General features: G+C 50.3%; 1 protein-coding gene across 15 annotated transcripts; it reads left to right on the forward strand.

Annotated features, from left to right (window-relative positions):
• The first annotated feature begins 10106 nt into the window (after positions 1-10106).
• On the forward strand, positions 10107-94336 carry LOC133354903 (synaptotagmin-like protein 4). 15 transcript variants are annotated; one of them, XM_061572113.1, is made up of 21 exons: positions 10159-10246; positions 32555-32769; positions 51806-51939; positions 55841-57092; positions 60095-60382; positions 68629-68741; positions 71579-71747; positions 72741-72824; positions 74476-74733; positions 75085-75250; positions 75834-75933; positions 77487-77581; positions 79919-79999; positions 82148-82201; positions 83988-84181; positions 86074-86176; positions 86604-86765; positions 88913-89015; positions 90258-90378; positions 91273-91481; positions 91894-94336. In XM_061572113.1, exons 4-21 carry the CDS (start codon positions 56974-56976, stop codon positions 92034-92036), a joined length of 2562 nt encoding a protein of 853 aa, XP_061428097.1. In that variant the 5' UTR covers positions 10159-10246; positions 32555-32769; positions 51806-51939; positions 55841-56973; the 3' UTR covers positions 92037-94336. The 15 variants fall into 15 exon arrangements, with proteins under 15 accessions (XP_061428134.1, XP_061428144.1, XP_061428097.1 ...); XM_061572106.1 differs by having other exon boundaries at positions 55844-57092; XM_061572089.1 differs by lacking the exon at positions 51806-51939.
• The last annotated feature ends 40924 nt before the right edge of the window (positions 94337-135260 follow it).

The following is a 135260-nucleotide window of genomic DNA, read 5'->3' on the forward strand; positions in this document are numbered from 1 at the left end:
AATCGCTTCCTTCTCTGTGGATATAATCCGCCATGGCAATGCTCTACTGTGTTTTTTCTGGAAGACTTTGCTGTTTTTTCCTGGATTTTTCTGTTTCTTGTTCATGTTTTTGTTTTGTTGCAGTTGCACCCGAGTCAAGAACCGCATGGCTCACAGGGTTATACCTCATAAATTAAACGTAAACTGAAACAAAGTCCCATCACAAGGGAGAAACACAAACAAATAGACAACCATATATAACACGTAGGCTTTCGCGACCAATATTATTCATAATCAACGTTTTTTGGTTTAGATCGCGTTATTTCTAAATGTGTCGTAACCCTCCACCACCTGACACGGCCAATCAGTAAAAAAGTGTCACGTTGTCAAAAGACAAATAGTTCACTGCTTTAGCCCACCGGTGTGTTGAAGCGTGGAAACCACAACATTTACAATTTGAGTACGACGTTTCGCTGGTAATTGCATCCAGCATCATCGGGCAATTCGCCAGCGAAACGTCGTACTCAAATTGTAAATGTTGTGGTTTCACGCTTCAACACACATACTATGCCCGTGCATTATGCAGGATTAGCAGCTAATCCTGCATAATGCACGGGCATAGTATTGATTTGGAACCCCCCCCCGCCCACCTCCTACGCATTTTCCATATGCTGAATTCCTCTTGATATGCAAATTATTTTGTTTAGGCGCTCTTCTTCCCACCTCCCCCCCTCTAACCCAGCTTAAATATACGCTCCAAGCTTGGTGGTGCTTCATTCTTCGCCTGAGGACGGCTGCTTGCGTTGTGGCCGAAACGTCGTGAGAATTGTTTTATTATGTTTTATTTTTATTATTTTATTACTTCCCTTCTACGTGACTTTACCGAAAGAACCAAGAAGATGTTGGCAGCTTGTTTGTAATGCGATGGATCTGAATGTTCATGGGGGCATATCTGTGAATAGCACACGATGTCTCCGTATCCAATCCTCGGCCACGTTTGGGGCGTCACGACTCCCATCTGAGTGCCCTCGTGGCGGAATTGGCCGATGTTCAACTGAAATGGTTGCCCATCGATCACAAAGGGGTCACGGATGCCACCCGAAATGCCTCACGAATCGCACGATTGAAATAGAAGGGAACAAACAGTTAAAAAGTTCACCGTTGGCAAAATGGTTGATGAGGGGCACTTGTTAGGGTACAGAATGTACCCGACACCCAGACTTGAATTTCAGGCCAGGAGTCTTGTCGAGGCGGTCCCCGCTTTTGCGATGCTGCAATGCATTCCGAGAAAACCAGTCGTAAATCGGACCCTATTTTACCATAGTAGAAACATCACTTGCCGATCTGTTTTTGTTTTAATTTTATCAGCCATATTTACCAGGGGTTAATAGGTAAACATTCAAAATATAATAGTCACTTGATAATAACAAAAGCTCCACGCCAAGTAACATCGGAAACCAGACTGACTGTTCAGATGAGGTTCGCAGTGACGTCGGAAATTGCGTCATAAATCGGTCCATGGTGGCATTATGTAAACGGCGTGAATGCGGATCGACGCAATTTGAACCATAGTAAACCGGAGACCGCCTGCATATCGAGGCCAGTTATGACAAGTGATCTCGTGAGATAAAGTCACAACATAATTGGGGGTGGAGGTGAGTGCATGACATATGACGTCATCACATTGGCGAACAAGGCACATCTGGTATTGATCACCAAGTTTTGGGCAACCCTCTGATGGCATTGTCCAGTTTTATTTCTCGGGTGAGTCCCTAATGGCAGCACAGCCCTATACTAAAGTGTTTGTGTGCGTTGGTTCATCTATACAAGAGTTACCATGACCTCCTGCTACAGACAGACGTGCACACACAGATAATAATGCATTATCGCTGTCAACCTTGGTTACCCGTAATCAGTTGGACATCGCCAAGCCTTCGAAGTCGTCAGACAACTCAGGCCAGACATCTACGTACCCGAGACGGATCGTCACTCGACCTGCCCATATCACTCGTGACTAATTAGTGTGTTATGAGTGGGTCGACTGACGGGCTTTGTTAATTAGTCACTTGACCTACCCAAACCGCGGTGTCGAGAGGGCGCCGTGGTGGCGGGATGTTAACTACTTCTCCGTGTATACAGGAGGTCGTGAGTTCGATCCCAACCCTGACGCCTGCTGCTGTATACTTGGAGTTTGCACGTCTCTCCCCGTGGTCACGTGGATTTTTTTTCCGGGTCCTCCGGTTTTTCACGCGTTTAGAGTATTTGGCTGGTATACATTTCCACGCGATAAGTCACTTAATTGAGCTATCTTTTGTGGCCAGGTTGCTACTGAAAAAGAACTATAAAGCTCAGTGGGGCTTACCTGGTAAAGTAAAAATTTGTTTAGTCTAACGAGGCAGTCTGTCCCGAGCACTCATGCCGACATGAGTGCTATCCTCTCTTCGGGTGCTTATTTTCACTCTCAGTCCGTTTTACTCGGTTTGTATTACCTCCACTCCGGGTTCAGTGTTAAAGGCTGTCAAGAAGGCCATAACGAAGGCTGTCTCTAGTGTACGACAATTAGTTTCAAAGAAAATGCATACACTACACTATGTAACACAAGTTTTGTTCCTGGGTAGTAAGTGTTATTTCGTAATTGCTTATGCTTAAAAAGTATAGAAAATGAATATTATTCCACACAAACTTTTCTTTTGTGACCAGGACAGTTATATTTGGAAATGTACCTATTTTCAATGAGAAAACGGGCGAATTTGTATCTTTTCGTTGACATAAAGTCAGAAAAAACAACATACAGTATGAAACAAAATTAACATGGATTTATACTAAAGTGATGCAAAAATGACAACAAAAGATTTAGAAGTGAGTAGTTTTTCGAGATTTACGATTATACTGTAAATCACTGTCACGAATCAGCCCCCAAATGTAGTCTCCCATCATGTTCTCGTTATACTGTCCTTGGCAGTGGCGTTAAACGTCCAGTATATCCTGGTGGAAGCGCTCGCCTTGCTCCTCCGAGTACGCTCCCATGTTCTCCTTGAATTTATCAAAATGAGCATCAAGGATATTAACTTTGAGGGACACCCTAGAGCCCATTGTGCCGTAGTTCTTCACCGAGTCTCAACCAGCTCCACGTAGTTTTCGACCTTGTGATTGCCCAGGAAGCCACGAACCACTGCGACAAAGCTGTCCCAAGCCGCTTTCTCCTTACTAGTGAGCTTCTTGGGGAATCATTGCACTCCAGGATCTTCTGTATATGTGGTCTGACGAAGACACCGGCTTTGACCTTTGCCTCAGACAGCTTTGGGAAGAAGTCTTGAAGGTATTTGAAGGCTGCCGACTCCTTATCTACAGCTCTGACAAATTGTTTCATAAGGCCCAATTTGATGAGCAGTGGTGGCATCAGCACCTTCCGGGGGTCCACCAGTGGCTTCCACTTGACGTTGTTCCTCCCCACAGAGAACTTGGTCCGCTGTGGCCAGTCCCGCCTGTGGTAGTGCACCTTGGTGTCCCTGCTGTCCCAAAGGCAAAGATAGCAGGGAAACTTGGTAAAACCGCGTTGGAGACCCATCAGGAATGCCACCATTTTGAAGTCTCCGATGACCTCCCAGCCATATTCATAATACTTAAAGGCGTCCAGCAATGTCTTGATGCTGTTGTAATCCTCTTTGAGGTGCACCAAGTGAGCCAGGGGAAGGGACGGGTACTTGTTACCATTATGGAGCAGCACGGCTTTGAGGCTCCTGGATGAGCTGTCAATGAAGAGGCGCCACTCATTCTGGTTACAGGCGATTCCGATTGCCTCGAACAGACTGGTCACATTGTGGCAGAAGCAGAGCCTATTTTGACGGGTGAAGAAGCTGCGAAAAGGTTGGTGACGCTTCCTCTGATCTGCGACTTGCACACTTTTATCCAACAAGTTCCACTGCTTGAGCCTAGACGTAAAAAGCTCGGCATTGGACTTGGTGAGAACAAGATCTCTCATCAAGTCGTTGAAATCTTTTTGGTTGAGGTAATATGGGTTTCTCTCCTCAGCTCTACCTCTGAAATTGCCATCTGGATCTACAACGTCTTCCCCGCTCTCTGACTTGCTGCTGTCTTCTAAAGACGGCTGCTCTCTCTCCGGAGGAGTGGGTACGATGAACTCATGGCAGTGTGGCACCGGGGCGATGGATGAAGGAAGGTCCGGATACATGATAGAAGGTGCATTCTTGCCAGTCCGACGTTTGGAAGGGTCCACCATGCAGAAGTAGCAGTTGCTTGAGTGGTCAGTGGGTTTCCGCTAAATTATTCGGATAGCGAACTTCATGGCTTTCTTTTCCCCTCTGTAACATCCTACAAAAATAAATTTATTTCACCCATGACTAATGCGTAAGAAATTCTCGCAACATTTTTCATGTATGATATATTTTTTCAATAACATTGAAAATTGCAAAGCATTAAAAAATGTAAAACTTTCACAATTTTTTTGTTCCAAGACAGAGGTTCTCTGCAAGCCATCTGGCTACCATGAGAGATTCGTTCATGAGGCTATTCACATATACAAACACAGAGACAATTTCAACCGAGAAGATGGATTCTGGCTTAGCAATCATTGGAAGGATTTGATAAACCATTTCGGGTCTTAATTGATTGTGTTCACGCTTACGGTGACTTTCATTTTCTGCTCCCCCCCCCCCTCTTTTCCGAACATAGATGGACTCGTCCATCTGGCCAACTACCAAATCGCTGTCTGTGGTGCTGACGTTAGGAAAAACCGCCACTTTTTTCAAATTTTCTTGCTGTGGATTTCACATCTGATGATGATTGCTTGTGTTGCAGTCGAAACGTCGTGAGAATTTTTTATTGTTTTATATTATTTTATTTTATTATTTCCCTTATACGTGACTACCGAAAGAACCAAGAATATATAATTTTTTTTAATGTTAGAACATTAAATTCTGAGCAACAATTGTCCATCTTACCTTCCAGAGTTTTTTTTGAATTGCTTGCAGGTGAAATGAGGTGCCCAGGGTTTGTCTTGATCCCCAACAGGCATGCCAAAATATGCCTTGTAGGCCTCACACATCTTAGCAGATGCTTCCACAGCGTCTGCCGGATGCTTGCAGCCTCTTAATGCCATCTCAGAAAAATGCAGATATGTATCCACTTAGGCAGCTGGAACTAAACTGAACTGGTGGGTTTAAGGCCCCTGTATTGACACTACTGTAGTGACTGTGCTTGTCACGGTATGGTGCCGGGGCTTACGAAGTCACGGCGGGTAATGTGTTGTCATTATGGGCAGCCCGGGTTACGGGGTGTAGTACCAGCCCTAGCGGGGCTTGGGTGAGCGCTGGTCAGCGCGGAGGCACCGCGAGCAGTGTGCGGTGCGGGCTCCCGGTGAGGGAGCGAGAGGGAGCGTCAGCCAGCCAGGGTTACCTTGGGGCACGATACGCTGGTTGACCTGCTGACACGTGACCGGATGATATTGGAGGGGGGCCACCGGTGGACGGGGGCCACTGGGTGGTCACGTGGTCCAAAAGGGCTCTCGGGAACCTTCGAGAAGGAGCTCGAGAGACCTGCAAGGTGGGCGGGGCGAAGGGCAGAGCCAGCCCCAGCCCGGGGGCATATAACGAGCGCCCGTGAGGAGGTCGAGGTTCTTCGTGTGCCGGTGTGAAGAAGATCCACGTCGGGGAGAAGAAGCCTCTCGCCACGCGGTCCGGGACCCAGCTCGTGGTCCGGACCGGGATAGTGAACCTTGTCCAATTCTGCCGTAGCGTGGTGAGATGGGCATTCGAGACCCGAGTGTAGATTGTGTTGTGTTACGTACCGCTACACTACTATTTATATTTTTGGAAGGTTCTAGAATGTTCTAGAAGTTATTCCAAGTTTACTCAGCACTGAATATATCTGGAATGTTCTGGAAAATAGGTAAATTTCAAAATATCACTGTCCTGGTCAAAAAAGCAAAATTTGTGGGGGAATAATAGCGATTTTCTGTACCTTTGAGGCATAAGCAATTAGGAAATAATACTATCCAGGAACAAAAAATAAATAAAAATGTGTTACACAGTGTTATCAGAGCATGCTTATTTGCATGTTTTGCCACAAGCATGTGTGGTTAATGCAGACTTGATGCCTTGAAATAGGTACCTATTTGGTGTTTGAACATCTTAACACCTCCTGCTGTATTGCCGGAAGGCGTAAAGCCTCTTCTTCTTATATATTTTTCATGATTAAATCCTCAGCTCGGCAAAGGCAGGAATTTAAACTTTGGCGGCGAAAGTTGAAAGAGACCCCCCCTATATTTATTACATGAATTCAAACTGAGAGGCGGCGTCACAGTGAAATCCAGGGGGCGATGTGTGTCTACTGCTGTTGGCAGCTGATGTTATTACTGCGGGGGGAAGGGGGAGGTGTAAAACACTTCCGAGTGTACCGAGTGTGTAAAGAAGCTTTAGCCTGATTGTTGCTGCTGCTGCTGCACCAGTGATGTGTGTGCTACTGCTGTGTGCTGCTCAGACATTGCTGCACCAGAGGCGGGGGGGGCGCCTCCACCCCCCACTGCGCTGGCTTCTGCTGCTAATGGCTCACAGGGCGGGTGAGAGAGTGCGAGCCTCACCCCCCCTCCCCCGCCGTGTGCGTGACAGACAGAGGTGGGTGTAGAAACTTCCCGTGGAGAAGGGACCCTGGTGGTTCCCTAACGTCACATTAATATAAAACACGTGCGATGTACTGTATCTGCTAAATATAACACTCTTCACTATTTTAGTTTTTACCAGGTAAGGCCGGCTGAGCTCCACAGCTGTTTTTTGCGAAGCGACCTGGCTGACAAATGACAGCTCAGCCAACTGGCTCATCGTCGTCATCATCATCACGTGGGAATCTGCAGCAGCAGCATCAGACAAATAATCGAAACGCGTGACGTTGATTATTGCGTGGACATTTTTTAGCAGCCAAATACTCAAAAACAGCGTGTTTTGAAACGTGGAGGAAAAAAAACGGAAGGACCTGGAGAGAAATCCATATGACCACGGGGAGAGAGAGAGACACGCAAACTCCAAATATACAGCAGCAGGCGTCAGGGTCGGGATCGAACCCACGACCTCCTGTATACCAAGCGAGGTAGTTAACATCTCCTAGTGACTACATCACCACTCACACAGTGACTACATCACCAGCCACACAGTGAGGAGAGTGGCGAGGGGGTGAGGAGAGAGAGCGAGGGGGTTAAACAAGTTGTTGTTTGACACATCCCATCAGCCACGCAGCCTCCCTTCTGGGAGAGCGTCATCTCAGCAGAGCCTCGCTTGCTTCAACCATTGCTCGTGAACTGCTGCCACATGTTAATAGGCAAGGGCCCTCTCTCTGTGCTACAGGTCCTAATTGGATGCGAACCTATATACACCAATAGACAACAGGCAATTATTAGCGTCGCTGTGGAGAATTTAAGTAAAACAAATCATCAGGCAAATCGTCTCCTCCGCCGAGAATGTGCCGTGCGGCTGATGATCACGGGGGGGGGTGCGAGCTACAGACGGTGAACACACGGCTGCTTATAATGTATTCCCATTATGTGCAGTGCGTTGAACTTCTTTCGCACCGTACGTAGCCCAGCATATCACTCGAGCGGCGCACGCGATTTGCCGCTGCAGCCCCCCCCCCACGCCAGCCGCTCGTGGTCCGTGACACGAGGGGGGGGGGTCCCTCCGGGGTCATTGTTTGCCCCCCCCCCCTTGCTCTGTGTAACATCGGAAGCGGGCGGATTGCTTCACGATTCTTTACAAATCGCCCGATGATGCTGGATGTAATTAATTACCAGCGAAACGACGAACGACTCAAATTGTAAATGTTGTGGATTGCCTTTCCAACACACGGGCGGGCTGGAGTCGTCACTCATTGGCACGCGTTGTTTACGCGACAGCCCTTGCTGGCTGTGTCGGGTGGTGAAGGGTTACGACACATTCACACTTACGCGATCTAACCCAAACAACCTTTATTATGTGAATGATATTGGTGGCTAAAGCCTGCTGCACGCGCTCGTGTGCGCCTTTCACTGCGAGTCACGCTCGCTTTTATTATAAACCCACACTGTTGCATGTGTGTGTACGTGTGTATTGCTTAATTCATACGTGTGTGTGTGTGTGTACACGTGTGTGTAACACGGGTGTGTGTGTGTAACACGGGTGTGTGTGTACACGTGTGTCTGTGTGTGTGTGTAACACGTGTGTGAGTGTGTGTGTAACACGTGTGTCTGTGTGTGTAACACGTGTGTCTGTGTAACACGTGTGTCTCTGTGTGTGTAACACGTGTGTGTGTGTAACACGTGTGTCTGTGTGTGTGTAACACGGGTGTCTGTGTGTGTGTACACGTGTGTCTGTGTGTGTGTAACACGGGTGTCTGTGTGTGTGTGTAACACGTGTGTCTGTGTGTGTGTGTAACACGTGTGTCTCTGTGTGTGTGTGTGTGTGTAACACGTGTCTGTGTGTGTGTGTGTAACACGTGTGTCTGTGTGTGTGTGTGTAACACGTGTGTCTGTGTGTGTGTGTGTAACACGTGTGTCTGTGTGTGTGTGTGTAACACGTGTGTCTGTATGTGTGTGTAACACGTGTGTGTGTGTGTAACACGCGTGTGTGTGTAACACGTGTGAGTGTGTGTGTAACACGTGTGTGTGTGTGTGTAACACGTGTGTGTGTGTGTGTGTAACACGTGTCTGTGTGTGTGTGTGTAACACGGGTGTCTGTGTGTGTGTGTAACACGTGTGTCTGTGTGTGTGTGTGTGTGTAACACGGGTGTCTGTGTGTGTGTGTAACACGGGTGTCTGTGTGTGTAACACGTGTGTCTGTGTGTGTGTGTGTAACACGTGTGTCTGTGTGTGTGTAACACGTGTGTCTGTGTGTGTGTGTGTAACACGTGTGTCTGTGTGTGTGTGTAACACGTGTGTCTGTGTGTGTGTGTGTAACACGGGTGTCTGTGTGTGTGTGTAACACGTGTGTGTGTGTGTGTGTAACACGTGTGTCTGTGTGTGTGTGTCTGTGTGTGTGTGTAACACGTGTGTCTGTGTGTGTGTGTAACACGTGTGTGTGTGTGTGTAAAACGTGTGTCTGTGTGTGTGTGTAACACGTGTGTCTGTGTGTGTGTGTAACACAGGTGTCTGTGTGTACACGTGTGTCTGTGTGTGTGTGTGTAACACGTGTGTCTGTGTGTGTGTGTAACACAGGTGTGTGTGTGTACACGGGTGTCTGTGTGTGTGTAACACGTGTGTCTGTGTGTGTAACACGTGTGTCTGCGTGTGTGTAACACGGGTGTGTGTGTGTGTAACACGTGTGTCTGTGTGTGTGTGTAACACGTGTGTGTGTGTGTGTAACACGAGTGTCTGTGTGTGTGTGTGTAACACGGGTGTCTGTGTGTGTGTAACACGGGTGTCTGTGTGTTGGGAGCGATGGTGGAGCTGTCCACGTGGGCCGTGCCGGCCTTCACAGCTGCTGCTCGCTCACATCACTTGTCCCGGCAGTCTGTTACAGGCTACACGGGGGATCTTTGTATTACCTGATTCCTACGTGTGTGTACAGTATATATATGGATGTGTGTATATGTGTTCGTGTGTGCATGTGTCTTTGTCTTTATGTGGCCGTTATGTTTGTGTTGTGTGTAAATCGACGGGGAGCGGTGGTGTAGCGGTTAGCGCTGCGCTGCGCTACGAACCCGGTGACCCGAGTTCGATTCCCGCTCACGGGCAACACCGGTGACGATTATCTGAACCGGTCATGGGCCTCCCTTTGGTTGACTCTGCCTTAAATGAATACCTGGTGCAGTGTGTAATCATGGCTACTGGGGAGACAAAGGCGGCCGGGCGTGGTGTTGGCCACCCACCCCTTCGTGTGCCGTGCCGGCCTTCATAGGTGCTCGCTAACAGCACTTGCCCCAACAGTCCGTTAAGGCTATACGGGGGGTCTTTGTTTTTGCAAATGTGTGTGTCTTTGTGCGTATGGTTTGCGTGTCAATCGACAACCCTGGGATACCCTTTGCAAACGAGATGTCCCATCTCCGGGGATGTTCCAGGTGAATAATTGTGACTGGCGTGATAATGTCGAGGCTGGGTTGTGTGTTTCTGATGTAAAACACCTCCTCCCCCCCCCCCCTGGCGACTTGGTATCGTCTGTCTGTGGAGCTCCGCCTCTGCTGGAGATGTGAAAAGGCACGCGGGGGACGAGACGGAGCAGGAGAGTGGCAGGAGACGCTGCTGGTGCTGGTGGTGCTGCTGGTGCTCGATTCTCATCCTCGTGTCTCGGTGAGAAGCACGCACACACTCTCACACACTCTCACACACACACTCACACACACACGCACTCTCACACACTCTCTCACACACACACGCACACACTCTCACACTCGCACACACGCACACACTCTCACACACACACTCACACACACTCTCTCACACACACGCACACACTCTCACACTCACACACACGCACACACTCTCACACACACACACGCACTCTCACACACTCTCTCACACACACGCACACACTCTCACACACACGCGCACACTGTCACACACACACACGCACACACTCTCACACACACACTCTCACACACTCTCACACACACACTCACATACACACGCACTCTCACACACTCTCGCACACACACACACTCTCACACACTCTCTCACACATACACGCACACACTTTCACACTCACACACTCACACACACGCACACACTCTCACACACACACACGCACACACTCTCACACACACACTCTCACACACTCTCACACACACACTCACATACACACGCACTCTCACACACTCTCTCACACACACACACGCACACACTCTCACACACTCTCAAACACACACACACGCACTCTCACACACTCTCTCACACACACACACGCACACACTCTCAGACGCACACACTCTCACACACTCTCACACACACACTCACACACACACACACGCACTCTCACACACTCTCGCACACTCTCGCACACACGCACACACTCTCACACACTCTCTCACACGCACTCACACACACACACACTCTCACACACTCTCACACACTCTCACACACACTCTCACACACACACTCACACACACACGCACTCTCACACACTCTCTCACACACACACGCACACACTTTCACACACATACTCTCACGCACACACTCTCACACACACACTCTCACACACTCTCACACACACACTCACACACACACGCACTCTCACACACTCTCGCACACTCTCGCACACACGCACACACTCTCACACACTCTCTCACACACACACACGCACACACTCTCACACACACACTCTCACACACTCACACACGCACACACTCTCACACACACACACGCACACACTCTCACACACACACTCTCACACACACTCACACACACGCACACACTTTCACACACACACTCTCACGCACACACTCTCACACACACACTCTCACGCACACACTCTCACACAAACACTCACACACTCTCACACACACGCACACACACACACGCGCTCTCACACACACGCATACACTCTCACTCTCACACACACTCACACACACACACTCTCACACACACGCACACACTCTCACAAACTCTCACACACACTCTCACACACACACACTCTCACACACTCTCACACACACGCACTCTCACACACACTCACACACACGCACACACTCTCACAGACACGCACACACTTTCACGCACACATACACGCACACACTCTCACACACACACCCTCACACATACGCACGCTCTCTCACACACACGCACGGACTCTTACACACACGCACACACACACACGCACGCACACACTCTCACACACACGCACACTCTCACACACACACGCACACACTCTCACACACTCTCACACACACACTCTCTCACACACTCTCACACACTCTCACACACACACACACTCTCACACGCACACTCTCACACACTCTCACACACACGCACACACTCTCACACACTCTCACACACACTCTCACACACACTCTCACACACACACTCTCACACACACGCACACACTCTCACACACTCTCACACACACTCTCACACACACGCACACACTCTCACACACTCTCACAGCCCCTCTCACACACACTCTCACACACACACTCACACACTCACACACACTCTCACACTCTCTCACACGCACTCTCACACACACGCACGCCCCAGCTGTAATCCTACCTCACAGAACATCGTATATCAAAATCAGAGCAAAAAACATCGCCTCTCAAATCGCACATAAAATCGCACCTCATGTCACATCTCACCGTCACACACAATCACCACCATCATCATCATATCCCACATCACGGAATATCTCAAATCACAACGGACGATCGCATCGACAGCCCGGTGGAGCGCCACATCCCAAAAACGCACCTCGCGTAACATCGCCGCCACATCCGACAATCACCCAACGTCGCAATGACAACACGCTGCTTCAACTTGTGCCGCTTTGCGTGGAGGGTGGGGGGGGGTGAGATTAAACTATAGGGGGGGGGGGCGAATCGTTGCCACTGTGAGCCATTCACCGTCACCGTCAGGAGGAGCGCACGTGCGGCTGTTTTGAATTGCACGCCCTGATGTTGAATTCGTGCGAGGCGTTATTAATGGAGACGGGGTTAGATTTGAGAGGTGAAATTGACAAGGCGCTCATCTCCTTGATCGACAAGGGAGCTTCATTGAGTCTCGTGCCTCTTGACAGCGAGGGTCCTGCTACATTTGGGAATGTTTGGCCGGTTCCATTAAATACGCGTCATTAATTTTTCACGACTGTACTGTAAATGGACTGTGCACGATGTAGAAATTTCAATTTTTACCGGTCAACATCCCACCAAGGCGATGGATGTTGTTGTTGTTGTATCTCGTGCCGAATGTGCGGGCCACCTCGTAGGAGATTTTAGCAGCTGCCCCGGCAGAGGCAGCGATGTAGCCAAGTCGGCTCACTCACAGCTTGGTGTCCTGCCGAGACGTATTACACATTTTAGAAATATAAAAACATTCCTGATCTTTCAAACATCGTCAATGTTGGAAGTCCGATTCGGCTGAATTGAGAGTCGCGGCTTCAAGCATCATCCGGCGACAATCGCGGAGCCTTTCGGGGGTGGTGGTGGTGGGGGGGTGGAGGTGGTGGGGAGGTGGTGGTGGGGGGGTGGTGGTGGTGGGGGGGGGTGGTGGTGGAGGGTGGTGAGGGTGGGGTGGGGGTGGTAGTGGGGGTGGTGGTGGTGGTGGGGGGTGGTGGTGGTGGGGGGGTGGTGGTGGTGGGGGGTTGTGGTGGTGGGGGGTGGTGATGGTGGGGGGTGGTGGTGGTGGTGAGGGGGGTGGGGGTGGTGGTGGGGGGGGGTGGTGGGGGGGGTGGCGATCGTGGTAGGGGTGGTGGTGGTGGTGGGGGGTGGTGGTGGTGGGGGGGTGGTGGTGGGGGGTTGTGATGGTGGGGGGTGGTGGTGGTGGGGGATGGTGGTGGTGGTGAGGGGGGTGGGGGTGGTGGTGGGGGGGTGGTGGTGGTGGGGGGGGGTGGTGGTGGGGGGGTGGTGGGCCACCGCTGATTGCGAGGCCACGGAGGGACGGACGACGTCTGCGAGCAACATGTCAGAGCTGGGCCAAGCTAGGAGACTCGCCTGGTGTGTGTGTGTGACGTGTGTGTGTGACGTGTGTGACGTGTGTGTGTGTGACGTGTGTGTGTGTGACGTGTATGTGTGTGTGTGACGTGTGTGTGACTGGTGAGCTGAGTGAGGCTGTGTGTGTGTGTGTGACTGGTAAGCTGAGTGAGGCTGTGTGTGTGATTGGTAAGCTGAGTGAGGCTGTGTGTGTGTGACTGGTGAGCTGAGTGGGGCTGTGTGTGTGTGACTGGTGAGCTGAACGAGGCTGTGTGTGTGTGTGACTGGTAAGCTGAGTCAGGCTGTGTGTGTGTGTGACTGGTAAGCTGAGTGGGGCTGTGTGTGTATGTGACTGGTGAGCTGAGTGAGGCTGTGTGTGTGTGTGTGTGACTGGTGAGCTGAACGAGGCTGTGTGTGTGTGACTGGTGAGCTGAACGAGGCTGTGTGTGTGTGTGACTGGTGAGCTGAACGAGACTGTGTGTGTGTGTGTGACTGGTGAGCTGAACGAGACTGTGTGTGTGTGACTGGTGAGCTGAACGAGGCTGTGTGTGTGTGTGACTGGTGAGCTGAACGAGGCTGTGTGTGTGTGTGACTCGTGAGCTGAACGAGGCTGTGTGTGTGTGACTGGTGAGCTGAACGAGGCTGTGTGTGCGTGACTGGTGAGCTGAAAGAGGCTGTGTGTGTGTGACTGGTGAGCTGAACGAGACTGTCACCGCGATGCCTGCGACCCGCCTTATTCCTGCGGCGTCGAGGCTGTCGCTGGAATCACTCTGAAATCATTCCGGATTGAAAACGAATTTCTGTAAATATTCTTCTTGTGTTTTAGTTTGTTGTCCTTACCCCTCCCTACCTACGATTTGCACGGTTAGTCACGTACGGTGCGAATTAAGTTCAGTATACATACATACATAGACACACATACAGACAGACAGACATACATACAGACATGCATACAGGCATGCACACATACGTACAGACATGCATACAGGCATGCACACATACAAACAGACATAGAGACATGCATACATACAGACAGACATACATACAGACATGCATACAGGCATGTACACATACGTACATACATACAGGCATGCACACATACGTACATACATGCATACATACATACAGACATGCATAGATAAATACATACAGACCTGCACACAGACATACAGACACATAGGCATAGAGACATAACGACATTCAGACACACGTACAGACACACGCACAGACGCACGTACGTGCCCCGGGCTCGCGATGCGCTGCGTCTCCACGCGCGTCAACGTGCCCCGGCCATTTCTCACAATTTGAGACAAACGTGAAACGGGCATCGATGTTTAGAGAAAAAAAAATAGCTTTTGAGCGATTTAATAATTGAATACAAAAAAGCAGCGTCAATTATTTAGTTTCTGCGGCGTGCGCTGCTGCGGAGAAAACGTTCCCGTCCCCCCCATCCCCTCCCCTCTCCGCCCCATCTAATTCCACCGAGAAGCTCGAGGAAAGGGAAGAATTAGGACAGAACAAATGAGCAAAGCCCGAGGTGTGAGTGCGATGCAGCGGCCTCCGCTCCGGCCCCTCTGCGAGCGGCAGCCGTCGACGTCACGGCGGCGTTGACCGCGGCTGCACCGCAAAGATCCACCGTGTAGCCTCAACAGACTGTTTGGGCGAGCGCTGTTGGCGAGCTGCTGCACCTGCGAAGGCCGGCTGGGTGGTGAGCACCACGCCCGGCCGCCTTTGTATCCCTAGTGGAGATGTGTACACACCGCACCAGGTACTCGTTTGAGGCTGAGTCGACCTAGGAGAGGCCCAAGATCGGTTCAGATATTCGTCACCGGCGTTGGCCGTGAGCGGGAATCGAACGCGGGTCCCTGGGTTCGTAGCGCAGCGCGTGAACCTCGCACTCTCCACACGCACCGCATGCGTACATACGAGTGGGAGTGATGTAACATTCTAGTGATATTCTGGAATGGATACAAAAGCTGGCATTGGCACACTAATAGTGGAAGCGATGGAGTATATGCTCATAACCAGTGCAGGTATGAATCCTGTGTGTCTTGCAAGACCAATCATCAGACAATTGCCAGAATTGAACCGTGGTGATTGCCCGATGATGTGGGTTGTAACTGGCAGCTGAAGGCAGTTATCTGATCGTTACAACGTCGTGGATCGCTCTCCGACACACCGGGGTGTGCTGAAGCAATGCAAACGCGTTGTTTGGTGACGTGGCGATTTGATTCGTTCGGCTTTGTCGGGTGGAGGCGGGCATACAACACACATTGGCATTGGACCAGTGCACTCTGACCCAAGAAAACGATTAGGAGTCAAAGACAAAAGGGACTCGGCCACTCATCGTCATGCGTGCTGCGTCGCCAAAGCCGGGCACCAGCGAGCACGTGACAGGGAACGGTGTCGCAGTGGTTGGCGTGTTGCACTGTGGACCCGGCGGCCCGGGTTCGATTTCCTGCCAGGGCTAACATGATTTGGTGAGCAATATCTGAACCAGTTCTGGGTGCCTCGTTTAACAAAGCCACGCAGGCAGGCACGGAGAAGTATGGTCAACCCCCCCCCCCCCCCCACCATGAGCAACACGCTCTAGGGAGGCCTTCATCTGTTGAAGGTTCGTAAGTTACTATTATATATTTTTGCTTTATGTTCGTCGACAGAAGTACTAAAAATGATCATTAGGTTCGTCCCAACCCTCCGATTGCGTCGAGAGTGGCGGAGTTGAGCTCCCAAGACGGGCGAAGGGCGCCGTGTCGCTCGCCAACCACTCGGCACAAACCGCACGCTGACGCATCCGGCGAATGGCCGTTTTTCACACGACATAGATCATCGAGCTCCTCGTTCGAGCGGAGGGCCGTCCCGCTAAGGAGATACGAGCATTGTCCAGCTGGTGCACGCTGTCCCGCTCGTGCACGCTGTCCAGCTCGTGCACGCTGTCCCGCTCGTGCACGCTGTCCCGCTCGTGCACGCTGTCCAGCTGGTGCACGCTGTCCCGCTCGTGCACGCTGTCCAGCTGGTGCACGCTGTCCCGCTCGTGCACGCTGTCCCGCTCGTGCACGCTGTCCAGCTCGTGCACGCTGTCCAGCTGGTGCACGCTGTCCAGCTGGTGCACGCTGTCCCGCTCGTGCACGCTGTCCCGCTCGTGCACGCTGTCCCGCTCGTGCACGCTGTCCAGCTGGTGCACGCTGTCCCGCTCGTGCACGCTGTCCCGCTCGTGCACGCTGTCCCGCTCGTGCACGCTGTCCAGCTGGTGCACGCTGTCCAGCTGGTGCACGCTGTCCCGCTCGTGCACGCTGTCCCGCTCGTGCACGCTGTCCCGCTCGTGCACGCTGTCCCGCTCGTGCACGCTGTCCCGCTCGTGCACGCTGTCCCGCTCGTGCATGCTGTCCAGCTGGTGCACGCTGTCCAGCTGGTGCACGCTGTCCCGCTGGTGCACGCTGTCCCGCTCGTGCACGCTGTCCAGCTGGTGCACGCTGTCCAGCTGGTGCACGCTGTCCAGCTGGTTCATGCTGTCCCGCTCGTGCACGCTGTCCAGCTGGTGCACGCTGTCCCGCTCGTGCACGCTATCCAGCTTGTGCACGCTGTCCCGCTGGTGCACGCTGTCCCGCTGGTGCACGCTGTCCCGCTGGTGCACGCTGTCCCGCTGGTGCACGCTGTCCCGCGACCAAGGTGGCGAGTCGATGGATTTGTGCTTTGTACGTCACTGTCCCTTTACGCCTTATTTGAAATCGATTGCGAAACCGTTTTGTATGGAGTTGCATTCACATCCAGTCCGTTTTCACGGAACTTAACGACAGGAGGCGTGTTTTGTTTGAATACCTCAGCAGAGACTCCATGGTGTCGGCTGTGTATGTTGCGTGCGAGGTTGGGTGGCTGCGTGCGCGGATATAGGGTGCGGTAACGTAGCGGTTAGCGCACCGCACTGCGAGCCTGGCGACCCGAGTTTGATTCGTGCTCACGACCAATGCCAAGTGACGATTTTCTGAACCGGTCCTGGGCCTTCCCTTAGGTCGATGCAGTCTCAAATGAGTACCTGGTGTGGTGTGTAAACATCCCCCCTGCTGGCCAGCCATCCCCTCGTGTGCAGTGCTGGCCATCATAGGTGCTTGCTAACATCACTTGCCCCAAAAGTTTGGTGAGGCTATAGGGGGGATCTTTGTCTTTTTACATGTGAGTGGTGGCACATTGGTTGGCACACTGCACTTTGAACCCAGAAACCTAAGTTCACTTTGTCCTCTGAACCTTTCCTGGGCCTACCCTAGGTCGACCCGGCTACGGACGAGGCCTGTGCCAGGCGCGGTGCGTGAGCATCACCTTTGTCGGGGTGCGATGTTGGCCACGTCCATTCCTCGTGCGCCATTCCGACCTCAATAGGCGCTCGCGAACGCCGCTTGCCCCAAGTGTGCGTAGGCTGCGTGATGGATCTTTCCCGCGATGGGAGGGGGGCGGGAGGGCTGATTGTTGGTGGGGGGGGACTTTGCGTTTCGTGAATCTCATTTTTCTTAGCAGGCACCTTGGCAGGACAACTTACCATTCCCGCTGGTGCGGCGGTGATTGACTCTCATCCTGCCCACAGACGTCAGCTGAAGGATTCCATTTCACGTCGGGGGAGAGACGGACGTGCGATTGCTCGGAGGTGAACGTCCGTGGCCGTTTTTCTTTCCAGCGATCGCATAATCCCTCGTTTTCCCCTCACGCGCGACTGACGGGCAAGCGCGAATCATTGTGGCGTGCGCGCATCGCGTGGAGAATCGTGGGCGAGTGCTAAATATAAACACAGCGGCTTCCTGCTCACAATCTGACCTCGCCTCACTGAGTGCCTCGCTCCCAGCGAGCTCACGCGCACCAGGGTTTGGAAATAATAATCATAATTATTATTTATACTGGAGGAATCTGATGAGCTATGAAGCTCTTCTTCACAGATGTTCAGTAGGGGCACGGGGTAAGAACGTTACAACAACAAACAATACAATAAACTCGATAGTAGTGCAAAGTACAATAAAGGTAAATACATCACCCAAACACATACAAATAAAACTAAACCATCCCCCATCCCATCAGGCAAGTCCCACTGAGGTATCAACTTATTTTTCAGAAGCGACCTGGCCACAAATGATAGTCCAACAAAGTGCCTTATCATTTGTACATTTATATCAGCAAAATAATCTAAATAGTCGCAACGTGCGCTGCGAACACGAAGCGCTTGCTCTAACCCCCACCCCCCACCCCCAGGTCACCGTCGAAAGAGACCCCCGGTTTCAGTGGACCCTTACGTTGCGGGCGTAACGGTGAAGTTGTTGATATTCGGGGGCCACTGGAGCTTATTCATTTTTAAATCTCGATTGAAAATGCACTTCTTCAGAACTGATATTTATGTTTAGTTTGCTGTCCTTCCTCCCGCACCTCCGACTAATACGGTTGGCTAAGTACGGTGCAACAGAAGTTTAACATATGTACATACATAACCTCACACAGAGAACCATAGACTCACACACAGACGCATAGACTCACACAGAGACTCATAAACTCACACAGAGACACATAGACTCACACAGAGGCTCATAAACTCACACAGAGACACATAGACTCACACAGAGACCCATAGACTCACACACAGACGCATAGACTCACACAGAGACCCAGACTCACACACAGACGCATAGACTCACACAGAGACTCATAAACTCACACAGAGACACATAGACTCACACAGAGACCCAGACTCACACAGAGACACATAGACTCACACAGAGACCCAGACTCACACACATACGCATAGACTCACACAGAGACTCATCATATGTTGTCCTTCCCCCGCACCTACGATTAGCGCGGTTGGCTACGTACGGTGCGAAAGAAGTTCAACATACACGCATACATAATGGTGGTGACTCAACGATGAATGAGAACCAGGCGTGTTGTGAGATCACTGCCACTGGGGAAACAAAGGCGGCCGGACGTGGAGCTGGCCACACCAATCTCTTGTGCACACAGTGCCGCCATTACTCGTTGGCCACTGACAGCCCTCTCTTGTGCTTAGCCGTACACGGTACCGCCGTTGTTGTCAGTCCACTGCCGGATGAGGGCCTCCCCACACTCCGCAAGTCATGGTTTCTTTTTTTACCATACTTCACTGCGCTGGTCAGCGTGGACTGGTGGTCAGTGGGGAGCGGCGGCATAGCGGTTAGCGTCGCTGCGCCACGAACCCGGGGGCCCGAGTTCCGATTCCGTTCATGGCCAACACCTGTGACGATTATCTGAACCGGTCTTGGGCCTCCCCTAGGTCGACTCAGCCTTAAATGAGTACCTGGTGCGATGTGTGAACATCGCCACTGGGGAGACAAAGGCGGTAGGGCGTGGTGCTCGCCACTCACCTCCTCGTGTGCTGCGCCGGCTTTCATAAGTGCTCGCTAACAGCACTTGCCCCAACAGTCTGTTAAGGCTATACGGGTTATCTTTGTCTTTGTGATCAATGTGGGCTGGTGACAATGGATGTTGCTGCACTGCCCTCGGCTGATAAATGTAGCCGATAACACCTGCTTCATGTCCTTGGTTCTTTCGGTAAAGTCACGTAGATAAAAAAAAGTTAAATAAAATTAAATGGAAAATAATAAAAACCCACGACATTTCGATCGCAACACAAGCAGTCTTCATCAGGCGGAGAGAAACGAGGGGGCAAGCCTCCAAATGTAGCTGCTTGTAAGGGTTCCAAAGTGAGTGGGCGGGAGAAAGAGCTGCGCTGCTTCATGCACGGTGGTCACCCATCCAAGCATTGTACAGGCTAAATACCTGCTCAGCTTTCGAGATGTGATGGGATCGGACGCAATCCCAGTGATCTAGTCCCAGAGACTGACCTCGTATATCCAGCCAGCTCCGAGTGGCTTATTGGATGACAAGTTGACACCTGCTGTTTAAAGTCTGTCGAGCCCACAGGCAAGGCTGGGCGTGCTGTCTCTTCAGCGTTAAGGAAACAAGAGTCACTGCCTGTTAATATTCTGCTGTTGAGGGGGGTAGCACGCGTCATCACAAAGAGGAGGTAGTGATGGGTGAGACGTGGGTGCAGGGCAGAGGAGGATAGGGCTATATGTAGACAGTGCAATTATAATCTACAACGATTACAACAATAATATTTTGCAGTTACATATCTCAGCAACTCAGAACGAATTACATATCCCAAACAACCGAAGGGCAACCCCAGTGGCAGATCTCCCAATGTGACTCAGGGCCGGCCTGCTAGTGGACATTCGTCTGCCAATATGGGGTGTTTATTTGCTGGGTTTAATCGCAAATGAGTAATTTGTGAGTCATTTTTAGAATTTGCCACATTGGCACAAATATTTGTGGGATCCGGCAGAAGGGCGGAAGCGATGGCAAGGTCCGGTGGCACCAGTGGCACTGGCTGTGACGACCCCTAAACTGTTCCAGCCATTGATTGACTTTAGCATCATTTTCATTTAATTATTTTGAACTTTTATTTTGTAAATAACCGACCCCTATTACAGTAGTGAGAAAGAGGTTGCACATAGAAGAAGACAACCTGATGATGATGCAGGCAGTGATGAGAAGGAAACTGGCACTATTTGGACGTGTAGGATGAACAACAACAAGAACATTTAAAGTGTGTTGTTGTTGTTGTACGGAAAAATGGAAGGAACAGGAAAGAGAGGAAGACCTCACAGAGAATGTCTTGCTGACGACATTAGAGATTGGTGCCAGCAAGACGTGGCCACTACTTGAGCACATTGGCGCGAGACAGAGGAAAGTGGCAACACGTGACGACATGTGCAGTGGACACCTACGGGCTATTTGCCCCGTGGAGCGTCATGATGATGATGGTGGCTACAGTAGTGTGATGATGATGGTGACTACAGTAGTGTGATGATGATGATGGTGACTACAGTAGTGTGATGATGATGATGGTGACTACAGTAGTGTGATGATGATGATGATGGTGACTACAGTAGTGTGATGATGATGATGATGGTGACTACAGTAGTGTGATGATGATGATGGTGACTACAGTAGTGTGATGATGATGATGGTGACTACAGTAGTGTGATGATGATGATGGTGACTACAGTAGTGTGATGATGATGATGATGACTACAGTAGTGTGATGATGATGATGGTGACTACAGTAGTGTGATGATGATGATGGTGACTACAGTAGTGTGATGATGATGATGGTGACTACAGCAGTGTGATGATGATGATGGTGACTACAGTAGTGTCAGCAACTTTAGTTCTGAACTTGAAGGCACCATTTTAACGGTGGTGTAACTCGTGATAACATGTCCGACACTCCTTCACCACCGCCTTCTACTCCGGTCAAGGCGGCTTGCTGCTGTGGCGCCACACCGGCCCAGCGGTCACGCGCCCCTCACTCGCTACAGAGGTCCACCTTTCGAGTCCGCCAGACCGACCTGGTTAATGCGCCACGGTGGCGAGGTGTTAACTACCTCGCCTGGTATACAGCAGGTCGTGGGTTCGATCCCGAGCCTGACTCCTGCTGTATATTTGGCGTTTCCACGTTCTCTCTCCCCGTGGTCGCGTGGATTTTTATCTGAGTGTTCCGATTTTTCCCTCCACGTTAAGAAGCAACATGCGTTTTGACTATTTGGATGCTATAAATGTCCACGTAATAAGCCACTTCGTTGAGCTATCATTTGCGATAGACAGGTCACTTCTGAAAAAGAGCTATATAGCTCAGTGGGCCTTACCTGGTAAAATAAAAATAGTTTATCGTTTAGTTTTAATACTGCGTGTCCATCAACCGTGAAAGACCTCGCGCCGTCTGCTTCTTATTGGACGTCACAGGTCCCGTGACGTCGTTCCAAACGAGGAGGCCACTGTGTGCCAGCGTCACGATTCAAATTAAAAAATGTCACCCGCAATTCACTCAATCAGGATTGCACGAAGCAACATCATCCCCCCCCCCCCATACCTACTGTGCAACCGCTAAAAACTCTGTCGGTGATTAGGTAGCGCCTTGGTGACGATCGCCTTGCCGCCGTGGCAATGGCACCAATACCACACGTACTAAATTATTACCATTATTATTCAGTTTAACACGTAGGCTTTCACGACCAATATAATCTATGATTATTATTATTATCACCAGCGAGTGTGATGCTAACTCCTGCTTCGAGTCCTCCTCACGGGCCTGTGATATTAAACACTTTTATGATGTGGGGGAGGGAGGGGAGGAAATGTACGCGTAGAACAATAACCGTTAACTCCCTGACAAATTAGTACTTGTTTTTATCAGCCCCCAGAGGAATGATACGCTGAGCCAATCCCAGTCGGTGTGGGCATGGTTGACTTGCCCTCTGCTGCTCAATTCTGTAGACCAGTGGCGCCGATGTACAACCCGATATGCATGGTGGGCGCCCATTGAAACACCAGCCAGACCTGGATCCTGTTTAGCCCTGGCGCAGGGAATGTCCAAGCCTTGTCATGCCCTGGTGCCTGGGTCCTGGTGCAGCTGCACAGCCTGCACATTCGACCCACGTGGCTTGAGATGGCCTTCACCCAGCAGTGGCCTGGCACAGGGGCTGTTCCGTGTTATTTGTTGTGCGATTCTGCGAGCAATAGAAAGCCTACGGATATTATAATGAAGCTTTTTTTCGCGTGTTTTTTTTTGTGTGTGCGTTTAGTTTGTTGTCCTTCCCTCATGCACCTCCGATTAGCACGGTTGGCTACGGACGGTACGAAATAAGTTCAACATACATATGTACAAGCTACAGGGTGGAGGGCACTGGTGGCGTAACATACACAGGGCTTTATTTCTCACAGACTATTTTATGCCTCCGCCCCAATCCCTCCAACCTCCCAGAGCCTAGTCCCCCCAAGCCCAAACCCGATGTATAACGAAGCCCCGAGAGTCTATTAACATTGCGGAGCACTGCTTTGTCAGATTATGAGAGTGCTGTTATTTAATTGGGATGTGGCGAAAAAACATGTAAGCAGCTGGTAACACGCACGCTAATTCCATAATTCTATCTTCCACGTTATGCGACCGGCCGTATCGATGTCACTTGCTCACGATAATGCTACAGTCGATGAGAATAAACATCCCTTCAGGGCTCTCAGCTCAATTGTCAACACCATTATCTGTAATAACGTACCATTAGGGCAAATGACCACGTCGAGTATCGTTCGTACAAACTGATCACACATCCATAATCGTTTAAAAAGAAAATGTGAGGCAGGTGATGATCAACATCACCTTGATGTGCTCATACATTTTTTTTTATTTTTACTTTACCAGATGAGGACCACTGAGCTACATAGTTATTTTTTAGAAGCGACCTGGCCACAAATGATAGTTCTCAACAAAGTGGCTTGTCATGTGGAAATTTAGCAGCCAAGTACTCTAAACGCATTTTGCTTCTAAACGTGGAGGGAAATACTGGAGGACCCGAAGAAAAATCCACGTGACTACGGGAAGAACATGCAAACTCCAAATATACAGCAGGTGCCAGGGTCGGAATCGAACCCTCGACCTTCTCTATACCAGGCGAGGTCGTTAACATCTCGCCGCCATGGCACCCGCGACCTGCAGTCGTGGCCACGGGAAGCAGCCTGTGCAACCGGGCTTCGGTTGAGGGTTGCCACCTCTCCACAGACCAAACCTGGAAATCATTATCCATCGGCACTGGGTCCACCACAACTGTGCAGCATCTCGTGATAAAGTTCAGCACAATGCCACGTCTCGGCACAAGTCAATCCCCGCACAGCTGAACGCATATGCCGATTCCATGTCCAGGCCAAGCCCTGGGGTGCGGTGCACTTCGTCCCGCTCGCCGACGTCGGCTTTAGGGCCGTGTGTGCATGCGCGCTACAAGAGAGAGAGAGAGACACTGCAGAGAATTACAAACCGACTAGTGCGAGGGTGGGGTAGCCTAACCTAACCCGAACCGACATTAAAACATCGTGAGTTATATGCACGTACTCTCTACTGGGGATCGGCAACTTGCGGTTCCAGAGCCACACGCGGCTTTTGAAGGGAGTGTAGTGCGGATCTTCAAGTTCGAAAAACCAAAAGGGCTCTTCTTGTTATTTTGGTTGCTGAGCCGGTGCTCTATACGATGGCATTTCATCTGGGCTTGAAGGATAGGGGGGGGGGCTGAGCGGGTGCTGCCGAGAGCGTGGAGCCGACCGGCTCGTGACTTGCCGAGGCAGCGTCGGGGCCCAGCGGGAACAGCCCAGGATGGATTCTGGGCCCACGGGGCAGCGATGGTCGAAGCAACGCATCGGCTTCGTCATCAGCACTGCCCTGCAAAAGATACGCACAGAGCAGGACGATGCTTTCAGTCAGGTTGGCACCTCTCGCAATGTTCCTTCATCATAGCGGAAGACGTGTGACGATCGATTGACTCAGAGTGGGAGACCGCACGTGGCTGGGTGGGAGGTGCGGTGTGTGTTTTGCTTTTCAGGATCAGAGTTTATATTTAGTTCAATCGGGCCGTGAGAACTAAAAAAACTTGGAGAGGAATCTCATTTGCAACAGTGACCCGGGTCACCAAAATGGCAAAATAAAAACAATAAAAATGAGGAACAACTGCATCTCAAGGGGAATAGAAAATATTGCAAAGTGTAATTCCCTGCAGCGCACATTTGCTCGGGTAGAATAGCTCCAGATTGAACACGGCATAGATTACAACAACTCAGCTACAGAATCGTGAACATCAAACAGATGCATGTATGCTGAACGTCTTTCGCACCGTACGTAGCCAACTGTGCTAATCGGAGGTGCGGAGATGTAGGGTGACTGCAGCGCGAATGCGCGTAAACAAACGAGGATAATTGCTGAAGGCAGTTTGCAAGTGAGGTTGTCATAATGGCTCGGCAGCTTGGCATCAGATCGTCATGGAGATGGGACGGAGAGTAGCCTGGGAGGTTTTCGGGGCATTCACAGAGCACAAGTGAGAGACACGCAAGGTTTGCGACCCTGGTGGATGCGTGCGAACCCCCAGCACCAGCGACGACTATGTGAACCGGTCCTGGGCCTCCCCTAGTTCGACTCGGCCTCAAATGAGTACCCGGCGCGGTGTGTAAACATCGCCGCTGGGGAGACAAAGGCGGTCGGGCGTGGTGCCGGCCACCCACCCCCTCGTGTGTCGTGCCGGCCGTCGTAGGTGCTACTCGCTAACAGCACTTGCCCCAACAGTCTGTTTAGGCTATACGGGGGATCTTTGTCTTTACGTGCGTGCGAGTGGCACGGCGCCCGCGTGACGCACGGCGCTCGACATCCGCACCTCACGTTGTGACGCCAAGAGACAAGAACACAACACACGATGATTTCACGAAAGTTAACATTTTATCATGTGCTATGTACCAAACCAAACCTTAGACGGGTTAATAACGGATAGGTAAAATAAATTATTCTTGAACCCAAAGAACAGGAGCCACCGAGGGGATACATTCCGCGTGTCCACAACAGCCGCAACCTCCAAGTAATTCTCCTCCAAATGGGGGTCGATTTAAAGTTGCCCGCGATTACTACCCCACAGCGGTTGGGGTAGCGGTTGGGAGCAGGGGGTTAACCAGGGTGTATCGTCATGATCAGCTACCGCGTTTATTCACGCGGTAGCTTGATCTATTTAGCCGTGTTGGGTGGAGGAGGGCGTACGGCACACATTGATTGACGTTGGCGATCTGGCCTAAACAAAAAAAATCACTGATGACCCGGGGTTGTGCTGTTTTTTTATTCCAACTACGCTGCTCCACCAGAGCCCCGCCTCGTCAACGCCGATGGAGATATCGCGTGCCGGGTGGCTAGGAGATGTTTTCTCCCTCGCCTGGTATGCAGGAGGTCGTGGGTTAGATCCCGACCCTGACACCTGCTGTATATTTGGGGTTTGCGGTGTCTCTCCCTGTGGTCGTGTGGATTTTTCTCCGGTTCCTCCAGTTTTCACCTCCACATTTATAATCAACGTCATGCCTTTAGAGTATTTGGCTGGTGTAAATTTCGACGTAATGATGGCCCACTTAGTTGAGCTATCATTTGTGATAGCCAGATCTCTTCTGAAAAAGAGCTATATAACTCAGTGGGCCTTACCTGGTAAAATAATAAAACAGTGTATAAAATATTCATGTTTTAACCGTTCGAGAGCTTCGCGCGTGAATTGGCAGCTTTCTCTTTGCAGCAGGAGCAACAGCAGCAGATTTAAACCATGTCGCAGCTGTGGATCGGTTTAGTTTAGCAGCGAAATAAATTGCATTTGCTTTCTTTTTTTTTCAAGTGTTGGTGTGTCTTTTTTTAAAACTGGGGTGAGAACTCAAGAGATGAGGGTGGGGGGGTTGTGAGTCTCATTCTGCGAGAGAGACCTGGGTCATTGAAAATAAGAAAAGTACAACAGCGATTAAGTGAATAGAAACCAGAGATTAAAAAAAATAACAGAGTAGAAATCAGAGACAAAAAACAGTGCGCAGGCATAAATCAATATCGCGTAGAATACATATCCTGTAATGAAATTGTCTCGGATGAACTACTTTTTAAAATGCATTCTTAATGTAAAATGCAGTTACGGAAACATCAACATGGCATGAGGGTGATCATTGCGCCGGCGTGCAGAAAGGTCAAAGGATGCGTCAAATACCTTGGTTGAAAAGGTCGTCTCCGTCAGTCCGCGGGTTCTGCACATCTTCGGTGCCGCGACAGAGAGCGACGCGGCCGCTTTGCACTCGCGACGTCTTGCGTCCACGTACGCACGGAAAGAGACTCATTGATTTGCACACTTTTGTAGCAAATCAGAAACTCGCAGATCAAAGCCCTGAGTTGGCAATGCTGAGGTTATGGGTTTGAACCGGGGCCACGACAAGTGATTGCAGTTCGTCCTCCAGTGGATTACGCCGTGATGAGATGTTAACCACCTCGCCTGGTATGCAGGGGGGGGATTATCCGGAGGAAGTTCCATGAAAAATCTCTCGTGCCGCCATTCTCTGGCACGCGGGCGAGCGCTGCCGTGAGAGATTTCCTCCTCGGGGGACTCATCGTCACGTGACGTGTTGCCGATAGTACGCCTGCGAGCGAATACGTTGTAGAAACAGACCTCTGTATATTTGATGCCCTAAGGGCTGGCTTATTTCATAGATTCACGCAGCAGCTTCTGGCTAGCCAAGGCAGTCGCCGCATCGCACGCTTTCAGATGCGCTTTTGCGACCGTCTGGTACGCTCTTCCTTCCAATATTAGGAATCCACTGGAGCTATACACTTTGAAGTCATTTAGATTGAAAACTGATTTATTTTAACATCCACACATACAACTGCAATATTCACGCAGCATTGGCCCTGCCTCCATTGTGCTTGTGTCACCCCTTTTGTTCATCAGATTAATACATCAGATGGAGGCTGTGCATGCATTCTCGTTTCAAAATAACCATCACTCGTAGCCCGAGAGCGTGTGGGTGCACTAAGATATAAATCATAAAAGAGATATATATGCATTATATATCATTTGTGTATATATAAGAAAGCTGTTTCATTACAGATATGGCTCCACTTGAGCTCACTGCCCTTGTCACAGCTGTAACCTAGACTGCAGGACTATTGTTTTATTTTATCAGGTAAGGTCCACTGAGCTGTACAGTTCTTTTTCAGAACCGACCTGGCCACAAATGATATCTCAACAAAGTGGCTTATCATCACGTGGACATTTATCGCAGCCAAATACTCTGAACGCATGACGTTGATTCTAAATGTGGAGGGAAAAACCGGAGGACCCGGAGAAAAATCCACGGGACCACGGAGAGAGACACCGCACACTCTAAATATACAGCGGGCGTCAGGCTCGGGATCGAACCTGCGACCTCCTGTTACTGATCCTGCTTTTATGTTGTCTGCTGGCCGAGTCGCCCCTTGAAAAATAGCTTCTTAGCTAAGTGGGGCTTTGCTTGGGAAATACGGTGGCAAGATGTAACTAACATCTCACACGTGGCACCCCAAAGCCAAAGTGATCTGCTGCTCAAATGAACGTTGAGGCATTGGTGCTCGTCTCCAGTTTACAGCCCTGAGCCAACGGCAGAAATTCCACATTCCCATGGCAGAGGCAGGTCTATCTGTAGGACACCTGCTGTTGACTCTCCCACGACATGGTATCGAGTTTATTGACTCCAAAAGGGATGATAGGCTAAGAGTCAATCCCACCATCCAGAGCCGCTCGCTGCAGCGCCGAACCAGCTGGCTGGATCCTACCATGCAGTATAATACAGTAGAGAGGGGTACCGCAGTGCGCGGTACTGACTTTACTGGATCCAACGCACCTACGTGTGATCTGAGTGGGATCACACGGGGGTGGGGGTGAGGGTGAGGGGACTCGCCCTCGTGATATTCGCTGGAGCCCGACGCGGTGGGTACATTGGTGTGGAATGCCACACTTAGGCAGCCCTCTCTCTCTGTCCCCCACAGCCATGGCAAATGCCAGGCCGTGCGCCCGGTCACATGCCGCCAAGTCCCCTTTGTTGTGACCTTTCCAGAGACGATGAACTTACGAATTCCCCCGGTCAATTTTTGTCAGGGCGCCTGATTCGCAATCGAATTTAAAAGCCGTAAGTTCAGATCCCGGCCAGTGGTCGTCTTAGACTGTAACTCCTCGGTGGTTGATGATATGCGCACCACTTTGTAGGGAATCGATATTGGTTGCCCTTTGGAGAGACTGGCCTCACCATGCAAATGTGGAATTCCCACAATTGGCTCAGGGCTGAATTCCACAATGCCATGGCAAGGGCCAGTATCATCGCATTTTTCGAAGCCATCAATAATTTGGGGCATTCTGGCCCAGTGATGAATCTACGCAGTTCATCAAAGTGACGTTAATGGTACTGTGAGAAATTGCAAATGGATAAAATCTAGTGTTTTAATAAAAGTGGGAAGTATATGCTGGTTTATCCAGGAGGCTTGTCCCCACCACGAGAATGTGGAATTTCCACCAGTGGCTCACGGCTACCGAGGAGAGGATGATCCCATGGGCGTGTGAGCAAGGAAGCACGGTGACTTGATTTCATAATCGTGAGTTAATATGAACACAAACATGGCGGCCCCGTGTTGGCAGTGCGGAGCCACACGCACGCCGGTACTCCTCGTGCCTCACGTCGGGATGCCTCCCACTGGCGGTCCCCGAGGCTACACCGCGGGGCAGGGCGAGGGAACGGTCGAGATGATTTGTGATGCTGCATGGCGCTCTGAGGTGGTGCAAGCCGCTCAGCAATATCCATTGTTGTACCACACTCTCCGCGAATGCCGACGCTTCTCACTTTCACCAACACGCCCTGACCAGCGTGGGGAAACCCTCATCCGGCGGTGGATTGATAAAGTCAGCGGTATGCGTACACGGCGGCGACGCCGACGGTGGTAGTCGGCTGAGTTGACTCCCCAACCGTGAGTTGAAGGACCTTCCACCTTTCCACACCTGTAAGTGGAGTCCTCTGCGTGCCCCGAGCCTGGCCCAGTGCAACGTGGAGAGAGTTTGTACCGGAACAGAGAAGAGGGCTGATGGGGGTGCAGGAGATTGTGGGGAAGGGGTGGCTGTGGGCAGGTGATGAGGGTCTGGCTTTACAGCTGGGGTAGTTTATATTGTGCTGGGTCATCGCTGGAATTCACATTGAGGCTGAGGAGAGGCGTAGGAATTTAAGCGCATTCTTTTTAAAATAATTTGAGAGGCAATAAGCGTGCGCTGCTTAATAAGAAAAACCAGCTTGCCTAAAAACGCACTCACCCATGCTGATTCTGGAGGGGAATCTCATCGTGTTGGGCTGACGCACACGCTGCACTACAGAGTGCAGCTCACATCTATGGGATATTTTTTTCCAGTATAAAAAAATGTGAAACATAAGAATAGGTTTTACCTTTTCTGGCAATAAAACAGGAGGTAATATTATATAATAATAGGGGTTTTCCCCTTTTTTGGCAACAAAACTGAAACCTCTTTACAAGGATTCATGTCTGCATTAACCACAATACTTGCAGTCAAAATGCAAACAAATAACACACTATGATAATATATGCATTGTCCTTGAAACTGATTGGTCCACACCAAGGGACGGCTTTCTTTTTAGCCTCGACCCAATTGGTGCTCGACCAGAGGATGCCAAAAGGTGTACAGCTCAAAGACAATGCACTGTCAAAGTAACGAGGGCTCGGGGTGAGCATCTACATCATTACACCTCCTTTTGCCAGTCCCTTGGTGTGGACCAATCCGTTTCAAGGACAATGCATATATTATCATAGTGTGTTTTTTGTTTGCATTTTGACTGCAAGTATTGTGGTTAATGCAGACATGAATCCTTGTAAAAAGGTTTCAGTTTTGTTGCCAAAAAAAGGGGAAAAACCCTATTATTATATTGTGGTACTGCAAAGGAGGTCTAATGATGTAGATGCTCACCCCGAGCCCTCATTACTTTGATAGTGCATTGTCTTTGAGATGTACGCCTTTTGGCGTCCATCTCGTATTATCACGCGCATTGTGGCTCTTGAAAAATTGAGGGGTTTTTTGACCGAATTAGAAAATAAACGGCTCCGCTTGTTATTTTGGTTTCCAACTCCTGTGGAATTTTCACCGCTGTCTAAAGACCACGCATCGGAGGATAATTTAAGGCTGTAACAAAATAAATAAGGACACAATAGACCTCCAAATATTATTTCCCTCTGCGTCAAGAAAAAAAAACTTATATTTTATATTTTATTTGGGCAGAGGCATTAGTGCCCGTGTATTCATTGTTGCTATAGTCTCCACAACGGGCGCTAATAATGGCTTTGTGTTGTGTATTCAAGGACTGTGGGTGATTTCGCTTTGAGAAGGTGTTTGTTATCTTTCAGCTCTGCAGCTAAAAAAGACAAAGACTCCCCCGTATAGCCTTACCAGACTGTTGGGGCAAGTGCTCCTAGCGAGTACCTATGAAGGCCGACATGGCACACGAAGGGGTGGGTAGCCAGCACCATTCCCAGCCGCCTTTGTCTCCCCAGTGGTGATGTTTACACACCGCACCAGGTACTCATTTGAGGCTGAGTCGACCTCGGGGAGGCCCAGGGCCGGTTGAGATAATCGTCACTGATGTTGTCCATGAGCGGGAATCGAACTCGGGATGCCGGCAGTGCCGGATTAAGCTAGTGCGGGGCCTGTAGCATGTGTTGTTATAAAGGGGCCCTAAATAAAAAAAATCATAAATATTAAAACACACAAATGCATAGTAAAGTAATTTAATTTTTTCATTTCTATACAGCCAGATAATACGACAAATTGCTAACCTTAAACACCCAATCGTTCATAAAAGTTGAAGGCAGTATAGTACTATAGTAATAGAGCAAGTGCAGAACCACTGAACCGGAATTGATAGCTTGAAAGCATTTAGCGCGGGGCCCTTGAAAGTGCGAGGCCCGTAGCTTCATGTGTAACTACTTTTGCTACGAGGATAATCCGGCAGTGGTTGCCGGGTCCGTAGTGCAACACAAACACACACGACGATGTAATCGATATTGGGCGAACGTCTCAATGCCGAAAATAACCACTCATTCGGATTCACACGTAAAAATAATAACAACAACAACAAGCAACATCACCTGCTGTCTGTGAGGCTTTGCTTGGAGTAAACGAGCATTATGATAATAACAAAACAATTTTTTTTATTTTACCAGGTCAAGCCCACTGAGCTATGCAGCTTTTGTTCTGAAGCGTCCTGGCCACAAATGAAGTGGCTTATCATCACGTGCACATTTATCCTAAATGTGGAGGAAAAAAGCGGAGGACTCAGAGAAAAATCCAAACGACCACGGGCAGAAAACGCAAACTCCAAATATGCAGGAGTCAGGGTCTGGATCGACCTCTTGTATACCGAGCGAGGTCGTTAACATCTCGCTACTGTGGCGCTCAACAACATAAGGGCGCTGCACTGCCCCGTTACGGAAACATCATCTTCAACAACAACCAAAATATCACTCGCCTCATCGCAAATGCAATTTTGCCTTATCTCATTGCGCCAGATTCCCATGAAGCTCAGCGGATTTGAGCCTGGCTGCCGCTGGGAAGGGTGACCAGCGTGCACGCCCGGCGGTTATCGGCGCCTGCGGAGCTGGGCCCGCGTGGTGGCCAGCTGCGGACGGTGCGGCAAAAATCAACGGTTGTACTGTACTGCGCTTCTACGCTCCCACGTCTATGCTTCACGCGTTCACCAACCCACACTGCGCAGCGCGGTGAGGTATGGCCAAATAACCTCCATGACGGACACGGTGTGGGGAGGCCCCTCCCAACGGACTGTAAATCATTATTATCATCATCCCACACGATTAGACTTTCATTTGTTCAAGTTGTTGAGTTGTGTATCTCATACATACTGTGGTGTAGTGCCTGGAACACGGACCGGTGTGAGATATTGAAGAGACATTTCTGTTGGACAACGACCTCACAGGCGCTGCGGTGTCTGTGTGCTGCTGCGTTTGGTCGCGTCCGGCTCATTACGAGACACCCGGGGCCCTTCGACTTTCAATAGCAGCGCCTATTTCATTCCTATACAGCACCTATTTCATTCCTATACCAGCGCCTATTTCATTCCTATACAGCACCTATTTCATTCCTATACAGCGCCTATTTCATTCCTATACAGTGCCTATTTCATTCCTATACAGCACCTATTTCATTCCTATACCAGCGCCTATTTCATTCCTATACAGCACCTATTTCATTCCTATACAGCGCCTATTTCATTCCTATACAGCACCTATTTCATTCCTATACCAGCGCCTATTTCATTCATATACAGCACCTATTTCATTCCTATACAGCGCCTATTTCATTCCTATACAGTGCCTATTTCATTCCTATACAGCACCTATTTCATTCCTATACCAGCGCCTATTTCATTCCTATACAGCACCTATTTCATTCCTATACAGTGCCTATTTCATTCCTATACAGCACCTATTTCATTCCTATACAGCACCTATTTCATTCCTATACCAGCGCCTATTTCATTCCTATACCAACACCTATTTCATTCCTATACCAGTGCCTATTTCATTCCTACACAGCACCTATTTCATTCCTATACCAGCGCCTATTTCATTCCTATACAGCACCTATTTCATTCCTATACAGCACCTATTTCATTCCTATACCAGCGCCTATTTCATTCCTATACAGCACCTATTTCATTCCTATACCAGCGCCTATTTCATTCCTATACAGCACCTATTTCATTCCTATACCAGTGCCTATTTCATTCATATACAGCACATATTTCATTCCTATACCGGCGTCTATTTCATTCCTATACAGCACCTATTTCATTCATATACCAGCGCCTATTTCATTCCTATATCAGCGCCTATTTCATTTCTATACCAGTGCTTATTTCATTCCTACACAGCACCTATTTCATTCCTATACCAGCGCCTATTTCATTCCTATACAGCACCTATTTCATTCATATAACAGTGCCTATTTCATTTTTATACAGAACCTATTTCATTCCTATACCAGCGCCTATTTCATTCCTATACAGCACCTATTTCATTCCTATACAGTGCCTATTTCATTCCTATATGGCACCTATTTCATTCCTATACCAGCGCCTATTTCATTCTTATACAGCACCTATTTCATTCCTATAAAGTGCCTATTTCATTCCTATACAGCACCTATTTCATCCCTATACAGTGCCTATTTCATTCCTATACAGCACCTATTTCATTCCTATACCAGCGCCTATTTCATTCCTATACAGCACCTATTTCATTCCTATACAGTGCCTATTTCATTCCTATACAGCACCTATTTCATTCCTATACCAGCGCCTATTTCATTCCTATACCAACACCTATTTCATTCCTATACCAGTGCCTATTTCATTCCTACACAGCACCTATTTCATTCCTATACCAGCGCCTATTTCATTCCTATACAGCACCTATTTCATTCATATACAGCACCTATTTCATTCCTATACCAGCGCCTATTTCATTACTATACAGCACCTATTTCATTCCTATACCAGCGCCTATTTCATTCCTATACAGCACCTATTTCATTTCTATACAGCACCTATTTCATTCCTATACCAGTGCCTATTTCATTCATATACAGCACATATTTCATTCCTATACCGGCGTCTATTTCATTCCTATACAGCACCTATTTCATTCCTATACCAGCGCCTATTTCATTCCTATATCAGCGCCTATTTCATTTCTATACCAGTGCTTATTTCATTCCTACACAGAACCTATTTCATTCCTATACCAGCGCCTATTTCATTCCTATACAGCACCTATTTCATTCATATAACAGTGCCTATTTCATTTTTATACAGAACCTATTTCATTCCTATACCAGCGCCTATTTCATTTCTATACAGCACCTATTTCATTCCTATACAGCACCTATTTCATTCCTATACCAGTGCCTATTTCATTCCTATACAGCACATATTTCATTCCTATACCAGCGCCTATTTCATTCCTATACAGCACCTATTTCATTCCTATACCAGCACCTATTTCATTCCTATACCAGCGCGTATTTCATTCCTATACCGGTGCCTATTTCATTCCTACACAGCACCTATTTCATTCCTATACCAGCACCTATTTCATTCCTATACCAGCGCCTATTTCATTCCTATACAGCACCTATTTCATTCATATAACAGTGCCTATTTCATTCCTATACAGAACCTATTTCATTTCTATACCAGCGCCTATTTCATTCCTATACAGCACCTATTTCATTCCTATACAGGACCTATTTCATTCCTATACCAGTGCCTATTTCATTCCTATGCAGCACATATTTCATTCCTATACCAGCGCCTATTTCATTCCTATACAGCACCTATTTCATTCCTATACCAGCGCCTATTTCATTCCTATACCAGCGCCTATTTCATTCCTATACCAGTGCCTATTTCATTCCTACACAGCACCTATTTCATTCCTATACCACTGCCTATTTCATTCCTATACAGCACTTTATTTCATTCCTATACAGCACCTATTTCATTCCTATACCAGCGCCTATTTCATTCCTATACAGCACCTATTTCATTCCTATACCAGCGCCTATTTCATTCCTATACAGCACCTATTTCATTCCTATACAGTGCCTATTTCATTCCTATACAGCACCTATTTCATTCCTATACCAGCGCCTATTTCATTCCTATACCAACACCTATTTCATTCCTATACCAGTGCCTATTTCATTCCTACACAGCACCTATTTCATTCCTATACCAGCGCCTATTTCATTCCTATACAGCACCTATTTCATTCATATACAGCACCTATTTCATTCCTATACCAGCGCCTATTTCATTACTATACTGCACCTATTTCATTCCTATACCAGCGCCTATTTCATTCCTATACAGCACCTATTTCATTTCTATACAGCACCTATTTCATTCCTATACCAGTGCCTATTTCATTCATATACAGCACATATTTCATTCCTATACCGGCGTCTATTTCATTCCTATACAGCACCTAATTCATTCCTATACCAGCGCCTATTTCATTCCTATATCAGCGCCTATTTCATTTCTATACCAGTGCTTATTTCATTCCTACACAGAACCTATTTCATTCCTATACCAGCGCCTATTTCATTCCTATACAGCACCTATTTCATTCATATAACAGTGCCTATTTCATTTTTATACAGAACCTATTTCATTCCTATACCAGCGCCTATTTCATTTCTATACAGCACCTATTTCATTCCTATACAGCACCTATTTCATTCCTATACCAGTGCCTATTTCATTCCTATACAGCACATATTTCATTCCTATACCAGCGCCTATTTCATTCCTATACAGCACCTATTTCATTCCTATACCAGCACCTATTTCATTCCTATACCAGCGCGTATTTCATTCCTATACCGGTGCCTATTTCATTCCTACACAGCACCTATTTCATTCCTATACCAGCACCTATTTCATTCCTATACCAGCGCCTATTTCATTCCTATACAGCACCTATTTCATTCATATAACAGTGCCTATTTCATTCCTATACAGAACCTATTTCATTTCTATACCAGCGCCTATTTCATTCCTATACAGCACCTATTTCATTCCTATACAGCACCTATTTCATTCCTATACCAGTGCCTATTTCATTCCTATGCAGCACATATTTCATTCCTATACCAGCGCCTATTTCATTCCTATACAGCACCTATTTCATTCCTATACCAGCGCCTATTTCATTCCTATACCAGCGCCTATTTCATTCCTATACCAGTGCCTATTTCATTCCTACACAGCACATATTTCATTCCTATACCACTGCCTATTTCATTCCTATACAGCACTTTATTTCATTCCTATACAGCACCTATTTCATTCCTATACCAGCGCCTATTTCATTCCTATACAGCACCTATTTCATTCCTATACCAGCGCCTATTTCATTCCTATACAGCACCTATTTCATTCCTATACCAGCGCCTATTTCATTCCTATACAGCACCTATTTCATTCATATAACAGTGCCTATTTCATTCCTATACAGAACCTATTTCATTCCTATACAGCACCTATTTCATTCCTATACAGCACCTATTTTTTTCCTATACCAGTGCCTATTTCATTCCTTTACAGCACATATTTCATTCTTATACAAGCGCCTATTTCATTCCTATACAGCACCTATTTCATTCCTATTCCAGCACCTATTTCATTCCTATACAGCGCCTATTTCATTCCTATACCAGTGCTTATTTCATTTCTACACAGCACCTATTTCATTCCTATACCAGCGCCTATTTCATTCCTATACAGCACCTATTTCATTCATATAACAGTGCCTATTTCATTCCTATACAAAACAAATTTCATTCCTATACCAGCGCCTATTTCATTCCTAAACAGCACCTATTTCATTCCTATACAGCATCTATTTCATTCCTATACCAGTGCCTATGTCATTCCTATACAGCACATATTTCATTCCTATACCAACGCCTATTTCATTCCTATACAGCACCTATTTCATTCCTATACCAGCGCCTATTTCATTCCTATACCAGCGCCTATTTCATTCCTATACCAGTGCCTATTTCATTCCTATACAGCACCTATTTCATTCCTATACCACCGCCTATTTCATTCCTATACAGCACCTATTTTATTCCTATACAGCACCTATTTCATTCCTATACCAGCACCTATTTCATTCCTATACAGCACCTATTTCATTCCTATACCAGCGCCTATTTCATTCCTATACAGCACCTATTTCATTCATATAACAGTGCCTATTTCATTCCTATACAAAACCAATTTCATTCCTATACCAGCGCCTATTTCATTCCTAAACAGCACCTATTTCATTCTTATACAGCACCTATTTCATTCCTATACCAGTGCCTATGTCATTCCTATACAGCACATATGTCATTCCTATACCAACGCCTATTTCATTCCTATACAGCACCTATTTCATTCCTATACCAGCGCCTATTTCATTCCTATACCAGCGCCTATTTCATTCCTATACCAGTGCCTATTTCATTCCTATACAGCACCTATTTCATTCCTATACCACCGCCTATTTCATTCCTATACAGCACCTATTTAATTCCTATACAGCACCTATTTCATTCCTATACCAGCACCTATTTCATTCCTATACAGCACCTATTTCATTCCTATACCAGCGCCTATTTCATTCCTATACAGCACCTATTTCATTCCTATACCAGTGCCTATTTCATTCCTATGCAGCACATATTTCATTCCTATACCAGCGCCTATTTCATTCCTATACAGCACCTATTTCATTCCTATACCAGCGCCTATTTCATTCCTATACCAGCGCCTATTTCATTCCTATACCAGTGCCTATTTCATTCCTACACAGCACCTATTTCATTCCTATACCACTGCCTATTTCATTCCTATACAGCACTTTATTTCATTCCTATACAGCACCTATTTCATTCCTATACCAGCGCCTATTTCATTCCTATACAGCACCTATTTCATTCCTATACCAGCGCCTATTTCATTCCTATACAGCACCTATTTCATTCCTATACAGCACCTATTTCATTCATATAACAGTGCCTATTTCATTCCTATACAGAACCTATTTCATTCCTATACAGCACCTATTTCATTCCTATACAGCACCTATTTTTTTCCTATACCAGTGCCTATTTCATTCCTATACAGCACATATTTCATTCTTATACCAGCGCCTATTTCATTCCTATACAGCACCTATTTCATTCCTATTCCAGCACCTATTTCATTCCTATACAGCGCCTATTTCATTCCTATACCAGTGCTTATTTCATTTCTACACAGCACCTATTTCATTCCTATACCAGCGCCTATTTCATTCCTATACAGCACCTATTTCATTCATATAACAGTGCCTATTTCATTCCTATACAAAACCAATTTCATTCCTATACCAGCGCCTATTTCATTCCTAAACAGCACCTATTTCATTCCTATACAGCATCTATTTCATTCCTATACCAGTGCCTATGTCATTCCTATACAGCACATATTTCATTCCTATACCAACGCCTATTTCATTCCTATACAGCACCTATTTCATTCCTATACCAGCGCCTATTTCATTCCTATACCAGCGCCTATTTCATTCCTATACCAGTGCCTATTTCATTCATATACAGCATCTATTTCATTCCTATACCACCGCCTATTTCATTCCTATACAGCACCTATTTTATTCCTATACAGCACCTATTTCATTCCTATACCAGCACCTATTTCATTCCTATACAGCACCTATTTCATTCCTATACCAGCGCCTATTTCATTCCTATACAGCACCTATTTCATTCATATAACAGTGCCTATTTCATTCCTATACAAAACCAATTTCATTCCTATACCAGCGCCTATTTCATTCCTAAACAGCACCTATTTCATTCTTATACAGCACCTATTTCATTCCTATACCAGCGCCTATTTCATTCCTATACAGCACCTATTTCATTCCTATACCAGTGCCTATTTCATTCCTATACAGCACCTATTTCATTCATATAACAGTGCCTATTTTATTTCTATACAGAACCTATTTCATTCCTATACAGCACCTATTTTTTTTCCTATACCAGTGCCTATTTCATTCCTATACAGCACATATTTCATTCTTATACCAGCACCTATTTCATTCCTATACAGCACCTATTTCATTCCTATTCCAGCACCTATTTCATTCCTATACAGCGCCTATTTCATTCCTATACAGTGCCTATTTTATTCCTATACAAGTGCTTATTTCATTACAATAGCATTTCCTATTTCATTCCAAAAGCAATCCATTTCATTCCAACAGCAGTGCCTATTTCAGTAGCGGTGCCCGTGTCAATAGCAGCGTGCGTGTGGCACGGGCGCGTGCGGACGAGGGAGCGAAGGAGGGAGCTGCCTCCGTTCTGCTCCGCTGTGTTGGCTGCTCAGCTCCCCGGGGATAATTGCCGTGACAGTGGGTTGCTAAATCTCCATGGCAACCTGGCTCACTCGTAATCCCGGGGTCAAAACGCCCACAAACCGCCTGCGCCGGGGTGTCGCCAGGTGACGGAGGCGTGCGCGTCGCTGACCACGGCCGCTCCGTGTAAACCCCTCGTCTTAGAGGCCTCGCCCGTCAAGCACAGACCGCTGGGGCGGATGGCGCACGCGCTAAGCGCCGGGGGGCTCTTGAGCTTATTTGGTGCCGTTCACGCGGATTTACGGAGCGTCGTTTGGCCTTGAGGATCTGCCCGAAAGTAGAGATCTGCCGGGGCTGTGGCTCGGGTGGTCCCCATTGTCGGCGAACTGGCATCGGTGAATCGGGCGGTGCCGAGGTCTGGTGGCGTTGAACTGCTCGTTGGTGTGTTCAGTTTGTTGTCCTTCCCCCGCACCTCCGATTAGCACGGTTGGATACGTACGGTGGAGAGTTACCCGTAACACTTACAATTGGTTTACTCTCCAACACACCGGTGTGCCGAAATAGTAATTGGCAGGTTTTGTTCACGTGACAAACCTTACTAATTGGCTGTGTCTGGTGGTGGGTGGGTTAACAGTAAATCTATATTCACGCGAGCTAACCCAAAATAACTTTTACTATGAAAAATATCGGTCGCGAAAGCCTAATACTACGTGTTAAAGAGGAGGGAGCGAGCATAAGTGGACTGCACGGAGGAGCGGAGCAGAGTTTGTTTTCACAGTGGGCGGTGGCGGGGGGACGAGGAGGGGGAGGGATTCAGAGTGGGGGTGGCCACACGCAGACGTCGCGTGATTTCCGGAAGGCCTGGAGCTCATTTAGATTCATAGATAGACGTTCAGCTGTGCTTGGGATTCAAGTGAAAACTCTGGGGGACCGTGCCGCCGGTGGCGGTGGTGACGGTGGTGCGCGCACACCAAAAAAAGAGGGCCCAGCCACATTCATCATCCACGCAGCAGCATTCCGTGTGGGGTAGCGTCCCTACCCTGGCGCAGCCACTCAGCAGAGGCAATTAGCGACTTGCGCGCCTCATCGATAATATCTCACTGCCGGCATCGTCCACAATATGCCTCGTGACGCATTTTTTAAACTCTTATTTCGGCTGACGTTTTGGGCAATTGTCCTTTAACAGCCGGACTGTTGATGACAAATGCATTGTGTTTTTTTGTGTACTTTAAGCGTCCAATTCACAGTGTGTTGCATATATCAGGAGTGTGCGACGGCGTCGTGGTTGGCGCACTGTGCCACGAATCCATTGACCCCGTGTTTGATTCCAGGCCAAGGCTAATATCGTTGGCGAGCGGGAATGAGTGACGTTCCTCATCTTGCCAAACAATGATTTTCATTGCCTGCCACATTTGCTTTTAGGCCTTAGAACCTTTGCTTGGCAGCTGACTGCGAGGCGATCCAGCCAATTACATTAGCACCTTGCACATTCCAAGACTGTTCTTTGCACCTGGGGGTCGCGTGCAAAGCATCAACACTCTACCGGCGCAGGCGTGACCAATTCCCATGCAATGCCACCACCTGAATTGATTGGGCAATTAAAATAGATTCTTGCCCGCACGACGCGCGCATCCGATCACGTGCGTGCGAATCAGCTACAGTATTTACAATTTTCACACGCGTTTATATACAGCGGGTTTGGGAGCAGTGGCACCGTGGTTAGCGCACCGCACTTTTTACCTGAAGGAGCGTGAGTTCGAGTTCAGGTAACAGCTAACATCAGTGGCGAGTGGTGTCTGAGCCTGTCATGGGTCTGTGAAATTGAGACACGGGAAATAGGACCCTTGAATTAAATCATGGCGCCGTGGCAATGAATTGAGTTGCGGGGTGCGGGCGAAGCATCGCTGTGTTCCTAATGACACCTGTGGTGTTAACAAGTCAATGCGTGCATTTAGTATGAATGTAGATTATATCTCTGAACAATTTGTAGCCCGAAGGAAATGCAAACACGTGTCCAATTGAGCGCTTACAATGGACATTTGTCCCAGAACAAGGCGCCTGTCAGTTTATTTGGCGTCCGTTTGATCCGCAGATGCAATTCAACCGGAGGCTGTGTTCGTTCATCACAGACCTCCTCACCCCGGCGTTGCGCTTCACGTAGACATGCGTGTGGTCGGCTGCGTACAAATGTCGCAGCCTCCTTTTCCCAGGAGCCCCTGCGCTGTCGATCCTGCTGCTCACCGGCACGGCCCGGTCCTTGGCGGCGTATCCCTTTGTTTAGTTTTCACTCCGCCTGTGTATCCGCGAAAGCCTCGCTTAAGCCTCAGTACTCTTCTGTTTAGGAGGGCGATGTGTTTGATATATAATATTTTATATATATTTATATAATATTTTATATAGTGTAATCCCAATTGAGTAATTTGCAGATAAATTTCAGCATTTTGATGTTTGGCCAATAGTAGTCAAGTTTTGTTTTTAGCTATGGGAGCAAATCAGAGAACCTGCAGGAAACCCAGCAATGGGAGAACACGAATACACGCGTACACGCGTACACGCGTACACGCATACACGTATACACGTATACACGCATACAAGCATACACGTGTACACGCGTACACGCGTACATGCGTACACGCTTACATGCTTACACGCTTACACGCGTACACGCGTACACGTATACACGTATACACGCATACACGTATACACTCCACACAGTGGTGCATGAGTCTGGAGTTGAACTCAGGCCCTACTTTGTTGTGAGGCACAAGAGTCACCACTGCGCCTCCCGGCCACCCAATTATTGTTTTATTTTATTAGTAGATACGAATCACTCTCTTAATCCCCGATATGATGGATTATAAGTGATCATGGACAAGTGGTTTAATAAGCCTATTGTTGCCTCCGATCGGGTGGCTTATGATTCATATAAACACGTCTAAGCCACGGTCTCCATAATTTCACACGACTCTGACCTTATCGTGCGATGTAACCGAGGGCATTTGCAAATGTGTGGATTAGCACAATTGGCCACGTGTGGTGCGAAAGCAGTTAAACGTACGTGCGTACGCGAGTGGAAATATCTCACTCGGCTTAGGTTTCCCTGCTGCATATCTGGCGGAAACGCGGCACTCCATGTCGTTTTGCATGGCACGGTGACCTATCAGCGGAAGTCATCTTATCTCTAAACTCTGGTTGAACAACGCCGCCGTGTCCTTTGTGACATTGGATTCTCCCCCCCCCCCCATCCAATCGCGAGATGAGCCGATGAGATGAGCAGATGAGATCTCGTGAGATATGCCGATGAGATCTCGTGAGATGGGCCAATGAGATGTCGTGAGATGAGCCGATGTCCGTTTGCAAGTCTCGGCATCATCACGTCCGTAAGCACCCCCAGAAGGTGACGTCGCAGAACTACTTCTGAAGCCTCTTCGGTTGCCTCTTATGCGCACCTCTTAGCCTAGCCTAGGGCGGCTATGGGGCAGCCATCCCTACACAGCACAAGATGTACGCAGCACCTGCCTGCATAGGACTATAATCTGCTGGCAGGTGGCAATGTTGCCTCGTGGTTTTTTGCAACTACGTAAATTGCGAGCACATTTCCAACGTTGCAGCGTGGCGCTGGCGTCACGGAAACTTCGATGGCTCCCCGTGAAGCAGACGGGTGCAATATTTTTTTCGTACGGTTAAAACATTCGTGGCAGTATTAACCAGGGCGGCTTCTGGGGCTCGAACCGTGAACCTCTGCAACGAGTGTGGTGAGAGACTCACTGCTCGGCCCAATCAACAGCCAGACAGCGTGAAGGTCCGCTGAGTGAGCGGTGCCATCGCTGCTTCCCACCTGTTGGTGAATTGATGGCTCGTACGCGCCTGGCTCTGTTGATGAGTCCCTGGGTCTTGACTACCGGTCCAGAGATTGCTTCTATTGGACACCGGTGGTGCTGAGCCTTTGCACTCTCAGAGGGCCGTGCGGCCGATGGGATGGGTTCGAAATATGTCTCTTGTTTGTGTGGAGCTACAAAGGGTTGCAGGAGGCGTGCGGTCTGTTTTTTCTTTTTTTGACGGTTGAGATGACTAACACATCGGCTGAGCCGCAATGGAAAACTCCCCTTAATCTCGTAAATACCCTTGAACAGTGACGACCAGAGATACAAGCTCCAAGTTAGATTTGATCTATTCATTAGGACGTTACTCGATCATAAATATGGATTACACTTTTGCAGCCTGACCATGATGGCAGCGGAATACAAAGTGAAGATGAAGCAAACCCATTATCATGCAGCACGGGCGCAGAGGCGGATTGACGGGTCCCACAGAGAGGGCCGGCAAGGACAGGGGTCGTGGTCTCTCTGTCTCTGACTGTCCTCGTGTCTCTCCGTGTCTCTCCGCGTGTCTCTGCCTCTCTCCCCGTGTCTCCCCGTGTCTCTCCGTGTGTCTCTGCCTCCCTCCCCGTGTCTCTCCGTGTGTCTCTGCCTCTCTCCCCGTGTCTCTCCGTGTGTCTCTGCCTCTCTCCCCGTGTCTCTCCGTGTGTCTCTGCCTCTCTCCCCGTGTCTCTCCGTGTCTCCCCGTGTCTCTGCCTCCCTCCCCGTGTCTCCCCGCGTGTCTCTGCCTCTCTCCCCGTGTCTCTCCGCGTGTCTCTGCCTCTCTCCCCGTGTCTCTCCCTGTGTCTCTGCCTCTCTCCCCGTGTCTCTCCGTGTGTCTCTGCCTCCCTCCCCGTGTCTCTCCGCGTGTCTCTGCCTCTCTCCCCGTGTCTCTCCCTGTGTCTCTGCCTCCCTCCCCGTGTCTCCCCGCGTGTCTCTGCCTCTCTCCCCGTGTCTCTCCGCGTGTCTCTGCCTCTCTCCCCGTGTCTCTCCCTGTGTCTCTGCCTCTCTCCCCGTGTCTCTCCGTGTGTCTCTGCCTCCCTCTCCGTGTCTCTCCGCGTGTCTCTGCCTCTCTCCCCGTGTCTCTCCGCGTGTCTCTGCCTCTCTCCCCGTGTCTCTCCCTGTGTCTCTGCCTCCCTCCCCGTGTCTCTCCGTGTGTCTCTGCCTCTCTCCCCGTGTCTCCCCGTGTCTCTCCGTGTGTCTCTGCCTCTCTCCCCGTGTCTCTCCGTGTGTCTCTGCCTCTCTCCCCGTGTCTCTCCGCGTGTCTCTGCCCCTCTCCCCGTGTCTCTCCGTGTGTCTCTGCCTCTCTCTCCGTGTCTCTCCGTGTGTCTCTGCCTCCCTCCCCGTGTCTCTCCGTGTGTCTCTGCCTCCCTCCCCGTGTCTCAACGTGTGTCTCTGCCTCTCTCCCCGTGTCTCTCCGTGTGTCTCTGCCTCTCTCCCCGTGTCTCTCCGCGTGTCTCTGCCTCTCTCCCCGTGTCTCTCCGTGTGTCTCTGCCTCTCTCTCCGTGTCTCTCCGTGTGTCTCTGCCTCTCTCCCCGTGTCTCTCCCTGTGTCTCTGCCTCTCTCCCCATGTCTCTCCGCGTGTCTCTGCCTCTCTCCCCGTGTCTCTCCGTGTGTCTCTGCCTCTCTCCCCGTGTCTCTACGCGTGTCTCTGCCTCTCTCCCCGTGTCTCTCCGTGTGTCTCTGCCTCTCTCTCCGTGTCTCTCCGTGTGTCTCTGCCTCTCTCCCCGTGTCTCTCCCTGTGTCTCTGCCTCTCTCCCCATGTCTCTCCGTGTGTCTCTGCCTCTCTCCCCGTGTCTCTCCGTGTGTCTCTGCCTCTCTCCCCGTGTCTCTCCGTGTGTCTCTGCCTCTCTCCCCGTGTCTCTCCCTGTGTCTCTGCCTCCCTCCCCATGTCTCGCCGTGTCTCTTCGTGTGTCTCTGCCTCTCTCCCCGTGTCCCTCCTTGTGTCTCTGCGTCTCTCTTTCCTTGTGCCCGCACACAATGTCCGTGCCCCCTTAACCGCTTTGTGTCCTGGGCGGCCACCCCTCGGAAGCACGAGACACAAAGTGATCACTTGCGTGCTCGTTGTGGATCGTACCAGCGACAAAATGAATAAGCATACGAGACGCCTGTGGTAAAGTTCAGGACAGTACCGGTCACCAGATCTCGGTACAAATTTAATTCCTGCCCCCCGAACAAGGATACCAATTCCTGAACTGTCTGGGTCAAAGCTGGACAGCTGGCAATTCTATTGTGAAAAAGAGCTTCATAGCTCATCTGATTCCTCCAGAATAAATGCATATTCTGATTCTCATGATTCTATTGCAGCTGGTGCCGTGGTCATCAATGTGCCTCAAGGAGACTGATTTCAATCAGTACGTACTGCCTCCTATGACACGTTGATCAGAAACCCAGACATCCATGAAAACGAATTCAAGACAAGCCGGAGAGCGTGCAGAAAACAACACACAGCGAGATGCACGCTTGTAATGACATTGATGGAAGGAGAAACAAGTGGATTGAAAAACATTCGCAGGTTAATGAAATCATCCAATCGCTTGAGAGAAGTATGCGAGCTTGGTCAGGATGCGTGGTGGCAATCTGCTAACTACCTCGCCCGGTTTACAGGAGGGCATGGGTTAAATCCTGACCCGGCAGCCTGTTGTATAATTGGAGTTTGTGCGTCTGTCTCACCCCCCATGGTCGCGTGGATTTTTATCCGGGTCCTCCGGTTTTTCTCTCCACAATTCGAGTCAACGTGCATTTTGAATATTTTCCACGCGATAAGCCAATTAATTGGGGCTATCATTCGTGATAGCCAACTCGCTCCTGACAAAAGCAACACAGCTCAGGTCTGTGGCCTATGGTCGAGAACAGCGGCAGCGAAGGAAAGGCATGAAACGCCTCCCGAGAGCACTCCGCTGAGGAGACGGAGCGACGGGCATCGGCTCCGCGTGCGCTGCAGGCGCTAGAGGGACTGTCGAATCGCAGGATCGTGAGATATGGCGACGACTTGGGAAGGTCTTCATTCGGCATTGGATATGTCGTGGTTGACGACGATGACGACGACGATGTGATGGTGGAGTGCCGATGGCGCGGACGCAGACCCCCATTTGACGCCCGCCGTTAGAATTTACCAACTCCTCGTCGTGACGCCCTCAATTTTCCAAACATTCGGCGGGGAGGTGAAAAGTGCCGCCCGAGCTTTTGAAACGGAGCGCGGCACCCCCCCCACCCTTCCCTCCCACCTCCCGGGCAATGGTGGTTCAAAACAGCGGCTCGGCTGATTGGAACCAGCTCAAGGCTCAATTTACAATTTTGCACTGAAGGAAAATAGACGTGAACAGCCCACGGAACAACGTGTCTCACATGCGCCATCACGGGTTTTGAAAAGGAACCTTTGTCGTCGGTCTGCCCTTGCGGAAACAAACAAGTTCGTCTGTGCTGTGAGTCTGTTTGTTTTGGCTCCCCGAATCATTGGCAAGAGAGAGAGGATTGCAGGGCAGCGCTGGAGGGCGGAACGCGATTGTGCTCGGTCTCTAAAGTGGCGATGCCCCGCAGCCGGTTTACTCTGCACGACTGGCGAGAGAGCGAGTGAGAGAGTGGCTCTCCCGTGAAGCCGCGGCTGCTTCTTCTTGAGTTGCCAGGCCACATCTTAGTCCGCCTCTGTCTGACTTTAGCATCTCTCATTCCGCCACGGTGGTGCCCTGGCCGCAGCACCGCTTCTCAAGCCCCCGGGGGCAGGGGGGGGACTTGCGGCAGAAGTCGATTCGTGCCCGCGGACGTCGCGCGCAACAAACACGCCGGAACGCTTGCTAGGTGGCGCGTCGATGCACACGACAGTCATAACGACAGCCGCCTTCTGCCTGTGAGCCAGCTTGTGTCAGGCTAAGTGCACTTTGCACTTTAAAGCCACGTAAAGTGTTAAATATTCGTTAGCAGTAGGTCACAAGATAGACACAGGTGCTTTTGGTTGACTGACCGAGATGACTGGCAGATGCGCCACCTGTGCTCCCCTACTTTGCCAACTTGCTCCGTGAGCGTCGCTCCTCCGCCCTCCATTGTTGCTGGAGGGCGACTGCCTGAAACTGCCCAGCAGCATCCTCCACGAGCCTCCTCCACACAGGCCGATCTTAACACCGCTGGTACCGGTCATAGATAAGTCCATTCAGCTCCACGTCCTCCTTTACCGCATTTGTCCATTTCTTCTCTAGCACGTGCCGTGTCCCATTTAGCCTCCTCTATCCAGCCAAACAGGAGCTGCTTGGGCATGCGGTGGCTGGGCATGTGGGCTGCATGACCCAGCCAACGCAGCCTCACCTGCTGGAGGAGCTCGCTGATGAGACTGTGTCCAGATCTTTCAAGGATCTGTGAGCTACTCACAATTCAGCCTCGCTAAACCCAGGACGAATCGTAGGCAGGCCAGCCTAAATGTTTCTAACCAGTGTATTTGTTACTTTAAAGGGGTCCACGTTTTGCAAGCATACAAATGGGCGGTCATAACCGTGGCCGAGGAGACCTGGAGCTTTGTATGGAGTGACAGGTCAGGCAGCTTCCACACAGCACTACACAGCGATATGCAGCACGCACACACGCACACACACACTCGATCATTACATTCATACAACTCGCTCATGCTAAAATAGATTCCATAAGTGCCACGTGTGTGTGTGTATGTATGTTGAGCTTCTTTTGCTCTGTACGTAGCTAACCATGCTGATCGGAGGTGCGGAGGAAGGACAGCAAACTAAACACAAAAAGCTATTCTAAAGAAATTAGTTTTCAATCTAAATATTAAAGTGCATAGCTCTAGGGCGTCCTAATATTGGAAGCAATCAATGACAGATGACTGTCTATGTTGATTTAAAATGGTAGTAAGTGATTTTTCTCTAAAAAAAATACTTTTTAAGTAGTCATTTAGCTTAAACAGCTGAAAATTACACGGATATTTGCTATTCAGAATAATTCTGCCTAAAGCCTATAAAGTGGAGATTAAAAATATACATATTAAAATGAATACCCCCTGTACGTATATACAGTACTACAGTTTAATATGATCACATTGATCAGCATTGTTGGGAGACTGTACAAGCAGACAGAATATTGTTCTGTGTCGGCTGTTGGCTATGGTCCTTGATGCATTTTCAGGTCCATCCAGTCTTCTTGTCATTGTCACCGGCCGGGTACCAGGAGAGAGACAAAAGCCATGGGCACTGACGGCTTCTTAAACATCGAGATAGGTAGCCAAGTCGGTCGTCCTTTGTATATTTCTGAAAATTGAATTTCTTTGCAGACTTTTGCTTCTTCAATGTCGCGTGCTTGTTTAGTATTCACGTCTCCCTCCTGGCAAGCTGATGTGGCTCGCGCGAGCCACATCAGCTTGAGAGACGACCTTGGGGGACGCACCGATGAGGTTTTCCGGGTCACGGTGAAAGTTGTCTGGAAGAGGTCGTTTGTTTTCTCGTACTTTTCCACAAGTTGTCCTCGTGATGGTTGTAGCCGCCTGTGACTGCTTGAATTTACGAGTCTCGATTGGTAGGGGTTGTGGGGGGACCGCCACTAATTGGGTCGTGCACAAAAATATTTTAGACTTGGCAACAACACCGTGTTCATAACTTGTTGTGCATTCGGGTCACTGCCAGGGCCTGTTTCATCCTGAGGTCGACGGCCTCGTGACTCCTCGTGTTCTGAGCAGATAACAATGAGGCGTGCATTGATAGTGTCGGCTCACCGCGCCAGGAGACTTTTGAAAGTCCCATTGGGCCCTCGGGGGCAACGTTCGCCCGCCCCCCTATGCCTTGACGGAGCGATTCGCTTTGCGTTGATTTTTTCCCCCATTCCCAGCATGCATTGCGATGTCACCCGCAGGGGATACCCTTGCCCGCCTCACCGGCATGCCTCTCTCCGCTGCGTCTTCTGCCTTCAACCGCAAGGCCTCTCCGCGCCCCATCCCCACTGACAGCTACTCTAGCCTCCGGCCATTAGCCGGAGGGGGTGGAAGAGAGAGGAATGGAATTGATTGCCGATGGCATTCCAGCCTCTCGTGTGAATAATGAATGCCGTGTCTGGCAGTGCCACGCCATCGCGGTGTTGCGGCCGCACATGGTTTTTTCGCGAGCGGCGTGCGCTCTGTTAAAGGCACGCGTGGGCAAACCGCGTGGTTTCTGTAATACAGCAGCGGCATATTACCATTTTAAGAGTGTATGGTTATACACTCATAAAATGTCTGTTTTTATTTATTTGAAGAAAAATGGGCGATATCGTTATTTTTTATGCGTTTGTGTGTCGGTGTGTGTGGTGATTTTTGCCCTCCGTTGGGGCAAAGGTCAAACAACGGAGGCCAGAGGAGCGCCGGGTGGCTAAAATGCAGCAAGTTGGCAGAGTACAGTGTACAGCTTTTGCATCTACCGGTCAACTCAGTCAGCCAACCCATGGCACTTGCTGGGTCTGTCCCGATACCTCCTGTCAGCGAGCCTTCCACATTTCACGTGGTAGCCTCAAAGTGCACCTGGCCTGGCACAGGCACCGTGGTGACTTCACCGTCACTTAATGGCGAATGGCGAGCATTGGTATTGGTGCTTTTTGGAAAACTTGATTTGATGAAGGCATTGCAGGGTGCCTGACAACGTTTTCAATCGGTGCGTATATTTCCATCTCTGGCACGAATGAGAAACGGTTGCACTTGTGGCAGAGAGGGGGCCACGTGGACTTGGGAAAAAACCACAAGTGTGACACCGCATTGAAGTGAAGCGAGCGCGATTGGGCAGGACACGGCGTTGACCGTTGAAGAGCGCGTCGCTCGGGCGGATTGCTCACGGTGTGCGAGAGGGCACACGCCCGCGAGGATGCCCGCCACTGGGGACGACGGAGCAATGGGGGGTCCTGTTTCACGTGCAGCAAGCGCGGTGGACCGTGCCAATCGCATGGGGAGAGGCGACGACGCGGAAAGGCCTTCGTCCAGCCGTGCATAGACGACGGCCGTTGATGCTGCTGATGCGGATATTCGATTTACAGCTCCGTTGTCGAATTTAGAATTCACTCCTTAAAATGAAAAAAACCGAAGTCAACGCCTGAATGTCATTAAATAGGTACCTAAGCATTGTTTTTATTCAAGGCTTTGCTCACACTCTTCACCACCACCACCACCACTATCACCACCACATAGCTTTGGGTCTTCTGTTCTCTTGGTCACTAACCTCTGAGTGCTGCTGCACTGCAGTCCCGGTCTCCTGGCCTCCTCCTGCACCCTACACACGAGTCCCACCCATCACTACCTCCAAGTTGCCTACCCTATCCTCCTCCACCATACACACGAGTCCCACCCATCACTACCTCCAAGTTGCCTACCCTATCCTCCTGCACCCTACACACGAGTCCCACCCATCTCAACCTCCTCTGCTTCCTGATTGACATCCACAGCACTCTCCTGTCGTGTTCCATTCTGAACTTCCAAGTGGTTTACCTCATTCTGCTACGAAATTCCCAGCATCCTCTGCATGCACCTGCGCTCAAATGCCAGCGCTTGGACCCGCGCAGTGACACAGATATTTCTCTTGCCTCAAACTCCCATCTCTGAACACTAAAGTTGACCTCCCTGATGAAACACCAAATATCGAAACCATCTCAGAGTATGCTTGTGTTGAATCAGTGCCGCTGAAGACGAGCACTCCCAGAAGGCCTTTTGATCGATGGGATGTGCCAGAAATACTTTTATTTTTTTTTATGTGGAGAGACAGATACGTGACGGATGCGAATTGTGAGTTTATATATCATACCTCTGCTCTCTGCTCTCCCAAAGTGGCGTATAGAGAGTCCATCAAGCAACTCGCCGTGACAGCGACACGCCACCGCAGCCTCCTCGCGAGCGGCGCTGCTTTACGTCACGTCACTTATCCCTGGCAGAGAGAGCGGCTTGCGCGGCAAGCGGACTGGAGCGAGCTTTTGTAACTCGCCCACCCACCCCGCTTGTCTGCCGTGACGCCAGTGGGCCTCATCCGCCATGCGTCACCCTCGGCGCCGGTTCACCCCGGTGCTCGTCAGCGGCGGCGGCGGTGGTGGTGGCAGCTGACGTGTGGCTTCATTGATTCTTCAACTGTCCCCCGTCTAAGTTTTTTGAAGGTCGGTTTTAACTAAAGGAGGAATCGATGGCAGCGTCCACGCAAGCGACACGTTCATAACAAAAAACATGTCGACTTGTAAATGCGTTCGTATTTTCCTGCCCAGTTCTAAAACAATTTGGGGGATTAATTTCCAACCTTTTTTACTCCTGATACGTTTTAATTAAGTCACCGACTCGCCAGATTTTTTTTGTTGGTTTGACGAAAGCGTCTTATTTGTAACACGGCGAGCTCGTGCCACGTGACCCAGTGATAACCTTCACTTGAAGTTGTTCTACTGTTGAAATACCTCACGAGGATTTCCCTTCAATTCGATATCTTCCAAAATAATGTCATATATTTGTGAAACACACTGCCTCACGGACATTTTTTTAACATTAATCATGATTTCTTCTGTTTTTATTTTTTGTTCTGACTGAATTGCATGCGATAAAAAAAACTGGATCCAATTATCGTTTATCATTCCAGAATGAATGACACCATCTTAGTCCTTGACCTTTTTCCCCATCCTTTTTTACGAATCTAACAATGAATGTCACGGATCTCAATGCGTGTGGGGGGCCCTGCGTACTGCACGACACGAGCCTGCTTGTTAGTGTATTGCTCGTATGCCCGTACAAAAGTACATTCGTACGCCCGTAAGCTCGTATGCTCGTACGTCCGTACACCCGTACGCCGAGCACGGCCTCACCAAGTCCCATGACACTTCTTCAGGAGGGTCCTGCCAAGTTTTTTCGCACTAGGGGGGAGATGTCACTGCTGGGTGGTTGTCCCAGTTGAGTAGTTTAGCAGGTAGTTTGTCAGCGTTGTTGTCTTTGTTCCGGTCCAGTTAACCATCATGGTGTTTATCTGCATGGCAGAGCATGGCATTGACGGCCTAACAAGGCCCACTCGGATGGTGAGCCCAACCATAAATTAATCGATTTCCTCCAACGATTATCGATTCGATTACACGACTAATTGTATAACACGAAAACACTTTCGATCGATGCATTTCCCCCCCTCGTGTGTCGCTGGACGGGAGGTGACGGTCAGAGCTTGGTGACAGTATCGGCCGCATCACGACGGGCACGGATTGTCCACCACTATCTATCTTAAAGGGGCCGGAATAATCGGCTGTAAAAAAAAACGCAACTGTTACAATTTGTTGATAGACGTAATTCATTATCTCCAACAGGATGCACGGCTGTGCATTAATGCCTTTGAGGCCTCCTGGGACAACCAACGACCGCGTGTGTAGCGGCTGCTTTTTTTTATTCAGTAAAATTTTTATCGCAGCAACAGCCAGAGGCTTCGTGCAGCTGGAACGCATCGTCCGTACACCTCCATTTAAGGACCGAAGCACGAGGAGGAATTCTCCACAATTCTCGCTGTCGCCTGTTGGGGCTGGTTGTTTTAATTACTGGCGAAACGTCACAGTAGTCGAATTATAAATGTTGGGTGTTCAGTCTCCAACACACAACCGGTGTACGTTTTGTTTACATAACAAACCTTACTGATTGCCTGTGTCGAGTGGTGGTGGCGGGTTTAATGACACATTTATACTTACACCATCTAACCCAAAAAAAACTCATTTCTATACACCGTGTATAAAGTGGGCATTCATATTTATTAAAACCCCCCTGTGCCGAGCGGTTAAAGCCTTGGCTGAGTAGTGTCCACGGTACATATCCTGCATGCATTAAGATCAGACTCAGAATCCATAGGTAGACTATAGAAATCCGATGAGCTATGAAGCTCTTTTTCACAGATGTCCAGCAAGGGGCACGGGGTAAGAACGTTACAACAATACAAAAAAAACCGATAAATGTATGAAAGGTAATTAAATCACAGAAAATGTATTAATTAATTTTATAAGTTCTAATTCCAAGCTTCGTCGGTAATTACAACAACCAGCATCATCAGATGACAGCCAGAATTAAGCAAGGCAGCATAACAACAGCAAAGACAGTCCAGGACCACAGCAAGACAACAACAACAACAACACACAGTCTCTCAATAAAAATTGCACTTTAACATTGATGTTACCCACCTTCGCCCCCCCCCATCCGGTGGCCGCTGCAAGAGCGAGAGCTCTCTCTCCATGTGTCTCAGTCTTTGTGATTGAACGGGCACAATCGACCGGCTCGTTCACACGCGGGCGCCAGCGCAATGCGCTCCATCCCGGCGTCGCTTTTCACCGAAAGCTCCGGCCATCGATGCCTGCTGGTCGGCCCTTGGCAAAACGTCGGAAGTTCCACATTTCCCACGGCGGGGGTCGGCCGTCCACGCAGTAGACCGGCTGCTCGTCTCACCGAAACCACGTGGGGTGTGATGGTGATGGGTAGAGTCGACGTTCAATCGGGCGCCTTGGAATAAGGCGCGGCATACATCGACATGAGATAAGAAGATAACGACTGTTTTTTCTCTGCTAAATATAATACTGTCAACTATTTTTTATTGTTTTACCAGGTAAGGCCCACTGAGTTATGTAGCTATTTTTCAGAAGCGACCTGACCAGAAATGATAGCTCAACGAAGTGGCTAATCATCCCGTGGAGATTCATAGCAGCCAAATACTCTAATTGAGTGTTTATAATTGTGGAGGGGAAGACCAGAGGACCTGGAGAAAAATCCATGTGACCATGGGGATAGAGACATTCAAACTCTAAATATACAGGCGCCAGGGTCGGGATTGGGATCGGACCCACAACCTCCTGTATACCAGGCGAGGTAGTTGTCATCTCGCCACCGTGGCACCAGACAAGGATTTGAACTCCATAGCTCTAATAGCCTGTGACCTGATCACCGGGAGTGTGCCCAATCTCATAGGATCTCGGAAGCTACGTAGGCTTGAGCCTGGTTCGTGGTTGGTTGAACGGCCACCAATGCATAACACAGATGTTATAGGCTGCGGCGAGGCTACCTGGTCATAAGAGATCTAACGTTTATGCTCCCACCTTCAACAATCCGCAGTGAATAGCATGGCGAAGTATGATAACAACCCCCGTGGCCGACACGGTGTGTGTGGGTAGACCTTGTACAGCAGCGCACTGACAAAAAGGCCGAACACTCTCGTTAGAAACAAGTGCTGTGGCCAGATGTATTGTACGTATCACCACGTAATCCTTTGTTACAGACATTGGCCAGGTATATTATAGAATTGGTTAAATATGCACGATGCGTGGTGGAAAATCGGAACGTGACCCCGATGATCCATTACAGCCCCCGGTCCAAAGAAGGTCAGTGTCCATTGGGTGCGTCTCACCTCTCTTGATGGTTCCAAGCCAGTGTGGGAAATTCCACAATTCTATGGTGAGAGCCAGTATCATTGTCATCGCATTTCTAGAATTGATCAATAATTTCAGGCTTTCTGGCCACTTTAACGAATCTACACAGTTCATCAAAGTAACGTTAATGCCACTGTGAGAAATGGAAACTAGATAATAATAAAATTGTAGTGTTTTAGACGTTGTGGGAAGTGTACGGTGGATTTCATATAAAGAGGCTTGTCCCCACAATCAGAATGTGGCTACTGGGCAGAGCACGATCCCATGGGTGTGTGAGCAAGGAAGCACGGTGACTTGACTTCATAATCGTGAGTTAATGAGCACAAACATGGCGGACCCGTTTTGGTCCTTAATTGGGAAAACATCCACAGCGAGGTTGCTCCCTGCTGGCAGAGCGGAGCCACACTCACGCCGGCACCGGGTACTCCTCGTGCCTCGTGTAGGGATGCCTCCCACTGGTGGTACCCTAGGCTAGACCGATGCAGGGCGAGGGGGGAACGGTCGAGATGAGGTGTGATGCTGCCCGGCGCTCTGAGATGCTGAGGCATTTAAGCCCTGTGAATACAAACCCTTACATTGCGTTTTCTCTGCACGCCCTGAACAATGTCTGATCGACTGGTTTGTTATTTTCCAGCAGCTGGAGGGAGAGGATATCCCGAAGGAGCGAGCGCAGGCGGGGAGGGCTGCCGGGAGCACGATGAACCCGCAGCTCACTCGCCAATCTGCCTCGCATTCTGCAGCAGCAGTGGCAGCAGAAGCAGCAGCATCGCCATCCCACATTTAGTCACCCCTGGTTTGGCACAGCCCCCGTGTCTCACAGAGCACTACCTCCGCATTGACGAGTCTCCGCAGGAGGCGGAGAGCGAGGAAGGTGACCTCCGATTGAACAGCAGCGGCGTTACCTCCACCGGCACCGGCGCCGTATCGGCATTCTCGTCGCGTGACATTTTGAGTTTGGACAAGCGAGCGGAGGAGAGCGGCATGGGCTGCACGCTCCACGGGAGAGGTCCGCATTGATTGGACGGCAGCCATCGTCACGCCGCTGCGCTATCGCGGGTCGTCGTGGTGAGCGAGCCGGCAGCTGCAGCGCGACCGGGTACAGGCCCCACAACACTGAAAGACGACGGCGGCGGCCCTCCGCTCGCCGAGGCGTCTTCACCCAACGGGCAGCGTCGTCCAGGTGTCTTCCTCATTCAGAACAACCGGTTTATGTACATTTTATGGATGATTTGAAGATGGACAGAAGGAGGTAAGGACATCAGAATTAAAACTTAGACCGGGAATTTGAGCAAACAGAACGAAAATCTTGACTTAAAGTTTTCGTGACTGCAGGAATTCATATTCTTTGGGTCTTTCCTTTCGGTAAAGTCACGTCGATAGGTTTGTTATTTTCTTTGAACCTATCTCTGTGACTTTACAGACAGAATGAGACGTTTTTTCTTAAAATATATATACAGATTTTGAAGGTGTGCGGTGAGTGGCCGTGGTACGAATCGTGAGATTCCCGGGGCGAAGTCGGCGGAGTCGAGGCATTTGGGCGGCCCGGCCGAAGAGAGGAGAGTGGTTGGCGGGTGGGAGAGAGAGGGAGGATCGCGAGGCCCCTGTGGATTCGGTTGCCTTTGAGCATCTTCATCAGAAACGGCGACAAAGTTCACCTCGACGCCTTGAAACAGGGGCGGATATAGAGGCGGGGGGGTCGCGGACGAGGAGTCCTGAGGAGCCCACGGAACGCCACGCGAGGAGCGGCCGTGACCGACGCGTGCAGCCATGTCCGGCGAGGAGGAGACCGTGGACCTGAGCTTCCTCACCGAGATGGAGAAGGAGTCCATCCTGGGCGTGCTGCAGAGGGACAAGACGCTGAGGGAGATGGAGGCGCAGAGGGTTCGGTGAGTCGACCCGATTTGCGTGATTCGCTGAGACCGCCGTTGTGTACTCGCGTTTTTTTTCCGTTTCATTAAAATAGTTCACCTGGAACGTCGCTTGAGATGGAACTTCCCGTTTACCAGAGGCATCCAGAGAAACCGGGGTATCCTCAGAGCTCTGTGATCGTGACCGCCAAAGCACATGCAGGGCATCCAGTTTTGATATGCCTGGGAAGCCACCACGGTAGAGCCACCAAAGTAGAGCCACAGCGGTAGAGTCAACGTGCTCACACAGGTCGTCATCGGGCTTGTGGAGCTACGTGGCGGGTAGCAGAGGACAGTGCAGGAAAACTGCATTGCTGTCCTGTACTTGGCCAGTGGAGGGGCGTGGTTAAATCATTCCCACGAGCCCGCACGGCATGAGGGGAGGCCCCCGTCCAGCAGTGGATTTACAGAAAGGCTTACACGTGGGAGCGCTTTGTAAGCGGCCCACGTGGGAGCTGTCCACACTTAGGGAGCCACCCCTATCACGTCCACGAATTGATTCTTGTTGTCTCATTTGCACCGTGCATTTTCCCGTTTCTGCCATTAGCCGAGAGGCAGCATTTGCATATAAAAAAATTCGTATAAACGGTTAATGATCGTTTATCATTCTGACGCTTGTGACCATAACACGGTCAATTGTTTTGCTGATGGGGAAACGCTTTTGCATTTCCTCTGCCAGTCCAAGTCCCAGAGCAGAAAGCAGCAGCAAAGCATTTAAGTGATAAACATTTCTCGGTGTGACCGAAAAAAAAACCCTTAAATTTTTAACGGTGCTTCAAACCCGCTCCGGTCATTTGCAAGGGCTCTCTCCTCACTCACATGTAGAGCATTTCACTTTTATTGACCATCTCGAGGTGTCCAAGCTGCTGTGGTGTTGCCACCTCGCGTGGCACTCACTCGAGAAATCCCTGCTCTGAGCCTTTGTGGCGTGACCCTCTCTCTCCGTATTAATGTCTCTCTTCCCATTTGCACAGATTGGAAAAGCCGCACTCACCTGACGGAGCATAAAACTAACACTCAAGGGCCATACCGCACAACAATAACGATGATAATAATAATCGGATATAATTTTGCAGCGAGGTGTAATAACAAGCGGTGCTTTACAGACACGGACCGGATACCTCTGCGGTGTAGAATGTGGACTTTTACCATCCCCAAATACGAATCTCTTGAGGATGCTGCTGCGCTAGCTTGAGACACGAACCCACCATGTTGCCGACACTCCATCTGCTCCGTGGCTCCATCTCCGCACGACCCACTTACCCCGCCCCCCCACCCCACAGCTTGGTGCCCATCGCTCTCATCCCCTGCGCCGCTCACCGCAACGCGTCCCGCTCGGCCACGGGCGGCCCCCGGGTGCCACGGCGGTCTCCGTGACCGCCGCCCATGTCTTCGGACCCCTCCGGTGCCGTTGTCTCAGAGCCGTGCCGTGAGGCTGTCGGCGCAGCGGTCCTCCCCCCGCTCGAAGCATCCGCGGCACTCGCGGGGTCGGGTTTATCCCGCGGCTCGTCAGGAGCTCTTAAACCGCGGGGGAGCGTGTGTCCCACCGGTCAGATCAGGACCACCGCAGTGGCGAGGTGTTATCTACCTCACCTGGTATGCAGGAGGTAGTGGCTTCGATCCCGATCCTGACTCTTGCCGTAGATTTGGAGTTTGCATGTCTCTCTCCCCGTGGTCGCGTGGATTTTTCTCCGGGTCCTCCGATTTCTCCCCTCTAAATTTAGAAACAACATCACACCTAAATTTACACTGCGTTAGGCTACCATTTGTGGCCAGGTCGTTTCTGCAAAAGAGCTATATAGAATGTGGTCCTTACATGGTAAAATATATATATTGATGATAAAGATTTTAAAAATAAAAGCGTAGCACGGTTTTATCCTGGTTTTGCACTCCTCCCATCTTTTCCTGTCCACTCCGGCGTGGTGAAGCACGCTGAACATAATCTGCAGACGTCGCTCGGTCCTTGTTACGTAGCGAATGGACCATTGGCGCATCGTACGTGCGCCCCGGCCTAGTTAGGATGCTCACGTGTGGCGCGGTTCACAACGATCAGCTGTGACGGCCGCTCTCAGAGTACAACCTTCGTCAGCCGCCCTCGAAGCGGCAACAATCAGCAAGGGGGGCGGTGACGCGGTTCAGCAGTGGCCCAGAGCTCTTCGCTTGTCACAGAGGTTCACGGTTTGCAACTGGCAGGCCGCGCCTGGTTATTACTTCGGCGGTGGGCGTGGCAGTATTAACCGTGAAATACCACATACCGTTGTGTGCTGGCGTCAAGATCCGTATTGGCCAAGTACTAGGATTTACAACGCCAGTTACTCAATTTGGGATCACACAGCGATATTGCCCCCAACTGCGAAACTCCTGCGGACTGCGTATGTGAGACACTGCGACCTCGTGAAGATAGTCCTGCGCTATTACTGTATTGTCCTATCAGCTTGTCAGGGAATGGCCTCGGCAGATAAATGACCGAAACACTTTTGCGGTAGATTGTACGCAGAGACGAAGTATCCATTCTGAACCTTCGAAGGAAGCAGTGCATCACCCCGCGTTAAGCAACGGAAATTGCGGAAGGCGATATCCAGCACCCCCAGAATCCACACATTCGGGGGCGCTGGACTTTCTCAGAGAGCTCCGCTCCATGTGAAATGTTCATCACACGGCAGTTCCCCAAATCATATTAATCTCTTGCAGCTGGAACATAGCCACTTGAAGTGAAACCCCGAATCCATACAACGGGGTCATTGGTGATGGAGCTGACACCATCAACTCGCCGCACTTGGGAACACAGTTGAAGGTCATGCCACGGGCCGGAGGCCACTTTCAATCCCAGGATGTGGATCGCTACCCTGACGCGCTTTAATAAAAAAGCAGTTGCTGACCACAGGCCAAAAATGTCGAGCGGCCAGCAATGAGCAGCGCTGAGCCACGTCGTCCCCCTGCGCTCCCCCCCCCTCCATGCACTCGCTCGCTTGTGATCCCAGGCGGCTGCGCCGCGAGCTCGAGCGCCTGCGCGAGAAGGGAGCGGCCCGGGGCCAGGGCCGCGGCCAGCAGGCCCTGGTGGCCGTGCAGTCCGCTGGTGAGGGCGTCCCCGACGGGAGCTGCGCGCGATGCCTGCAGCCCCTGGGCTGGGCCTGGCTGGCCGGTGGGGACCTGTGCCCCGCGTGCCTGCAGCGCGTGTGCCGCGCGTGCCGGGTGCCCGCCAAGGGGGGGGGCGGCGGTGCGCGCGCGGGAGGCGGCGAGTGGCAGTGCGAGGCGTGCCACCGTGAGGCGTAAGCAGCCGGAGGCGCCCACTCTACCCCTCTCTACCCCTCTCCTCTCTGTCGTGACGTGGCTGGACTGCTAATCCCAGCATGCACCGCGTGTTGTGACGTCTCCCAGCATACACCATGTTTCGTGTCGTGGTTGTAGTGCGGGCTCCCAGCATGCACTGCGTGTCGTGATGTGGCTGTACTGCTCGTCGCAGCATGCACCGCATGTTGTGACGTCTCCCAGCATATACCACGTTTCGTGTCGTGGCTGCAGTGCGGGCTCCCAGCATGCACTGCGTATCGTGATGTGGCTGTGCTGCTAGTCCCAGCATGCACCGCGTGTTGTGACGTGGCTTTATTGCTAGTCTCAGCATGCATCGCGTGTTGTGATGTGGCTGTAGTGCTGGCTCCCAGCATGCACCGCATGTTGTGACATGGCTGTAATGCTAGCTCTCAGCATGCACCGCTTTTCTGTGACGTGGCTGTAGTGCCGGCTCCCAGCAAGCACCGCGTGTTGTGAAGCGGCTGTACTGATAGTCCGAGCATGCACCGCGTGTTGTGAAGTGTATGTAGTGCCGGCTCCCAGCATGCACCGTGTGTTGTGACGTGGCTGAAGCGCCTTCTCCCAGCATGCACCACGTGTTAAGAATGTGGCTGTTGTGCTAGTTCCAGGTTGCTTGTGTTGAACCAATGCTGCGCACCAAAAAGGCTGTGTGACTGATGGGATGTGTATGAAAATACGTTTTCATTTGTCGAGAGACAGATATGGGAAGTAGGCGTGTTTGTGAGCTCATTCATCTAGTTCATCAGAATGGTCTGGGTCGATTATTACATCTGTCTCTGTTTAGCACGGTTGTCTATGTACGGTGAAAAATAATTTTGAAACTGAATCTTGCAAAAGCCACTAAATCTGAATTCGAATCTAAACAGAACGTGCCTCGTGCCACACTTTCTAGAATAGCAGTTTCACTGTAATCACACTCAGTGGTGGGAACTTGATGGTAGTGGTGGTGCCCGCCGTGGAACCTCTCTGGGCTGTGGGGTCACGCTCACTACCTTTTAGAGTATTTGGCTTCTATAAATTGATGTGCCACATTGTTGGACTATCATTTTTGATAGCCAGGTCGCTTCTGCGTTTCACAACGTACACAAACCCGTAGGCTTTCACGACCAATATTATCCAATGTAAAAAAACCGTGCCAATTAGTTACTACTTCAGCACACCGGTGTGTTAGAGAGTAAACCCACAACATAAAAAATTCGAGTACTGTGACGTTCCGTTGGTGATTACAAGCAGCTTCAGAATCTTGACTTAAAGCTTTCGTGACTGCAGGAATTCATATTATTGGGTCTTTCGGTAAAGTCACGTAGATAGGTTCAAAGAAAATAACAAAAAACTACGACGTTTCGCTCGCAACACATCCTGCCTCAGCAGCGGGAAAGCTGCTGAGGCAGGATGTGTTAAAGGTTTGAAATGGGTGTAGCCCAAGGGTCATAAGCGACGGGGTGGGGCTAGTGATGTTGAAGTGAAAAATTTGCATGTAAATGTAAGATCGGAGAGCTACCTCCACGACGACGAAGCTGCGGAGGTGGCCATTGCATTGTGAGAGATTAGCATGTCAATGTAAGATTACAGAGCCACCACCACATCGAGGAAAACGAGCAACGGTGGCTGTGTTCGTGAGACATTTAACCTGTTAATGTTAGACTCGAAAATAAGGTAGGATGTAAACATCACAGCCAGTTATGACTTAAACTGGTTAATAATGTCCTTCCAATGATTGCTCAGTTTGTACCCATCTTCTCGGTTGAAATTGTGTCTGTGTCTATATATGGATGGCTTCATGACCGAATCTTTGTTGATAGCCAGTGGGCTTGCAAAGTACCCTTGTCTTAGAGAAATCAATTTCGTGTGAGCCCACCACATTAAAACAATGATCAGCCACGGCCGAGGTATTGGTCCTACCGTGTTTCAAATCTGCCTTATGTTCACGAACACGGTCCAAGACATGTCGCTTAGTTTCCCCAATGTAACTACTGCCGCAGACACAGCTTAGTTTGTAGATGCCGGGGTATTGGATGTCAGGGATCACATCCTTCACAGATGGGATCAGATCACAAATTTTATATTCTGTGTTAAATCAAACCTGGATTTTGTGTTTGCCCATGATTTTGTAAATATTTTTTAGTGACCCCTGCTATGTATGGCAAGGTGATGGTTTTGATTGGGTCCTCAGATGGTTCTTTCCCAACTGTTGGGGTGATAGCTTTTCGGATTGTGTAGTCTGAATATCCAGTCATCTTGAGAGCTTGGTGTACATGTTCCAGTTCACTGGCTAGGCGATGATGGTCAGAAATACATCAAGCTCTATGGTGTAGAGTTTTGAGGAGGGAATTCTTCTGGCATGGATGGTGGTGGGAGTCAGGTTTTAGGTAGGCATCCATATGGGTGGCTTTCCTGTAGACAGTGTCCAATACAGCTTCAGAATGTGCACACGCAAAATTCTCCTCAAGCTCGGCTGGGCTGAGCCTGGCAGAGTGCTTGGACGCGTGGCCACCACGAGCGTAACAGGTGTTATAGGCTGCTTGCCGGGTTGCTGGGGTGAGCAACGGAGAGCAGTGCAGACAAGTCCATTGTCATGCTGTACTGCGGTTCAACGATCTATCCATAATTCCTTCGCCAACCCGCCCTGACCAGCATGCTGAGATGTGTCCGAGCAATCCCTGTGACGCGTACGGCGGAGGGAGGCTCTCATCCGGTAACGGGTGGACACCGGGGGCTGTGCGAGGATACTCGCTGAAGGAGGGAAGCGATCCGGCTGCATTAGCTGACCGTGAGATCTGGCTGCGTTGGCTGACCGTGAGATCCGGCTGCGTTGGCCGATCGTGTTAGCCGATCGTGTGCCATTGGGTAGGAGGGTGAGGATCCGAGCAGAGAGGTGGCAGCACAGGAAGGTGGGGACACGGACCGGTTGTCCCTGCACGCACAGGCTTCCTGCCCTCTCCTCTCGTGTACTGAGTCGGTGAGGCTACAGTGTGCTGTGAGAAAGGGCCAATTCTTGCCACCTGTTTTTCATTTCTCAGGCCACGGTACCCGGTGCCGAGTGTCATGCTGACTTTGTGGTTCTGGTGAGGAAACGTGTTGTACCCGAGTTTGAAATGCCGGAGAGCTTTGAATGGGCTCGAGCGGCGGCGCCGTAATTTGCGTGCTGCACCGGGGACCTGGCGAATCCCAGTTCAATTCCCCGGTCGCTGCTAACGTCAGTGGCCAGTGATACCTCAACTATTCCTGGGGCTACCACCTGCATCAAGCCACTGATGAGCAGCGTGGTGACGCGTGGCCAAACAACCCCGAGTGACAACGGCACAGGGAGGGTTCTCAGCTTGTCGTGGAGCCGGTGGGGGGGGGGGCCGTGTGCACGAGGAGGGTCCCAGCGCCAAGCCCCATTCGCTCCGCTCGTGTTTTTAGAAAACGGCCGCTCCTTGTGATCCCAATCGGTGCACTGTAAGAGCACGGGGCGCAGCGGTGGCTGCAGCATGTGATCGATGTGTTCTCAATGTTGTGTTTGTTCCTATTTTGTACGAATTAAGGACCCCCCACCCCGGCTGGCATCCTCTTACCCGGACAAAAAACACAAACAGCCTTAAGCGGGAGAGCAGCTGTGAATCGTCGCCTTTTTGGAGTTTGCCAGAGCAATCCCAAGGGCACGTCAAGGCAGCCCTCTCCGGCTTCACTCTTGCTGCTCCGCGGTGGCTCGTTCACAGAGGCGGTTACTGGTGTAACTCCCGAGCACGGGCTGTCGAGACGGCACCAAGGCCTCATATCAGCCGGCTCCTAATATCCACGAGTGGAAAACGCCACGTCCTGTACACCTCTTATGGCTGTGGCTGCTGCTGTTGGTAACAGGCCTGCTCCAGTCTAACAGCGGCCTGGAAAATATTTGGTCAGAAATTAATTTTGGACAGCGCTCAAATTTTGTCCTGAACCCAGTGTGTTGGGAATTCCACATAAACCAGTTACGGCCGTCTTACCACAATGCGTTATTGATTTTATAAACCCTAACGTGATGCTAGGCATAGTCAACCCCGCGACTGGGATTTAAACACGCTTCCTTCCGATCGTGATTTAAGTGCTCGAGCCATAGAACCTCCCGGCCGTAATGGGGCAGATTAATAATTAAACAGAATAGTTTTAAATTTACAGTCATGTGTCCACTCACTGCAGGATGAAGACTGCCCTACACCATGTCCATCGTGAGGATTGTTGGACCGTACTTCGCCACGCCGGTCAGTGAAGTGGGGGTGCCCAGGAGCAGTTCAGATGTCGTGATCCCAGTGGAAGAACACGACGATTCTGCAGCTGCGATCAATGGCACGCTCTGAGAGCGCTACGTCGGGCTCCAGATTCGTACGCTGAACGCAGTCTATGGCAGCTGCGTATTTTGAATACAATGACGGAAATGTAAACACAGGCCTCTGTGTGTGTGCGCTACGAACCCGGTGACTCCAGTTCGATTACTGCTCAGGGCCAGCATCAGCGACCAATACCTCCACCGGTCCTGGGCCTCCTCCCCTAGGTCGACTCAGCTGCTCGGGAGACAAAGGCGGCCAGGCCTGGTGCTGGCCACCCAACCCCTCGTGTGCCGTGACGGCCTTCATAGGTGCTCGCTAACAGCACTTGCCCAACAGTCTTTTAAGGCTATATGAGGGATCTTTGTTTTTGTATATGTGTGGGGGGAGCGGTTGTGTAGCGGTTAGTGCACTGCACTACGAACCTGGCGACCTGGGTTTGATTCCTGCTCACGGCCAGCGCCAGCCACAATTATCTAACCCGGTCCTGGGCCTCCCCTAGGTCGACTCAGCCTCAAATTAGTACCTGGTGTGGTGTGTAAACATCGCCATTTGGGAGACAAAGGCAGCCGGGTGTGTTGCTTGCCTCCCCTTCCCTCGTGTGCCGTGCCGGCCTTTGTAGGTGCTTGTTAGCAGCACTTGTCCCAACAGTCTGTTCAAGGCTGTACGGGAGATCTTTGTCTTGTGTATGACGGTGTCTGCTGTTCAGGAATAATGAAGAGGTTAGGTTTTCTGGCAAGGAACGTGGAGCGACAACAGTGTGACCGACCAGAGGGCCAGTTCACAGACAGCCGGTAAGGTGCTCCTATCAAGATTTGGTGGCAAATTGGCAAACTTTCCACTGTTTTCTCATTCAGGTGGCACTATGCCACACAGTGCATCAGAGCGATTTTCTGCGTGCAATTTGTATATTGTCTCCCCCTGTTCTGCATGGGTTTCCTCCGGGTTCTCCAGTTTCCCTCGCACAGCTAAACACAAACTCAACCCGTAGAGTGTAACCGCGGTATTGGCCAAACATCCAAATTTCGAAAAATTAATATCCCATTACAAAATTGCCAATTCATTCTGTTCGTCCTCAACTCTCCTCGCTCTGACGATCCACTCCTCGCAATCCCGCCGGCGCACTTCACCGCGCTGACCGCGACGGGAGGGTAGGGAGATCCTCGGGTACCCGTGCAGCGCCCTCCGTGGCACGGGCATTGAGAGAGATATTTTATTTTATTTGCGACGTTGACGCCGACAACCCGGAGCGGTGATCTCTGTCACGTGCGGTTCCTGCTGGACGGGCGAGGAGCAGGAGACGCGCCGTTTGAGGGCCGTGTGCACTCTGCATGCCCCTGTACATTCTCCTAACTAACAACCGTGATCTTCTGTTTAGTCCAGGGCAGCCCTCGCTGAGTCTCAAGATCTTGTTGATCCACGTCGGGATGTTTTCCCAGTTGATTTTTTTCTAAGGAAATGTTTCGAACCCATTTTGCCGTACCGCCTCACCACACCAGGATTTGGCATTTTTACAAATAATCTCGGCTATTCCACAAACCCGCTGGATCACAAGCATGCTCCTGGCATAGTGTGCTGGCCTAGGCATGTAACCATGTGTCAATGACAATAATAATAATACGTGATTGTAGGTTTTGATTATTATTGGTGGTGCAATGGTTATCACACTGTGCCTAGGAACCTGACTTCTTGAGTTCGATCCTCGGCCTCAGGCAACGTCAGTGGGAGTGGTATCTGAGCCGGTCTCCGGGCTGCACACTACTACATTGACCAGCGCGGTGAAGTATGGCCAAGCAACTCCCCCACGACCAACCGACTTGGCGCGAGGAGGCCTTCATCAAGCATTAGACTCGTAAAAGGCTAAAAATATATAATTGAGTTAGAACACTTCTTACCCCAGAGAACCTGGCGGAGTGCGAGACTCTTATACAGGAGGACTCTGTTCAGCCTTGCTGGGATCGTGCAGTGCGCGGTGAGGGTCAGCCAGGGGTGCCGCGGTATGGTCGGGCCACGGAGCCTAGGGCCTGGCACCATGTGGTGCGCATTGTGAAGAAGACTTATCTTCCATTTTATTCATTTTTATATTTTCATTTTTCTTTTCTTTCAGAAACTCATCCTTCAGTGTGGACGCCTCCAACGTAACACAGCGAGAGCAAAACGAAACGTACACGATGCCCACCCGCAGGCATTTGCCTGTCAAACCACGCGTTCAATCTGAAAAGTCCACAAACAAATGATGACCCCTAGGGAGAGCCTCTCTGAGTCTCCTCAAGAGGATCCTGGATCTGGATTTGGTTGTTTGGCCAACTGCATGAATGAGGAACACGACAAGCAGACAATACTCCCTCATTCGCACAGTTTGTCTCTCTGCGTGAAAAATACAAAAAGCTTTATTTTCGCACATTCCATTTGGCTAAACGGCCTTCTGGGAGTGCATAATTAAATGGCAGCATTGGGTAAAAACAAGCAAGTATTTGGCTTCTATCATGTCCACGTGACGATAAGCCACTTCGTTGAGTTATCACTTGTGGCCATATAGCTCATTGGTGCCTTACTATTATTACAATAAAAAATTAATAAATAGTAAACTCTGGTCTGTTTTCGGCATTCAGGATCTCATTTGCATAGTCAGGCTTGCTTGAGCCTATGCTGTTGAACTTTGCACTCCTATCCTGCTTTTGTATTGTTTGCTATAACTTTCAAATCCCATGCCCCTACTGGACGTCGGTGAAGCAGAGCTTAATAGCTCATCAGATTCCTCCAGTGTAAATTAAGCTTATCATTCTCAGCAGGACCCTCTTTGTCAGATATTGGTCCTGATATCATACACAGCTATATCATACGCAACTCGAAATAATGATTAGCGTTGCAGTGGAGAATCTAAGTAGCTTCATTCTCCACAACGATGCGGAATGTTAGCAAGTGTTTTTTTTAATGATAGCATGTATGTACATCGAGCTTCTTTCATACCGTACGATGTCAACCACGCTAATCGGGAGGTGCGGGGGAAGGACAACAAACTCATGCCTGTCCACCCAGATGGTTCACTCGTATTCTTGTACAGGGAAATTGAGTTTTCAGGTCCGTACGGTGTGCAGCCGTTTCAATTTGGCTGTCTATTTGTTTGTGTTTCTACCTTGTGATGGGACTTTGTAGGATGGACGTTGAGATTTATAAGGGCACGGGGTGACCAATACGGTTTGAATTAGTCTGTAATAAGGTAGGGCACTGATAAGGAGTTGACAGGTATATAAATTAAACACTAAGAGTAGTTCTAAAGAAACGAGTTTACAATCTAAACCGGAGAACCGCTACGCACAAATAATCCTTGCATCCAATCCATTCAATCATTTGGAATCCTGAACCCATGACTTTACTGCCATCCCCTGGCCATTGCCCACCCCAAGCCTATAACGCCTGATATACACTATGTATGTACGTTGACCTTCCATCGCACCGCACGTAGCCAACCGTGATAATCGTAGATGCGGGGTCGCTCATCCATATACGAACCAGGCTCAAGCCTGCTTAGCATCTGAGGTGCGACATGATCGGGCACGATCAGGGTCATTTGAATGTAGGGCACAGTGGTGCGGAATTACCCAGACAGCTATAGGAGCATGCGCATTGTAGCCTCGCAGGGCACCACACATAGCACATCGGTCAGTGGTTCACGTTGAATGAGCTCAATTTGGTTTCCCAGTGTCTCATTCCGCAAATGAATGATGTGCGATGGGATGCGTATGCTATGTGATGTGTGATGTGACGCATTGTGTGATGTGATGATGGGACACGTGATGTGTGATGAGATTATGTGATGCGTGATGAGATGATGCGACGTGTGATGAGATGGTATGATTTCACGCACGATGTGACAAGTGATGATTTGACGCACGATGAGATGGTGTGGCGTGCAGGGAGATCCGCACCGCCTCTGGGGAGTGGTTCCGCCAGGCTCGTGCCGAGCGCTTCTCATGCGCAGCGAGCGATGGCAGCGACATCGTCACAGCATCGCTGAGACGCCGGCAGAGTGAGACCCACAGCATCGCAGCATCACCATCACACCATCACCATCACACCATCACACATCACACCATCACACCATCACACCATCACCCCATCACACAATCACCCCATCACACCATCACGCCATCACACCATCACACCATCACACCATCACACAATCACCCCATCACACCATCACACATCACACCATCACACCATCACACCATCACACAATCACCCCATCACACCATCACCATCACACATCACACCATCACACCATCACGCCATCACATCATCACCATTACACCATCACCATCACACCATCACCCCATCACACATCACACCATCACACCATCACATCATCACCATCACACCATCACCCCATCACACCATCACACCATCACGCCATCACACCATCACCATCACACCATCACCATCACACCATCACACATCACACCATCACACCATCACCCCATCACGCCATCACATCACACCATCACACCATCACCATCACACCATCACCCCATCACACATCACACCATCACACCATCACATCATCACCATCACACCATCACCCCATCACACCATCACACCATCACGCCATCACACCATCACCATCACACCATCACACCATCACACCATCACACATCACACCATCACACCATCACCCCATCACACCATCACGCCATCACACCATCACACCATCACCATCACCCCATCACACATCACACCATCACACCATCACATCATCACCATCACACCATCACCATCACACCATCACACCATCACACCATCACCATCACACCATCACTCACAGCATCACCATCACCATCACACCATCACACCATCACCATCACACCATCACTATCACACCATCACACCATCACACCATTACCATCAGACCATCACACCATCACCATCACACCATCACCATCACACCATCACCATCACACCATCACACCATTGCACCATCACACCATCACACCATCACCATCACAGTATCATACCATCACACCATTACACCATCACACCATCAGCATCACACCATCACACCATCGCCATCACACCATCACCATCACACCATCACCATCACACCATCACACCATCACAGCATCACAGCATCACACCATCACACCATCACCATCACACCATCACACCATCACAGCATCACAGCATCACACCGTCTGGTATAATATTGTCACACGCTCAGCTAAGGCGAGGCCTCCTGCTGAGCAGCTGTGATCCCCTCGTACGACTTCTTGCGTTTTATCCGGGACCGCTGTTTCCTCTCCTATGGGAGACACTCAACGTTCAAATGGCCCAATTCAGGACCTTCCCAAAACAAAAGAGCGTCACCCATGCCTAACCCTACTTCATTAGACAGGAAATGTTGTCAAGTGAAAGCCGGCCATTGGCTGGCTTTCACTTTACAACGGCCACATTGCATCGTGGACGCTCCCCCTATAATGTGTTCAGTGAAAGCGGCAGCTGTTGGTATGCGTCCTGGTGTCACTCATCTTCTCCTCCAATCTATTTTGTTCGGGAGTCCTAAAATTCAGTTAAAATATATTTTTTAAACGTTTTGATATTACCAGGTAAGGCCCACCGAACTATATCGCTCTTTTTTCAGAAGCAACCTGGCGATCACAAATAGTAGCTCAACGAAGTGGCTTATTATCACGTGGACATTTACAGCAAGTAGCCAAATACTCTTTAAACGCATGATGTTGATTCTAAATGTTGAGGCAAAAACTGGAGGACCCGGAGAAAAATCCACGCGACCACAGGAAGAGAGACACGGCAAACTCCAAATGCAGAGGCGTCAGGGTCGGGATCGAACCCACAACCTCGTGTATACCAGGCGAGACCGTTAACATCTCCTAGCCACCGTGACAATTGTGTCTTAATAGGATTGATACATCTACAATGTATTACTTTTGATTGAGTGCTGTGCCGTTTTTTTTAACGGTAAATAATATTTAACCGCTTCATTGATTTTTACAAAAAACCATTATCGTTATCTTCATTATGGTCATCATGAGCCATTGTCCATCTCTACGCCGTCATTTTCCCCCACGGTCCTGCGATGGCGCACACCGGCGGGCGAGGCAGATTCCAGCGCTCCATCTCCGCAGTGGTCTCCCCCCTGCACATCGCGTTCTCCCATTTGGTTGCCATTCCGTCACCAGCGCTTGCACGGGGAAGTGGCGAATTGGAATTCCAGCGCGATAATTACAAAGCCATCGCACAAATTGCACGCAGGTGGAGCTGATGAACCTCACTTCCAGTGGCACGGGCCCTGGTACAAGGAAGGAAATAATAATTCACATATTTAAGGCGCATTTCATACGTAGATCCCACTGCACCCAGTGTATGGAAAGCCATAAATAAACACAACCTGCAGAGTTAACGGCCAGAAGTAGGGGATAACGGCCAGTTTAATACGTGAGTTTTCAAGACATACTAAATATATATCCGACGACTCTGATTGTCGTATTAGCAAAGGGCAAAACGTTGGTCCAAGGTTTGGGAGCTGCACAGTGGCAAAAGCGCGATCACCCCTGCAGGAACAGACCCTTGACCTCGGAGTCCTTAGAAGAGAAGGAAATCTAAAGCTCTAAGGGACCTCGTTGGGAGAGTAAACACAAACCGGTTCCTGTAAAGATTGTGGGGCTAACCCATTGAGTGCCTCGTAGACCAGCAGCCTGGGTCCCACCTGGCCCCTTCCGGCCCGTGGGCCGCCTGCTGTACTCGATATCTGCGCCGCCGATCACCATGGCATCTCCTTCTGCGTGCACGCTGCTTGTCCTCTCGCCCCCGCGCGACCCACTGGCTAACTCGTGATGGCGGCGGCGGCGGCAGAGAAAAAGCGCGAGGCTGCGGGGGACATCTTCCTGGAGTCGCACGCTCGCGCCCCCCCGGAGCAGCTCCTCGCCAAGCCCAACAACGGCCTTGCGGTCGGCACCCCGACGGCCACCCGCTCTGCCTCCAAGAAGCCCGCCGACAACACCAAGAGCTACGGGCTCAGCAGGTGACTCCTCTTCCTCGCCACCGCCGCTGCCGCCCTGCCTCTCCCTACGCGACAGTGGCTAGGAGATGTTGACTCCCTCGCCTGGTATGCAGGAGGTTGTGGGTTCAATGCAACCCTGACGCCTGCTGCTGTATATTTGGAGTTTGCGTGTCTCTCTCTCCCTGTGGTCGCGTGGATTTTTCTCCGGGTCCTCCGGTTGTTTCTTCGACATTTAGAATCAACATCACACTTTTAGAGTATTTTGCTGCTATAAATTTCCACGTGATAAGCCGCTTCATTGAGCTATCCTTTGTAGCTAAGTTGCTTCTGAAAAAAAAGTTGTATAGCTCAGTTGGCCTTACCTGGTAAAATAAAACATGTTTTTAGGCTGCCAACAAGGTGACCTGAGTGCGATTCCCAGCCACGGCCGAATTAGCAGTGGTGAGTGATATCTAAACTGGTTCTGGGTACCGCCTTTCACCAATCAACATGGTGAAGTATGGTCAAACAATCCCAATGGTCAGATAGCATGAGTAAAATGTGTGTCGCATACCCCCCTCCACCCAACACAGCCAATCAATAGAGGTGTCACGTGATGAACAAGCTTGCAAATTCATTGCTGTTTCAGCACCACCGGTGAGTTGTTGGAGAGAGATCCAGAACATTTAATGATTGGGTGTGGACGTTTCGTTGGTAGTAACAGGCAGCATCATCGGGCAATGGCCAGCATTGTGTACGACGCACGTTATACCGACGCAACCTGACCGAAGAATCCACTGCCATTCATAATGTGGGTCGCGACGCGCGAACCCGGCTCATCAATGTGGGATGCGGGTGACGTCACCGCACGCACCGACGCATACGCACACACTTGCCCGCCGGTGCATCAGCCGGAAAAACACAATTGGTTATTTATTTACGTATATATTTTTCATATGGTAATGTTGTGGCAAGCTCGTGTGCTGGCACTTGTGTCATCTGTCTGCGCGTTCCGCCGCGCGCGCCGCCGAGCAGGAAGCCGTCCAAGTCACGGAACAAGCGGGGAGACGAGGCCACCCACGGCGTGCTGCACCACGACGCTCATGCCGCCAAGGAGAGGTGCGTGGGCCTGCGTGCGCCTCGCGGTGTCCCATCTTGTCACGAAGCCGTAAGGCTGAGGTCCGAGTCCCCTCGAGTCACGCGGCCGGGAGGCTGAGTTCCGATTCCCCTCGAGTCACGCGGCCGGGAGGCTGAGGTCCGATTCCCCTCGAGTCACGCGGCCGGGAGGCTGAGTTCCGATTCCCCTCGAGTCACGCGGCCGGGAGGCTGAGTTCCGATTCCCTTCGAGTCACGCGGCCGGGAGGCTGAGTTCCGATTCCCCGCGAGTCACGCGGCCGGGAGGCTGAGGTCCGAGTCCCCTCGAGTCACGCGGCCGGGAGGCTGAGGTCCGAGTCTCCCTCGAGTCATGCGGCCGGGAGGCTGAGTTCCGATTCCCTTCGAGTCACGCGGCCGGGAGGCTGAGGTCTGATTCCCCTCGAGTCACGGGGCCGGGAGGCTGAGTTCCGATTCCCCTCGAGTCACGCAGCCGGGAGGCTGAGGTCTGATTCCCCTCGAGTCACGCGGCCGGGAGGCTGAGTTCCGATTCCCCTCGAGTCACGCGGCCGGGAGGCTGAGGTCCGAGTCCCCTCGAGTCACGCGGCCGGGAGGCTGAGTTCCGATTCCCTTCGAGTCACGCGGCCGGGAGGCTGAGGTCTGATTCCCCTCGAGTCACGGGGCCGGGAGGCTGAGTTCCGATTCCCCTCGAGTCACGCGGCCGGGAGGCTGAGGTCTGATTCCCCTCGAGTCACGGGGCCGGGAGGCTGAGTTCCGATTCCCCTCGAGTCACGCGGCCGGGAGGCTGAGTTCCGATTCCCCTCGAGTCACGGGGCCGGGAGGCTGAGTTCCGAGTCCCCTCGTGTCACGCGGCCAGGAGGCTGAGTTCCGAGTCCCCTCGAGTCACGGGGCCGGGAGGCTGAGTTCCGAGTCCGTGGCCGGCAGGTCGTGAGCGCCGGGCTCCCCGCGCCGCACGAGGCTCGCGCTGCTCGTCGTCGCGTCGTGGTTTCACTTTTCGTGAATATTTAATTTCGGAGAAAAATATTTCTGCAATCACAAAGATATAGTAGTACGCTTTCACGACCAATATTATCCATAATCACGTAGATATAAATGTGTTGTTAAGCCCACCACCAGTAAGGTTTGTCACAGTAAACAAAACGTGCCAATTAGTGACTCCTTCAGCAAACTGGTGTGCTGGAGAGTAAACCCACAACATTTACAATTTGAGTACCGTGACGTTTCGCTGGTGGCTACAACAACAACAACCAGACTCATCAGGCGATTTGCCATAATTGTGAAGAAGTCTTATTGTATCGGCACGTTTTGTTTACCTGACAAACCTTACTAATTGGCTCTATCGGGTGGTGGTGGGTTAACGACACATTTATATTTACTCGATCTAACCCCAAGAAAAATCGATTGTTGATTACAGTTCACAATAATAATTGAAAGTTCTGAAATAGTCACGCTCCTCCTCAATAAGCATCAGTCTGCACCGGTCCTCCACATTCACCCTCTGGGCTGTTGCAGGCCGTTGGGCAGTGGTCCATCTTCTGACCGTCGCCCAAAAATATGCACAGAGCCATCGCCGTGAATGCGCGAATGGCGACCCCTTGCCCGACGCCTGCTGTGCAGTACCGCCCCGCAGCTTCCGCTCGTTTCTCTCTCCTGGCAGAAGCGACCCCAAAGCAGACTCCGTGGGCAAGGCGGCGCCGCCGTTCACTGGCAGCGCCGCGTCCCGCGCCGAACACAGCCCCTCGGCGTATCCCAGCGACGCGGCGCCCGGCGGCAGGGGCAACGTCATCGTCGCCACCGCCGCCGCGGGCATTGCTGCCGCCCCCCCAACCCCTGGCGGGTCGGTGCCGACGGCTGGCTCCCTGCTACCCCCTCCGGACGGCATCTCGCTGGGGAGCCGAGGTTCCCCGCCGCGCAGGTGAGCGAGTGGGCGAGAGCCGGCGCGGTGCTGGGCGGGGTGAACGAGCTAAACTATTTTTTATTTTACCAGGTAAGGTCCACTGAGCTTCATGGCTCTTTTTCAGAAGCAACCTGGCCACAAATAATAGCTCAAACAAGTGGCTTATCATCACGTGGAAATTTATAGCAGCCAAATACTCTGAACGTATGATGTTGATTCTAAATAGGGAGGGAAAAGTCGGAGGACCTGGAGAAAAATCCACATAAACACAGGGAGAGAGATACCCTCGGTAACACACGCGGCTACCGTGGTCACATGCGCGGCAACTCTGGTGACACGTGCGGTGATCATGTGCTTCGTGCCGCACAGGCGCGACGGCACACGCACCGACTCCAATGGGAACCGCGTGTCCTCCTCATCTCCATCGTCCTCTGGGTTTCCGTCGCCCCCCGCCAGTCGTCTGGCGACGACCTCCACGCTGTCGCCGCCTAACAAGTCGCCCGGGCCCAAGATGGAGGGCCCTGCGCGAGGGAAGGTGCGAGTTCGGACCCCCGTGCCGGGGTGGCGCGCCGCCCTCAAGCCGGCCTGCCATCCCATTTCCTAAGCCGTCGATTTTACTCTGTCGATTGTCTGTTCTATCGCTCGACTCGGCGGATAACACTCTGCTCCCAGGTGTGCCGCTTGGATGAGAGGGCGATGGGTGGGGCTTGGTGACATCATTGGCATCATCGGCCACTTGGCGCTTTGTCCGTGGCTTGTTGGGGGGGTTTCCCACCTTTAGGAGGCATGACGTCAAAAGAGCCCAGAGTAATCGACTGCGGGACCTTTCTCGTTGCGCGTAACACGTCTTAGAGAACGTGGCATTGCGTTAAACGCATTACAGGGTCTAACAATCACTCATCGCAACCTAAAAATACACGCACTCGTATTTACATGTCTCCCCTTCGAATCGCGACTCCGAATCGCGACACCACATCGATTAATCACGGGGCTCTGGTGGTAGATGTTGATGAATGCACGGCCCACTCTGGGACCCCTCCTCGTGCGATCGCGCGCCGCTCGCGTGACGGAGCGCCGCTCGAGTAACAGGGTGCCGTGCGTTCGTGTCGTGCTCGCAGGAGACCCCGACGCGATCCCCGCAGGGGAGCAGGGTGGGTGGGAAGTCGAGCAGCGAGAGCCCTCACCCCCCGTCGGCGTCCGTCTCCTCACCCTCCACCGGTGAGGCGACCACCCCGCTCACTCTCTCTCACTCGCAATTCGGCCAGTGCCGCCGTTGGCGGTAGAGCGTCGGTAGGGTCGCCACCTCGCCGGGCTAGACCCTGGCACTCCGGCAATCAGTGTCCGTGCTCGGGTGACAGGAACCGATCATTGGCGAAATCTGAAAGGATTCAGCTCACACCGTGCTCAGCCAGGCGTCTTTACGAGATGAGCCACAGGTAATGCCCCCGGGCACACGGCAGGAAGCACACCACGCTTCAGCATGCCGCATCCAGAACTCCCCTCTCGTCTCTCTCTGTTATACCCTGGTACACATTCCTTGCCAGTCACTCATTGTCCAGTGCTGGGTCTCAGCTTACGATGAGCTGGCCAAACCTATTGAGTTCCCTACTTAAATCCCAGGTTATGGTTAACCTGTCAGGTGCTGCAGAGTCTCCAACATACGTAGGTTGAACTTATTTCACGCCGTACGTATCCAACTGCTAACCGGAGGTTATAACGGGATTGTTGTGTGGAACTTTATAGGCTACCCAGTGTTGATATATTTATTTTCAGTGATTTTCATACCTTTCCTATACTTTGCACTCCTATCGTTTTTTTGTATTGTTTGTTGTAACTTTCTGACACCATGCCCCTACTGGACATAAATAAAGTCATTCTGATTCTGAGAACAGACCTAGACTGGCTGAGGAATCTGTCCGGGTTTGGGGTCTCCAGTGGGGGAGGATAGCCGGCCTTAGCACTCACCTGCCATGGACCACTCGATTGTTGATGTATGTAGAACTTCTTTCACACCGGACGTAGCCAACCATGCTAATTAATCAAAGACTTGTGAACACTGCGTTCACCAGCACGGCATATGTTGAAAACAAATCTAAAGCCTCCCTCTTTTACACACGCTCGCTTCTTGAGAATGATTCTTATTTTATTATAAGCACAATTGTTTTACGTTTCACATTCGTCTTGTTGTCATTTGTTTCTCTGTCATTGGATGAACCAGCCCAACATTAACTTCACCGTGTGCCCACGATGTGAGTTGTGGGTGGTGGCCGCGAGATCTCGTCGGATGCTCGGCAGCGCTGAGCCGGGACAGTGCTGGCATGTCGTGAGAATCTGCGAGGCTAACATGGTCACCAGAACAAAGTACAGCACAAGCATGCACATTGTTGTACTGTACTATGATCAATAAAAATCAGAATATGTATTTAGACTGGAAGAATCTGACGAGCTATGAAGCTTTTTCAGTAGAGCAGGTTGACAACAAATAATATAAAAACCGATAGGAGTGCAAAGAATAGGAAAGCTAAGTTAGTCACTAAATAAAAATAAAGTATACAAATCGCATAAGTGCATCCAATGTCTGTTCTCCTGATCTTCACCGGCCTCCACTGACTAACATGCCAGGAAGGCCTGCCTGTGTGTGTGTGAGACCCGGGGCGTCTGTGAGGCTGGGCATCTCCCTGCTTTGTAAGCCAGCCCCGTGCCCCATACGCGCACGGGTGACGAGCACCCCCCCCCCCCCCCCCCCATGTGTGCTTGTGGCCGCCTGTCAGTGTCATGGGGCAGCTCTGACGCGCCAGCCGGAGCATCTCCTGTCCCAGCCTCCCCCGCCCGCTCCATCCCCAGCATCGGCACTCCCGAGCACAAGGTTGGTGAGCTCAGTCTGGGGGGCCCTGGGGGGCCCGTGTCCTGGTGCGCACCGTCTCTGCCTATCGTCGCTCTTATAGCCTCAGGCCTGGGCCCATCCCCCCTGCCCACCCGTGGGCCCTGGTGGAGTTCTACCGCCTGCAAACAGGATGGCAGGAATCGATTTGTGCCAAGTTTCCGATACTGGTATTGTGCTGAACTTAATTTCAGCAAACTACACAGTTTTTATAGAGCGAAGGCCCTAAAGCTAGAACAAGGCAATTCTTATTTTAATTGTAATGTTTTATATTCTCACAATCTCATGCTGATTGTGCTATCAGCTTCCTTCGGGCGAAGCCTGCATTTGGTTCTCTCACCGAGCAGTGCAACTCGTGTGTGAGAACACGGCCCCATAGCACAGAGCCTCTCTCTTGAGAGCCCTGCACGTGACCTCTGGTCCACACAGTAGAGGGCAGCACCTTGCCACCCCCAGACTGCCACTGAGAGAGATGTCTATCGCAGGCGGGGCCCGGGGCAACTCACACACCGTGTGCCCCCCCCCCCTCCGACTCCTTCAAACTAAACCGGGAGCATAACATCTGACAACCGTGATGTCGAAGCATGCCCCCCCCCCCTTCCCCGGTTCGCAGTAAGCCTAGGGTACTGCTCTGCATGCCAGAGCTGGAATTTGGCCAAATGGTCCGTGGTGTGTAAAGGCTGAAGGAGGTTTAAACTTGATTTGGAGCTTTCGTGACTGCAGGAATTATTCTTTGGTTCTTTCGGTAAAGTCACGTATAAAGATAAAATAATAAATTAATTTAAATACTAGCATACGACGTTTCGATTGCAACACAAGCAATCATCATCAGGTATAAATTAAATAGAAACACAAATCTAGTATACTTAGAAATGTAATGTAATACAACAGAGAGTCAGATAACATAACAGTCAACATCCTATCTGGTTGATTACGTTCTTCCTGAGAATGCTAAATTTGAGAGAGAGATTAAACACAGAACCAGAAACATAGACAGACATATAAGCAGACAGATATCACAGAGATACATAGAGAGAGCGCAAACATAGGCACAAAGAGACACTACGCCTCTGTGTCGAGGCCTTAAATAGAGAAAGGGGGCGGGGGCGGGGAGAGAGGGAGGGGTTAGAGAAATTAGCATGTCCATGAGTGGAAACGGTGAGTGGCAAGGTGTAAAAAGCTTGAGAGAGGGGGGCAGGGGCGGAGAGAGGGGTTAGATAAATTAGCATGTCAATGAGTAGCACGATGAGTGGTATGGTACGAAAGCTTGAAAAAATTAGGAGGCAGGGAGAGAGACACACTAAATTAACTAACCTAGCATGGTTGGCTACGTCCGTTACACCCGCGGCATTAACCAGAGGTGATATCTGTCTGCTTATATGTCTGTCTATATGTCTCTGGTTCTGTGTTTTATCTCTCTCTCAAATATAGCATTCTCAGGAAGAACGTAATCAACCAGATAGGGTGTTGACTGTTATGTTATCCGACTCTCTGTTGTATTACATTACATTTCTAAGTATACTAGATTTGTGTTTCTATTTAATTTATACCTGATGATGATTGCTTGTGTTGCAATCGAAACGTCGTATGCTAGTATTTAATTTAATTTATTATTTTATCTTTATACGTGACTTTACCGAAAGAACCAAAGAATGAAGGAGGTTTGTTGGTGTGTGTCTGTGTGTATGGGTATGAGCGGGGAGCGGTAGTGTAGCGGTTAGCGCGCTGCGCTACGAAAACGGTGACCCGAGTTCTATTTCCGCTCATGGCCAATACCAGTGACGATTATCTGAACCGGTCCTGGGCCGCCCCTAGATCGACTCAGCCTCTGAGTCGATCGGTATGTAAACATCGCTACGAGGGAGACAAAGGCAGCTGGGTGTGGTGCTTGCAACCCACCCCCTCATGTGCCGTTCCAGCCTTCATAGGTGCCATTCGCTAACAGCACTTTCCCCAATAGTCTGTGAAAGCTATACGGGGATCTTTGTAATGTTTGTGTGTGGGTATGAGCGGTAGTGTTGCGGTTAGTGCACTGCACTACGAACCTGGCGACCTGGGTTTGATTCTCGTTCAGGCCAACACCAGTGACGATTATCTGAACCGGTCCTGGGCCTCCCCTAGATCGACTCAGCCTCAAAATGAGTATCTAGTTCGGTATTAAACATTGCTACTCGGGAGACAAAGGCGGCCGGGCGTGTTTGCTGGCCACCCACCACCTCGTGTGCCGTGCCGGCCTTAATAGGTGCTCGCTAGCTGCACTTGCCCCATCAGTCTGTTAAGGCTATACGGGAGTGGGGGATCTTTGTCTTTGTGTGTGTGTAGTCTGATTGTACGGAAGACCCCCCGGTGTCTCCCAACCAGACGCTGAGTAACACCAGCAGCCTGCTCAGCACCACCAACCAGGTGCGGCGGCCCCTCGCTGCACCGTCACTTCCCCCCCCCACTCCCCGGTTATCATCACGCCGCTTGGTTCACCAGGAAAGCCTCCTTGAACCTCAACACTCATTTCCCTGGAGGGTACTGCCAGGTCTTCACAGTCGTGGGTGATGAGGATGGTGTTATCGTGTGGTCACCCCCATTGGGTAATTTGCACGTACATTTTCAACACTGGGACGTTTTGGCCAATACCAGTTACATGGTGTTACGTGGAGCGGTGGTGTAGCGGTTAACGTGCTGAGCTACTAACCCGGCGACCCGAGTTTGATTCCTGCTCACGGCCAACACCATTGACGATTATCTGATCTTGTCTTGGGCCTCCTCTATGTCTACTCAGCCTCAAATGAGTACCTGGTGTGATGTTTAAACATCGCCACTTGGGAGAAAAAAAGGTGGCCGGGCATGGTGATGACCACCCACCCCCTCGTGTGCTGTGCTGGCCTTTATAGGTGCTTGTAAACAGCGCTTGCCCCAACAGTCTGTTCAGGCTATGTGGGGGATCTTCGTCTTTGTTTGGTTTAATGTGAATTTGAAGCTTCGTTAATGAGAATAGACAGACGTTAATTTTCTAAGTCAGACGATTCATTACAGCACACGAGTGACATCGTGAAGATGACATTCAGTATGCTGATGCAGTGACGGAGCCGCTGTGCCGTGGTCTCGTCGTGCTTGGTGCTAAACATGATACTTTATTCCTTGACTAAAGAAGCTGAAGGCATGGGCCAGAAGCCTGGGACGCACGGCTTCGCCACGCCACACCGGTGGAGGTGCCACGGTGGCTAGGAGATGTTACCTTCCTCGCCTGGCATACAGGAGGTCGTGGGTTCGACCCTGACCCTAACGCCTGCTGCTGTATATTTGGAGTATACATGTTTTCCCCATGGTCGCGTGGATTTGTCTCCAGGTCCTCCAGTTTTTTCCTCCACATTTAGAATAAACATCACGCGATTAGAGTATTTGGCAGCAATACATTTCCACGTGAAAAAGAGCTATATAGCTCAGTGGGCATTACCTGGCAAAACTATATATTTTTTAGTTTAGTTAGTTTCCAGGGACGCTCCGGCACACTACACCAGCCCTTCTCAGAACACCAAATATGTCAACTCAGATGGAACAATCGCGAGGTTTCTGCGGCGTAGAAGCTGCCGCTGAGCGTGGGTGGCCAGAGGTTTCACATGGGGACTTGTACATTCACACATTCCCATGCTCCGAACCAAATCACCCACGAAGGACTCGATTTTATCAGATCTCAGAAGCTAAGCAGGTTCGCCCCTGGATAGTGCTTTGTGTGGCCGATTGGCGGGCACAAACGGGTTACTATAGGCAGCTGCACGGCACCTCTGATTAGCATGGTTGGCTACGTACGGTGCGAAAGTAGTCAAATTGTAAATGTGGGTGTGCTGAAGAAGTAACTAATTGGCACGTTTTGTTTACAGGACAAACCTTACTAATTGGCTGTATTGAGTGGTGGCGGGTTTTAGCACACATCTATATTTGCGCGATTTAACCCAACAAAAACCTCTATTATGGATACATACAACGTGGTCGCTAGCTGGGAACAGTGCAGCAATATTTATTGCGTGTCTGTGTTCCACACGGACGCTCCCTGTCTTTACCAACCCTCACCGGCCAGCGTGGTGAAGTATGGTCACATAACCCCCGCAAGCTGCAGGCATGGGGAGGCCATCATCCAGCATCAGATTGACAAAGGGTGGATTGTACCTGCACACTAACCCATACACAACAGCTGATAACGAGGTCATCGAGTTTGCGTCTAACGTGTGTGTGCGTGACTAATAAATGCCTGTGACCCCGTGTTCCTTGCGCCTTACCGTCCTGCTTGGCACTAACGCCTTTGCTGTTTGTGCCGTAGCTTGGGTGGCTGCCGCGTGCCTTGAGCCACGTGCCGTGTGCCTTGAGCCACGTGCCGTGAGCCGTGTGCCACGTGCCACGAGCCACGTGCCACGTGCCACGAGCCACGTGCCACGAGCCGCGTGCCGTGAGCCACGAGCCGCGAGCAGCGAGCTGCGAGCGCATGCCTTGCTGTCCCTGCCCGTGTGTGACGTGAGCGGCCCCGTGTGTCTCCCACGCTACCCTGGCTCCATCTCCGCGCAGCTCACCCCCGAACGGATGAAGCGCTTGACCCTCCCCGACCATGATGGCGATTCCGTGAGTTAACGTGGCGACGTCGTGCCATTGTCGCGCCGTGGGGCCGGCTCGGGTGCTAGGGCGGGCGGCGGGCGGGCGGGAGCACCCCCCCCCCCCTTCCACCGGGGGCCAGGTTCAGTACGGCTCGATACGTACCGCACCGGACCCATTGCGAGTCCACGCTCACCCGGGCATTGAGCCGTTGTTGCACATATCCCACTCACAGCCCTTGCAGAGCCCGCGGTAGAAACTGCACGTTCCTATGGCGAGTCTGTCCGCAGGACAACCACTGTTGGCTTCCCCACTAAGTGGTGCTCGTTCTATTGACCCTCGGAGGGATTATCAATTGAATCGACTACGTCCCAGGATTTGAACTCACAACCTTTTGATCTGGAGCCGCTCACTGCGGCTGGGCCACCCAGCCGGATCTCATTTGCTCTGCAACTGAGGATAATGTTCGGTGCGTGACAGTCAAACTTACGTTTTTTTAATTCTCAGAACTACAATTTAGTAAAATTGAGTGAAGAAACAAACTTAACGTGATGCGTATTTTTCCGTAAGAGCCATTGGTGACCAGAATAAGACCATCAACTGTCTAGACTTGCGAACTCAGTTTAATTGCAGGTGACTGCCTATTATACAATCCCAGGATCTCAGCAGTGCCGGCTGAGCGCTCTCGCCTGGTCTACAGGAGGTCGTGGGTTCCATCTCGACCTGGATGCGAGCTGTATATTTGGAATTTGCATGTCTCTCTCCCCGTGGCCACGTGGATTTTTCTCTGGGTCCTCTGGCTTTTCCCTCCGCATTTAGAAACACTCGTTTGGAGTATTTGGCTGCTAAAAGCCCTATTCTTATATATTGGTACTGGCAAAGGAGGTCAAATGATAAATTTGGCTGCTATAAATGTCCACATAATAAGCTATTCCGTTGAACTATCGTTTGTGATAACCAGGTCGCTTCTGAAAAAGAGCTGCATAGCTCAGTGGGCCTTATCTGGTAAAATAAAAAATAGGTTTAGTTATAGTTTTAGTATCGAACGTATAGTAACAACAGTGTGGCATCTGGTATGTGGACAGCTGCTGCGTGCGTGTGTTTGGGGAACGGCCACCGAGGTTCAATTCTCAGCCATGCAGAACACAAGTAACAATTCATATCTGAACCAGTCCTGGGCTTCCCCTAGGTCGACTCGGCCTTAAATAAGTATCCGGTGAAAAAAGTAAACATCAGCTCTGAGTAGACTCGCTAACAGCACTTGACCCAGAAGTCTGTCAAGGCTCTATGGGGGATGTGTGTTTTGTTTGGTACAGTTCGTAAATTTTACCTGTTAAGCTGGGACAGTCCTGGGCTCAGACTACCCATGTCGCAAAGTGTTAAAAATATAGTTTATATTGAATATGAACATTGGAAAAAATGTTCCGGCCTCCTCCATGCCCATGAATCTGGAAAAGAGCACCACCACCTCAAAACATCAAACGGCCAGCAACAAACGGCACTGTCGTGAAATTTGTAATCGATAAGAGTGGAACACGTTTCTTGTATCGAGCAAGGTTCGGTTAATGAGATGCTGGGAGCGAATATTACAAAGTGGAGCAGTATGGTTGCGTTTTGACCTGCAGTGTGATTGCTGGTCGAACAACGTGTAGTGGACGAGATGACGCAGCTGGTGTCTGGTAGACCAAGTCCTCAACATGGGCAGAGGAGGCAGTGAGCGAACGTCACGGGAACGGTAACCGTGGTGGTAGCTGTAGTGGAGTGAGCGCCGGACCTCCACCCGTCCCGGCGCGTGACCACGGCCCGTCCCCTCTAGGCAAGCCTGTGCAGCAGCAGCAGCCTGTGCAGCGACACGGACGCCCCTCCCAGGAGCAGCGGCGGAGCGGCTCGCGTCTCCGGCGACATCAACTTCTCGGTGTCGTACGACTACCGCGTGGGCGTTCTCTCGCTCACCCTGCGCCAGTGCCGCAACCTGGCATACGGGGAAGAGCGCACCAAGCGCTGCGACCCGTGAGTGCCCCCGCTCGCACAAACACTCGCACACACACTCGCACGCACGTGCACTCACGCACACATACGTACGCTCGCACGCTCCTGCACACATACGTACAAACTCACGCTCGCAAGCTCGCTCGCACGCATACTCGCTCGCTCGCACGCACGTTTGCTCGCTCCGCCGAGTGACGGGCAAGCGACGACTCAAGCCGAGCCAGCGCCGCTGCCTTGAATCTGGGTTTCAGCCGCCCGTGATAATTACTGTAATTGTCGTTGTCATTGTGCATGTTTACCCAGCAAAGCAATCTGTCTTGTGTGTGATACATTTGCGTTGGCGTGAGCGCAGTTTTTTGTGCAGTTGATGCATCAGGGAGCTGGGCAGCCTTTGCCAATTTACTGGCAGTTGCCCAAAAGCTGACAGTTTAATTTCCTGCATCCTATAAGCTGTAAATAACTCAAGTGCACGTTTATTTGTATTATTGGTTGTTGTTTTCGTTATTATTCCACTGGTTTAACCAGGAGAGTTGCAAGACTGTTATTTGAGTAACGTTTTTTTATATCGCAAATTTCTTGTGATGATGGCACACGATGACCTACTCTTTTTTTTATTACGCCGGGGGATCTTTAACACCTATTGTGAAGCGGATGCCGTGGAGTATATTATGGTTAATATATTCATCGCAGTATTAACCAGGGTGGCCTGCCGGATTCCAAGAGCAAACCTCTGCAACAAGTGGTGAATGCGCTACCGCTGGGCTCTGATGTGTTAATGTCTCAGCCTGGTCGCCCAATTAAATTACACTTTGGTCCTGCAATGAATTTGGCAAAATTTCAGCTCTGACAATTACATTTGGGTTTGACTGTCGCAAGAGGAATGTGGCATGGTGGGTGGTAAAGTGCTGCAGGGAGCGGTAGTGTAGCGATTAGCGGCACTGCGCTATGAACCCGGCGGCCTGGGTTTGATTCCTGCTCACGGCCAGCACCAGTGACGATTATTTGACCCGGTCCCGGGCCTCGCCTAGGTCGACTCAGCCTCAAATGAGTACCTGGTGCGATGCGTAAACATCGCCAATGAGGAGACAAAGGCAGCCGGGCGTGGTGCTGGCCACCCACCCCCTCATGTGCTGTGCCGTCCTCCATAGGTACTATCACGAACAGCACTTGCCCCAAATGTCTGTTAAAGCTATATACGGGGATCTTTGTCTTAGTTTTTTTTGTAAAGTGCTGCCTCTACAGTATGGCCCAGATGTCACACGTTCGGGAATAAATTGTACACACGAACAACAGTCGGGGGTGTAATGATGCATTGATTAAGATCAAGCCTTTAAGTTCTTGCTAAATGCTTTTTGATTGTGCCTGACGATCGTCCCGCAAGAGAATTAACAAAAGAGAAGCGTGAGACGCGATGGGTTCAAGGCTGCGAACCATGAGTCCACCGCGGTCGTGTTTCAGAGTAGACGCCCTGCAAGGCCTCGCGTGGGAGTTGTGTTTTTAGCGAGCGTTCCTTTTGCGCCCAATCGTCTGTAGGAATTCGGCCCCTTTCCATGTCGGCGCGATGGCCACTAGACGGCACCGGAATCCACGTCGCGATCTTTTTAACTTCTGTTTCAGGGATTTATTTTTCAATTGATATACGTTGGTACATTCTTTTCACTTTCTTCTGTTACACAGTTCCTTTGGCTCTGATCTCAATCTGGTTTTGGCTCTGATTTCTGTTAGGCTCATTGTCGAACTTGTTTTTACGTTGTTGCCTTTGTTATTTTGGCCACCCAGGTCACTGTCGCGAATGAGACTCATTCTGGCTTTGTCGAGTTCTAACCGTGTTCATCAACTTGACGCCTGAACCCCGATGCTCACCGCCCGTCTCGGAGGCTGCCTCTAACCCCGTGCGGATCTCCTCCTGCTAGGTACGTCAAGGTGTACCTCCTGCCTGACAAGTCTCGCCAAGGCAAGCGGAAAACCAAGATCAAGAAGAACACCATCAACCCTGTGTTCAACGAGACACTGAAGGTGCGAGGGACATTAGCACGCGTGTACATTTATCTCGTGTGTATGTGTGTGTGTGTACAGTACACTATAAACCAAACTCCCGTTTGTGTGTGCGCATGTGTGCAGTTAGCGACGGTGCAACGGTCAGCGCGTTGCACTACGAACCCGGCGACCCGGGTTCGATTCACACTCATCGCCAACGTCAGTGACGATTATCTGAACCGGTCCTGGGCCTCCCCTAGGTCGACTCAGCCTTAAATGAGTACCTGTTGTGGTGTGTAAACATCGCCACTGGGGAGACAAAGCCGGCTGGGCCTGGTGCTGCCGGCCCACCCCGTCTTGTGCCGTGCCGGCCTCTATAGGAGCTACTCGCTAGTAGCACTCGCCACAACAGTCCATTAAGCCCATACGGGGGATCTTCTTTGTCTTTGCATGCGTGCATGTGCAGTATGCGATCAGCCACACGCAGCTGGAGGTCCGCTGCGTCCACCTCTCCGTGTGGCACCACGACAGTTTCCGCCACAACTCCTTTCTGGGCCAAGCGTCGCTGCCGCTCGACTGCTGCGACCTGGAGCGCGGGGACGACCGCTGGTGTGCGCTGCAGCCCCGGGTAACGCGCAATCCCTTCGCTGCGGGAAATTCCACGTTCCCAAGGCAGCAGCCTCGGGATTGTTGTTCACGGCCCTGCAGAGCCAGTGGTGGACATTCCACATTCCCTTTGCGTGGGGGCCAGTTTCTCCAAAGGATAGCCAGAATCAGAATCAGTATTCGGACTGGAGAAATCCGATGAGCTATGAAGCTCTCTTTCACACGTGTCCAGTAGGGGCAGGTTGACTTCCTCACAAATTGATATCTATTTTACCAGCTCCAAAGGCATGATGGGTTGAGTCGTCATTTGACTGAGATTTAAGCTGCCAATATTTCACATCGATTTCTAAGCCAATTTGTCATTGAAAAATATGTGCACAACAAAAGCAACATGGTTACTCATTCCATTAAAATGACCTCAGAGTGCACCTAGCCTGGCGCAAGCACCACGCGGTAACGTGTCCAACCCAACCACTGTTCATCTCCCACAAAGCGTTACTTATTTTAGCCACCGTGAAGGGCGATCTTGAAAACCTCCGCGCCTGAGATGAGCTCTGACCACAGCAACACACAGCGGCAACAGCCGCCACAAGCGTGAGACTCCTTTAGCTGCTCATTAATTTATTTAACTAATTACTCTGCTAAAATTCATCAGAATAATTAACCACCCAGCTGCAGTGCAAACCACACACTTACATAGGCCACGTGTTGGTGTCCTACCATTGCAGTGCTACAAGCATGATATATGCATAGCTTGGCTCTGAGTGCGGGTGTGAAGGATTTGTGCCTCCTTGGCATATTTGGGATGGAGCTCCCAGTTCCCACCTGACTGCACTGGATAGCAGTCGGGATGATTCTTCTTTTTTTTCGTACGGATGATGTAGATGCAGAACAACAACTACAATTTCACCTTCAAGCCAGATAACCGCGTCAGAAGCAGCAGAGTGTATCCCTGTGATGTCTCCTTCGTATTTGTGGATCGTGGAATTGCGTCATTACGCGTTGTACGGTCCTGTTCTGGATGACTACAGTCGCACGCTCATGGAGAGTTTTTAATTTTCCATTTGTGCATCAGGTATCCACATCTGCTGCCATGGTTTGTGTGGATTTTATTTAGGGTGGACCATGAGCTTCGTGGAAGATAAAACCCTGGGATCTTCTGCGTTGGGTCTTTCACAATGTGTTCATTTGTGAGTTCTTTTGAACTCCAGTCAGCTCTTCAGGCTTCATCGGGGTTGAATTCGCATTGTTTAAGGTTCAGCGCATGGGTCCAAAAGGGCTTGCGTGACTTCAAGCGATGACGGGGGATGTTATTGAGGTCCTGATGAATGGGTCAGAGTGATTAATTAGCCTGCGCTTGCCAATTCACTCCAGTCGTTCACTCATTCACCGGCGGTCAGCCGCCTCCGTCTCACTCTTCCATAGCCGCAACCGCCATGGTTACCGTTCCACTGATCTCCACAGCTTTGATTCTTTCACCTGTATCGGTCTCCCAGACACTCATGGCTTGTGAGTTCAACCAGAGTACGGCAGGTCTCATCGACACTCACCAACCCACTCACTCGCTCACCGGATCACCCACTCACTCCTTCTCAATGTGCAATTTGATTGAGGGACTACTGTCTGTTGCCTTGGTGTGGTCTGCCTTGCCCAGGCATGCATTTAGTGTTGAAGAATCGGCAGGAGTTGTTGTACTTTTGCAATTTGTTCTCATATACTTTATTTGTATTTATTCGTAGTGACTTGCTTACCTAAACGTTGCACTCCTATCGGGTTTTTGTAAGCCACTTCGTGGAGCCATGACTTGTGACAGCCAGGTCAGGGCTGCTGACAAAGATAGCTCAGTGGGCCTTACCTGGTAAAATGAGAAGTTTAAAAAATAGTGAACTATGTTCTGGCTTCGACATTCAGCGTCTCATTATCAGTCAGCCTTGCTTGAGCCAACGCTGTTGAACTGTTGAACTTTGCACCAATATCGTGCCCCTACTGGAAATCTGTGAGAGAAAAAAACTTCATAGCTCATCGAATTCCTCCTCCAGTCTAAATAAAGACTTCGATTCTGATTCACTGCTCTACTTTCTCCACCCCACCGTGAACTCTTTGTTATCCCGCGAGTGTTCCGAATCCTCGTGTCCGTTGCAAGCGGCTGTGCCCGTTCCTCCACCCCAGGTGGAGAACATCACAGAGGCGAGCCCCCAGTACAAAGGCGAGCTCATCCTCGCGCTCAAGTACATCGCCCCCGCCGAGCAGCCCGAGCCCGAGTCCCCTCCCGGTGAGTCCCCTCCCGGTGAGTCTCCTCCCGGTGAGTCTCCTCCCGGTGAGTCCCCTCCCGGTGAGTCCCCTCCCGGTGAGTCCCCTCCCGGTGAGTCCCCTCCTGGTGAGTCCCCTCCCGGTGAGTCCCCTCCCGGTGAGTCTCCTCCCGGTGAGTCCCCTCCCGGTGAGTCCCCTCCCGGTGAGTCCCCTCCCGGTGAGTCCCCTCCCGGTGAGTCCCCTCCCGGTGAGTCTCCTCCCGGTGAGTCCCCTCCCGGTGAGTCCCCTCCCGGTGAGTCTCCTCCCGGTGAGTCTCCTCCCGGTGAGTCCCCTCCCGGTGAGTCTCCTCCCGGTGAGTCTCCTCCCGGTGAGTCCCCTCCCGGTGAGTCTCCTCCCGGTGAGTCTCCTCCCGGTGAGTCCCCTCCCGGTGAGTCCCCTCCCGGTGAGTCTCCTCCCGGTGAGTCTCCCGGTGAGTTACGGTGCCCACCAGTGGGGCCCTGCCCGGTCGGTGCCCCGCACCACTGAGGGTGTCCGCTGTGTGGCCCAGCCTCCTCCTTCTCGGTGTCGTCACCATTACAGTGCTCCGCTCCCCCCCACATACATTTATCTGCTGCCCCCCACCCCCGCCCCGAAGTCTGAGAGGAGCCCAGAGCCAGGGGCCTAGTCCGGTCGTGCCACTTATAAAATTGTTTTCTCAATAATGTTCGTTATCAGCCTCGGTTCGTGAGAGCTTGGATAGCTGCATAGATTTCCGTCGTTGAGATGAAGCCGTGAAGGCAGCCCGTGGGAGATTGCGACGGCTTGAGAAGGCCTTCATGCAGCAGTAGATTGATCTTGGCTGATGATAATGGTAGCAGAATTCTGGGAGCCTCGTTCATGGGATTTGGAAGAGGCGTGCAAGTGGTTTATACAAAATGTGTATCAAGGAAAATGTACACCTGGACAATCCCTTCCAAATAAAGATGTTCCATCGGAAGGTCGCGAATTCAAATCCTGGTTGGGGGTTGATGCAGCCTATCATCCCTACGAGGTGTATAAAATAGTTCCACCTTGTTGGAAGCTCAACAGTGAATGCCTTATTGCTTCTGCCATTGCAATGTGAAATCTCCACCACTGCCTCAGGGCTGTAAGGACGCGACGAGCACCGCCTCAGTGCTCATCTTGAGCAGAACATCGCTTTGATTTCGCGACTATTGGACAGCGCTCGCACACGAATGGACGCGGCTCCGTGTCAATCGTCCCGGTGGTTGTGCGCGCGCGGCAGACGGAAAGGGGAAGGGGAAGAGGCGGCCCCTGCCCACGGGGGAGCTGCACATCAACATCAAGGGCGCCAAGAACCTGACGGCAGCCAAGGCCGGGCGCACGTCCAACCCCTTCGTCAAAGGGTGAGAGCGGGGGCCCCCCCCCATCCCCACCACCGCCAGCAAGAGGCCAGCGCCTCTCTGTGTGGAGTTTCATATGGTCTCTCTCTCTCTGTGTGTGTGAGTGGGGAATGGTGGTGCAGTGGTTAACGCCACTGTGCCACGAACGCGGCGAGTTCGACTCTCGCTCACGAACAATCACCAGTTGTCTGATGGTGTGGTAAGTACTAAACATCAGCACTGGGGAGACAAAGGCGGCCGTGCATGATGTTGACCACCCACCCCCTCGCATGTATGTACTGTACGTTGAACTTCTTTAGCACCGTATGTAGCCAACCGTGCTAATCGGAGGTGTGGGGGAAGGAATAACATAATCAACAAAAAAATACGTTTTCAAGAAAGAGATAATCGCCACTGGTATTGGCCGTGAGGGGGAATCGAACTCAGGTCACCTGGTTTGAAGCGCAGCATGCTAAGTGCTATGCTACAAAGACACAGATCCCCCGTATAGCCTTAACAGATTGATGGGGCAAGTGCTGTGCTGCGCTATGCATGCATGCACACCTACATATACATACACACAAAGACAAAGATTCCCTTATAGCCTTTAAAATACTTTTAGGGCAAGTTCTGTTAGTGTGCACCAATGAAGGCCGCCACAGCACACGAGGTAGTGGGTGGTTAGCACCACGCCCGGCCGCCTTTGTCTCCCTAGTAGCGATGTTTACACACCAGACCAAGTACTTATTTGAGCTTGAGTCGACCTAGGGGAGGCCCAGGACCGATTCAAATAATCGTCATGGGTGTTGGCCGTGAGCGGGAATTGAACTAGGGCAGCACGCTAACCGCTACACTTCCACTCCCTGCACATGCATACGCACGTATACACACACATGCACACACACGCACGTTGAGCAGATACCTCCTCCCGGATGAGCACAAGGTGACGAAGCAGAAGACCCCTGTGGTGCGCAAGACGGTCAACCCGGTGTGGAACCACACGTTCATCTTCGAGGGGCTGCCCGTGCAGGAGCTGCCCGAGGTCAGCCTGGAACTCACGGTCTGGGACCACGAGTCTCTGTCCAGCAACCACTTCCTGGGTGGTGTGCGGCTGGGCACTGGCACAGGTGCGTGAATGCGGACGCGCATGAGCACATGTCTTCTGCGTGTGTCTATATGTGTGTGGATGTTGGTGTGGGGAGCGGTGGTGTAGCGGTTAGCACTACACTGCGTTACGTACCCAGTGACCCGAGTTCGATTCTCGCTCATGGCCAACACCGGTGATGATTATCTGAATCGGTCCTGGGCCTCCCTTAGGTCGACTCGGCCTAAAATGAGTACCTGGTGCAATGTGTAAACATCGCCACTAGGGAGACAAAGGCGGCCGGGCGTGGTGTTGGCCACCCACCCCCTCGTGTGCCGTACCGGCCTTCATAGGTGCTCGCTAACAGCACGTGCCCCAACAGTCTGTCAAGGCTAAACGGGGGATCTTTGTCTTTGTGTGTGTCGGGTGGCGCTGCCCTGTGCACTGCTCCGCAGGCTTCAGTTACGAGCGAGTGGCGCCGTGGAATGACGCTCGCGGGGACGAGCAGGCGGCGTTCCTGCGCATCGCCGAGACGCCGGGAGTGTGGGTCCCCGTGGCGCTCATGCTCCGTGCCAACATGGAGGCTCGCGCGTTCTGAGCTCGTGGCCATCGCCGGAGTGCCACGCCGCAGCCGCCACCGTGAGGGCAGAACGACGCTTCTCCACAACAGGATCGCAGGATTTATTCCTCTCAGACCCAACGTGCGCTGCGTCCTTCCCCTCATTTTAACGACGACGCTAAAAGTGTGATTAAAGAATGACACGCGCCAAACAAAAGTATGTGGGGGGGGCATTTAATTTGGTTAATAAAGTAGCGTCGATCATCTGGGAGTGCAGCAGTTTGGACCTTCGTGAGTGGGTGCACCATCTACCAGGTGACCTCGAATAGTGTCGCCACCTTTTGCACAAAACTGACATGTTTCTGACACATTTCTCAACACTCGTTCTATCAGAAACGGTGCAGTATCCTGTCGTTCAATTCAACACAATACCGGTACCAGATCTCGGTACAAATCAAATTGTGCCCCCCGGACAGACACATGCCAATTCCTGGTCTGTCTGGATCAAACCCGGGACAAGTGGAAAACTCACCTCCGCAGGCTTTAGAATTCCAACGGCACATTGTGGAGGGATACAGCCAGCGCAGAGCAGTGAAGCCACACGAGGGTGCTACAACATCACTCCTTGACGTGTGGCGCCTTCATTTATTCCCCACCGCCCCGCGTCACCAGAGCCCTCACCCCAGACACCGCCGCTCGGCTTGCGCGTCCGTAACGCACGAGACGTTTGTATTTGGGTCGCGTCTCCTTTAAGGTCGCACAGTGCGTGGTCGTTAACGTTCGCACCCTGCTCCTCCTCCGTTTGCGCCGGCATCATCATGCCTCTCGGCGTCACAGCGGCCCCACTGCCTTATCACCACCACCAGAACGACTGGCCTCACCGCCGCTCACCGCACATGTCCAGCCCTTTTCTAGTCGAGGGCCTCCCTCTGCCACATTTGACCATCTTCACCACACCGGGCAGTAGAGGTCGGCGAAGATGTGGTGGCACACACGGTGGAACGTAGCACAGTGCTGCACAACCAACCCAATTGTATGCACGGCTGTCGCCCGCCCAAGTACCGTCCAGGCTCAAGCCCTGCTTAACTTCCGACGTGGGACAAGATCGGGTGCATCCTGGGTGATTCTGTCATCGGCTCCTGCCTCGATAATCCACACAACAAACGAACAGTGGGATAAATAAAATAGGTGTAAGGTTTTTCCACTGCCGTGAAGCAGGCACATTTGATCAAAAGTGAAATGTGTCGTCAAATGTACCCTGTATATCTAGAACACGTTAATTTCATTAATTAAAAAAATCCTCATGAGGTAACAAAGAATGTTCGTCAGAAACACCGCACTGCTATTTACAACCAAAATATTCGTCCTCGTGGAAATACGAGTGTTCCCAGTCGGCGCCGTAGTACGGTCGGGTACGGGCACCAACACAAGACAGTGAGATTTGGTCCCTTGCTCAATTGACCCCTTCATAGCACAGAGCCTGGAACCACTCGAAACCCATGAGCTGGGCCTGCCACCTTTCCACAGAACAAGGCTGGGCATGTTTCTCAGCCAGCCTAGCTTTATTAAAGCTGTGCAGTATTCTGGAACCATAAAAAAGGTTCAACACGATCCCGGTACCAGGCCTCAGTACAAATTCACTCCTTTGCCACCGGGACAAAGAAGCCAATTCCTGAACTGTCCGGGTGGTGACCCTACCGTGCACCCTGGGTATCGTTGCACCGGCGTGCACACTCGATAGTTTACGCCACTCTGATCTGCTGTACTTTTGTGTTGATTCACTGCAATAAGCGGCAGAGATCCAATACAACTGTCTTTTGGGGTTCCGCTGGCCAATTATTAAAGTCGACAAATTCGCTTAACGACGCATGCACGCATCAAAACGTTCACGCGTCAGCCCTGAAGTGGGTTCACGTGACCCCTGCAGCAAACTCGAGGCGCCACATTGTTCACGGTGGCAAACATCGAGGATTGACTCCTGGAGCGCCGTGAGGATCCATCGCATTATGGGGAATGGGGCTGGGGATCGCGGCACGCCGAGTGATGATCTTCCGTTCCCTCCACCCGACCGCCTCCCCCTGCATATACTTATTATATTTGCGTGGTAATTTGCATGCTTTTGATTACAGTATTTATACGGCTATTTTATAGGTATTCTGCAGTGTGCAGACATATGGCAGTGTTACGCTACGATGGCAGTGTTACGCTATGATGGTAGAGTTATGTGATGTGATGAAGCTTGCAACGAATTAGCAATGTATCTATCTCTGACGTCTCATGGTAAGCTACCATAGAGGTGTCGTCATAAAGAACAACAGAATGACACGTTTTTAATAAAGTTTGCCGTTTCAAATGCAATCTTGACTTTCTCTTTGGTCGCAAACATTCCTGAAAAAGCCTCAAGTCCACTCTCACAGCATCATTACGGGCAGGACGGCGGTCACGAGACGAACGCTGTTCATCGGTCCCATCGTTGATGCGGTTATCAATTTGCTGCTGGATGAAGCACCCCGCACCCCCCCCCCCCCCCCATGCTGTGTCAGGGGTTGTTTGACCAAAGCTCGCTACACTGTTCTGTACGGGTTCGGGAAGAAGAGGGTGTTCAGGACCTGCTCGGCTACCACTCAACACAGATGTTAGCCCTGGCCAGGAATGGAACTCCACTCGGCGCACCTGCGATTAGCTACGACAGAAATTCAATGTGCGTAGTGCATAACCACTGTGCCACTGCTCCACGTCGGGCGCCGCGGTGGTGAGATGTTAACTCCCTCGCCTGATATACAGAAGGCCGTGGGTTCGATCCCGACCATGACGCCTGTATAACCTGCATCGTGGTGATAGCATGGGTAGTTTGGAATGAGTGAGTGAAGTTATCAGGAAGAGTAACCGTGGAAGTAGCGATAGAAGAGTGATGAGGAGGCGACTGACCGCTGGTGAGCGAGTAAGTACAGTGGCTAAACAGCAGGTCTGATTCATTTGAGTAACGCCACGGTGGCTATGAGATGTTAACTCCCTCGCTAGGTATACAGGAGGCCGTGGATTCGTTCCCGACCCTGACGTCTCTATATTTGGAGTTTGCATGTCTCTCTTCCCATGGTCGGGTGGCTTTTTCTCAGGGTCCTCCTGTTTTCCCTCCACATTTAGAAACATGCGTTTAGAGTTTTTCGCTGCTACTATAAATTTCCACTTCGTTGAGATATCATTTTTAGCCAGGTCACTTCAAAAAAGAGCTATATATTTCAGTGGGCCTAACCTGGTAAAATAAATGTTTAGTTTAGTATGCGTCTTGAACCCAAATTGTGTTTTACTGTTGTTTCCTTGTTCTGTTCGGATCGGCGGTTGACAGCAGTGCTTTGTCTGTAGCCACACGAGTGGAGTGCTACGAGTGATAGGAAGCAGAGGAGTCGCTTGGCTCGCTTCCGTATTTTCGGTGAGGAACTCGCCTGGCATGGTCACCTATTCCACCAAATCAATCCTGGACATATTTCTCAGTCAGCCAAGGTCTGTTCACACTGGGTAGTCTACTGTGATAGCGCGCAACACGGCAATACCGATACCAGATCTGGGTACAAATCGGGTCCTGCCACCCGCAGACAGATGCCAATTCCAGGACTGTCTGGGTCAAATCCGGACCAGTGGCGACTCTAAGCTCATGAGCAATGTGAACGCCGGCCCTCATGAGGGTGAAATGCACTGAAGTGACGTGAAAAAGTGTCGTGATACTCAGATTTGTCTGAGTCAACGATCAGAAGAGAGCCCCACACGAACATAGATTGAAGATGTCCCAGCAATTGGTGGCATGCCAGCAGTGGCAGTGATAGGTGGAATGACAACCCACGAAATGGTTGCCCTTGTGGAGAGAAAGATGGACACGCTACTCGCGAGATGATTGTTTTGAAAATCTAATCGCACAGGACAGGAACGAACTTGGCTCTCGGACGAGGAGAGCACATCCTCTGACGAATAATTATTAAAACGGGGAAGTCTCCTGCACCGGGAGGTATAAATGTGGACATCGTCAAAGAAGAAGGAACCAATTGTTGGAACGGATTTGTTGTACTCGGTTACTAAATGTTCACACAGATGAAACACTGCAATCGCTCAATGATGATGGTGATTCAAACACTGTGCACTTCATCTGGTGCGTTCGCAAGGTGTTATGGGTTCTCCCGTGGTGCCGTGCTGCACACGTGTTCAGCTATACCGTGCGTTATTTTACAATGAAATATAATCCAAACTTGTCCCCCAAGGCCTGGAGTGTCCCATATTTCGTGTAATTGAATAACTTAAGTACACGTGGTGATTATGTACATGCGCTGTTGAATATCAACGTCTCCGACGTTTCTATATCCGTCCATTCAAACCCGAATACACCTCAGCACTATATAATCTATTGTTTCTTCCATCCCAAAAATGGAATGTATTTATCTCGTGTCGCATGCCGATGGGTAGTACAGGAACTAGAACGAATTCTGCGAGGGTTAGTCATGGGTTTTTTTCTTTCTGAACTAACCACAAATAGCTTCGTCTCCATGACACCGATATGATGCCAACGAGTGTCAAAACACCGCACCGGCATTCGCGCGAACTCGCGGCTCGGGAGGGCGGAGGAATGCGTGAACCCGGCATTAGAGAGGCGGGCACTGCGCTGCTGGCTATTGATGAGAGGGGTGTGGGGGTGGTGTGTGTGTGTGGGGGGGAGTTGAGCGGCGAAACCAAAGCGAGGCTGCGAGCGTGACAGCCGCGAGGCCCCGGGGCACGGCCATCGCGTGCCCGTCCCGCGCGCGACGTCTCGAGTCAGCATTCCGGTGCGAGTGTGCGACGCGGCCACAGGTCACGCACCATGGCCGCAGTTGGGGGGTGTTGGAAGCTTCGTCGCCTGTTGTTTCTGCCGTCGCTGCCGCTTTTCGTTTTTGCAGAGCATTGTTCATTCATGGATCATGCGGCGGCGGCGGCGGCTTTCGATAATGTCGAAATCCTGTGCAGATCCGAGCTCATTCTGGCCCAGGACTCGTCATGGCATCCGCAGAAGTTCGCATTATAACAAACACACACAAACATAACTTCAGCCACTCGGGCAGTTACAACCTTGGTGCAGTTTTGCGACGTCTTTGTCAACCGGACATTACCTCGAACAATTCATAAGGCAGGTCGCAGTCTCTCAAAGACAAAGACAATCAATTATATTACACCCTGCGGCGGTCCCAAGGGGTTGGCCAGGACACGCGCTGCGTACGAGAATCATCGAAGTCCAACTTGATGATGAAATCACATCCAGGCCAGGCCTGTCAGGGACGCTCGGAGGCACTCTCACGAAGTGTAAATATAAAGCATGTTCTCCGATAACGCGGTAGTTATAATAACAACCATTGATTCAATTAGGAATTAAGGGGTTAGGGGGTAGTAAAATTACATATTTTCCTTGTTTCTGCAATGCCACGAAAAATGCGCAGCGTGGATTCGGTAAGTCCCGTTGCGCGAATAATGTCATCACGTGTTCTTTAGTTTCGTCCATACCGCTCTTTCACATCGAGTTTTTGTTCAAGAGTCATAGCTTTTCTTGACTTCACTCCCACGAGCACCACTACCAGAACGCTTCACAGCCTTGCTACTCATTGTAATTAAAATCAACACCGTTGTATGTGTAGAGGTGTAATTGCGCATGTCTACGAATGTTGAGGTGTGATTATGCATGGCCACGGATGGCCAACAAACACAAGGGGCGGGGTTACGGCCGTACACAAGGGTGGCGCTCGCACCGACGTCCGCATGTGTATCCCCCACGGGCCCCCCCCCCCTTGGGGGCAAGTCCTATAAAAGGTGATGAGCCGAAAGGCTCGGGAGTCGGGACTCAGCTATAACCAGAGAAGACGGAAGACCAGCTAGTGTAGGCCCCAGAGCTCTCCTGGCTCTAGCGAAGGCTGCTTTCCCAAGGATGGACGAGGAAGGAGTGGATGCCATGGTGGCTGAGAAGCTGCTGCTACTCGCTGATGAGCTGGACGTCAACGTCCTGGCTCAAGACGACTCAGAGATGTCGTCCCTGCTGGTCGCGCGCCACATCCACGGGGGCTTGCGGTCCCTTCGTCGAAAGGCGGCAAAGGGGGCGGCCAGCCATGCCATGGCGGCTACCGCCCTCCCATCGGAGGAGGTCTGCGGGGTGGAGCGGCGAGGGGAATGGAGAGCGGCAGTACCACAGGCTCGGAATGGACCGAGCCGCCAGGAGCAGCCCAGGACATCGGGGGCGCTCACACGCTGCTACAACTGTGGCCTGCAAGGCCACGTTGCGTCAGGATGCCGGGCTCCCCGTCAGCGCGGGGCGACACCTCGTCAGGACGCCACGCCGTCTCCTCCCAAGCTCCAGCAGAGAAATACGGCGAGTCGCGGCACCTCACACGTTTGGCCCACGCACACATCCGACACACACTCACGCGCCCAACTAAACAGGGCTCCAAATTCCCCATCCGTCGCGCGCGATCGTTCGGTAATGCGGCGGGCGCTCCAACCGGGTCAGTGGTCGGAGCTCGCCCATCGTGTCGTTGCTGCGTCGGCGGGATCATCGGTCGTGGTCGGTCACATTGATGGGGTAGAGGTGCGGATTTTAATTGACACAGGGGCATCGGCGACCATTATATCTGATTTAATTTATAACATCCTTCCCGTTCAAAGTCGTCCCTTGCTCCCTGTTGACGTGCCGTGCTATGCCGCTAACGGGGGCTCTCTGGGCATTATTGGCCAAATCCGCGCCACTATCTGCATTGGGGACATTAAATTATCCGGGCCTGTTTTGGTTTCCTCCTCACTCGCGGTTCCGTGCCTGTTGGGGACGGATTTTCTGGCCAAAATGCCCATCCGCATCCTTATTGACCAAGGGTGCATTGAGCTCCCATCGGGCCGACGCGTTACATTTCTGTCTTCCCCCACCACGGAGCGTCGGGCGTTTGCCACCGTGCAGGCGCTCGTCACAAAAACTGTGCGCGTGCCTCCGGGGGCTCAGATGCTCGTCCCTCTTAGATTGCGTCGGCCGTTTAATGAAGGGGTTGCGGATCGGGGGGTCTTGTTGGGACCATCTCGGGCCGGGGTAAATGGACCAGATTTGCTCGCGGCTCAGACCATGGTGAGAGGGGATGGGGACCCCTTCATTGCAGTCCTTAATGTGGGATCGCGAACGGCCGTGGTTCCTCAAGGGACCGTGCTTGCACACGCAACGCCGGTACCCTATGAGGAACCACTCGTGGGTCAGGTATCCACCGATCCTCCGTCGCGACCGCATTCGGACTGTGATGACGGTTGGCTGGATGCGCTTTGCGCGGGTTCAGTGGACCTGTCCGACTCGCAGCGCGCGCAGCTGCGAGTTCTTCTGAGCGAATTTGCTGACGTTTTTAGTCAACACAAATTTGATATTGGTTGTACTAAATTGCTGCGACACCATATTGACACGGGTGACAGCGCGCCAATCCGCCAAAATCCCTTTCGGTTGAGTCCCGCCGAAAAGGATCATGTCAAATCGGCTGTTGATGACATGCTAGCCGCCGATATCATTTCCCCTTCCAATAGCCCGTGGGGCGCGCCGATCGTTTTGGTGAAAAAACACGACGGCTCACTGCGGTTTTGTGTCGACTTTCGGCGTCTGAACAAAATCTCTGTGGCAGATGCGTACCCGCTTCCTCGAATGGATGAGTCGCTCGATGCCTTGGCGGGGGCGCGATTCTTTTCCACCCTCGATTTGCTATCTGGATTCTGGCAGCTTCCTCTGGATGACGAATCAAAACCTAAGACTGCTTTTCGGACACCGCAGGGTCTCTTCCAATTTAACCGCTTGCCGATGGGTTTACATTCTGCGCCGGCAACTTTTCAGCGGTTAATGGAATTGGTCTTGGCAGGGTTGCAATGGGATTCGTGTTTGATTTACTTAGACGATGTCATCGTCTTTAGCAAATCCTTCGAGGAACACCTCCAGAGGTTGCGTGCTGTTTTTCTCAAAATGCGGGCTGCCAATTTGAAATTTAAACCACAGAAGTGCCATTTACTCCGCGAATCGGTGCGATATTTGGGTCACATTGTTGGGCGCTCGGGGATATCCACTGATCCCGCCAAAACGGAATGCGTCAGCTCCTGGCCGACTCCCACCTCTGTGGGAGAGGTCAGGAGTTTCATTGGGTTCGCGTCGTATTATCGGCGATTTGTGGCTGACTTCGCTACGATTGCGAAACCTTTGCATGCCTTGACGTCCAAGGGAGTCAGGTTTCATTGGGGGCCGGAGGAGGAGGCTTCTTTTCGCGCCCTCCGGAATGCTTTGGTGGGGGCGCCGCCGTTGAATTACCCGGATTTTTCACAACCCTTCTTGCTCGATACAGATGCAAGTAACACGGGCATCGGGGGCGTGCTGTCCCAGCTCATTGGGGGCGTAGAGCATGTGGTGGCTTACGGTAGTCGGGTACTGTCTCCAGCCGAACAGCGGTACTGCGTTACCCGTCGGGAATTATTGGCGATTGTTTATTTCATTCAGCAGTACCGCCCGTATCTGTACGGTCGGCGGTTCACCGTCCGTACAGATCATGCGGCCCTACAATACGCCCTGCGGGTTCAACAACCATCGGGCCAGTTGTCTCGATGGTTGGAGATTCTCCAAGACTATGACTTTGTCACCACATATCGTAAGGGTCTCCGCCACACGAACGCTGACGCCCTGTCGCGATTGCCACCCACTTCGGAGTGCGCGTGCCTCTTGGGTTCGGGGCGTTGTAGGTCTCCGAACGTCACCACCGATTCGGTCCTCGTGGCCGCTGCCGATGCACCTTCGGTTTCGGGTCCTATCGAGCAAGAAGGGAGGGATTCGTTGCTGGGGTTGTCAGTCGCGGAATGGGGTCGCCTCCAAATGGAGGACACCTCCCTCCTCGCTCTGCGCCGTCGCGCCGGGGGGATTGGCCAGGGGGTGGAAAACGTTGACTCGTGGGGGTTGTTCCAGGGACTTTTAATGCACTGGAATGGTAAAACCCGGCGCCAGCGGCTCGTGGTGCCTGCTGCTTTAAGGGGTAAGGTGGTATGGGCTGTTCATGAGCGGCTTCTGCACTTGGGGGTTCATAAGACCTTTGCCACGCTCCAGCTAGATTTCTTCTGGCCGGGCATGGAAAAGGACGTGGGGGACCTCTTGGGGTCGTGCACGCAATGCGCGCAGAGGAAGCCACCTGCTAGGGGGTCCAACCCTCCGCTGCAGTCCATAAAAGTTTCCAGGGTTAACGAGCTCGTCGCTCTGGACATACTTGGCCCATTTCCCGCTACACCCAGGGGCAATAGGTATTTACTAACGGGGGTTGAATACTTCACGAGATGGCCTATGGCCTGGCCCCTGGCGAACCAATCGGCAGCAGCCATCGCGGAGGCCTTTGTCCAGGGCTATGTCCTCGACAAGGGTGCTCCGGAACGGCTGCTTACTGACCAGGGTAGGAATTTTTCTGGTAAACTCCTACGTGAGGTGTGCGACCTCTTGGGTACGGAGAAGGTTCGGACCTCTCCGTATCACCCACAAACTGACGGGATGGTGGAACGGCTGCATCGGACCATCACGTCCATGCTGTCCCAGCAGGTGTCGGTATCCCAGACGGATTGGGACCTCCGCATAGCCGGTGTGTTGCAGGCCTACAGAATGGCTCCCCATGCGGCCACCGGATTTTCCCCTTTCTTTTTAATGTATGGGCGCGAAGTTAACCCTCCTGTGGCGACCCAGCTGAAGCTCTCGGCGCTCCAGGCGAAGTCTAAGTTGTCCGAACACGTTAAATTTAACATCGCTCAATTGTCTGAGGCGCGGGAAGCGGCCGTGCAAAATTCTGAACTCCGCCAGAAGGCGAACGAGAGGCTTCGGTTGGGGCGGGTGCAGGTGGTCAAATGGGTACCAGGGGACAGGGCGTGGTTGCACTGTCCTCAGGTGCCGCTGGCAACCTCGTCGAAATTGGTACGGCCGTGGCGGGGGCCAGTGGAGGTCGTGCAGGTTTTGCGGCCGCAATGTGTTCGCGTCAAATGGGGGAGGCGCCGGTGGTATGTGCACCCCTCAAGGTTAAAACCATTCGTCACGCCGCCCCGGGGTTCACACACACACACGCATGGCCAAACGTGTGAGGGTGTCGCCGACTCCCCGTCGTCGCTGCACTCGCCTAACCTGACGCCAACTGTTCCGCCCCCAGGTGAAACAGGAGTGACGGGCCCACGCCCACCAACCCTTCCCGGAGGGGTCGGGGGTCACTCGGCAGCGGAGCCTGACCCTCTTGCACCCGGACCGTCAACAACCGTCACTGAGCGTGCCGGGACGGGCCCTTGTGACGGACCCGCCGCGAGAACGCGCGCCAAAACGCGCAGACTTTTGTGAGGTCGGCCGTTGGGGGGCCTGGCGGACAAAAGGGGAGGGGTGTTGTGAGGTCGGCCGTTGGGGGGCCTTGCGGACGATGGGAAAGGTGACGTCCGGAGTGTATATATATGTTGGTTTTGGGGTGTTATCCGGGGGGGGTGCGTCGGGTTATTTTTTTTTTTCTCTCTCTCTCTCTTCCTCTCGTTGTTCTTGTTCTTGTTAAAAATTACGCGAGGCACACACGGGGTTTTTGTGAGGGATGCACCTTTATTCTGATTTTTTTTTTTTTTTTTTGCAGCCGGGGACGGCTGCGAGCTGTACAGGGGGGGGTGATGTAGAGGTGTAATTGCGCATGTCTACGAATGTTGAGGTGTGATTATGCATGGCCACGGATGGCCAACAAACACAAGGGGCGGGGTTACGGCCGTACACAAGGGTGGCGCTCGCACCGACGTCCGCATGTGTATCCCCCACGGGCCCCCCCCCCTTGGGGGCAAGTCCTATAAAAGGTGATGAGCCGAAAGGCTCGGGAGTCGGGACTTAGCTATAACCAGAGAAGACGGAAGACCAGCTAGTGTAGGCCCCAGAGCTCCCCTGGCTCGCTGTCCTTATAAGGGCCGACCAGGGCAAGCCGGTGGCGTGGCCCCGAGAGCCCAGACGAAGCTGGTCTGGTGACTCAGGGAGCCGGGATCCCAGCTTAACCAAGCTGGGACAGATAGCCTCCCCTAGTCCCGTAGTGGAGGAATTGGTATAGGTTAGAGGGGTTAGCTGTCGAGAAATCCCTGTAGCCCAGTGACCTGTAATTAACTGTGTTGGTGTAATAAATAAGTGTGCCTCCGATCCTGTCGTCAAGCCTCCATATACTTACTACATATGCAAAGCGAGACAAATCTTATTTGGTAGAGCACAGTCGGCGATAGCACGCGAGATGCGTCTGTGTAGCGTCGTGAAGGATCCAGCAGCATCCCGCTGCCTCGTGTGATGCTTACTCGCGCAACGTCGTTCTGTTCACTCAATCGCGTTTTATCCAATTCGCATCCGCGTTGTAAAAAAGATGTTCCCTAATACATTCATCATTGAGTTATATCCAATTCGCGTTATGAAAACAACACGCGGCGTTATTGCAGAACAGATTGTCATTTTGCTCTCGCGGCTGCTGGAGATGTTATTTGTAGACTACTTGTGCACGTTTTAATATGTCCCTTCAAGAATGCAAAAGTCCAATTGAATGGAAAACTGCATTTATACGACCTTAACATGAAGGCGGTTCAGAGGATGAGCTTAACAATTATCATCCAATTTAAATGTTATCGACTTTAGTCAAGGACTTTGATAAAATCTTCAAAACACTACGAAGTTTAAATTTCAAGACACAATCTTCTCAACCCTCGACAATCAAGTTTCCGTGAAAAAAATTGCATGACAACAGTCACGAAAGCTTCAAATCTAGAATGATAAACATGACTCTGGAGCATTATTCCTTGACGTGTCAAAGGCCTTTGACAAATGTGGATCACAACATCTGTGTTGGCTTCCAGTTGATCAACGAAGATGCCCTTAGTTTGGGTAAAATAAATAGATATGTTATCCAATCGACTTCAGGTTGTTAAGCAGAATAACGTGTCATTTTGGTTTGCTGAGTAAGACAACGAGTGTGACATATGGTTCGGTAATGGTACCCAATCGATTCTCTCTTTCTGTATATATGTAATATGAGAATATATCCGGCACACTGACGTATCACAACTTGTCATGGTGATTGGCTCTGCCGGTCCTGGTTTACAGCCAATGGGGGGAAGCCTGGGGACATGGCCCTGACGTGATGGAAGGGTGACAGCTATGGAGATTGGTTCTGCTGGCTTTGGCCTCAGCCAATGTGGAGATGAGTCAGGGGCGTGGTCCCGGGAGCTGACGAGGGTGCCTGGAAGATTCGATGCAGGCTAACGAGGATTGGCTGAAGCGTACCACGTGACCCGTGTATTAAATAGGGGTAGAGAGGAACGACACGTGGTCAGAACGGGAACGAATGGAGGAAGGGTCCACGCAAGAGCGGGGCTCCGAGTTGCCACGTGGCAGTGCGTCTCTCTCGGTCTATCTGTCCCTTCACGTTGCCTATCAGCAGCGTGAAGTAGCTGTAATCCAAAGTGAATAAAAGACGGATTCCAGAAGTCGTCTCAAAGAGCATTATTACATATATATAAACTAGTGTCATTTACGGTCATATTATGGGTTCATACACATTAAATTTAAAACAAGAAAGACTAAAATTAAAAAAATGTATTTAATGTAATTATTCCAAAATGTCTCATATTCACGTTTGGTGAAATTTGACGATCATCTCCCAAAAGTTTTCCTTGAGATGAATTTCCTTGAATCGGCACCTTGATGTTGGTTGTATTTTGCATCTTGACAAAGAAACATCATAAAGTTGTCCATGGAAACAAAAACAGGTTCGTTGGGATAAAGTCCAACATTCACATCGTTTCTCCTTGTGACTTATTGGCAGTAGTAGCAAATGCTTAAATGTATAATTGCGTGCAACACAAAAAGATAATGTACACAAATTGGGGCGCACTTGAATGTTATCAAAAGCAGCGCTGATAGACTTTTGGAGAAAAAATATTATTTTTGTAATAACAAACTAATAATTAGCTACAATTTGTATAATAAGCCTTTCATGAAAAAGAAAAACTAAATATATAAAATTGTATGAAAATCCACGTTGCCTAGCCGGCAGTGTTACCCGCAGTGTACAGTGTCAGGCGAGTGGCACAGGTCACCAAAACTATAATGTATAATTGAGTAGTGCTTTAAATTGTTCTGAATCCAAACTTTTGCAGTTGATGCCGTTTTGTTATCGAAGCTCTGGCTAGTTAATTGGCAAAAATTGGCAAAAACATTTGATGTTATTCAGAATCAACATGTGTAAACATACATTTAGGTGTTTTTTTCTCCTAAAATAATTGTGGAGCTTGCCTTCCAACCTCGATTGTGGCATCGAATTATTGAAGAGACTGGTCATTATAAATTCCTTGGGTTTTATTATCGATGCCACCCTATCCTTTGATGAGCATATTGATCGGGTAATCGAAAAAGTTAAATGTAAGGTTGGCTTCTTGTCCTGAAACAAGCATTGTCTTTCAATTCATCGACAGATTATTGAAGTGACAGTCATTCTGCTATTCGACTCCTGTGATCTTGCCTGCTCAATACATTCTAAAAAACTCAACTCGGTTTACCATGCAGCATTATGATTTGCAGTGGACGCTCCGTATAGGACGCACCACTGTGACCTCCTCTATGGCCATGGCTAGGCAAATGTCCTTGGACGTGGAAAGACATTTTCACTACAGGACTATTCTCATTCACAAGGCTGTTGTCCGTAGGTCTGCTCTCGATTTGTCTGACCTGCTGTTGATATTACCATTGGAGAATCCGAAAAATGTGCAAAACGCGTCTGATTCTCTGGACATAAATCACATACATCGCACACAATTTCGATCCAAAGCATTGAATGTAGCTGCTGCCCCAATGTTTTGAAATCACCCAGTTTTCTCTCTTGGCATCCCTATTCTGCCATCTATGTTCTCATTTACATGGACTCATTAAAATCACTAAATATTAAGTGTGAATGTATACTTTTACAATATAATTTCTCTCATATTCTTGGTTCTTTCGGTAAAGTCACGAATAAGGGAAATAATAAAATAATAAAAATAAAACATAATAAAATACAATTCTCACGACGTTTCGGCCACAACGCACGCAGCCGTCCTCGGGTGAAAAACAGAGCTGTCGGAAAGACAGCGTCCTAATGAACACCGCCAAGCTTCGCAGCGTATATTTAAACTGGGTCGCGGGAGGAGAGCGCCTTGACAAAGGAGTTTACGTATCAACAGAGGAATTTTGCATATTGGTGACAAATGCAGATATGGAATTAGTCACTCCTTGTGGAATGTGTAGGCGGTGGGGGGTCTCAAAGTCATATTATGCTAGTGTATTATGTAGGATTAGCAGTAATAAAGGGAGGGAAATTTTAATAATAAAGAACTGCAACAGCCCAAACCACCGCCTATCAAGCTTATTTAATGATGTTTAATTTTTATTATTTCATTATTTCCCTTCTACGTGACTTTACCGAAAGAACCAATAATATGAATCCCTGCAGTCACGAAAGCTTTAAATCTAAATAGAGAATTCCTCTCATTACTTTTTTTTTTATCTGTAATTATGAAATTATTTTACGTCGTCTGCCGGGCGAGTCGACCACTTGGAAAAATTGCTTCTTAGCTCTACGAGTTTTACTCGGTGCGAAATAACACTCCTGATTCTGAGATCAGCCAAAGGGCTGAAAGGGAGGAGACGTTACCGGCGCTGGGGATGCGAGGCGGGTCTAGGGGGGCCAGGCGTTGCTCTGACAGCCACTCCTGGAAGCCCGAGGATGAGCCAGAGGCCAGGGGATTGGAAAAGGGAATTCAAAGGGAAAAGAGTGGGGGAAAAGAGCGGCAGAAAGAGGCGGTTATGGGATCTAGAAAGAGGTGAAGAAAGGGTTGGTGGAAAAGGAAAGCTTGGGCGGAGGTTTGTGGAGATTCTAGTAGCTTCTAGAGAGAGAGAGGAGGTATGAGGGCGCGTGACGTGAGCGCGGGGCTCTTACGGGGATAACGAAAGGAGACACGTTCTGTGTGATGGAGTGGGAAGGAGAGTGCAGTGCGGCGTCAAAGACTGGTGGGCAATAACATTTTTAAGCTTTCGTTTATTTGTTACACGGATGGTCCCGTGTAGGCAGTTTCCCGGCTATTTTAAAAGGGAGATCCGTGGCGCCTGAGCACATCAGAACAAAGATAACATCGTCAACATTGCAGAGAACGAGTACAGGGTCCTCAAGGAATATTGCGCAACTAACAAACGCGGTATTTGGTAGTCGTAAACAAAACACATGCGAGTCAAAGACATTGCAAGTTTACTTTTTGGTTCTTTCGATAAAGTCACGTAGAAATAAAATAAATAAAATAGAATACGACGTTTTGATTGCAACACAAGCAATCATCATCAGGTACGAATGAATGAGAAAAAACAAACCTAGTAAACTTAGAAACATAATGCAATACAACACAGAGAGTCGGCTAACATCACAGTCAACACCCTACCTGGTTTATTACGTTCTTCCAAAGAGTGCTGAATTTGAGAGGGAGAGACAAAACACAGACACGGAGACACACAGACAGACACATAAGCAGAGAGAGACAACACAGAGACACACAGAGAGAGACACACACATAGGCACACTTGTCTGTGTTGTATTGCATTATATATTACTAGGTTTGGGTAAGAGACTTATTTTTGTTGGGTTTGCCCTGTTGAAAAATCTCCCTTCAGTTTTAAGATAGAACCTCATTTATTATGGTGTTCATCAACTATCACACGTAATCATCCTAATGGAGTGTAGGGACACATTTATGAACGTGCTTTACTATTTACACATTTATTGAAGCCATTTTCCTGAGTGAGTTTTATTGTTGTTTGTGCTAAATTTAGGAAACCCCCAGACTCGAATAATATTTGAGAAAGTATGTCAATATTGTGCATTGCTCCTCCTTGCTAACTTTATTCAGTGACACAACAAGAGAATAGTTTGATGCCTGTTTTTCCAACGTATCAATCTAGACACTAATTTGTGAAACGACATAACACAGAGATATGGCTTTATTTGACAAAGTGGTGGGAGTGCTCCTGGCAGTACCGCTTATTTTGGGACTGCGAAGTTTCTGGATCTCACCCCCCCCCCCCCCCCCCCCCCCACAGTCAAAGGACTTCCTTGGTTGTGTGCAACATATTCCTGGAGTCTGATACAGGCAGTCTCGCCCAGGCAGAGTTCCAAGTTCAACTTACTTTGTTCGAGTTGGACACAACCCGTGCCGGAGAATGAGACAAAGTCTCGCCCAAGTTCAACATCGCGCCCAGTGCGGGAGAGGGTGCCAAGGCAAACTTTCCAACGGTGACCGGGCAATTCTGGCGATCGAGTATGCCACTCATTTCCAGGGAACAAGATCTGTGATTTCGAGAAGATAGTCATACTATCGGCATCTGGGGGTGAGCCATTATAGCATTTAGAATCTGTGGTGTTGAATGTTTTTTTTGTCGTGTGTCGAGCGTTTCGGTTCAGTGGCCTCCCTTTCGTGGGCTTCGGGTTTGCCTGAGTTGGGTGGTTCGGCTCATGGGTCTTGGTGAGTGGCTGGGAACTCATTTGAGGAAAGTGTTACAGTGCTAAGATGGAGTCTCTGTCACATGGTCGACAGAGACTCATGCAGGCAGGGAGACTTAACAGCTGCGCGACTTCTTTCGTGTGGCTGAAGTTGATGCAGAGCAACAGCGATCATTTCACATTCCGGTAGTCAATCCAGACAACCGCGTCAGGAATAGTGGAGTGTAATGGGGGCCCAGGGCTCTTGTCAGTGAGTAATACTTAATTATATAACGATTTACTATTTTCCAGTAAAGCCACACTGAGTCGAAATACTTTTTTTCATGAGGCTTTTGCAGTGGGTTATACGTTTTATGATGTTTTGAGGCATTTAATGATGGATTTATATAAGTGGAATGAAACCCGGAGCACCCAGAGAAACCCCACGTGCACAAAAGGGCAACACCCTCACCCCCTACAGATAGAAACAGGCGGGGATTAGTCCACTTGCTGCACTACCTTCTCCTGGCGAGTCTGGATATGGTATCTCGACGGTCAGGGGAAGGGATCTTCACAATGCTGGATTACAGGCGTGCATAGCCACCACCGGCCTGGCTAACGTTAGCCATAGCCGGGAATCAAACTAAGTTCATTAGTGCAGGGGGCTAACCACTGTGCCACTGCTTCTCTCCCAAATCAAAAACAAAGGGCAAATTAAAGTCTATGGGGAATCGTGTCAGGAAGCAACATCTACGATAAATAGCTGCTGGCTGTGCGGAGAGAGCCACCAGGAGAATGTAACGAAGGTGTTGACTTATGAGATGGAGCAGCTTATAAAAGCAGTGACAATCGGGCAACATCGCTCGGGCCTCTGCTCGGATCGCCCACGAGGGCGAGAGAACTGCACAGCGCTCATTGTGGCTCTGCTCGTGCCTTGCGCGGTCCAACTCTGACCAATTCCCACAATGCCAAATTCAACCAACTTCAAAATTCCAGACATCCACTATCCTACGGTAATTACAATGGAAATTCAGTACTGAAGCAGAGCCAAGTCTACTAATCCTGTGAATGGCTTTTCTGAGACCAACATGCGATGGGCGTGTACCACATCCGGAGGTTACGACTGACTTTTGAACACAACTGGAAATGTACTCCTTAAAATGTCTGCTCTGTGCACGTGTGCGAGGCGGAGCAGAAATTAAACCGCCGACGGTGTTGTGACGGGCGAGACGCTACAGGGTGGAGGTGATGGGTGGGCATTGGCGTAGCACCCAGAGGTTGGTGACTGGAAAAAACACAGAAAATACTTAAAGCCAGATAGTTCAGTGGTGCCAGTGTAATCGTGGAACTTGGAGACCAGGTTGTCATCATTGCACAACCAGATAATCTAAGCAGGAGAGAAGTTGTGTCGAGGGGCACCACTGACGTTGTTCGTGATGACTGCTTAATTGGTTATTCGTGAGAACAATTCTGACCTATTTAATACGCACATACCGTATATTATGTATGTACCATATTTTAAATAATAATACAAAACATTAGGACTCCTTTATCAGTCCACTGCTCAATGAAGCCCTCTCCACGCTATGTCAATCATTGGGGGTTTTCACCATACTTCACCAAACCGGTCAGTGCGGGTTGGTGAAGCGAGGTGCTGGGCCAGGTTCAGATATCACTTGCCACTTCATTGCTAGCTTCGGCCAGGAATCGGACTCGGGTCGCTGGTTCATGGCGCTCATCGGAACTCTCACTGGTAGCAGTAGCAGCAGCAGCAGCGGCAGCAGCAGGAGTCGCGGGCGATTTGTTGGGTCCAGAATTGTCGAGGGCGACCCACGGCGTCCCGCCCAGGTTGGTGAGGGGCCTGTGCTTGACCTCCTGACATCAATGGACGCCAGATGTGGGGTTGCCACCTGTCCCGGAATTGCGACTGTGTTCGGGTGGCAGGAATTGATTTGTATCGCGATCTTGTACCGGTATTATTAAAGAATGCTGCACAGTTTTGATGGAGACACAGGCTGGCTGAAAACAATGTCTGGGGTTAGTCTACAGTGGGAAAAGGTGGCGGACCCTGGCAAAATCAGGCAAAATAAAATGACACCACTCCATGCCACGTGCACAGCATTGCAGCGTGTGATGTGTGCACGTCTGACCTCACATTTTGGTTATTACGAGGCGGCTGTAATTCACTCCTAAATTGTCTCTAAAGCGCAACATTGCGATGCGTATAAAGTCACAGACGATACCGTGAAGGAATGAAGAACCTTGTTTTGGCCATCGCCCCTATATTCGAGCACGCACCTGCACGGGACCACGCGTTGTTACCTGTGGCGCCCCTGTGCGCACGAGGCGCACAGGGGGCCAGTATGCCAGGTAGTTGATGAGTGAGCAATCGCACGTGGGTGTGCTTGCGTGTTGTTTACTGCGTGATGTTTACTGTGTGATGTTTACTGCGTGGTGTTTACTGCGTGTTGTTTACTGCCAAGAGATCAAAGTGTCTCTCTCCCCCACTCGAGCAAGCATTGAAAGGGGGAGCCCGTCTCCACGTTCACGGCGCCCGAGACAGCGGCTGGGAATTCCACATTCCCATGGTGCGGACTCGTCTCAAGTGAACAGAAGGTTCTGTGGCCAAGTGGGGTGTGCGAAATAATCTCGTATTTTTGTTGTTGTATGGAGGGACAAAAATGGGAAGGATGGTCTTTGCTTATTTGTTTTGTTACTGATATTCCCCACAGCAACACTCGTGATGGTGCTGTGTTATACATCTCGTACTGTGTAGAACTACGACCCCATATGTGCCACGGTGGCGAGATGTTAACTACCTCGCCAGGTCTACAGGAGGTCGAGCGTTTGATCACGACCCTGACGCCTGCTGTATATTTGGAGTTTGCATGTCTCTCTCTCCCCGTGGCCGCGTGGATTTTTCTCCGGGTCCTCCGGGTTTTCCCTCCACATTTAGAATAAACACCACGCGTTTAGAGTATTTTGCAGCTATAAATTTCCACGTAATACGCCACTTTGTTGAGCTATCATTTGTGATAGCGAGGTCGCTTCTGAATAAGAGCTACATAGCTCAGTGGGCCTTTCCTGGTAAAATCATAAATAGCTTAAATGTGCAACAGAGGAACCCTGCATATAAATATCTGGCAGTTCACCAGTATTTGTCTAAGCAAGCCTAACTCTGCTGATTGCTGATGAGACGCTGAATGTCGACACCGCTCCAGAGGTACTTGTATGAAATCATTACTGCTGAAAAGCACTGACACGGCGGTTAGCACACTTAACTACGAACCCGGAGACTTGCGTTTGATTCCCCACCATGGCTACCGTCAGTGGCGAGTGGTATATGAACATATTTGCCCTGGTCTCGATCGGAAAATGTGTTTTTTTTATGATGTAACGTTTTTAAAATGTTATTTCAACTTTCCAGTCCTGTCGCAGCTTTGAGTGCATTCCATATGAACTGGGGGGGGGGGGGGGGCGCAGCTTACATTATTTATGTGCCTGACTGTGTGGGATATTTTACTCAAAAACATGAATCCTGTGTAAGTGATAAGATTTACAATGTTTGTATACGTGTCATTACTATTGATGTGTGTACTTTGCGTGTATCTGTGTATGAGTGTGTGTATTGCGATGAGCGCTGCGCTACAAACCAGGGACCCAAGTTCGATTCCCGCTCACAGCGAATAGCAGTGACGATTCTCAACAGATTCTGGGCCTCCTCTAGGTCGACGCAGCCTTTAATTACAACCTGCCGTAGTATGTAAACATTGCCACTCGGAAGACAAAGGCGGCCGGGTGTGGTGCTGGCCACCCAACCCCTCGTGTGCCGTGCCGACCTTAATAGGTGCTCACTAACAGCTCTTGCCCCAGCAGTCTGTTACAGGCTATACAGGAATCTTAGTATATAATCTATATGCAATTACCTATTGGTCACGTATCAATTGACACCTTAGACACCCTTACAAACGAGCTATTGCAATACAAGTTGTATTCCAGGTACTGTAAAATAGCTATAGAAAAAAAACTAATTATAAAAGTACTGCTTGAATAAAGAGCAAGCGGGAAAGGCAAACTGAACACGCGCCATGCATTCGTGATTTGCCACTTTTGTTCTCTGCCCCTTGTGAGGGTGGCGCTCAGCAACGAAAGCCACAGCATAGCCACAAACCAACGGGGCACAGCGATACGACAACGGCGTGCCCCCCCTCGCTCACCTCACCACCGCAACCACCGCCCTCTGGCCCTGAGATTGGTGTGGCACGCGAAGGGTCAGAGGTGGCGTGGGCCTTCTCACGCGATGGAGGCGAGTGAGTGGCTCGGGGGATGTACCCCCGCCTCCTATCCCCCCCCCCCCCCCCCGAGACACGCGCAGCAATTACGGCTGTGCATGTATACACAAGTGGAGTTGTATGTCTTTGTCTATGTACGATGTTGAACTTCTTTCGCACCGTACGTAGCCAACCTCGCTAAGCGGAGGTGCGGGGGGGGGGGGAAACACAAAAAGCAGTTCTCAAGAAATTCGTTTTCAACCCAAGATACCTCGAGAGAGCCCCTCTACAGGGTATTTGGCCTATTCTTCCATGCTGACCAAACACATGGGAAGACGTGGAATTACCAACGCTTTCACAGTGGTGTATCCATTTATATTGCGAATTGGTCTTACGGCTTGCATTTTATTATTTTGGTATAGGTTGTGGGTTAAAACATGTTTCTGTATACATCCCGCCAATCCACGCAATTCAACAGCGTTTCGGTGCAGTTCACAGCATGTATATACCAAACTATGCAATTATTGTATTTTACCACTGATCTATGTAGCTCTTTTTCACAAGCTACCTGGCCACAAATGATAGCCCAACGAAGTGGCTTATCATGTGGAAATGTATATCGGCCATATACCCTCAAAGCATGTTTCCAAATGTGGAGGGAAAAAGCAGAGGATATCGAGAAAAATTCACGCGACCACGGGGAGGACATGCAAACTCCAAATATACAGCAGGTGTCAGGGTCGGAATCGAACCAAGCACCTTCTGCATACCAGGCGAGGTAGTTAACATCTCGCCACCGCGGCAATGCCTCATGCATTGGATACTTTCAAATTGTATTTTGAAAAAATATGATTTAATGATCCGGTGTTAATTGTAATCATTATTTGCTTTTAATGAAAATAAATCCTTCCGGACAATATTGGTCTGGAAAGCTCATAGGCTGATGAGATCAAAACATTTATTCGAATTTGATGAGGAGAGCAGAACACATTACATTTGATCCTATTTACAATAATTAAGTAAATGCAAAACTTTTGTCAATCCACTGAGGGATGAAGGCCTCTCCACACCGTAAGGGGCACGGGGGCTGTTCGACCATACTTCACCATGCTGGTGAGTGGATTTTTGTGAAGGAGTCGCACAATACCATTCCACATATTATCGTCCCTGGTGCTAGCCGTAGCCGGCAATTGAACTTAGATCACCGGGTTCAGAACATCGTGCCCACACCATGGCATAGCTGCTTGGAATCAACCTAGACACATGTAGGATTTTTTTTCTCAGTAAAGATGTTTAGAGTCAGATATTATTACATCACATGCAGGAGCCTCGTCCTGCTATCAACACCACAGCGAATGGTCGAGCACTGTGGCACTGCACACAAAGGGAAAGATCCTCCTATAGCCAGACTATTGGGGCAAGTGCTTTTAGCGAGCACCTATGAAGGCCGGAACGGCACACGAGGCAGTGGGTGGCCAGCACCACGCCCGGCCGCCTTTGTCTCCCTCGTGGCGATGATTGCACACCGCACCAGGTACTCATTTAAGGCTGACCGATTCAAATGATCGTAACTGGTGTTGGCCATGAGTGGGACTCGAACTCGGGGATTCGTAGCGCAGCGCACTTACCACCGCTACACTACTGCTCACACAAGCGCATGTACACACGCGCATGCACGCACACACCTCGCAGCCAGCCTCCTGTAACTCGACAGAACTCAAATCGTCAAGAGCAGCGGGTCTCAGAGCGTGGTTCCCGCTCCACCACCAGTGAGTGGCCCGCGAGGCTCCTCCAGCCGGTCCACAGGGGCTGTGATGCAAACGCAGCTTGATCCGGACAATAATGACGACGTTTATTATACGTTTTGTTTCGAATATTAATTTATATTTTACTTGTATTTCATTTAAAATTTAAGTTAGGTAAACTATAGCGATTAAGCTACCCTCACCCTAAGATCTAAATACCACCCCCCTAAAAAAATCCCTGCGTTTTTACGTCCCGGTAATATTTATAATTTTGTATTCGTGTTATTTAGAGAAATAATTGAATTCGTTTTGTCACCAGGGGTAGTGGGGGCACTTGGTGGTCCGTGGAACTATCCGTATCGGCCGAGCGGTTCGCGGTTCAAACAAGTTTGAGAAACGCCGCCCTACACCATCCACATCCGCCGTACGGAGACGCGCTGCTCTCGCGCGTACTGCTGGTACGTCCATCGTCTGCAGGGCGCCAGGAGATACACTGAGATGGTGACCCTTGTGGCCGCTTCATTTAGAAAACAGCCAATGATATGTCAAGGAATCTTCGCGACAACATGTGCCTTAACAGGCCTGCCTATGCTGATAAGAAATTGAATGTCGAAACCAATTTATAGTTTGCTTGTATGGAACCCATTTTGTTGAAGTGGACTCGGGGAAGGTTGTGTTGGATGATGGGATGTGTAAAAAATACGTTTTTTTTAAGGGACAGATACATGATGGATACATATTGTATACTTATTCATTTTGTTACATATTATATTTTTTGTCTGTTATTTATCGTACCATCATTTCTATTCCCTTCATGGCTGTACTTTATTTTACGTATTCTTGTCATTTTGGTGACGTGGGTCACTCCTCCAAAGGAGACTCCTCTCCTGGTATCTTTGAGTCCTCACCACGTGGTTACACAACACAAACCTGAACTCGAACCCTTGATCAGTGATAAACATCCCGGGTCGTGTTTACCTGTCTGACCCCTTCAAGCTGTTTGTCGACATCTCTCAGGGTCACCCAAGTCAAGACTCCATCTCGCTCCTGCACACGCGATCGATGATTCCATGGCTCCATATCCACAGTGGACGGTCCTCTCGGGCGTCTTCCCTCCTTTGGCCGCCACTCTGTCATTCGTCTCAACCGTCGGGCCCTCGTCCCTTCTAAGCCACGAGGTGTCCTGCCCAAGGCCGCTTGCCCTAACTCACAGTCATTATGACATCACTTGCATTGCCACAACGGCACTAATCATTGTAGGCGAACTCACCCCACCCGCTGCATGCATCTCTGCGGGCGGGCTGCAGCCAGTGATCTGCCCCGTGGACCACCGCAGTGCGGTCACTCAGCAAGCCCCGTGCCTCTGTCACGTGGACCCGCGAGGACCTCTCTCTCTCTCCCTGGTGCCACACAGCCGATATGGATCTCATCGGTTCGTTTCATCTTCCCCTTGGAGATTGGTTGGGGGAGATGAGCCGATCGTAGGTGATGTGACCCACGTTGATTTAGTTTATTTTGTGTTTCCCCTCCGGATTTATTCCCATTGCGCTGCACAACCTTTCATCTTGGAAAACGGCTCACGGAAGTGGATATCACAAAGCTACCTCTGAGATCCCTTCAAGTGACTCCTTGTCCACACAGTCGGGGTTACCACTCTCCCACCTGCTCTGCCATATGAAAGGAATGTTCAACGCATGACAGCCACACTGATACGTTTTCATTCTCACAGATAAAATGTCGGCAAATTAAGTGCAGGACCAAATTTAACTTAACATGTGTTTTTTTTTGTGTGCAGCCTCTGGTTACCGGGCAGAGGTCATAAAGTCACTGCACCTGAGAGCCCAGTTTAATCACAGGTAGCTGCCAGGCAGAGGTCACACACATAGAGAGCGTCGCGGAGGTCACGCAAGAGGTGTGTAGCATTGGGAGGAAGCTCAACGAATTGTCTTATTTTCACGTGGAAATATATGGCAGACAAATACTTTAAACGCGTGTTGTTGATTCTAAATGTGGAGAGAAAACCCGTAGGACCCAGAGAAAAATTGACGCGACCACGGGGAGAACATGCAAACTTCAAATATGCAACAGGCGACAGAATCGGGGTCGAATCCATGACCTCCTGTATATCAGGTGAGAGATTTAACATCTCGCCACTCTGCAGAGTAAGCATGCTTACTCGCTCACCGGAATTCAATCGCCTCTGTATCACTCTTCTATCACTGCTCCACGGTTACTCTTCCCGTGAACGTCACTTACTTGTTCCAACTACCCACGTTAAGGACCCAGTCTACCAGATTGAGTTCCATCCCCACAAACGCAAGTTAAAACTCATCTTCATGCGTCTTCCCTTGCACTACTCCACTTTGGAATTCCACCCCCCCCCCCCCCCCATCGTCTCCCCCTCCCCCCTTACTCAATTTATTCACCACTTTGATGGCGCTCTCCGTTGCTGGCCGCTTGGCGTTTTCGGCCTTTGTGCCCTACACTCAGCATTCGTGGTTTAACAACAACATTGGAGAAACATTTTCAGGAAGCGACGTTGTTGGTGGTTTCAGACGCGCGATGCCTACGACTGTGTCCGTGCAGCCCAGATGCGGGAGGGCTGAGGCGCCGAACCCAAAATAAACAGCGCCGCTGTTTACACGAGAGAGAGAGAGCGCGCGCTCTCAATGGGGCTGTGACGCCTCGGAAAAAAGTCACAATTCAGCAGCCGCACGACCGCTGAATAATGCGGCCACTTAGCCCTCTACCACCTCCGCCCCCTCGGGAGAGAACGTCCCCGTCTGTTTACTCTGCGGCGGACGCACGGGGCGCCTTGCCCCGCGAGAAAGTCCAATGCGGGAAAGGGCAGCGTACATCCTGTACCTGGGGCAGGGCTCCGGCCACATCGCCCCTTGACAAAGGTGAGCGGTCGCCCGATAGCAGCAGACCTCAGGTTCTGACTGGCGTTTTTTTAACAGTGTCGGATTATCATTATTACTACTACGCTTCACCGAGTCTCAAGGCTATTTTTTCAGGAGGGTCCCGCCAAGTTTCCGCAGAATAAGCGATTTTTTTTTGGTACGTGTGACCTCAAGTGAGTCATTTGCAAGTGATTATTGAAATGTGGTTTTGGGACCATGACACCGGCACACAATGGCCTACTCGATTTTTAATGACATCAGGGAATCTTTAACGTCCCCTGTGAAGCGGACGGCGACACGTTTTTTTTTCACTGTTAAGCCACCCGCAGTAATAACCAGGCTGCCCTTCCATATCGAACCACGAACCTCTGCCATGTGGACCCAAAGCTATCTGTGTGTGTTTGACGCTGCGGGTGGAACGGTGACTGCCCGTGGCGTCCCAGAGACAGACACAGAGAGAGAGAGCTCTGGGCCCAGTGCCCTGCCTGATATTGATTCCGTTTCTTGTCACATTCGTACCCTCGCTGTCACGACCCAGGTCTCATTACTCACGACGCCGCACCCCGGCGGTGGCGGCGGAGAAGGCCCGACGGGCGACATGTGAAGATGTGTGGGAGGTTCTTTTTTAGACATTTGTAACATTTAATAACACCGAATAACATGTGGGCAGATTTTTGCTGGTGTTTACCGATGCTGTTGAAATGATGTACTCCCAGAAGTCCATGTGGCTGTGTAAAGAACAATAAGGTTATCGGGTGTTTTTTTTTTACGTGGAGTGACAGATATGGGAAGGAAGGCATGCATTATATGCCTATGTATTACGTAACATTCTCACTGGGAACGTGGTGGGTAGGAAGACCCAACAGATGAAGAGTTTTTTTCTCATTACGAACATTTACGTGAATAAATATATACATGAATCCACCAATGACACACATTGACTGACACCTGTTGCAAACGTGCTGCTGATGCTGCTCGTGTTTGTCGTTGCGCTGCATGGGCCCTGTGGCATGGCGGCTGATGGTGAATAATTTCCGCTGGCCACTGGTCATAACACCAAGTCGACATCCGATTTGGAAACACGAGCGGAAAGTCGTAAATCTGAAGACTCAACAATTCGCTGCTGCAACAACAACAACAAAAAACCACACGCGATTGGTCACGGGCAAAAAAACACACAATGCCGGAGGCGGAAACACAAACGTAGCCTTGTAATTGAATACTCGCCAAGAACAATTGGTAAAGTTTGGCACAGCCAAGAGTTACACAAACATCACGCAAAACGTGCCGACGATGAAACGCGTGCATGCAGCTGTGGAGGGACAATTTGTCGACAATGATAATGATGGAGGAGGGCCTTGGTTTGGCGCGTGTGTATGTGCAGTATGTTTGCACTGGGCTAGGAATTCGGAGACTCTAGTTCAGTTACGGGCCAAAGCAAACAAAATCTCAGCAGTCCTTGGGGCCTACCCGAGGTCGACTCAGCCTTAAATGAGTACCTGGGTGCGGTGTGTACACGTCGCAACTGGGGAGACGAAAGGCAGCCTGGGTCGTGGTGCTGACCACACACCCCCTCGTGTACCCATGCAGGCCATCATAGGTGCTTGCTAACTGCACTTTCCCCAAAAGTCTGTTAAGGCTACACAGGGGACCTTTGTCGTTGTGTATGCACACGCGTCCACAAAGGAGGAGGTGCGCGCGTATGAACAACGAGTCTTCGCGTGGCCTCCGGGGTAGCTCCATCGCGTGTACACACACACGAGCGTGCGTGCGTGCGTGAGCGGGTGGATGTTTGCGCGAACGCACGCGCGTATGTGTGCGTGCGCGTGTGTGTGCGCGTGTGTGTGCACGTGTGTGTTCGTGTGCGTGCGCGCGTGTGCGTACACGTGTGTGTGCGCGCGTGTGTGCGTGCGCGTGTGTGTACGTGTGTGTGCGTGTGTGTGCGCTTGTGTGTGTGCGTGTGTGTGCGTGCGTGCGTTTGCGTGCGCGTGTGTGTGCGTGCGCGTGTGTGTGCGCGGGTGTATGTGTGCGCGTGTGTGTGTGCGCGTGCCTGTGCGTGCGCGTGCACGCGTGTGTGCGTGCGCGCGTGTGTGCGTGCGCGTGTGTTTGTGTGCGCGTGTGTGCGCGCGCGTGTGTGCATGCGCGTGTGTGTGCACAGGCTCCCCCCAGGGGCACCACCGCGGCCATCTCGTCCCTTGGGGGGGGGGGGGGGGTCTGTGAGTGGGGGATCAAACGGCGCCGGCGAGGCCGTGTCACAAAGCTCACACGCAACATAGCGTGCTGCTAAACGAGGGGGAGCGAGGGAGGGAGGGATTCGAGGTGGGGGGGGGGGGACTTTGGGGTGGGAACCGAGAGGGCCCTGGGGTCTCGCAAACACGCGCAGCCGTAAACGCCCAGCGCTTGTCGAGCCGCGTGATTTTAAATGGCCATTACCAGATACATCTTCTTCTTAATTAAAATTGGACTCACTGCAGCACGCGACATATTTGCCCGGAGTGTGGCAATCTCCGTGGAATGCACTTCTCGTGCCCAGAGATCAGCTGAGTTTCCACCCCAGGGCACCGAATCATTGCCGTGCACACACACGTATACCCATCTCTTTACAGGCATCAGCTTACAGAGCTGGCTTTAAACCAGCAGGAGTAATACTGTGGTTTCGTACGAGATGAAACGTAATTTGTTTGTGTATTTAGTAAGAAAGGGTATTCTTACAGATTTAGCTGATTGATCAGGTGATCATAACATTAGCAGCCTTTCTTTTGAGCTCTTACCTTTCTCCAAACCTCACCTGCGTCTCGCACACAGGGTCACACGGGGCAAGAACACAAACAGATGCTCATGTTGTCCTTTAACACTGTGAACTGCGGGGACACTTGTTAGCGAGCATCTCTTGTGTCCAGCACAGGGGACGACGCTCAGGTAAATGCCGTGCCGGGCTGTCATTGACTCGATCGCGCTGCTGCTGTGAATGTAGAAGTGCCCCATTGAAGCCTCTCCGTCCTACAGGCCATGATCACTGCCGTTGCCCAAGGAGTAGAAACCGCTCGTCTGACTCTCCTTCTGTTCTCTGATGTAGGCCAGTCGGACGAAACGTCGCGATCTGTATTTCCTCTCAATGGTAGTAAAACAAAACAATATGCTACCGGCTGTGACAGATGGGATCACAAACGTGGACATTGACACAGACTATGGAACTAAAAGCTGAAAGTGCGCAAAGAGGGTTGCAGAGGTCGCACGCTTAGAATTGCACTGAGAATCACAGAGAGGAACACGCGGATGAGAAAACCTATGCAAGTTAGAGACATCGTATTGTCTGTTAGGAAAAAGAAATTAGTTTATGCAGGAAGCAATATAAGGACACATGGCCGGTGGTCGAGACAAACGATGCAGTGGCAGGCAAAGGCAGGAGGAGCGTGCCCGAGAGGATGGATTGTTGCATCGCGAGATGGCGACGGCTACATCCAACAACGATGACGATCATTATTGTGAATAAGTTGGTTTATCATGAAGTATGCCGGTTGCGTGGGTGCATACATGCACATAAAAGAGTAGAAGGGAAATCCGTGGGGAGTCGTGGCACGTGCAGTGGGAGTAGGGCAGCTCGTGCGTGGCAAAGTAAACCATATCCAGGCAGCCGCACGCCCACGGCCCCCACGTGCCCCCCACGTGCCCCCCACGTGCCCCCCACGTGCCCCCCACGTGCCCCCCACGTGCCGCCCGCGTCGCTGGCTCACAGCGCGGTTCCTCTCCCACTCTGCGTATTAGAGGGGCGCGGAACCTAAATTTAAAGTAAGGTATTTCTTTTATTTTATTGTACCAGAAAAGGTACCCACTGAGCTATGTAGATCTTTTTGCAGAAGTGACATGGCCACGAATGATATCTCAACGACAGTGCCTTGTCGCGTGGAAATTTAAAGCAGCCAAATACTCGAAACGCATGTTTCTGAGTGTGGAGAGAAAAACCGGAGGACCCGGAAAAAATTCCACGCGACCACGGGGAGAGAGAGAGACACGCAAACTCCAAATATACAGGCGCCAGGGTCGGGATCGAACCCACAACCTCCTGTATACCAGGCGAGGTAGTTAACATCTCGCCACCATGGCGTTCGAAGGGCACCCCCTGTGTGTCATGGAAGTGACTCAGCGCCTGGCCTGTAAGTGGGCATGAGTCTGCCAGTGAGTGACGATGTGTAATGCCAAATGCGCAATCTGCGATGCAGTTTTAAGAATTTGCCAAATTTGTACCGTGACACCAGCGCGCAAGGGCCCACTCATTTTAAACAACGTCACGGGATCTATAACGTCCGCTGTGAAGAAGACGGCGCGAGTGTGTTGTTGAGGTTAATACACCCGCGGTGATAACAAGGGCAGCCTGCCGGGTTCGAACCGCGAGCCTCTGCAACGAGCGGAGACGGCACCGCCGCTGGGCCAAGTCACTGCCCCAGCGACGCTGCCAATGAAGGAAGCCGTACAGTGGGGAATAGCGACACATTCCTCTTCGCCGAGTTACTTCACAGTGGCAGATTTTATAAACACGTTTTTTTCTTCTCCTCAGGAATTGAATGTCAGTGTTGTGACCCGCATATTTGAACTTCAAGGCCAATGTGATAATGCGAGTGACATCGCCCTTCATATTCCTGATGTACACAGGAAGCTGGATGCCAAAGTGATTTAGAATGTCAGAGTTGGGTTTGCTTGGGGCTGACAGACGCACAAGTGAACCCGTGTGTGTGACCTGCGTCCTCTATGAGCAGATAAACACATGAAGTGGTAACCGTCACGATCTACAGTACCCGTGCCATGGTGAGCGCACTGCGCTGTGAACCAACCCGCACTGACCAGCGAGGTGAGGTCTGGTCACACAACCCCGTAACCTCAAGTGTAACGACAACGATGTATAATGGGTGTTAACTAAACAAAACAATGGGGGTTTGTGTTGTACTCTGAGACAGACGTCAAGTTATCCGAGGCGTCGCCTCTTGCTCCAGCGGCGCGCCATCCCTTGGCTATCGCATCTCTCTACGAAGCCGCGCTCCTTTCGGCGTGAGCGCTCGATAGTGATGACACCGCGATGGACTCGGGTACAGGCGGTGTGACTGGAAGACGGACATCACTCTTTAAATTAACTCGCTTACACCCTCCCTCGTCCACGTGGGCGTTTATTTGAGCGGGATGCTGGATTTTATTATTCTGCCCAATTAGTGTCAAGACGTTTGCTCGCGATGCGCCAATGCACTCCCAAGAAGGCCGCGCGGCTGATGGGATGTGTACAATATACTTAAATTATTCATGCAGAGAGACAAATGCATATAGAACTTCTTTCGCCCCGTCCATATCCAACCGTGGTAATCGGAGGTGCGGTGGAAGGACAACAAACTAAACACAAAATGCAGTTCTAAAGAAATTAGATTACAAAAAATATGCACAAGTGCATATCTCCAGTGGCTTCCTAATATCGGAATGAAAACGTTCCAGACGGCCGCAGAAGCGCATCTGAAAGCGCGTGATGCGGTGACCGTCTTTGTTCTATGACGAGCCAAAAGCCGCCGCTGCGAGGATGACCGCCGGAGTTCGCGTGATGATGGTTTATGCTCCTTGACGAGATCAGCGAGGCAACGTGGTGGACGTTTAACGTGGGCAGGAGGCGTACTTTCCGCGTATTATATCACCGAAGGATCATTGTGTTCCATGAGCGCGTGCACTGCACCCTAGCTTGTCGTGGGGTATCGGGCGACCCGATCGCAGAGTCGGGTGTGGAGGCTGACGTGTTGAGACTGCGTCAGTGCGTCCCAGGCGGGCTGACTGCTCCATTGTCCGTATTCCTTAACAACTGGACGACCCGGTCTGTATTGGTCTCAAGTGCGATCGCTTCGGATGAAACGATGGCGAGGCAGAAGATTGAGTGTGCACGACTAGGCAGTGACGCGGTGGCCCATGTAATCGTTGGTACCTTTCATTCCGTTGTGCACAGCTCAGCGCTGCGAGACTGAGCATGTTCACATTCGGAACTCACAGGCCCCTTATTCTTAATCACTGCTTGGCTCTGGCTCAAGCGAGCCGACTCAAAGCCATGCTCAGGATTTCCACCGGAGCAGAGCCACGGCTGAGCCGCTCACTCGCGCGTCTTTGCCAGCAACTCCGGGGCTAAAAGCTGAGCCGAGCCTTGAGTGTTAGAGGCTGAGCTAGAGGCGAGCCGAAACTAAGAACACGGCCATACAAGTAATATAACAGGCCCCCAATATCTACACTTGGTGATGTATCGCTTATATGCGCCTGCAACTCGCTTTAATCTGCGTGGATAGCGGAGTTGGAATACGTAACATTAGGTGAACAAGTTTAACAAAAGTTTAGTTTATTTATTTATAACGGGGCTTAGACCATCATCAGCTGCACACTCGAGAGCCCGGTTTCAACACGGATGGCTGTTTCCGATTGGGGTTAAAACCGATGGCGATGTTCTACGAATATTACTCGAGAAGTGGCCGTGATTGGCTATGAACCCCATGACGAAGTTTGAGTTCTGGCCACGGCTATCATCAGTGGTATCTGAACCGGTCCTGTCCCCTCCCACTTCATCAACCCAGCCTAGTGAAGTATGGTCAAACAACCATCATGACTGAAGCAATGGGGAGAAGCCTTCATCCAACAGCTGATTAAGCAAAGGTTGTAATAATAATTGTTTCAACTTTATAAAAAGTATAAAGTTAAAGAGTCTGCTCAAACCAGCAGTAGAGGAAATTCCACATTCCTATGGCAGGGGTAAGTCTTCTACTGTACTGAATAATTGATCGCTGAAATGAACTCGATCCAGACCCGGACGCCTGCTGTGTATTTGAAGTTTCCATGTTCTCCTCGTGGTCGCGTGGATCTTTCTCCGTGTCCTCCGGTTTTTCCACATTTAGAGACATACATTTAGAGTATTTGGCTGCTATAAATTTCCACACGATGAGCAACTTCGTGGAGCTATCATTTGTGATAGCAATGTCCCTTCTGAAAAAAGCCATATAACTCAGGGGGCCTTACCTGGTAAAATAAAATAAAATGTTTTTGTGAACTCCCAAAGCACACGACAGTCGGTAGCTGCCTGCTCACTGCCAACCGAAGTACGAGATAAATTATAAAATAAACAAACATCCACCGCTGGCGGTGTTTCATCGAACCGGTAAAACCGGTCCGGCCGCGCTCACCTCGTGTCCGGTTCGTGGCAGAGATTATTTCCCCGGGTGAGGAGCGCTCCGGGGCTGGAGCCCGCAGGGAGTCACGCGCTCCCCCTTTGTGTCGCACGCGCGCTGCCCACACAACCCCCCATCGAACAATCGAACAATATGCCGTGGGATTTGTTGGGACTATTGTGTCCCAATGTCCCCCGGGACTGAGAGAGAGAGAGAGTGAAAGAGGCGGAAAACTCGGGCGGCTCTCGCGAGTCGGGGCGCTCATCCCCTGCGATGTGCGGGATAAATAAAACTCGACGCGCCCCAGATCCCGCAAGACGAGCGACGTCGAGCCTTGAAGAGGGGCCGTGCCTAACAGGTGCTATAGGCTGCCGCGGGGGCTACGTGGCGGGCAGCGGAGGGCGGTGCAGCAAAATCCACGGTTGTGCTGTAGTGCCCTGCTTCTATGCGCCCCACCTTCACGTAATTTGCGAAGGGCGAATATCCCCTACATATCGCAAGTGCGGAGACCGTAATCTAGCAGTGGACAAACACAATCAACCAAAACAATACACACATTCGGTCTCCGTACTAGGTGACATTTCGCACAATGGTCCTTCTTTAGAGCAAATCGACGAGATAAATAGTGTGGTGAAGAGTCGCAAGACTGCGCTATACAACATAGGGCCTGATTAGAACATTTCAAAAGTGTTTCCAATTGACCAGTTTTAAATTGACATATGATTAGTTAGGCACGTCTATTCTTCCGTGATCTCCATGTCACATAACCCCCACCACCCCCACCCCAGCAGCGCCGCAATGGGGCCGCACTGAGACCCCGCTGAGTGCCAGGACCCCGGTTCGCGCCGTGACGCGGGCTGCAGAGGCAGCGCGCGGCGCTCCGAATACCCCCAATGAAGTCGCCGCACCAAGGATGTAAAATGTCGTTTATTTATTTTAAGACAAATGAGCGCAGAGCGGCGAGGAAAGTTTCAAAATAAAAAAAAGTATATAAAAAAAACCAACGTCTATCTCCAAATATGTATAAACATGACATTGAAGCAAGGGCGACTCGGGCGCATGCCTCCCCGCGCGTGATAAGGGCGCCGCCGCCGGAGCCGCGCCGCGTGCGTGCGCGAGCATCGGGGCACGGCGCGATCAGCCGAGCGGCTCGCACCGCACGTGTGGAGTCTGCTGCGTGCGCCGATAACATCGCCGCCAGACGAGGTGGATTAAAACAGCTGGGTGCCCGCGTGCCCGTGCGCGTGTGCCCGTGTCTGTCCCGGAGTCTTATTGCGTCGTACGCAATAAGAATGTACCCGAGGGGGGGGGGGGGTCCCGAGCCATGCCAACGCTGCTCATCGCAGGCACGGGCTCCGTAGCCCGTGCATCGTCGTTCGCATTGAAGCGGCGTTGTGGCGTAGGCAGAGATAGCCGCCTCGTTCGAGTTGAGCCAAACGCGTTGGGGTTTGCCACCTGTCCTGGAATTGGCATCTGCATTGTCGGGTGGTCGGGAATTGATTTGTACCGAGATCGGGCCACCGTGCTTGTGTTGGGCCTCACTAGAGGATGATACTGCACGGGTTTGACCATCGACTCGGTTGCTCGCTCACAAATTCGTCCGGGTTCGGTCTGCAGTGGAAAAGGTGGCAGCCCAAATTTCATGGCATTCCACGAAATCGCTCAGAACACGTGCGGCTGCGTGTCCGGGACTGGCCGTGGGATGACACTTCTGGCATATTCGTAATGTACAGCCCTTCGTCAACCTACTGCTGGGTGAAGGCTTCCCGAATCCATGTCGATCGTGTGGGTTATAGTGATGTTGTATACACCTGTCCATCACAGGTGGTTGCGACACGGTAGGCAGCGGGGTTCATCGTCCGACCTCTTCATAGGCCCGGAGATAAATAACAGATTTTATATTGAGACATCGTCACGGCCAAAGCCAATTGATGCCCCCACCGCGTCTCCTCGCTGCCCTCCGCCAGATCCCGCAGCTGCCGCACAGTCGACACGCAGCGACCTCCTAGATCCGTCCGGACGGTCTCAATGCCACCATCTGCTCCGATTCGTGGAGACCGCTCCACGCTCCCTTCCACCGAAGGAACAGCAAAAAGCTAACTTTTACTAAATACAACAAAACCTACGTTTGGCAACGCTGGAAAAAAACCAGACGATTTAAATGTAGTGCTGCACACTGCACTGGCACTCGTAACGTGGAGGGCACAGCGCTTTTTAGAGAGCGGAGCCGTGTCGAACGAGCAGGCGTCTAAATGGCGGCGCGCTGGTGCCACCCTCGTGAGGTCAACGGACTCCGCGTCACCGCCGCGGTGCCGCGCCGTGAACTCCGGGAGGAATTCGCTGCTCTGCAGTTCCCAACGTCTGCAAAGAGTCGCGGATGATTCGGATTCGCGGTGCAGCTATCTCCAACAAGACCGTGAATTCGGCGTCACGTGACTACTAGAGACATTACAATCGCTTGCCTTGTTTTACCTTACAAATAGTTAAGTTAATAGACGAATCACAGTTACATTATTAGAAGTGTGCTCTTTCAATGATTATTTTGTATTTCGCTCTGAATTAAACTTTTTACATGCACCCCTAAATGTATTCTTGAACCTGAGGCCCCTTGAGTTAATTCGGATCCTTAGGTGTCTGTTTGTCTATGCCCAGTGCCGCCACTGCCTGAGCGTCTTGGCACAACGTTGCGACATTAGCCTCACTGATAGTAATGGACAACATGGCCCTGAAGGAGGATGCTGTGTCTGGTGTAGACCAATCCGTTTTAAAGGCAATGCCAGATATTACCAGAGCATGTTTTTGTTTGCATGTTCACCACAAGCACGTGTGGTTAATGCCGACTTGATTCCTTGCAAAAGGGTTTTATTTGGTGTTTCAACATCTTAACACAATTGTTTTATTTCTAGAAATGGTAAAACCTATTCTTATTTTTTTAATACATCCTCTCAGTCCATGTTGATGTTCCCATAACTTAATCTGCTACGAATATTTTTTTCTCTCAAAGTAATTTGGCTGAGCCAACATTTTTTCAGAAAATGTGTTATTATTGATTTATGTATGTGTACTGTTGATCGATTTACTCTGCAGTGTGGCTGTTTTTAACATGATTAGTTTCGCTTAATTGTTGTAATAATTGTTTGTGTTATTGCTTTTATTCTATTTTTGTGTGACCCTGGTCACCTCTTGCAAGTGAGACCCCCGTCTCGTGCGTTCTCAGCTGGTTAAACAAAATACACGTGAACTTGAAACCCACAAAGTCATTTGTTGAGAGAGATAAAAGCAAAACTCTTCAATCAAAAGGAAGAGAGGCCTTGATCTGGCAGCCTTCCAGGTGAATAATAATAATAATGGCACGCAGCGTATCTAAGCCTCGCTTCATTGACCGTAGCCGCTGAACGTGGAGCGCCCGTGGCTCGATCTCTCGCACAGCTGAGTCGAGAGAAACGCGAGTGGACACGACCTGGTGGGGCACCAGTCCCTGACCTCGTCGACCACGCCACGTGAATCCTGCCCCGCTCTCGCGCTGTTGTGGCCGCGAGCTCCCCGCGAGCTCCCCGGAGAGCCGGAGGCGATAAGGGGGTCCCCTGCAGGGGACGTGAGGGTCAGAGCGGCTCAGCAGCAGCAGGAACCTCATGAAAATACGACCTCTAATCCCAGTGCTCTGGACGCAATTTACACTGCGTATAGTACGAGAGAAAGCGATTTACAAATATGTATTAATATCCCTTACGAACTTCTGAGGTAGATCGTGTTATGCTTTGGGCCATTGAAATCGGGGTTTTGTTTGTATAAGGGATAGGGTGCTAGCACGCGAACCCTTCACCAGCCCGCACTGACCAGCGGCGTTGATGAAGGACGCTCACACAATCCCCGTGACCGACACGGCAATGGGAGGTCCTCATCCAGCGGTTTATTGACAAAGGGCTGTGCATTATGACTCTCATTATAATTATCATCACCCTTGTATCTTCCATCCAGACGCTTTCTTCATCAACGGTGGCCTTTCTGATTTAAGTTCACACTTTTGCTTTGCCCTGTAAGTAGAACTTCTTTCGTACCGTACGTAGCCAACCTTGGATGATCATCGCACAGATTACAGCCAATAGCTCACCTGATCGGTAACACTTGCACGTCGCACTGTCAGTGAAACCACTTTGGCTCGGCAGCCGATCCTAACATCTCAGTCTCAAATACCGGATTTAAGTCTCAAAAGTCGACACCACCTCATGCGCAGATAGGCATGCCGGTTAATTGTGTTCCAATTGGCATTCTGTTTTAAACATCGAGGTTACCGCCTGTCGCGGTCAGACCCCGACAGTAATCGGGTAGCAAGAATGTATTTTTACCGAGATCGTGTTGAGAACGTTATGACAGTAGACGGAACAGTTCCAACAACAGACCTCAGAATCAGAATATGTATATAGACACAAGAGGAATCCGATGAGCTATGAAGCTCTTGTTTCACAGATGTCCAGTAGGGGAGGGTCAGAATGTTACAACAACAAACAATACAAAACACGACAGGATACATACAAATACAACTAAACCATCCAAACCCTACCAGGCAAAGACCACTGAGGTATCAACTCATTTTTCAAAAGCAACCTGGCCACAAACGATAGCTCAACGAAGTCCCTTATCATTGTAGCAGCAGCATAACAATTTCAAGTCTAAACGCATGTGTCTAGGCTGGCATAGAAATATGTCCAAGCTTGCTGTGTGTGCAAAAAGAAAAGTAGCAAGCCCTGCTTGAAGCACGACGATGAATTCCCTCTTGAACATTCGCCCTGCCTTTGAGGAAACCCGTGTGCGTGTCACTATTGTACGACTCGAGTGCAGAACTGCAGGGTTTGTGGAGCACGCTGGAATTTGCTTCGCGTTTTGTAAATATTGTCGAAGGGGCAGGAAAACATCTCTCTGCCTGGGACTGCCCAGGCACACACGCGTACAGCCCTCCACAAAGACAAAGATCCCCCGTATAGCCCGAACAGACTGTTGGGGCAAGTGCTGTTAGCGAGCACCTATGAAGTCCGGACCAGCACACGGGGGGTGGGTGGCCAGCACCACGCCCGCCCGCCTTTGTCTCCTCCAGTGGCGATGTTTACTACACACCGCACCAGATACTTATTTGAGGCTGAGTCGACTTAGGGGAGGCCCAGAACCGGTTCAGATATTCATCACTGTTGTTGGGCGTGAGCGGGAATCGAACTTCGGGTCGCCGGGTTCGTAGCGCAGCACAGCGCTAAGCACTACACTACCGCTCCCCACACAGCCGACACACACACGCGCACGCACACACTTTGCGAGCAACACGTGTTGACACAAAGTAGCACGACATGTTCCCGTGATGCACCCAACAGATAATTTTTGTGCTGCAAAACAAATGTTTTATTTATCATCTACAAACCCCCACTCCCCCAACATTTATAGGATATTTTGTTCACCAAGTTTATGTAGATTATGCTTATGTTCAGAGTTTTCTTGTCTTAAACCAATGCTGCTGATGGCTGAGGGCAGGCCTTCATCCAAAAGATCCCATCAGCCACACAGCCCTCTGGGAGGACATTTTATTTTCCCAGCATCATTTATCGAGACAAGCAAAGCTCGGACTCGTTTCCACTTGGTTGGTGTCTCATTAGCAGAGAATGCCACGTGCCAGAAGCCGCGTGTGAAATGCTTCAGAGGAGATGCGAAGGAATCAAAATACCCTACTTAAAGTATTTGTAAGGCTATTGGTTGAGCCCAGTTTCCAAAGTAGAAAACATTTAAACAATCTATAAGGAAAAAATAAGTTCTCCACTCTATTTTCCAAAGCCTCCTTTCCAAAACAATAATATCTGTGGACTCTAACCTGGTTAAATAAAGGGTAGTGAACTGATAACACGCTGTGTATATCTTTTGCACGCCAATATTATGTTTTGCCTTCCTGTAGATGGTTAGGTCCTAAACTTCGCTGACAATAACATCGGCTTTCCTATTTTTCTCTGCGAGCAAGCAAACGCTTATTATTGTTGGCTGACTTAATTTCCTACCCCTTGTCTTCGGAACAACACCTCCGAGAACGTATTCATTGCCATTCGTGCAGCGTACGTCTCAGATCGCGATGCTTCACCTTCCCTCGTTTGGCTGCTATTCCGTCTTCAGTCTCGTCCGTCAGCCATCACTCCTCCCAGCAGTGCGTCGTGGCCAGAGCCACTTGCTCTGCTTCGGAGGCAATGCCATGCCTCTAATTTACCATTGTTCTCGCATAATTTCAGGAGCATTGGTGAAACACAAGCAGAGCCAGGGGAGCCAGGCTTGCTTAAACCAATGCTGGTGAATTGCCAGATGTTCATTAGCCAGGACTCTTTCTGCTCGATATGAGTCCGAGTTAAATGTAAAAACCATATCACACAGAACACAAAATAATGACGGTTCTTTATCAACACAAGCCTGGGCCCATGGGACATCCAGTCATAGACATGTATAAATAGTGCCACGCAGTCTGCACGTGATGCTCTGCCAGCAGTAGCTGCAGGAAACGGATGGGCACCGCCTTCCTGCACTATTTTCAACGAGCAGCAGCAATAGCAACGTTTATATGCTCACAGAGGTCCACTTACCAAGAGCAATCACCAAGCTTTGCTCAATCGAGGGATGCACTGCGCATTAGGAGCAAGCTTTATGCAACACAGTTGGGCAACTTGCGTGTAATGGGGCACTCGGGTTTCCACTGTCCGGGAGAGTCTGAAAATTGGCATCAGTGTTTGGGTGGCAGGAATTGATTTATGCTGAGATCTGGTACGGTTATTGTGCTGAAATTTATTACAGTGGGACCGCACAGGTTTGATTTTCCTCGGCTGATTGAGAAATCTGTTTGGGTTTGGTCTGCGGCGGGAAAGGTGGCAACCCCCACGCAGCACCCTCATGTAACCCACGCACATTCACCTTCAATTTCCTGGCACGCAGCATTGGCACTTTTGTTTATCACAACTGCTTCGTGATAAGGCCACTGCGTAAATGCACGTACGCCACATCCACTCTGACGACAGTCGCCACTTTTGTCACTGTAGACCAAACCCAGGCGTAATTCTCAGTCAGCATCGGTCTATCAAATATGTGCAGTATACTTGAGTGAAGGTCAGTACCAAACCAGAATCATATCTAGGTACAAATCAATTCCTGCCACCCGAACAGAGACGCCAATTCCAGAGCTGTCTGGTGTCAAACCTGGATAGGTGACAAACCCTAACCCAACTTACACGTCCCATATGAAACACCCATCTGTGTCACTCTGATGCTGTAATATGAGACTCGTTGTGTAAAGAGTGTGGTGGTGTAGGTGAGCTGTCCATTCGTTCCGGCGTGGACAGTGATTAATCCATGGCGCAAAGCAGAAACTTTAGTGGTGTAATTGTTTCTGTCTACATATGATCCTTATGGTTGTACCCCGGGGTACCAAATAATACAGAATGGCCGAGGCAATTAAAGATTTTATTTATGGGACAATATATTTTCCAGGGGTGTACTTAACGCCACGACTGGGGTACCAATCAATCCGAAATCAGTGCTACTCCGCAATGTCGAAATGCAAATAAAGATATCCACATTCTTGCTGCTGATGAGGGCCGATCGACTGTTGTGATGCCCCGTGAGGACTATGATAATAAAATCGAAGATTACTCGATGAAGTTACCTACCTTAAAATTCAACGAGACCCAACCAGCATCGTGGAACGTAAAACAACAGCAATCATTGCCAAGTCATCAATTCCCAAGGAAGAGCAATACCTGATCAAACCAAGGGCATCAAAACCACCAAGACTTTATGGGTTACCAAAAATTCACAAACCTGATGTCCCATTAAGACCCATAGTTAGTACAATAGGCTCTGCCACGTACAAGTTAGCACAATACGTAACGAAACAAATACAGCCCTACATTGGTAGGACCTCTGCGTTCATAAAAAAACTCTGAATATCTCTTAAATATAATTAAACATATTAAGCTTAATCCTAATGATATTCTCGTAAGTTTTAATGTGACCTCTCTGTTCATGAGGGTTCCGGTCAACGAGTCAATTAAATTACTCGATACTCTGGTAACGAACAACGGTTTCGCCAGAGATATTCCAAGACTATCTGAACACTGTCTAAAGAACACCTACTTCTTGTGGCAAGGTGACTTCTATAAACAAAAGAAAGGAGTAGCAATGGGCTCTCCTTTGTCTCCTGTGATAGCGAATTTGTACATGGAAGATTTGGAAACAAAAGCAATAGCTTCAAGCACACTAAAACCATCGGTTTGGTTTAGATATGTGGATGACACATTGGTGGTCTGGCCACAAGGCAAAGATACACTGAACGCATTTCTAAATCATCTCAACTCGCAAACCCCATCCATCCAGTTCACCATGGAAGTGGAAGTTGACAGAAGTCTACCATTTCTGGATATTCTGCTCGGACGGGGTAGAAATGGTAAAATAACACAGTGTTTACCGACAGAAAACGCATACTGACGCCTATCTGAATGCAGAATCACACCATCACCCCGCACAGAAATATGCTCTTATCAAGACGCTCATTCATTGAGCTAAAAAAGTGTCAGATGGTGACAGTCTGAGAAGTGAAATTCAACATGTTAACAGAGGCGCTGCAAATGAACAGTTACATTGATGCACAAATCAACAGGGCATTGAATACCAAAACCAAATCAAATAAGAAGACCTTTGAAACTGCCCAAGTAATGAAAACGATTAAAATACCGTACATTGCGGGAGTAACTGACAAACTAGCCAGTTGTTTGGAAAAACAAAACATCCGAGTCAGATTTGGCACGGTACATAAAATACAGAATTTCATATCTGGTACAAAAGATGTATTACCGAAGCTATCAACAGAAGGTCTGTACATGATTAACTGCACGTGTGGTAAATGTTATGTTGGGCAAACAGGAAGAATTATCAGCACGAGACTAAAAGAACATCAGAGAAATATTCAATCCTCCCAAATGCAACTGTCAGCAGTATCAGAACACGCGTGCCAACAAGGACACTCAATTGATTTTGATAATGTTGAAGTATTGTGCAAAACTAGCTACTACTGGCCAAGACTAATTGAAGAATCTATCTAAATTGAAAGAAATCAAAATAACTTTAACCGTTCGAATAGCTATCGTCTTAGTGCTGCGTGGAATCGAATAAAAAAAACATGATTTAAATACATGCCTACAAAGGGCAGCGTACTTCACTAGGGATTACCGTTGGTAGGGCTATTTTAATAGACACAATAGATAGGAAGGACAAGTTCCAAGGGCTCGCATAATGCACATGCATAATGTACGTTGCCTCAGTAATCCCCCCCCCCCCCCCCGATCATTGTGCAAGAGCGCAGAAGCGTGGTCAACACTTCTACGCCTCTATATAAGGAACGAAACAGGTGGACTTCTCCACAAATCTGGCTGTCGCCTGATGAAGCTAGTTGTAATTACTGGCGAAACGTCGTACTCAGTTTGTAAATGTTGTGGTTTGAGTCTCCAACACACCGGTGTGCTGTACTAGTGACAAATTGGCACGTTCTGTTTACGTGGCAACCCTTACTAGTTGGCTGTGTCGGGTGGTGGCGGGTTTTAACGACACATTTATATATTTACGCGATCGAACCCAAAAACCTCTATTATGGATGCTATTGGTCGCGAAAGCCTACGTGTTGAAATGTCAAATGAAGTGAATTATGGAGAAATATGTACAGTACATTATCAAGTTCAGATTTCTAGGAGCACCCCACCTACTGTCTCTATTTAATGTGTTTGCTTCCGGTCCGCTATCAGAAGCTGACCTCTCTGCTGTTTTCCAGTCGTTTCCCTCCGAAGGACATCTTCCACCGTTGAGACCTTGTTTCTCGTGAACTTTGGTGTCTTATTCTCTGCAAAGTTCGTACAGCGTTTCCCGCTGTCCCTTCCCATTGGACGTTACGATGCCGTCAGCAAAATCTGCGATGTCCTGACATCGTTCTTAATATCGACGCCGTTGTTTCTCCAGTCAAAGTATTTGGGAAAATATTCAACAAATAATAACTTTGCGCGACTCCCCTTTAACTGTGCATTTGGTAAAAACGTAATCTTAGTATTTTTGGCTGTTCCATTTTTGTAAATGTTTTTTTTTAATTGGTAAATGTTATGTTCAGACCTCGGTTCGTGAAAACTTAGATGAGTGGCGTCATCTTTGTACCCAGTCAATTATTTTTCTACAATAGTCTCAATTGTCATTCAAAAACATTGTTATTGTCTTTTACAGAATGTGATGAATGCGTTGTATGTGGTCAATGGTAGAGAAACATTTTCTAAACCCTGCTTGCTCCCATGGATGGTTGGCCTCTACTTTGTAACTATATTTACTTGGATTCTGCACACGATGATACCAATGATGCGTTACCACTGAACGGAGCTGCCGGAGGGTAATGGTTCAACCCACGCACGAGACTCGCAATTCAGAAATCGCCGCCTCCATTCGATTTGCCAGCGCGGCAGTTAAAACGATGGGGGGCGTTTATTAAACTCCCACCGCCGTTTCTGTCACAGCAGCGTGTCCCATCGGTAGGTCGCGTGTGGCGGGGTAAAACGTGGGGACGCCCCAGAGGCGCATGGGGGGGGGGGGGGTTATGCCACAACGTTACG

Source organism: Lethenteron reissneri, chromosome 6 (assembly GCF_015708825.2).
Source record: "Lethenteron reissneri isolate LAM-NWPU_2019-01 chromosome 6, ASM1570882v1, whole genome shotgun sequence".
Taxonomy (NCBI): domain Eukaryota; kingdom Metazoa; phylum Chordata; class Hyperoartia; order Petromyzontiformes; family Petromyzontidae; genus Lethenteron; species Lethenteron reissneri.

Coding starts and splice junctions, on each gene's coding strand:
- LOC133354903 (XM_061572150.1), top strand. CDS start 56,974: ATGTCCGGCGAGGAGGAGACCGTGGACCTGAGCTTCCTCACCGAGATG. Junction 86,766..88,912: donor GGTGTGCGCTGCAGCCCCGG/GTAACGCGCAAT, acceptor CCTCCACCCCAG/GTGGAGAACATCACAGAGGC. Junction 90,379..91,272: donor TCCAACCCCTTCGTCAAAGG/GTGAGAGCGGGG, acceptor CACGTTGAGCAG/ATACCTCCTCCCGGATGAGC.